Source organism: Babylonia areolata, chromosome 22 (assembly GCF_041734735.1).
Source record: "Babylonia areolata isolate BAREFJ2019XMU chromosome 22, ASM4173473v1, whole genome shotgun sequence".
Taxonomy (NCBI): domain Eukaryota; kingdom Metazoa; phylum Mollusca; class Gastropoda; order Neogastropoda; family Buccinidae; genus Babylonia; species Babylonia areolata.
This window is the reverse complement of record NC_134897.1, coordinates 22542365-22652364: the sequence shown is the minus strand read 5'-3', so window position 1 is coordinate 22652364 and position 110000 is coordinate 22542365. Positions and strand designations below refer to the sequence as shown.

The following is a 110000-nucleotide window of genomic DNA, read 5'->3' as shown; positions in this document are numbered from 1 at the left end:
TCATCAGTAACACACTGTAATGTACATGTACATTACCTACTGATGTTACAATGTGTCTAATGTATAAATGCCAAACTGCCAAGTGAAATTCACATAGGGCAAGTTCTGTGCGATTACTGTGACAAAAGTGACTCATGGATTGGCCTTCTGTTAAGTTAACATGTTCTTAGCTGCCCAGGCCAGGTTTTTAGTTTGAAGTTTCAAGGCGTGAAGACTTTTCTGGTTAGAGTAATTAGTTTTAATTAATCAGCCATTGACTCATTGCAGCACGCAACTGAAGATCCACGTGATGAAAATGAAATATTTCCAACTTTGACATTTATATAAAATCTATGAATCAATCTTTTTTTTCAGAATTGTGTAATGCTCTTTTATAAAAATTGAAAATAATTTTCCTTTGTGTGTGTGTGTGTGTGTGTGTGTGTGTGTTTTGTGTTTCAGACTGATGATTCTTAGTCAAAGCTTCCCTGCATTTACAGAGACATTGTGTCATTTGCCTTGATAAATTTTGGCTTGTCACTTGAGCTGAGCAAAATCCAGACATCGAACTGTGGACACTTTTAACTGCTCAGGAAGGAGTACACTGAACTTCTGAGTGAACGGCAACAGACAACGGCAACTGGTGATCCTTTGACTAGAGTGCATACTTCAGAGAAGAGTTTTTCAGTGCTCCAACAGCAAGATGGCTTTACGGGTGAAACATGGTGAGATTAATAAAGACCCAGAACATTTGGGCAAAACCTCGGATTCTGCTTCTGATGAAAACTCCGACGCCAGCAGTGATGACTGCTTCGACGAGAAAGAAAACAGCCCGCTCACAAAGCGGGCAAAGTTGGAGGAGGATGGGGATGAGGACGAAGATGATGATGACGATGATGAAAAAGGCAGAACTGATGATGGGGAGCACTCAGACTCGGCCGCTCTTCGACAATCGAAGCGGAAGCCATCCAAGTCTCGGATCAAGCGTATCGTGCCTCAGCAGCAAGGAGCGGGGGTGGGCTTGTCCCCTGACGCTGGTTTCCCCCTCCCCTCCATGGACAGTTTGATGATGGGCGGTGGGTCAGCCACCATGGTGGGTGGACTGGCTCAGGGCTACCTGCAGCAGATGACAGGGGGGCAGATGCGTACCCCGGGTGGCTACAAGTGCGAGGTGTGTGGCAAGGAGTTCCGGGTTCCCTCCCGCTACGATTCCCACATGCTGAGCCACTCGAAAGGAAAGCCATACTGTTGTGATGTGAGTTACTGGTTGTCTTTTTCTCTGCCTTTTTTAAAAAAATTTTTTTTTTATTTCCTTATTGGTTTCTGTGTGAATCTGTGAATGTGAGAGTTGTATTTATATACATTTGAGTGTGTGTGTGTGTGTGTGTGTGTGAATATCCTTTTGAAGGTGTTTGAATGAAAGAAAAAAAAACAGGAGGAAAAGGATTACCTTTAAATATTTTGCCATTTCACAGCCTTGATTGATGGAAATGATGCAAAAATGAAAATGAGAGACAGGAGATGGAGCAACTTTTGCACCATTTTTAAAACTCCACAGAAATGAATACATTTACTTTAAAAAAAAAAAAGTTTCTGACACAAACACTATAACCCCAAACCTCCAACCTGACAGCAGAAAAAAAGACATCAAAATGGGTGAACAGTTCATAGTGTGCTCAGTTGTTGACGATACCTGGTTGATGACTGAAGAGATACATATATGCATGTGTTACACTTACGAGTGTGCAGCAATATTTGTTATTGATGTCTTGTTCATGACTCAAGAGCTCTGAGCATGCTACAGTTGTGCAGCAGAATTTGTTATTGATGCCTTGTGTCGATGACTGAACATGTGCTACACTGATTGGTGTGCTGCAAAATATCTGTTGTTGATGACTGAGGAGCTGTGCATGTGCTACACTTTCAGGTGTGCTGCAAAATATCTGTTGTTGATGACTGAAGAGCTGTGCATGTGCTACACTTTCAGGTGTGCTGCAAAATATCTGTTGTTGATGACTGAAGAGCTGTGCACGTGCTACACTTTCAGGTGTGCTGCAAAATATCTGTTGTTGATGACTGAAGAGCTGTGCATGTGCTACACTTTCAGGTGTGCTGCAATATATTTGTTGTTGATGACTGAAGAGCTGTGCATGTGCTACACTTTCAGGTGTGCTGCAATATATTTGTTGTTGATGACTGAAGAGCTGTGCATGTGCTACACTTTCAGGTGTGCTGCAATATATTTGTTGTTGATGACAGAGGAGTTGTGCATGTGTTACCCTTTCAGGTGTGCTGCAATATATTTGTTGTTGATGACTGAGGAGCTGTGCACGTGCTACACTTTCAGGTGTGCTGCAATATATTTGTTGTTGATGACTGAAGAGCTGTGCATGTGTTACACTTTCAGGTGTGCTGCAATATATTTGTTGTTGATGACAGAGGAGTTGTGCATGTGTTACACTTTCAGGTGTGCTGCAATATATTTGTTGTTGATGACTGAAGAGCTGTGCATGTGCTACACTTTCAGGTGTGCTGCAATATATTTGTTGTTGATGACAGAGGAGTTGTGCATGTGTTACACTTTCAGGTGTGCTGCAATATATTTGTTGTTGATGACTGAAGAGCTGTGCATGTGCTACACTTTCAGGTGTGCTGCAATATATTGTTGATGACTGAGGAGCTGTGCATGTGCTACACTTTCAGGTGTGCTGCAATATATTTGTTGTTGATGACTGAGGAGCTGTGCATGTGCTACACTTTCAGGTGTGCTGCAATATATTTGTTGTTGATGACTGAAGAGCTGTGCATGTGTTACACTTTCAGGTGTGCTGCAATATATTTGTTGTTGATGACTGAGGAGCTGTGCATGTGCTACACTTTCAGGTGTGCTGCAATATATTTGTTGTTGATGACTGAGGAGTTGTGCATGTGTTACCCTTTCAGGTGTACTGCAATATAATTGTTGCTGAAGAATGATGAGCTGTGCATGTGTCACCTTTACAGGTGTGTGGCAAGCTGTTCGCCTCGCAGCAGAAGCTGGATATCCACAAGCCGGTGCACAGCCGCGACCGCAAGGAGTCTCTGGAGTGCCCCACCTGTGGCCAGAAGTGCAACAACTGGCGCTCCTACCTGTACCACGTGTCCAAACACACCACCAACGGGGGCAAGAAGCACACTTGTGAGGTGTGGAGGATAGTTAAGTTTGAGGATAGTTAAGTTTGTGGGTGTGCATACAGGTGTGTGTGTAGGTGTGTGTGTGTGTCACACTTGTGAGGTGTGGAGGATAGTTAAGTTGGTGGGTGTGTGGGTGTGCATGCAGGTGTGTGGGTATCACTATATCATATGTGTGTACACATACCCAAGTTGGCAGCCTGTTCTGCAAATGACTTGTGTTTTTAATAAAGCCCAAAGAGCTTGGCCTCTGATCAAGGATAGGCGCTACATAAGTATCCACATCATTCCTTGTCAAACGTGTGGAGTGTACAGTGTTCTGGTAGCTGACCTTGGTCCTCACTCAGATCTTTTTATGAATTGTGAAATGCAGAGGTTATTTTACACTACGCTGTATTGGTTGAGTGTGTGTGTGTGTGTGTGTGTGTGTGTGTGTGTGTGTGCGCGCGCGCGCTCATCCTGGCGTGCATGCGTGTTGGTGTGTATGCGTGTGCATGCATATGTGGAGTATACAATGCAGCAGTAGCTTACCTTTGTACTCATTAAAATCAAATTATAAAAAAAAAAATGCAGGGTTACATTTGAAACAACTGCGTCAGTTAAGCAATAACCAAACTGTAATTGCACTTCTGCTTGCATGCATAATCACTTGTGGAAACACACATGATCACATGTCTGTGCATCTATTAACATACATATTTGCAAGGTAACCTGTACACATGCATGCACATTTTTTTTTTTTTTTTTTATCAGAAACTCGGCATGCTAGAGATTTATTGAGGCAGAAACAAAAACATTGTAGTTATTGCAGTGAATGTTGAAAAAGAATAAAAACATTGTAGTTATCGTAGTGAATACAGGAAAAATGCAGTGGTGATAGTTGATTTTGTTCTCTTTAGGGATATGAAACAAAGGCTCACAGCATGACAGAAAAACAATTTGAATGACAGAACAGTGTCAGCTCTCTCTTGTATTTGTAAAGTGTCAGATGTATTAGTTTCTTAAGTGATCGGATGACTGCCTCTGTAAAAGGGCTATTTTGATTTTGTATAGATTGTACAAAATTTATACAGCTTGTCAGTAAGACTGCAGGAGTCTCTGATTATTTGATTTTCAGAAAACACTTCTTTCTCTCTTGACAAGCCAGCAGTGATCAGAAACCTGTGCATCACTGTGACATGCATGGTCGAAACTGTGGAGTTGTTTCTTGAATTTCATACATGACAGACTCACAGGCGTGTGTTTCAAAGAACATTGGTGTGTGTGTGCGCGCATGTGACACACTTGTATACCTGCATGTTTCTCATCACTGTGCGTTTAAATGTGTGTGTGTGTGTGTGTGTTGTTCTTTATGTTATTCTGGATGTGCGAATCAGTAATATATTTATTTATTCACATGAATAGATATATACAGATCAACATAATTACATATATACATTATATGTTTTTCTCAGTGATGATTACATCCATTTCCATTCCCCCCCCAGGCCTGTGGGCGCCAGTTCCATGCTGCCCAGCGACTTAGGAACCACATGCAGAGTCACATTGATGGCAAGAACTTCTGCTGCCTGATCTGCGGCAAGCTGTTCGAGAGTCAGAAACGCCTGGACACCCACTCCCTCATCCATGACGCTGAGAGGCAGGAGCCCTTCTCCTGTGTGGACTGTGGAAAGGTATGTGAACGAGTGTCACGGTGTGTCGGTTATCTTTGAAAAGGTGTGTGATCCAGTGTCAGTGTGTCAGTTACCTTTGAAAGGTATGTAAACGAGTGTCAGTGTGTCAGTTTCCTGTGGTTTGCTTGTGTTGTGTGGAGTGTGGAAAGGTATGTAAACTAGTGACACAGTGTCAGTTACCTGTGAAAGGTATGTAAATGTCATGGTGTCAGTTAGCTATGTTTGTTTGTGTTGTATGAACAGTGGAAAAGTATGTAAATAAGTGTCACAGTATCAGTCACCTGTGAAAGGTATGTAAATGAGTGTCACAGTGTCATTTATCTGTTACTTGTTTGTGCCGTATGGACTGTGGAATGGTAGGTAAACAAGTGTCACTGTGTCAGTTACCTGTGATTTGTTTCTGTTGTGTGGACTGTGGGAAGGTATGTAAATGAGTGTCACAGTGTCAGTTACCTGTGATTTGTTTCTGTTGTGTGGAGTGTGGAAAGTTACATATAAAAAAAATTTGAAATTGCAGATGCCTGTGATATTTCTGTTTTGAGGATTATGGGAAGGTGTGTAACTGATCGTCACAATTTCAGTTACCATTAACTGGCTTTTGTGTGTATTTTGTTAATATGCACTTGTGGTTTGGGAACGCGATTGAAAAACAAAATGGTGAAGATGAAGTGAGTGATTTGATACATTCTGAAGTTTTGATGTTTTTGCCCTGTCTATGTGCAAGCATGCTTTAGTCGAAAAAGTAGTCAGCTGGTCTCAGTGTGTATGCAAGCCTATTATGTGTTGGTGAAGTAAAGTTTCTGTTAGTTTCATTTTGCTTGTAGGTATTTCCTGTGGTGTTGAATTTGTTTTAGGAACTGATTGTTATGGAGAGAGATATTAAAAGTGGTTAATCGAATCAAAAGAAGAAAAAAAAAGTGTTATTCAGCTGTTACTTGATTGTTTGCAATGCCCTACAGATCTATGATGACTGGCGTGCGTTCAAGCAGCATATGAAGACACACGGATCTGACGGGGTCATCTACCGCTGTGAGATCTGCTCTGCTCAGTTCCACACTCAGTACGAAAAGGAGAAGCACAAGGTTGGTTAGGGATGTGCATTGTGGACATTCTCCTCCGTGTTCACGTTTCTTCCACTGATTATGTTTGATGTTAGAGTTTGTCAAAGGGTTTTGGGATTGAAAGATCTTTAATCTTTTTACAAAACAATTTTTGTTTCCATTCATTTCATGAGGAATTTGATCAGGTGAGAACTTTGTGTGGAAGCATTCATCTGACAGAGCCTTGTCAGATCCGCTGTCATTGTTAGATTTCCTGTCATTGTCAGATATACTCACTCTCATATAGTCATTCATAGAATTGTGAGCAGTTTTTAAATTTGAATATTTTTTTGTCTGATAATCCTAAACAACAGCAAAACCATTTTGATGTTAAAAATCTAAAAGGATTATTATACTGGTGACTAAATTCTCCTACTTAAAAAAAATAATGTCTTATCCAGTTGATTTTTTTCATATATCAATATTCATGTGAACAGAAATATGCGCTGCATTGATACTGCTTCTTGTGTGCAGCGAATCATGTCTTACCTAGTTGATTAAAAAAAAATATTCATGTGAACAGAAATATGTGCTGCATTGGTAATGCTTACTTGTGTGCAGCAAAGTGTGTCTTACCCAGTTGATTTTTTTTTATATTCATGTGAACGGAAACATGCACTGCATTGACAGTGCTTCTTGTGTGCAGTAAATCATGTCTTACCTAGTTGATATTTTTTTTTAATATTCATGTGAACACAACTATACGCTACATTGACAATGTTTGTTGTGTGCAGTGAATAGTATCCTACCTAGTCGATTTTTAAAATTTTATTATTATATATGCATGTAAACAGAAATACACACTGCATTGAAAATGCTTCTGTATACAGTGAATCGTGCCTTACCCAGTTGATTTTTTTATATTTTTAATTCATGTGAACAGAAATACACTTGCATTGAGTTGTGTGCAGCGAATAGTGTCTTACCTAGTTGATTTTTCAAGGTTTTCATGTGAACAGAAATACACGCTGCAATTGATAATGCTTTTTGTGTGCAGATAGAATCATGTCTTACCTAGTTGATTTAAAAAAAAAAAATTCATGTGAACAGAACTGCGCACTGCATTGACGATGCTTCTTGTGTGGCAGCGTGTGCACACGTCGGACCAGCGCTACCAGTGCCACCAGTGCAGCAAGTGCTTTCGCTCCCAGTCCCAGCTGTCGGTGCATGAGCGGAAGCACCTGGGCAACAAGAGCCACGAGTGCATGATCTGCGGCCGCGAGTGCGCCCGTGCCTCCAGCCTGAAAGCCCACATGAAGCTGCACGTGGGAGAGGAGGAGTTCTTCTGCCATGTCTGTGGGCGCACCTTCAAGGAGGCGGAGGACCTGACCGTGCATGCCGCCTGCCACGTCGGGGCGCGGGACTTCACCTGCGACCAGTGCGGGAAGGCCTTCGCCAAAAAGGTGGGTGGGGCTTCAGGGACACATTCATTCAGTGCCTTTGATACAAATGAACAAACAAAAAAAATGAGCGTTCACCTTGGCGGCATCTGAAGAGGATGGAGCTGTTTTTGGCTGCGTGTAAAGACTTGTTCTTCTTCGTTTGTGGGCTGCAACTCCCATGTTCCCTCATATGTACACGAATGGGCTTTTACGTGTATGACCATTTTTGCCCCTCCATTCAGGCAGCCATATACTGTTTTGGGGGGTGTGCATGCTGGGTATGTTCTTGTTTTTGTAACCCATCGAATGCTGACATGGATTACAGGATCTTTAACATGTGTATTTGATCTTCTGCGTGTGTATACACAGGAAGGGGATTCAGGCACAAGCAGGTCTGCACACATGGTGACCTGGGAGATCGCAAAAATCTCCACCCTTTACCCACCAGGCGCCGTTACTGAGATTTGAACGCGGGACCCTCAGATTGAAAATCCAATGCTTTAAACACTCGACTATTGTGCCCATCAGTGACCAGTTCATTCACTTCTTTGATAGGAACAAACAAATGAGCACTCACAGTAGGACACCTTGGCATATGAGGATGGAGCTGTTTTTGGCTGCATATAAAGATGATAGCCTGTCCTGTTACTGATACTATCAGAGATGCCAACTGTTACAATTTCGCCGTATTTTGTTATGCACGATCGCAGTTTTTTCAACAATTTCGCCAAAGTCGAAATTTATCTGACGAGTCCATTTTTAACTACATTGTGTGGTCACATGCTTTCCTGTCGTAACATTACACATATGCTCTTGACTTATCGATCACGAGACCAAGGCAGTGACTACTAACCTTGGCTTCAGGGATGATGCTCAGCTTATCGTGTGCGTGTTTACATTGAAACAGCATTGATGAGACCAATCAGCTGCGTGTTTACATTGAAACAGCATTGATGAGACCTATCAGCTGTGTGTTTACATTGAAACAGCATTGATGAGACCAATCAGCTTAATCGTTTGCCTGAACGGGAGAGAATGTGGCGAAATCAAGTTGCGTCTCGGTCAAACAGCGTCTGTGCCCATTTGCTGATGTGGCTCGGAGTCTGAATGTTCCTGCCAACTTCAAAATGTTCCCACCAATTTTCCTGATAGTTCTTACAAACACTTGACAGGGGTTGGCATCTCTGTACTATGTTGGCATTGACAGTATTTTCTGCTCTTGAAATGGCTATGTGTGGTTGGAAGGGCTTAAGCAGAAATGATGAATTAACAAATACATTAATGAATAAATACCACAGTGTAATTAGACCACGCTGTCATGTCGTTCACTTTGACCATAATTGACCTTCAATGAATAAACACCACTATGTATTTAGACCATGCACTCTCATTCACTTTGACCATCATTGACCTTCAGTGAATAAACACCACTATGTATTTAGGCCACGCACTCTCATTCACTTTGACCATCGTTGACCTTCAATGAATAAACACCACTATGTATTTAGGCCACGCACTCTCATTCACTTTGACCATCGTTGACCTTCAGTGAATAAACACCACTATGTATTTAGGCCACGCATTCTCATTCACTTTGACCATCGTTGACCTTCAATGAATAAACACCACTATGTATTTAGACCATGCACTCTCATTCACTTTGACCATCATTGACCTTCAGTGAATAAACACCACTATGTATTTAGGCCACGCACTCTCATTCACTTTGACCATCGTTGACCTTCAGTGAATAAACACCACTATGTATTTAGGCCACGCACTCTCATTCACTTTGACCATCGTTGACCGTGAATGAAAAAATATCACTGTGTATTTAGGCCACGCACTCTCATTCACTTTGACCATCGTTGACCTTCAGTGAATAAACACCACTATGTATTTAGGCCACGCACTTACGTCATTCACTTTGACCCATCCTTGACCTTTTCTTATTGCCCCAGATCCACTACCACCGCCACCTGGTGGTGCATGCTTCGGGCCAGCCCCTAATCTGCCTGCACTGCGGCAAGCAGTTTGAGCACCCAACGCAGCTGCATTCGCACATGTTGACCCATGGGACCAACGGGCAGCCGCGCTTTGCCTGCCTGGCCTGCAGCGACGCCTTTGACTCGCAGCTGGAGCTGGAGGCGCACGCCCACACGCACGGCAGGCAGCCGCCCTACGTGTGCGGGCTGTGCGGGAAGCTGTTTGCGGAGCAGCGCTACTTCCGGCAGCACATGAAGCGGCACACGGCCCGGGCCCTGAAACAGAAGATGCTGCAGGGGCAGGGGGCGTCACCGGCGACTCCCTCCTCTGTGTCTAGAGGTGAGGTATTATTTGTGTTCTTTGAAGTTTTTGGTTTGGTTGGTTGGTTGTTGTTGTTGTTGGCTTTTGAAGCGTTTTGTGTGTGTGCGTGTGTGTGTGTGTGTGTGTGTTGTGGTTATCTGCTGTTCTAGTTTTGAGTGGAGTGGGATGTATTGTTGGGTTTGTGGGGGTTTTTTTAGGGTGGAGGGCAAAGGATTTTACCACATGATCCTGAGTTGTGTACAAACAATGAGAGAGAGAAGGGTGGAGAGGGAAGGCGGTTTTTTTTTTTTGCCACACGATCCTTAGTAGTGTACAAACAATAAGAGAGAGAAGGGTGAAGGTTTTTACCACATGTTCCTGAGTTGTGTACATACAATAAGAGGGAGAGAGAGAGGTTGGGGGAACGTCTTCTATTGCCACATGATCCTTAGTTGTGTACAAAGAATAAGAGAGAGAGGGGTGGGGGAACGTTTTCTATTAGCACACGGTCCTTAGTTGTGTATAAACAATAAGGGAGAGAGAAGGGTGGAGAGGGAAGGTTTTTACCACATGATCTTTAGTTGTGTATAAACAATAAAAGAGAGAGAAGGGTGGGGAGGGAAGGTTTTTACCACATGATCTTTAGTTGTGTATAAACAATAAGAGAGAGAAGGGTGGAGAGGGAAGGTTTTTACAACATGATCTTTAGTTGTGTATAAACAATAAGAGAGAGAAGGGTGGAGAGGGAAGGTTTTTACCACATGATCTTTAGTTGTGTATAAACAATAAGAGAGAGAAGGGTGGGGAGGGAAGGTTTTTACCACATGATCTTTAGTTGTGTATAAACAATAAGAGAGAGAAGGGTGGAGAGGGAAGGTTTTTACCACATGATCTTTAGTTGTGTATAAACAATAAAAGAGAGAAGGGTGGGGAGGGAAGGTTTTTACCACATGATCTTTAGTTGTGTATAAACAATAAGGGAGAGAAGGGTGGAGAGGGAAGGTTTTTACCACATGATCTTTAGTTGTGTTGAAGCAATAAGAGAGGGAAGGGTGGGGAGGGAAGGTTTTTACCACATGATCTTTAGTTGTGTATAAACAATAAGGGAGAGAAGGGTGGAGAGGGAAGGTTTTTACCACATGATCTTTAGTTGTGTTGAAGCAATAAGAGAGGGAAGGGTGGGGAGGGAAGGTTTTTACCACATGATCTTTAGTTGTGTATAAACAATAAGAGAGAGAAGGGTGGAGAGGGAAGGTTTTTACCACATGATCTTTAGTTGTGTATAAACAATAAGAGAGAGAAGGGTGGGGAGGGAAGGTTTTTACCACATGATCTTTAGTTGTGTATAAACAATAAGAGAGAGAAGGGTGGGGAGGGAAGGTTTTTACCACATGATCTTTAGTTGTGTATAAACAATAAGAGAGAGAAGGGTGGGGAGGGAAGGTTTTTAACCACATGACCTTTAGTTGTGTATAAACAGTAAGAGAGAGAAGGGTGGGGAGGGAAGGTTTTTACCACATGATCTTTAGTTGTGTATAAACAATAAGGGAGAGAAGGGTGGAGAGGGAAGGTTTTTACCACATGATCTTTAGTTGTGTTGAAGCAATAACAGAGAGAAGGGTGGAGAGGGAAGGTTCTGAACCACATAGTCCTCATGCGTTGATGTCGGTCAGCAGGCAGTGGGGCAGCGATGCCGACAAAGCTGGAACACAAGTGCCACATGTGCGGCCAGCAGTTTGCTCAACGCCACTCGCTCATTTCCCACATCGAGGAACACAAACGCTCAGGTCTCTTTGTCTACTTCAACATGTACGACAGCAACAACCCCATGAAAAAGGCCGCGCTTCAGCAGGTGAGGGATTGTATGTGTGTGTGTGTGTGTGTGTGAGTGAAAGTGTGTGTGTTTGTGTGTGTGTGTGTGTGTGTGTGAGTGAAAGTGTGTGTGTTTGTGTGTGTGTGTGTGTTTGTGCGTGGGTGCATGTGTGAGTGTGTGTGGGTGTGTGTGGGTGTTTGTTGGTGTGTCGTGTGTGTGTGTGAGTGTTTGTGTGTGTGTGAGTGTGTGTTTGCGAGTTTGTGTGCGTGTGTGTGCATACATGTATGTGCATGCGTGTGTCAGAACATCCGTGCTTAAGTTGTAAGCGTTTGTTTATGAGTGTTAATCACACTGGTTTTTATGTCCACACCCAGCTCAGGTGATGTGACAGACAGAGATAACTGTCTGTAGATTTGATCTGACTTTTCTTGCTGTTTGTTCTGCAGAAGTCCCAAGGACCGGCAGGGGCCTCAGATGATGAGTCAGAATCTGACAGCGAATCTGAAGGATCTGATGAAACCCCAAACAGAAGCAAAAGTAAGAGACTAATTTTCGTTTATCTTACTCTCTTCTTTTTCTTTTTGTTTTTGTTTTGTTTTCGTTTTCTTCTTGTTTTTCCCAGTTTCATCTTGTTTGAAGAGAACTGAAAGTAACTTTGATTTGTCTGTGTTGGTACAATTAAACACTCTGAAACATGGAGAAATAATTTTATTTGATTTTTATGTCACTGAGAAATTGAGGAATAGATAATTTAAGATAATGCTAAGAGTGGAAACATTCTGGAAAAAGAAATGAAAATTGAAATTAAAGAAAAAAAAAAGTGTGTGTTTGGTGTAAATTATATTCAGGAGCAATGAAAAACCAAAAACAACACCAACAAAAAAAAGCCCATCTGTGCTCATAATTGATAATGCTTAATCCTGATTGTATGAAATAGCTTTCAGCTTGTGCTCCATCAGTGTGATCTTGATATAATTATTTTCACCTTCAGCTGGGCGTTGTCAGTGTAGAAATCCAGCTTCATCAATGCCTGCGTGCGATTCTGTTTCCAGCCACCATCCACTTTGGCATGAAGGGCAGCAGCCAGTCAGGGAGCACCCCCAGAGGCAGCAACAGCCGGAGCAGCCTCACCCAGGCCGCAGAGCGCGCCATGGCTCTCCGCATGCAGGCTGCGGCAAAGCAGTCCCAGCTCTCAGGTGCCAATGACAACGGCGCCCCAAGATCCCGCTCCATCCACTCAGGGATGTCAATGCAGAACCCAGGGGATGGGGGCGAGTCGGAGGAGCACAAGAGCAGCTTCTACTCGGCCCCTGTGTTCCCAGGACAGATGTCTGGCAGCCACGCCACGCCCTACCACGCAGCAGCTCAGCAATTCCAGCAGCAGAACTCTCAGGAAGACTTCATGGATGGCAGCAACCAAGGAGGGGGAGATGCCGCTGGGCAGTACGCGTCCCAGCAGAAGGGCCTCCCCGGCTTCGCTGACTTCCGGCGCCAGCTGGGCTTCTCGGATGGCGCTGGGTATGCGGAGTACCCCAACAACATGCCTGCCTCTGACCACTACGCCCCTGCTGGTCAGATGCCTCCAAGCAGCAGCGGCTACTCCAACTCTTCCGCTGTCCACTCCCCTTCCAGCTACCTGCCCAGCGCCAACGATCAGATGGCCGTGCCCTACAGCACCAGTTCTTCAGTGCCTGTGTACCCTGATATGTCTGTCTTCCCCGGCATGCCGGCCCCTGGGCCAGACAGGATGGGCCGAGTGGGTCAGAATCCTCAGGGAGGGGACATGCAGCAGCAGCAGTATGAACCCATGCTGCAGTTCCAGCCCCTCAGCAGCTGAGTTCGAACCTTCTCGGGGCAGAGGGAGAGGCGCTAAGGAATGGGGAGGAGTCTTCACACATCAGCATCCTCATCTTTGCATTCGTATCATCTGAGTAACTGTCTAAATATTTCAGAGTATTGTTTTTGAACAGTTAAAGTTCTGCTTTCATAGTCTTTTTTCATGTTTAAAAAAAAGTTTTTGAATGGTATGGTATTATTGGTATGTTCCACCCACAGTTTAGCCATTATAAGTTAGCTTTGTTCACATGAACTTGAAAAAAAAAAACTTATAGAAAGCTGGTGTTTGATATTGCAGAAATGGCTTGCACAAAGCAGAATCTGATGTTACCCAGACTCCTAGTTACTGGACCCCACTGTATTTTAGGCTTAAGAAAGCGCCCTCTGGAGATGGCAGTTCAGGCCTTTCTGTCTGCACTGTGGGTGTAGTTTTACTAAGGATGAAGGTCTTACCAGCTGGTACATTTCACTAACAATGTAGATGTACGACAGCTGAGAAAAGTTGTGCTGGAAGGAACCTGCTCAGTGTTTCTGCTGTCATTGTCAGCAGTACAGTGGTTCTTTGCTAAGTGTCTGCCATCACTTCTGCTGTCTTTTTCTCTTTTCTCTAATTTAAAAAAAAAAAAAAAATCTTTATATCGTGTCTCAGGTCGAAATTGTCAAAACATTCAGGGGTTGTTGTTTTTTTTGTTGTTGTTGTTTTTTTAAGTGTTGCTCTCAGTTATACACTTTTCTCTTTGCTGTTTGTTTCCTAAAAGCTTGTAGTGATCTTTACAGGAGGCAAAATGATTTTTTTTTTTTTAAATGATGATTTGTTTGTCACTTGATTGAGATTACTGGGAAATAAATAGAGGCTGTGGAATGTGGGTGGAGGAGAGCAAGAAATGGGGTGGTTAAATTTGAGATGGTCGGTTGCAGACAGTTAACTTAAAACAAAAAACAGCAACAAACAAACAAACAATACCATAAGACAAACTGTGGAGAAAAAAATATATTGATGTTGCTTAGGTGTACAAGGTTTTCTGTTTTCATTGGTATGGATATTTTTTGGTGTGTAGACAGAATGGACCAGCAACCATGATCCATTCTGGCTACAGAAAGAAGTCCTAGATTCAGACAATGGGAGGAGAGAAATCCCAGGTTCAGTCTGTGAGAAATGATGATTCTGTGGGAAGAAAGATGTCCCAGGTTCAGTCCGTGGGGAGACAGATGTCCTGGGTTCAATCTGTTGGAAGAAAGATGTCCCAGGTTTCAGTCTGTGGGAAGAAAGATGTCTCAGGTTCAGTCTGTTTGAAGAAAGATGTCCCAGGTTTCAGTCTGTGGGAAGAAAGATGTCCCAGGTTTCAGTCTGTGGGAAGAAAGATGTGGCAGGTTCAGTCTGTGGGAAATGATAATTCCTGGTTTCAGACTTGGGGAAGAAAGATGTCCCAGGTTCAGTCTGGAGGAAATGATAATTCCCAGGATCAGTCTCGGGGAAGAAAGATGTCCCAGGTTCAGTCTGTGGAAAGAAAGATGTCCCAGGTTTCAGTCTGGGGGAAGAAAGATGTCCCGGGATCAGTCTCGGGGAAAAAAAATGTCCCGGGATCAGTCTGTGGGAAGAAAGATGTCCCGGGATGATAATTCCCGGGTTCAGACTGGGAAGAAAGATGTCCCAGGTTCAGTCTGTGGGAAGAAAGATGTCCCAGGTTCAGTCTGTGGGAAAGATGTTCCCTGGTTCAGACTGAGAAGAAAGAAGTCTTGGATCACTCAGACTGCTGTTGACAAAACAAGTTTCAGAATGATTGAATGTAAATTAATAGTGGTCACACAACACAAGCAGAGTTTTTTGATGTAATTGTTTTTCTTTTCTATTCTAAGTTTCTTTCATTTTTTTCTTCTTTTGTTTTTTGTTTGAGGATGTGTTTCTTCATGTCTTTTCAAGTAAGTTTCTCGTATTACTTGACATGTTAAACAGGTACTATCCTCAAAACTTAGTCTGCTTTGGTTAATTCAACTTCTTTTTTCATCATGTCTGAACAATAATGAAAATGTTTGGTTTGCTTCAACAAATCTGATTTCTTTTGCATGTTTGTCAATTCTTTCATCGCTCTGTTATCGGACTGGATTGATTGAAATGGGTTTTTTTAATCCTTCATTTTAACATGCTCTAGAGATGTGTATCAGGGATTTAAAAAAAAAAAGAAGAAGAAAATTTGGAGAGAAGAAATCCATTGTGAATGTCCTTTTATTTGATGCAATAGAAAAAAAATGATGATGTTGAAGTGAGTAAATAACTGTTCAGCTGTTGTTTATATGTTATTTGTTATGGTTTAGTCCTTGCTTAAATCATTAATTGACCCGTTTTGTGTTGTTTGATCAACTCTTGTAGCATATTATGGTAATGTCATTTGTTTTGGTTTTTGTTGTTTTCTGATAGTTTGATTTGATTACCTCTTTGCCTCTGTGTGTGTGTGTGTGTGTGTGTGTGTGTGTGTGTGTGTGTGTGTGTTCCCTGCTTGTTTAGATGATTTTTTTTAAAAGTGCATTGTAAGTGATACTGTCACTAAAAGAAGAAGCGACAGAAAAGCGAAAGAAAGCAAAGAAACTCATGAACTAGTTTGGAATGCTTTCTGGTGGAAAAAAATGAAGAAAAAAGTGACAGTATCACTTAGGACTTTTAGTGTTATTGCACATCATTTCATTATTTTTGTTCTGTTCTGTTATTTTCAGTAACATTTTTGGGGGGGTTATATTTTGAGATCTGTATTTGTTGATTTGTATCTGACTTGGTGGTTCCGTCTTCTCCTCAGCCTCCCCCTCCCTCCCCATTCCTCTCCTCTCCCTCACTCACCATTGAGGAAAGGAGGAGTGAAAAAGCTCAGTGTGTATGAAGGCTGTGAAATGGTTGCTTTCTTGTGAGACGTCAGTATGGTTGGATGAAGACTTCTTTTGCTTTCATCCATGCTGGCAGATTTTGTCACCAAGTTTCATTTGTTATCACACATACTGTATGGTTTGTCTTTGGAGGGCAACTAGATGCCGTCTCAGGAATCTGTCGTTGTTCAAGGAGATGAAAACACCCATGGGGAGAGACCAACGTCTTTTGCAGGATGAAACATTTGATTTGAATACACTGATGTTGTTCGAATTCTTCCAACATTGCGTCGTTAAGATGAATTGTTTATGCTGGTGCTGTTGGAATTCTTACATTGCATCATAACAAGAACTGAACAAGCCATGAGGTGATTGGACTGGTTAAGAGATCTATACCTGTAAAAGAAGGGTTTGTTTCAATGGGTCTTTAGAGTCTTTCTGCACTTTTTGTTACTGAGGCGTATACATTCAGTGGGGCTTCAGTCTTTCTGCGCTTTTTGATTGATATGTCTGAAGACAGCAGGGATACCCTTTGTGGAAAATTGGATGCATGCACAAAAACCATCCTGGCTGGAACACAGAAGAAGAAGAAGAAGAAGAAGAAACATACCAACCCTACCTTAAAAGCAGATGGGGGAGGGAGGGAGGGGGAGACAAAATTTGTCTTGTATTTATGACAGTCCTCAGACAATGGTACAGAACTGCACTACATTAACATGTACTGGTTATATTCACCCGTTGTGTTTGACATGTCTTTGACAGCAGACCTTGTTCTGATATAGTTTATATGCAGTATTTCCTGGAGACATATTGTTTTTCACCTTCAATGATCACACTTTGATGTTCTTTTTTTTTTTCTTTTTTCTTTTTTCTTTTTTTTTTTTGAAGCAAAGAAAAAAGCGTTATCATAAACTGAATAATATTCTCCTCAGGTCCTTAAACCAGGTAACTGTATTGTCATGTTCTGTTGGCAGGGAAAAGAGTCTTTATCTAAGTTCTTGTGTGTGCTGTAGAATTTCTGTACTCAATCCCGTCTTCTTCATGTATGTGAGGGGTAATTAGTTATGGACTGTACATAAACAGCACTGGATATTTATTTATGAATATATAAATATGTCTTGTGAAACTAAAAGTCCTGTTCCATCTCTCTTGCTTCTGATGTACAGATCTACCTCAATGAAAACGTGTATCTGAAACTGTTATACCTGTTCTGTTCGTTTACTGCTATGTAGCTAGGATGTTTTCTCTTTTCTTGTTATCATTACGTGTAATTTGCTGTTCACTGACAGATGAACAGGGGGAGAGAGGACTGGAGAATTCTTAGTTATGACTGGTAGTGTCGTGGGTCTCAAAAAGTTTTGCTCACTGAAAATGACTCGTTTTGAAACTGTGCAAAGTAGAAAACATTTTTGATATATAATGTGCATTGTACCTTTTTGTAGAGTAACAAACGTATGTGTTTTCCTCTTTGTTTTGTTTTTTGTTGTTTATTTTTTATTTTTAGATGTGATAATTGTGTTAAAGTTGCTGTTTTCTTCTTATTCTTTATTGTGTTTACTTTGCCTTTTTTTTTTTCCTTTCCTTTTTTTTTTTTTTTTTTTTTTTTTTTTTTTTTTTTTAATTTAATTTTTTTTGTTTTCATCAGAAGCAAACTGTCACTTTGGTTAGATTGTGGTTAACATAAATATGTTCTCAGGTTGAATATCATGTATACTTTAATTTTGATTTACCCGTGTTTATGTAGACATGTTGAAAAATATCTCAAGGGTACGTGGTCTTTGTTGTGTCTTTGCTGACCTTTCTTGTTTGTTTATTGATTCTGAATCTGAACTAGCTCAGTTTGTTTGAAGTAGTTAAAAGTTATTTGTTGATGTTTGTGATCATAGTCTTGTGTGTTCTTGTTTCTTTGTTTAAATGTCACGAGAGAAAGATGGGTACTTTTTGTTATTATGGTATTCGGGTAACTTTATGATTATTGTTCCTTTTGGTTAAGTTGCTCTTCTTTTTTTTTTCTTTTAATACAATGTAGGAGTTTTCTTCCATTTAGATTCACTGCTCTTGCCTATGTTTATAACCAAAAAAAACCCAAAAAAAAAACAAAAAGAAAAAAACTGGAATGTTTAGTTGAGTTTGTATTCATGATACATATTTTGATTTGGTGTGTTTTTCATCCAGGTTTGTTTGAATTTTTATGAATTTGTCATGTAAATGTGTTGCAATATGATTGTTTGACATGTAATACTGGAGATGAGTACACTTTTCCTTGTGAGTGTAAATTATTGTAAATATATAGCATTGACTTTGGTAGATTTGTGACATTTGAGATGCACTTTTTGACATGTTTGACATCGAAGTTGTTTGAAGAGTGTTGGGGGGGGGGGGGGAACTGGAGGGGCTTAGGGGTAAAAACTTCATATTTGACGTTTATTTTCCACTCTGTCTTCCTGTGTCTCACTTTTGAATGATTTTTTTTTATTTTTTTTTTTAAACTAATGTTATAAAATGAAAAGAGACTTTTTAAGGAAACAAAGCCATCTATTAATGCCTCAACTACTGAATCTTGAATGATGGATGATTTTCAGCCCAGATAAAGCCCTGTGTGGTCAGATAAGCAACAAGGCTACAACTAAATGAACTCGGATCAGAGTGAGGCATGGCAAATGCCATCAAGTTTATGCGACGGGCGCAATAGCTGGGTGGTTAAAGCATTGGACTGTCTATCTGAGGGTCCAGGGTTCGAATCGTGGTGATAGCGCCTGGTGGGTAAAGGGTGGAGATTGTTACGATCTCCCAGGTCAACATATGTGCAGACCTGCTAGTGCCTGAACCGCCTTCATGTGTATGCGCAAGCAGATCAAATACGCACGTTAAAGATCCTGTAATCCATGTCAGCAATCGGTGGGTTATGGAAACAAGAACATACCCAGCATGCACACCCCCGAAAACGGAGTATGGCTGCCTACATGGCGGGGTAAAAACGGTCATACACGTAAAAAGCCCACTCGTGTGCATATGAGTGAACGCAGAAGAAGAAAATCAAGTTTATGCCCATTGACTTGTGAACACCCACCCTCAACAACAGGTTATATGGTGTGCAGAGGATATGTATGATAATCTGTTGTGTCAGACTATGACCATCAGAACAGCAATGGAGGTATTTGCAGTCCTGACGATCTGGGGTAGAATCTGATAATAGTTGATTATAGTACAAGGAATTAGTGGAGGGGGTGCGTGGGGTGAGGGGGGTGGGGGGAATACAAGACATTGATATTGCCATTAAGGAAGGAGGGGAGGTTGCTAAAAAGTATGTTTTTTGTGTACTTACACAGAATAACTGCACGTATGTCTGTGTATGGATAAGGGAGGTGTTTTTTTTTCCATTTTATTTAAGAAACATTTCTACAGTTCATCATCTTTGACAAAAATACATCAGTTGAAAGGCAATGTAATTATTCAAGAAAATGATTTAAAAGAAGAAGAAGAAGAAAAGAAAAAAAAAAGAACCTCTGTAAATATACCTTAGTTACATTACCCTTTGTTTTGCCATATGTTAGTTTTGTCCAAGAACCAGTCTATTGCCTGTTGCACCAGTTTGACTCTTTTTTTCTTTTTTTTCTTTTTTTTTTTAATGTTGATAATGGATAAATGTATAGGGGTTTTTTTTTTTCTGTCCTTTCCTTTATTTTTTGATAATAATGAATTAATGCACACAGCTTTTCTTCTTTTCGTTTCGTTTCTTTTCTTTTTGAAGCAGCAGGAGAATACACATCTGCAGGCAAAAAAAAAAAAAAGATGTATCCACTGTGCCTATCCTAACCTTGGCGTCCCTGTGGCTCTCCAGCTCAGGGACCCTTGGTAGCCATCAGGGGACGCTCTGTCTTCCTTCCCTGCTCCTCCCTCCCTCATTTCTCCCCCCTCCCTCCCTCCCTCCCTCCCTCCTTGCCCGTTCACCCAGAGAATGGTCGTGACCTTGACCTGCTTAACTTCTAGGAGTGGTGAGACAGCATCACCGCAAGAGTCCCTCCATTTTTCTTTTTTAACCTGTTGTCGTTTAACTGTTGTTTTTTTTTTAAAAAAGTAACGGTCGGAGGTTGTTCATGTTTCATGCTGCGGTGCACTTCAGCTTTTCTCAAGCAGCTAGCTGGCAGCGATGGTTTTAATCTTGTATGTGTGTGTTAGTGTGTGTGTGTGTGTGTGAAAGGGAGGGGAGTTTCTGTGCAGCTATCCCTCGTAATTACATTCAGTCTCCATTTGCCATCCTAGCTTTTTTTTTCTTTTTTTTTTCTTCTTTTTTTTTTTTGGTCCGGTTTTGAGTTGTGCAGAGTACATCTAGTCAATTATGTGACCTATGACCAATGGGAATGTGTAGTGTAGCTGTAGTTTAACGTGGCGGTTAAAAGCTGCCTGTGTCTTCTCTCTTTGTGGTTCTGCTCAGAGCACGTGTCAATGCTGCTTTGTCGTCTTTTTTTTTTTTTTTTTTTTTTTTGTCTTTTTTTTTTTCTTTGCCTTCTCTTTTCGTTTTGGTTTTGCTTTTGATTCCTGTTGGAAGGTCAGATTTTTTTTGTGTGTGTATAGAGTGTAAATTTTGTATATACAATATGGCAGAGAGAAAGAAGCTAAGTTATTTGAACAACAGCAAAAAAACAACAACAAAAAACAAAAAAGCAATGTTGTCTGGAAAGAGCGAATGCTGAGCTGGAGAAGGGTGTGTGTTCATCAATACAGATCAAATTAAATAATTTTTAAAAAGAAAAAAAAAAAAAAAAAGAAAGAAAAGCTTTTATACTTGCAAATGAACCAAGCTGTGTGTCTCAGGAGAAGTATTCATGCATAAGAAGATACATTGTATGTGCATACAGGTGCAAACACAGAAAAACGCAGGCATTTAATTTACCATGTATAATTTTGTGTGTGTGTGTGTAGCGGGGAATACATATGCATCATCACATTACATGTACCATTGACCATGTCACACCTGTTAGTGCACAGGTATGAAATCAACAATGAAAACGAATACTGGATGTAAAAGAAAGACATGGTTGTAGGAGGGTGAGAGCACACACACACACACACACACACACACACACACACACACACACACAAACATACACACTGTCACATTCACTCACACACACACGCATAGTAACACACTGGTAACAGTGAATCAAAAGAATAGCATATACTGTTTTATTATCGCCAGGTATTTATTGCAGTTTTAAGAATTGTATCAGACAGATTTCACATACAAAGTGAATGTTTTTTTTGGGGTTTTTTTTTCATCCTTAAGATATTGAGAAATATTTATTGCACTTGTTCCTTTGACTGTGTGGCAAATGGTTTTGTCTTTGATTTTTAATTTTGTTTTGTTTGTTTGATTGGTTTGGAAAAGGGTATTGTAAAAGTGACGCAGACTGAGTGCACCAGAACAGAAATGTCCACTGAAGTATAGATCAGTGGGAAACAGGATATATATATATATGTGTCTCCTATAGCAAGCTCCTTTCACGAGAAATTTGAAGTATACTCACCCAGATATGTAATGACCCGAATGCTCAGTGTGTTCAACTTTGAGTAGTTGGGCCATCATGTCACCAGAAAGCAAGTACTTGCACTTGTCATGCTCCGTTAAGTAAGTGCTTTTAGTGAGCATGCTCCATAAGCTATGTGCTTTTAGTCATGCTCCTTAAAGTGCTTTTATTCATGCTCCATAAATTAAGTGCTTTTAGTCTTCAAGCTCCTTAAAGTAAGCGCTTTTAGTCATGCTTTATAAACTAAGTGCTTTTTGTCTTCATGCGCCATAAGGTAGTCACAGTCATACACTAAGCTTTTAGCCATTGTGCTCCTTAAAAAGAGGACTTTCAGTCATGCAATAAGGGCTTTTTGTCATCCTCCTTAAACTAAGTGCTTTTAGTCATGTTCCGTAAAGTGATTGCTTTTAGTCATGCTCCATAATAAGTAAGTGCTTTTTGTCACTGTGCTTCATTTTAGTCGTTGCTTCATAAAGTGCATGCTTTTAGTAATCATGTCTAATAAATTAAGGAAACTTTAAAAAAAGAAAAAAAAATGCAATCAACATAACAAAACCACCACCACCAACAACAAAACACTAATCAACTGAGAAAAATTTGAAGGACAGACTAATCATGAACAGATTTTGTACTGTTGGCATTTTGCTTGTGATTGGTCCACTTGGTATAGGAGAAGAGCTATATGTGAAGTGATAGTTATTGGTTATTGGTTAAAACGAAATTGTGTGCACCAGTTTTGATGAGCAGTGTATTTGACTGTTCAGCATTGTGTAGATTTGATTACCAGTTACTAGACCTTGTTTTGTGATGTGACAAATGACATGGATATTTTTCCTGTTCTGTAGTGTAATACACAGTGGTGTTTGATATTGTCTAGGAGCCAGAGTTTACTTAGTTTGGAGGGGCAAAATTACATGTTCCATTTCCCAATCCATAATCATTCACATACATATGATTTCACTCACTCATACACACACACATTTGCACGCACGCGCGCATGCATGCACGCAAGCACGTGCGCGCACACACACACACACACACACACACACACACACACACACAACACACACACACATACACAACACACGCACAACACACGCACCATGCTTCTGTAGTGTCCATCAGGTACAATAATTCAATAATTCTTTATTCAGAAAAACCAAGCTACAGTGTGACATGTGAAGTGAACGACTGTCAGTTGGATCCTCATCTTCCCAACAGCCCTTTCACTGCTTGATGAGGGGCTTTCACTTCATCCAAATGTTTTCAGCATATGCGTAGCTTTTAAATGTTTTTTTTAAATATTTTATTTTATAATATGTAGAACCAGACATTTAAATTAAATCATTATGTCAAATTGATCAATGGACAACAGACTTTTAGAGGAAAATGAGATGATGGAATCTGAACAGAAATAAGTTTTTGATTTCAATATTTGACTCATGGCGCATTGAAAAGAGGAATAAACAGAGCCGCATTTATCCTATATCTGTGGAATGACATGTCCAGACCTTACAAACATCGTTGGAAGAGGAAAAGGTACGAGGATTTTTTTTTTTTTTTTTTTTTTTTTTTTTTTTTCAAAAGGGAAGAGAATAATTCTGAAGAAATTATGCCTTAAATTTGGAGAAAGAAAATTCTTGCTCTTTTGGATTATCAAAGCCCATGTCATTTGTGGTTCAAAGAAGGAGAGTGTTGGAACAAATCATTTTTGTCACAATTGTACTTGGTTGAAATGTTTTGAATTACGTGCCTGAATATCATGCAGATAGGTGAACTTCGACGAAACAAGGAAATAACCAAACCTTAATTATTGTGGCTTCACCACATAGAAGTGTGACTTGAACAATTCTGAGAAAGCTGCATTAGAATCATTAGAATCAAATGAACTTTGAGATTCTGCAGATCTCAGACCTGCGCTTGTAGTCATCCTTCACATGTCTGTGCACAACCGACTGACACACTCAGATTGCAGTCTGTTACAGTCACTGTAATCAGTTGCATGATATAGTTTTGACTTGATATCTGTTGAATTGTTGAATGTTTGTATGTCATGGTAGAATGTTGTCTTCTGCCAGTTTGTGCTGTCATTTGTTTGTGAAGATATATGGTTTATTGTCATTAGTTTGTTTCTGAAGATATATGGCTATGTTTTTGAAATGTTTGTGAAGATATATGGATATGTTCTGCAATAACTGTTGCTTTCATTGTGGAGATTCACATGTGGAGTTTGCTACAGTCTTGCACTAAAGGAACAAAATTTATAAACAAAAAAACATTGTGTCTGATAAGTGATAAGTTTTGTGCGTTAGATGTTTGCATACCATTTGTACCAAATATTATCCCTTCTGGCCGCTGTATTCAGGTTTCTTCTAAGTAAAGCAACCTCAGGGAATTTGTTTTTTTAAGGTGAAAGCCCATCTTTGTACTACAGTGTTACCCAAGTTTAATGCCTTTTTATTGTCATGTGTCCAGTTACAGTTCTAACATGAGATTAATTGGGAAACAGCTGAGGTTGGTTTTGTGTATTGTAGTTTGAAATTAAATTGAGAGAATGTGAAAGAGAGACAGGGAGAGAAGGGAGTATTGATAATGACGAAGGAGATATTGTGTGTTGTTGTACTGTTTTGTTTTGCTGTGTGTTCTTTCATGTCAAGTAGTCTTACAAAGACTGAGCATCAGCAGTTAGACATCAAACAACACAGAACACAAGTGGAGAACATTTTTTTCCCCAACATGTCTGAACTATGAATGCAGGATTATGAATTGTCTAAGGAATATAATGTGTATGCAGCATTTAAAAAAAAGAAAAGATTCAGCATTGCTATATAACAATTTTCTAATGCTAGATCAATGGGTATTGAAAGCATGTATGTATAAGGAATTTATGATGGATCAGAATTTTTGTAATTTATGTTTTAGACGTTATGCTGATCAGAGAGGTAGATTTCTGGATATGAAATACATAAGAGCGTATTTCATATCTAGAAATCTTGTCACTCTGTGTCATCTGTTCTGGAATCAAAATTGACAACACATGGTCTTGGGCACTTATTCTGGCAATATTATGGGTTCACATTGGCCCAGTCTTGCTCATATTTGGACCAGTAGATAGATAGGAACATAATACTTTATTAATCAAACTTTTATTTCTTTGTTTTATTAGGACAAATGCATCAAAATAAGTGGGGGGTTTTTTGTTTGTTTTTTTTATAATCTAGATTGCATTGTGATTGAAGGTTGACAGTCTGTCTGTTCCTTTTATTTTACAGGGTTTAGAACACAGGTTCTAAAATAACGCGGAAGGTTTAGATAGAAAGACTCATCCCATGCAGAAAATAAGTTAAAATGTGCACCAGGCAACGGGGCTATTGGATATTGAAAGAATCAAACCAGCGCAGGAAGTGTAGACCCTGAAACAAAGTAAGGGCACTCAGGCTTTTAGGCCAGTGATACTTTATGCTTCCCTTACACACAGCTAAACTAAAAGTACACAGGAACAAATCCACAGCGTCTTTTGTACAACACAAATGCACAACTTCTTTTGAACTGCAGCCCAACTTAACGAAAATTCACACACACACACACACACACACACACACACACACAAAACAAAACAAAACAACAACAACAAAAAACACCAGCCATTATCAGTATCCAATTAGCATTTAATCAAAAATACTGATTACAAAAGGTTGGGTTTTTTGTTGTTGTTGTTTTAACATTGGAAGTGCCAAAAATCATTGAATTTAAGATGTGTGTGTACTTTGCAGAATGAGGCTTTTTATTCTTCACAGACATTTGTTAGTAGTTTGGGGGTGGGGAGGCCAATATTGTACAGGAGATGGTGGTTGTGGCTGTTTTGTGAAGGACCAGAAAGAATCATGCAAGGAAGTTGTAGTGATCTGGTGTGAACATCATTGTCATCAAGCATGTTTTGTAATCTCATGGGGATTCTGACTGAAATGTGTAGCATAGTTCCATCACACTTCAGAGGTTGAGAAGGTTAGCAATAGAGATGATGATGTGGGGAATATCATAGTTTTCAAGTAGGCTTTAGCAGGTACAGCCTTTAGGACAATGCCATTTTGATTTTAGTTGTTAAAAAAACAAACAAAAAAACAAATATTGGCACATATATTTAAAAAGTATTGGCATGTTAGATATTGTAGGAATTTTAAAAGAATTTTCTGTTAATTGTGAGTGAAATGATGTATGCTCTACAAACATGCTCACACATATATAAGTAACCGCACGTGTGTGCATGCGCGCACACACACACACACACATGTACATGCACACATGCATGCAAGCACACACATGCATGTGTGCACACATAACACTCACTCACACACACACACACACACACACACACACACACACACACACAAACACAAACAGAAACACACAGAGTTTTATGGTTGTCTTAGTGTCGTCTTCTGTACAAACAGTTATTGTGGATGCCTTGTACTGTGGCAGGAAACTTAAATGTTGTTTAATAAAGGTATTTCCAGTTGTTTCATCTTGCCTCGTTTTTTTGTGTGTGAAATATACATGTAGCAAACACCAAGAAATGTGCATGAATGGCAATTTTCTTCTTCACTTTGTCTCTGTACATGAATGGCCTATCACTTCTCTTTCTCTCTATCTCTGTACATGAATGGCCTTCTTCTCTCTGTCTCTATCTATGAGCGGGTCTTCTCTTTCTCTCTGTCTCTGTACCTCTCTTTTTTTCTTCTTCTTCTTCCTTTATCAGTTTATATCTGTGTCTTTTTTCTCTTCTCACAACTTGTTTTTGTTTTCTTTCTTTTTCATTTGTTGGCCAATGAACACACAGCCACGTTTAGCACAATAAATGATGAATAAAAGTGAAGAAGAAAGAAAAGTGAAGAAAAAAACCTTTACATGCATTTGCTCCATGGACTTGCATGCGATTAAGGCTACAGAGACTACCCTCCAACCAACCACTGTCCCCCAAGACCCTCTCCCTCTTTTAAAAAGAAAGGCTGAGGGATATTTCCTTTTTCTTCATCCCTTTCTCTCCTGGAACACATATAATATTTTTTCTTTACTTTTATTTGATTATTTCTGTCTCTGAGTACCTACCTTCAATTTACGCTAATTTCTGCATGCATGCCTGTTTTTTTGCTTTGTCGTTCTCTTCCCACCAGCTCCTCCACATATCTGCATGTGCACATAAAAAAAACAACAACAAAAAAGTTACCCAAAAATTAACATTGAGACTCATCTTTAAGTACTATACATCATACAAAAATTACCAGATGTACAGACACTCAGAAGGGAAGGAGGAAGTTGCAAGACCACCCCCGCCTCCCCCCTTTTTTTTTTTTTACTCTTCATTCTCAGACCTTTTAAAAACACACTCTCCCTTTCTAATTTTCCTTGCAAACATCTTGACACTTCTCACAAATCCATTGAAACAACAGAAAGCTAGTTATTTTATACACACCAGAATAAATTAATGAAAGAACAGTGTAATGAATTGACTCTGGTGCATCAACACACACAAACATGCACGCGTGCGTGCACAGACACACGCGCGTGCGCACACACACACACACACACAGAGTAAAATATGGCATTCCAGCAGATTGGAATGATGCTGTTGTTTGAGGGACATGGTGGCAGTCTCCACTCTGGGGGAGACGCTCACTCAGTCTGGCTCTGCGACTAAGCCATTATTGTTGTTAGTAGGGGCTTAGTAGGTGGTGTCCTAAGTACATTAAATCAGAACAGGCACCACTGAACACCACAGAAGTGACTCAGCAGAAGGGCAGGGTCTCCTCTGGTGTGTGGCCTCCTGGCGACCTAACATCGATGGTTCCCTGCGGACTGCCGACGCTGGGAGTGTGACAGGCGAACTCGGGTGTGGCTGAGTTTAGGGGACTCGGAATGAGCGGCGTGGGAGTAATGGCACTGAAAAGGTGCTGATGACGGGACAGGGGGGGGGGGGGGGGGGGGGAAGTTATTGGAGTTAAAGTGATATGTTTATTCCTTTCTTTTTAATATTACAATTCCTCAATTTATAATAGCAAATAGGACTGGACTTTTGATATAACACTCAAATTATATATAATAATGTATAATAAGAAAACGTGTTAAAAAAGAAAAAGAAAAAAAAAGCGCTTTTGAGTGATTTTACATGATGAGAAGAATAGAAAATAAAATGTTCTGGGTAAAAAGATGTATGATTAAGGGGAGCTTATTCCCATAGAAGTGACATGGCCAAGATGGCTGTCAAGTGAAACGAAAACTGTCTGCAGTTGTTTTCCTTGCTTTTTGGTGCGAGAAAATCGGATATTCCGCTGACTTTCAAGACAAACAGAATTCTTACTTTTCGTAAAATTTGTGCTCATTTATACAAGCTGTTTTATCGAGACATTCAGCCGACTTTTACCTTGATTCTTTTATTTTTATCCCCAAGCACGGAGAAACTAAGAAACCGATATCAGTCATCCGCTTCATCGTCATTATGGCCATACCCACCGACTATTGCAACAAGAAGCGTATGGCAGCTTCTTGTGCTGTACTAGTTTTGTGAGTTTTTAAATTAACCTCTCCGCATGTGTCTGTCAGTTTGTGAGTGTGTATGCACACGTGTGTGTCATGCGTGTTTCTTTCAATCTTTCTGCACACCATGATAATGGTGTTTTATACGTCTTCAGGTTACTTTAGTTTTATCCCATAAACCAAAAGGGGCGAAAGGGAATCAGTTGTTTTGTGGTGCGTGTACTTGTCTGTATATGGCTCAGTGTGTGTGTGTGTGTGTGTGTGTATTTGTGCAAGTGGGTGTGTACATATACATGTATGTAGTTATATATTATAATGTACACATGTCTCCCCAACTGCATGCATCACAAACAAAAATAATTGTTATAACAGTTAAATGAAATTAAACTGAAAGACAAATTTATCAGTATTACAATTTACCGTTATGTTATTTTGGCTTAGAATTATGTAAAAAAAGTGTAAGTTGTGAGAAGGAAAAATCTTTCTTGTTTGGATGCCATGTTTGACACTATGACAGTTTCTGTTGTCTTAAATTTTACTTCATTTAAGTTGCAATTCAGCTTTCTAGTTCTAAAGATTGTTTAAATAAACATAAGCAATGTAGTAATTATATTCCAAATACATCAGAAAATGAAATCAAGTATACAGTATAGTTTCCCTTTGCAGATAAATATAGTTCTAACTATTAGTATTAGTAAGTAAATAAGTTTCTTAGATACAGACATTTTACATGTCCACCTTGCCTGGTGGTACGCGCATGCTGTCAGCAAATTTGTTTTTGACCACAATGCACACACCTCAGATTACTGTATTTGATACAAATAATGTGTTTCATGTCGTATGCAGGTCACAGAGGGAGTTATTGAACTATTGAAACAGACTGGGAATTTTGCTTCTTCTTCTTCTTCCTCGTTCACCTCCCATTAGATGAGCAGCCCGGTGTCAGCTTGGGAATTGTTGCTGAAACATAAAGTCTTTGAAAATGTTTTTGAAAAGTGTGAAACCAATAGAAAGGGCAACTACAGGTGCAACAACTGAATGGTTAAAGCATTTGACTTTCAATCTGAAGGTCCAGGGTTTGAATCCTGGTCATGACGCCTGGTTGGTAAAGGGTAGAGATGTTTCCTACCTCCCAGGTCAACATATGTGCAGACCTGCTAGTGCCTGAATCCCTTTCATATGAATGCAGAAGATCAAATATGCATGTTGAGATCCCATAATCAATGTCAGCGTTCAGTGGGTTATGGAAACAAACATACCTGGCATGTACCACCCTGAAAACGGAGCATGACTGCCTACATGGCTGGGATATACATATATATATAGTCTCTGATGTTTTTGGTCTGCTCATTAGGTTAGCTTGAACATTTGCATTTAACAGTGCATGGGCCATTGACTTAAAACCATACACTTTGTTTAGTTTAGAAAGCAAAATGAGAATTTGATTAAAGAACACAGAAATTGCCAGGGAATTTAATATGTTCAGTGCCAGAGAATTTATATATATATATACACTTTATATAGTCTTCTCCCCTTGCCAGGCTATTTTGAGGACTCAGGGGTAATAGATTACCAAAAATTCTATCACACAAACTAATAGCTCTAGATAGAGAATGAAAGTAAATGTTTTTCTAAAGGAACATGAAAATTGAAAGTGTATTTTAAATCGAAGGCTTTTTGTTTTTTTCCCAATTATTTTCAATGTAGATAACTAATCAGGCATTTTAAAGTGAAGTTGATTTTTAATTTCATGCAATAAAAAAAGTCTGTTTCCACCCCCGTAGAATGACATCCAAAAAGAATACAAACAAAATACAGATGGAAATAGCAAGTTTATTCATTGTCTGATTATACTATTGCTAATATACATATGGAAGAAAATGGCTTATTAGTTTATGATAACAATCACAACTTTTGCAGTCATGTAACTGTAAGTGAATAACTGTCCCAGCATCAACAAATCATGTTGTTAGAAAGTGAGCTGTCATGCTTTTCTTACAGCTAAGAGCGTCCCCCTTTAGAGAAGGCACTCTGGTGATATTCCCTTCCTCCTGGTTGTAACTGATCTGACAAAGTGCCAGCTGTGCATCCACTTTGCCTCCTCTATAAAGAAATCGATCAACTTATCATTGGTAATAAGCCTGAAAAAATTAAAAACATGTGATTCCTGTCTATTATCTGTCAACCCTTGGTTTCATGAAAATCATGGATTTTTGGCTGTCATTCTTGGTAGTTGAACTCTGTGAAAAGACAGTTCCCTGACGATTGGGGTCGGGTCCCCTTACCCTCCCTCTGTCTGGCCTTTGACCTGTCATCTTATTTCACTACTCTGTCTCTCCTCCCCTTCTTCTCAAATAACTTTAAAGTACCATGCCTTCACTGTCAGTCTGGGTCACCTGCTAAAAAATTATGTCAGAGCAGATAGATGGTCTGCAGAAAATGTCAAATGTTGCTGTCAGTTTCGTTACTGTCATTGTCATCACCTTTGTGCTCAAATGAATCGTAAGACAAGATATATCCATCTCTCATCATTACACTTCTGTACAGCTTGCAAAGTTCTGTAAATCCGCTGTCTGGGACCACTGCCTTCATTTGACAGTGTCCGACGCCTTTTTGGCATGTGAGGTAAACCCTCTTTCCACGCTGGCTCCAAGTGGTCCAGTTAGCAAATCACTTAATCAGTTTTTTTTAATCATTAGTGAGAAGAAAGGAGTCTTCCACCTGATGAATACTCATTTAAATAGTTTTGTATTTATAATCCAGGCACATGAAACTGATCATTCAGAGTCTGTTTATGTTCATCATACCAAACTCTGATGACGGAAAGATTGAAACAGATGCAGGAGGTCTGTGGACATCTTACGGGTGCTGTGGCAATACTTTGAGGAGGACATCAGCTGACATTAGCACTGAATGGGTTCATCTTGGATTGTTTTTTTTAATGTCTCATTTGTACATTCACCTGCTGACAGGTACAGGTACAGGTACAGGATTGGGGACTTTCCTATAAGCCTTCTGGCTTTTTAACGTCCCTTCACTATTGTCTTAATCAAGTGTTGCACATGCGCCAGGAAAAAGTTTCTTGTTCACTGATCAAAATCAAATGGTTTTATTAGAGATTTTTCATCATTGTCGATAAGATTTTTGAACTGGTTAATAGTGTTAGCTGTTTTTGTTGAGTTAGTCAGTGCATTCCAGCCTTTCACTGCTCTAAAACTAAAAGACGATTTACGAACATTTGTTCTACAATATTTAATGTAAAGATTAGTATCTGAGTTTCTGGTAACTTGGGATTTGCTAGTAGAGAAAAAGGTGCTATGATCAATGTCGACCATTCCGTTCATTATCTTAAAAACTAGTATCATGTCTCCTCTATATCTTCTATATTTTTGGGAGTGCAAATTCAACTGTCTCAAACGACTTTGATAGTCAAGATCTCTAAGTTCTGGAATTATTTTAGTTGCTCTCCTTTGTACTTGTTCAATTGCTTTGGACTGTCTTATTAATCTGGGATACCAAATTGTATTGCCATATTCTAGGATAGGCCTAACAATTGTTTTATAAAGGTTGACAAAGATATCCTTATCCAAGAATGTAAATGTTCTCTTGATAATACCCAGTACTTTGTTGGCTTTATTTATCACTGCTTGGATGTGTGTATCAAAAGAGAAGTTTTTATCAAATATTACTCCCAAGTCTTTTTCTTCATTACATTCCGAAATAACCATAAAATTCATGTTATCAATTTTCATTTTATATTCATTTTTAGGGTTATTTTTTCCTAGGTGTAGCACTTTACATTTTGTTGCATTAAAATATAGATTCCACTTGTTATACCAGTCATATAGGTTGTCTAAGTCATTTTGCAATTTTAAAAAATTCTTAGCTGTATCATAAAGTTTAGTGTCATCAGCAAATATCCTGCAACAACTACTAACACAATCTGGAAGGTCATTTATAAAAATGGTGAATAAAATAGGTCCAAGAATGCTACCCTGGGGTATTCCACTCAATACTTGTGCATTTGGTGAAAGACTATTTCCAACTCTTACCCTCTGACTTCTCCCCAACAAGAAACTGCTTATCCATTTCAATACATTCCCATTTATCCCATAATCTTTTAGCTTTTTTATTAACCTATAATGTGGCACAGAGTCAAAAGCTTTTTTAAAATCTAAATATATGATATCTGCAGATTCCTTTTCTTCTACTAACTGGGTTAAATCTTCCATTACCTCTAACAGTTGAGTTATACATGACCTCTGTTTTCTGAATCCATGCTGGCACGGAGAATATAAATTATTTGTAATCATAAAATTAACTAATATATCTCTAACTAGTGATTCTAATACTTTACATGCCACACATGTAAGACTTACTGGTCGGTAATTACTTGGATCAGATCTAGTACCCTTTTTAAATATTGCTGTGACTACTGCAGTCTTCCAGTCATCTGGAACCTCACCTAACTCTAATGATTTATTAAATAATGTACAGAGTGGTACTGACAATTCCTCACTAAGTTCCTTCAGTACACGTGGAGGTAATTGATCTGGGCCCTGAGCTTTACTATGGTTAAGTGCCTGTAATTTTTCTTTTACTGCTGTAGGAGTTACAATAAGATCACAAAGACTGGAATCACATTTTGGCTCTTTTGACCCAGTAGGAATATTTCTTAAATCTTCTTAGGTAAAAACACTAGCAAAGAAAGTATTTAAAATATTTGCCTTATCCTCATCACTTGCTGCCAATTTTCCATCTTCTGTTTTCAAAGGACTAATACCTGTATTTGATTTTGTTTTAGCTTGTACATATTTCCAGAAATATTTTGGGTTTGTTTTACATTCTCTGGATAGTCTTTTTTCATAGTCTCGTTTGGCATTCTTTATTATGTTATTGCATTTATTCCTAGCTGTGATGTACTGTTGGTGATCATATATTTTTCTTGTTTTTAAATACTTCTTATACAAATTATATTTCTTTTTAACACTTTTCTTAACTCTGCCTACCATCCAAGGTGGTTTTAAACTTTTGTTTTGACCTATTGAGATTTTTGGAATGTGTTTCTCCATGCTATCTAGTATTTTTGTTTTTAGGTATAACCAGTAGTCATTAACTGATTTTCCTTCTAGGTCACTCCACTGAATTCCCTTTAAATCTTGTCTCATATTCATATAATTACCTTTCCCAAGGTCATATTTATAAATTTCCTCTTCCCTTTGTGCACATTTATCTATATATAAATTAAAAGTAAGTGTATCATGGTCACTTTTTCCGAGTGGGGCTAAATGTGTAATGTCTGATATAAATTTCTCATCATTAACTAAAACTAAGTCAAGGAGATTTGGTTTCTGTTCTCCGCGTCTGCGGGTTGTATTGGTTACCATTTGGCATAAGAATGAGTCTCTTAAGCATTCACAAAAAGTATTATTGTCTTGATTGGTCCATTGTCCATTCCAGTTTATTGTTGGGAAGTTAAAGTCGCCAACAATACACACTTTATCATGCATTTCTATTTCTTTATGTTTCAGTAAATTATATAGTTCCTCTACATTTTCAGTGGTGGAGCTGGGGCTCTTGTAAATACATCCTATAAGCACTTTCTCATTATCATTTGATAAGAATTTACACCAAACACTTTCCTGGAAAGGTTGTTCATTTAGTGTTGCACATTCTACAGCATGGAGAGATACATGTGTATAAATGGCTACTCCCAACTTGGGGTCTCTGTTTTTAAAGAAGTCATAACCTGGTATGTTATATTCAGATTCATTAAAATCCTTTTGATTCTTAGCAATAATTTCAGTCAGAGCTATAATTTTTGGTTTTAAATCTTCAATGATAGTTAAAAATTCACTACGTTTATTTAAAAGGCTATCTACATTGGAATAAAGGAACACACACTCATTTTCATTCACACTTTTTACACTATGTACAACTGTTCTTCCTTGGAGTCAATGTTTACCCTTTGGCTTGTCCTGTGTATCATCACCAGGACCAAGCTTCTTGGGTCTCTTGACTATGGCACCCCCTCTTATGATAAGATCTTCTTCTCCCCTCTCAGATCTCTTCTTTAACTCCTGTTTCAGCTTTTTGAAAGCCTCTCTCTCTTTTGGTGTTCAGTCATGATTGATATACCTTTTTTCCTCCATTTTATTGACTCCAAAGTTCAGTTTGTGTGCATTCTTCATAATCTCACTCTTCCCCTCTTCGGTCTTCACTGTGACTCTGAGCAGACGGGGTTTCCTATCACTACCTATTGTGAACCTGCCAAGTCTGACTGGATTTTCCAGTTCCTCTGCTACTTTTTCATCTGTGACTTTCGCTACTAGCTTTTTTGCTATCCTGAGGTCTTCAAGTTTTCTTTCTTCAGCAGTATCTGCCTGACTTTCTTCAGCATTCACTATCACTATGTTCTGCTTTTTTTTTTCCCTCTCTTGTTGTTCCTCTAACACCTCAGTGACTTTCTGATCAACCTTCTCTTCAATCATTCTCTCTGTCTCTGAGGCTGAGTGCTTGTCCTCTATTTTTTGCATCCTGGTGTCCATTGTTTGCATCATTTTTAGGATGATATCAAGCTTTGCCTCTAAGCGGGTTTTGTTTGGGTCAGGGGCCTCGTGCTTGCAGCATTCAGTGCAGAACCACTGAATGTTTGCCTTACTGTTCTCAAGGACTGAATATTGGGCATCAGTAAGGGCTGAGCATCCCTTGTGGCTCCATTCCTTGCATCCATGGCACTCTATAGCAGGCTCTTTCTCATGAATGGGGTCTTCACACGTGATGCATGCAAACAATGTCTTCATGCCTTTTTCCTTTTCTTCTAGCTTGGCACTTGTGGCCATCTTTTTTGAGCCTGATCCTCTACGGTTCGCTCCCGCCATAGCGAGGAGTCTAGTGGTACACACTGAGTCACTGGGCCTGGCTTAGCGTCGACTGCTAGAACTATATGTACACTTTAGCGTTGGCGTCGACTGCTACAGCCGCGTACAGGCGAGTGATAAGCGATAAACTAACACTTACCTTAGCCTTTACTGTCCATTTATACGATGAATAAAAAGTGCACAAAAAGTAAAAATGTTACCTGATTATCCAGTACGTAGAATTTCCTCGTTAAGAAAAGAGTATAAAAGTGCAGCAGTGCATTAAAACGTAAACAAGCTTAAAATGAAAGTGAAAAATGAAGGTGCTGCCTCGGTGTGCAAGTGACAGTTCAAAATCTTAGACCTTGATACAGCGAAATTCACTGGAATAAAAATTCTTTCAATGAAATATAGGCCTAACACAGCCCTTATGATTATATAAAAACTTTACGGTCGTCTGTCACGTTTATAAATTTATAAATTTAACTTATTTAGTGAAACTTTGAGGAGCTCAGTCAAACAACCTTATCAGTAAACATCAGCATGGCTTTGTCACGGGAAGATCATGCACCACGCAGTTGCTAGAGGTACTGGACGAATGGACAAGCATCCTGGATGATGGAGGGAGTGTGGATGCAGTATACATGGACTTCCAGAAAGCTTTCGACACTGTCCCTCATCGCAGGCTTCTTCTGAAGGCAACTGCCCATGGTATTACAGGCAAGGTTCTGGGGTGGATAGACGCTTTCCTGAGGAACAGGCGCCAACGAGTAGTCGTCAACGGCTCATACTCCAGGGAGGCAAACGTCTCAAGTGGCATTCCTCAGGGGAGCGTGCTTGGTCCCCTCCTCTTCGTCATCTTCATCAACGACCTACCACAAGGCATCAGTTCATCCGTAAAAATGTTTGCGGATGACACAAAAGTGTACGCAAGAAGTGACGAGGAGGGTGCCACAGAGCTCCTGCAAGATGACCTGGGCAAACTGGAAGACTGGTCACAAAAATGGCTGCTGAAGTTCCACCCACAAAAATGCAGTGTACTCAAGCTGGGTAACAGAAAGTCAGAGGCGAAGTACCACATGACAAGAAAGAGCGGGGATGGAAAGGATTGCTCTGTTGTATTGACAGAAAGCGAAACAGAAAAAGATCTTGGGGTCGTCATTGACAACAAGCTCAAATTTAAGCAGCATATCGCTCAGTGCACATCCAAAGCAAACCAAACACTAGGAGTGATACGGAGATCCTTCGACCACCTGACAGAGGAGACATTTGTCATGCTTTTCAAAAGCATGGTGCGACCAATCCTGGAGTATGGACATGCAGTCTGGCAGCCTTACCAGAAAACCCTCAGCGCCGAACTGGAAGACGTTCAGAGAAGGGCAACACGATTGCTGGCGTCAATGAAGGACAAATCATACCCAGAAAGACTGAGGGCCCTTCATCTACCATCACTGGAACACAGGCGTCTCAGAGGGGACATGATTGAGGTCTACAAATACCTGCACGCCTTCTACAATGTAGACAATCCCAAATTCGAGCTTGCCGACAATAGCAGAAGAGACCTCCGAGGCAACCCCTTCAAGCTGACGAAATCCAGATTTCGCCTGGATATCAGAGGCAACTTCTTCTCAAACAGGGTAGTTGCCGGATGGAACAGCTTGCCAGACAGTGTTGTCACCACCCCTTCCCTGAACTCCTTCAAGACAAGGCTAGACAAATATTGGGAGAACCATCCAGCTAGGTTCTCCCCTTCCTGTCTAGAGTAATGGACTCACAAACCAGTGACCAAACCACAAATGCACAAAGTCGTAGGAACAACGAACAGGCAAATAAGCCTCAATCGTTGATCAAGTCAAGTCAAGTCAAAACACGACCGCCATCCAGCGCATGCGCACAATATTTCCTGATAAAAGTTATAAATTCAGTATATAACTGTATAATGTGTATTCATCAATGTTTTGTACTTATCTGCCAGGTTGTCCAGTGTGTGTGTGTGTGTGTGTGTGTGTGTGTGTGATTTTACACGACATCTGATGGACCTTTTATTGTGGTTTTGATTCTGTTCAGTTTGTGTTAATTTCAGGATCACCTTGGTGACCATTGCCTTTCAGAGTCACTTTTCCTACACAGCACAGCTGGAACAACAGATTCTGTCTCACAAAGGTAATAAAGGGAAAACATAACCTTTGCATGAAAACATGAAGAATTGTTTAAATCTTCTGTTTGTTTTTCTGAACGTTTTGCCAGAAGAGAATGATGTATATATTTTGAAGGTGACATTTAGTGTATATATATCACACACACACACGCACGCACTCATGCACGCACACACACACACACACCATCAGTATGTGTTGTTGTCTTCAATCTTACATCTTTAATAATAGGAAGAAAAAAAGTGGGATGTGGGAGGAGGTGGGGAAGGGTTACAAGTACTGAAGTAGTGGAGGAGGTTGGTCTTATGAGGAGTATGTGCATCACTGCATATGAACCAGTTATACTTGTGTGTTTAATGTTATGTGCATGAAAACAGGAAAAAGAAAAATTAAAAGGAAGAAATATGGAACAAAATATGATGGGTAGAATATGTGTGTGTGTGTGTGTGTGTACTTTTTATCATGAGCGGTCATTATATGTCATTAGATATCAAGCATTCTCTAAGTATGAGATAATTTGGCAGTTATGGACTGCCCATTAGTGATCATGTTTGTGCATCCCATATATTATGGTTTTACACATAAAGAATGAAAGAGATAGGAAACTTTCAGTCATTGAATGTCCATGCAGAGTGGCACATGTGTTGTGTTCAGCTTATATTTTTTTTCCTTAAAAGGGCTACAAAGTCATCTGGACTTAAATCGGTGTGATCAGATTTGTGTGTGTCTATTGATTTGTATGTGTCTATTGAGTTTTGTTTTGGAAGGTCTACGTCCATGTGTTTTGATGCGGGATTCATCTATGTAAAGCTTCATCAGAGTAGTGTTTTTAAAACAGATGTTACTTTTTTTTCTTTACAGATCTGATTTTATTTACTTCTTTTTTTCTTTCAGTTGTGGTTAAGAATGTGTGGTGGTGATTTTTGTTGCAGCCAAGGCAAACAGTTCATGTGGAAAACAGGAAATGAAAGTGCTGTCAGCCTGCGAAAAGTGTCCACGAGAAGAACTGGTGAGTCCTGTGGCTCAGCAGTATGACCTGACAGAAACAAGACATTGACAGACCGAGCAATTTTCAGATTATTGTGCGTTTTTACTGGAACAGGTTTTAAAATTTTTGTATCCGCTGTCATTCAGATAGTGAGATGAAGGTGGAGAATCTGTGGTAAAGGTGCATGACAGAACTGAGTACATTTCTATTCAGCATCTTTAAAGCTTACTGCAGATCATGTCATCTTTAACTCTTGACAGTAGAAGTTCTTTGCTTTGCTTTTTACACGAGTAATGTACATGCTGACATGCACGTGCACGCACGCACGCAAGCCACATACTCCCACACACACACACACATATATATATGTAGTTGCACATGTGCAAGTGCAGAAAAGGTACTAAACCTCTGTGTGTGTGTGGGTGTGTGTGTGTGTGTGTGTTTGTGTCGTGTGGGTGTGGGTGTGTGTTTGCATGTGTGTTTGTGTGTGAGTGAGTGTCTGCGTGTGTGAGTGAGTGTGTGCGTGTTTGTGTGTGTGCATGATTGTTTGGGTGTGTTTGATGTCTGTATGGGTGTGTTTGGTGTCTGTTTGGTGTGTGTGTGTGTGTGTGCATATGTGTGTGTGTTTGTGTGTGTGTGTGTGTGTTGTTGTTGTTATTTTCTGGCAGAGAAATGAAGAGCCGTTCTGCATGGAGACGGGCTACAAACAGCAGGTGGAATGTGCAGATGGTCGCCACATGTACAACTGGTAAGTCATCCATATGGCATCGTGTACTGTCAAACTGATGCAAACTATTCACTTGGCAGGTTTGCTTATTTTGGCCAAATTTTGTGGGTAATGCAGTAATAAGATGCCCCCCTTGGCTTGTTCTGGTTTTGCCAATCAGCACCTTTCCCTCCATTGCATCAGTTCTCCTTTTATTCATTCTGTGGCGTACTATGACAGTACTGGGCACAAATGTAAGTTTTGTCATGGTGATCATATACTATGCAGTACCAATGATCTGCCATTTTTGGAGTTCTATACTGTACCTTGTCAAGCTTGTGAAGAATTCAAAGAAACGGAGGAGGGCATTGCCCTAATACATTGCATGGGGGGGCTTTGGGGAGGTGAGAGGTTTGTTAGCTGCAGTAAAAGGAAACGCTGGCCCCTTTAACCATCAGCCATAGTTTATCAGAATTCTGCAGCTAAAGGATATTTTAACAGGTTTTCTGAAGGCAGCAGGGCTACCTCCGTGATGTGTTAGACAGGGTGGTGAGGTTGGAGGCCTCTCAAGTGGGAATGGCTCTGACCTCATTGGTCAGAGGAATAGAAGAGAGCTAGCGTCTCTCTCAGCTTGCTGGTGCAACCCCCCCCCCCCCCCCCCCCCCCCTTGGCATTGAGGCATCCTTGGGTCAAGGTTGTGCATGGATGAGCCATCTAAGCTGTTGTTTCAGGTGGCTACTCAGCTTGAGCGATGTTGCTTGTGACTGTGCAGACTAATATGGGAATGGCAGTCTTCTTTTTTGGAAAGGTGGCGTCAGTCTGTTCGGAGTTGCCGTGCTCCTTTTTTGTTTGCCTGTTTGATTTCAACAGCGTTTCTTCCTCAGTCTTGAAATACCGCAGCACAATCAGAGTAATCCACAGAGAGACTGCATGCCTACCTCAGTGACCCCCCCCTTTTTTTTTTTATTAAATCTGTTACAGTTTCATTAATAAGTGTGTTCCTGAGATAATTAGAGTTGTTTTCATTCACTTTAAAAAATATCATTATTGTTGTAATTTTCATTATCATTATTACTGTTGTTGGTATTCATTTTGTTTGTTGCAGGTGTGACATCACGCCAGCTGTAGAAGAGCGACAGTTCTGGCTGTTTGAGCTGGCAGCCCTTCTCATCACGTGTGCATCTTACACTGTAGTGTACGTGCGTCAACGTAAGAACGATCAGCTCCTGATGGAGAAAATCAACAGACAGATTGGACTTTCAGCGTGATGATGCTTTTGCTTGGCAGTGGCTTTCTGATGAAGAGCGAGACCAAGAGTGAGAATGTGTGGGTGTTGTTGTGTGCATATATTATGTAAACATGAGTATGAGTGTGTGTGTGTGTGTGTGTGTGTGTGTGTGTGTGTGTGAACATGCATATGCAGTTGTTCCTGCGTCCATGTGCATATCTGTGGTCTGCAATTTAGAATCCATTTTAAGCTGCTATATGATAGAAATATAGGCTTCTGGATGTGAATAAAGTTCTACCAGGACCATTCCTAGTGGTTTAGAATGCAACAATAGTGGTTATTCAAATATTCACACCATCTAACCGTTATTATATAAACAGCAGTACAATGGGAGAGCTGTAGAAATGTCCAGTTATTGATATATATTTTTCATCATCTGGCAACCCTAATTATCTCTTCTGTCATATTTCTGGTGAAGAAAATTTAAGGATGAAAGCAGGAAGATGGATATTCTCTGTATTATCATAAATTTTATTTTGCAGTATTATTTTGATACTAAATGTTATAATGTTACATACATTAGGGAAATTCCTCTGCACACACAAACACATGTTAGTGTTATAAAGTTGTTGTTTTTTTTTTGGTTTGATTTTTTTGTTTTTGTTTTCGTGGAGTGGTTGTGTAAAAAGGCTGTGTATCTTCTCTCCGCCTTCCACTCCTCACCTTGCCACCCATCTTCATGATGACTGAGCAGTAAGAAGTATGTGAGGAAAAAAGGGATTGCAGTACTGTGAATTCAAATCAATAGAGATTTAGGGTTATTTATTTCAGGGGCAAATTTTTGCTTGGTTCAGTTCTGCTGGTGGATTGAAAAAAAAAAAGATTATAAATGAAGTTTAAAAAAAAATTATTGTGGGTGTGTTTCTGCTTGATTCTAATTCTGCAAATATGTAAACCCTGCGCCAAAATGGCTTCCTGTTTTGCTGAAGAGTTAAGGACACATGTCTGTGATCTCAGAGTGTGCATGAAAAACATGTATCCTGTGTGAATATATGGAAAATGTATTTTACATGAAATGTGTTGCAGCGTTTGAAGAGCCAGTATGTTCTTATAAACATGAACATATTGTCTGTGTGTAAAATCCATTTGTATATGTATATATTTGTATGCATGTGGTAAGGAAGAAAGAAATTAGGTGAAATGACAATGGCCTTCATGGTGTTTTCCCATCCTGCACAACTAGACTCCTTGCGTTTCTGTGAGATTTGGTTCAGTTTGCAGATTTTGAACAGGACTAGTTTGGGCATACTATGATTTTAATGTAATCAATATTTAACTTGTGGGATTCTAAGTGGTAATTTGAGGTGCACTAACTAGAAAGCTAGTGGAAAGAAAGGAACAAGTCTGGTTCTCCTGGTTCCTTGGGTGAAAGCTTTTGGTAAAAGAGCTCTTTGTTTTGTTTTATTTTTATTTTAGAAATGAAAATATAACCTTCTGAAACTTGCATCTTTTTTCTTCTTCTAATGTACTTGTAAATAATTTCAAATTCAAGCTAGAATTAATCATCACACGTAAATTCCCAAGCTGGCAGATTTCAGTCTTTATGCTTTGGGTTTTCCTGAATTTTGAAACTGGACAAATTCCACCTCGTGGAATATGGAACAAGTGGGTATATGTAAAAATAAGATGTGTGAAGTGGGATTGTATGACTTGTGCATTCAGAGGGAAAATGTACATGTGTGAGTATAATTTATGAGGTTTGTATGATATGATAAATGGTGTATTGTCCAGTCTGTTGGGAATGTAGATATGAGCTTGAATTTCATTTATCTTTTTTGCTTTCTTGGGCTGCAATGGTCACATTCACTTTTACATGTGGGCTTTTATGTTTGTTAGTTTTTTTATTTTGCAATATAGGCAGCTGCACTATGTTTTCAGAGGTATGCATGCCAAGTACAGTCAGTGTTTCAACAACCCACTAACACCGACATGGATTAAAGGATCTTTAATCTGCATATTTGATCTTATGTATGTGTACACACGACAGGATTAAAACACTTGTTTCATTCTCTTGTGTACATAACAGAAGAGAAGATGAAATAACGATCTAGTCTAATAAGTGTTTACTGTTGTTGGGACAGCGGTTAGAGAATGAGGAAAGAGCGTAGTCTCTCTTTATCAAGTAGTGTTGAGACTTGCACAGTTATACATTTGCATGTGGTAAAATGACAGCTTTAGCTGGTAGGTTGATTTTGGAGAGTGGATACAAATTTCTATCCTTAACCTACCAGTGCCTGAGATCGGATAAATTTCCATCCTTAACCTACCAGTACCCTCAGATGGAAACTCCAGTGCTTTAACCATTCAGCTACCATTGAGGCCGTCATAGCATGGATCATGGCATAATCTGTTTATTTCATGTTCAGAGCTGCATCTCCCACATGGACTTTTTCTTTGAGTGGACCTTTTGTTTTTGTGTGTGTCAAAGTCAAAATGGTTTAATTTGTTAGGCATTTGGCCCATACAAATTGAGTTCACATTCAGGAAAATGCTGAATACAATTAATGAACAGATACATTCCTGAGTGCTCTTTACTGAATATTCTTTGTATACAAATTTACAGTCTTGAAATTACGTCCTCGCTTGTACCAGACAGCAGCAGTGCTAGCTTGAATATTGAAGGATGCCTATAATATTTAACAGATATGAGTTTACTTTGCAAATCAGTGTACTTCGGAGAAACTAACAAAAAATGCAATTCAGTTTCCAGAACATATGGACAAAAAGGGCTGGTGACATTTCGATTCACATTAACTGTATGAAATTCAACTGACTTTTATGCAGGCTGGTACATTCTGCTGGGGGCTGATGCATACTGGGTGTGCACATTTTGCCATGACTGAGCCAGCACTGATATAGATCATGGAGTCTCCTGTCTGTGACACACAAAGGGGACAAAGGTAGCAGAACATGGTCTGAGGTCTAAGATCGGAATGTGTGAACTTGGTAGATTGGAAGTAATTGTCTGCCTTCAACTGTAGCATTAGTGATTGAAATCTAAGACATGTTGACACAGTACACTGGAAAAATATCCCTGCCTTTTGCTGCTACAGAAGTGATTGAAATATAAAATATATTGATGTGGTACACTTGAAAAATACCCCCCACCAGCCCTCACTCCCTTTACCCACTAGGCCCTGCAGGATCTGAATCCAACATTCTGAATGGATTTGGAAGTCCTGGTGCAGACATCCAACTGTCTTGCCAGTTGGGTCATGGTTTTAAAAAAAGGAAAATGAACACCTCCTCCAAACACAAGAATGCCATATGCTCTGGAAAATTTATTGATCAAGTTGCTGAATTGATGAACCTTGTAAAAAGGACTTAGTTTGTTCGAGAACTGTTCAGTTTTCAAAAAGTTTTTTTTTTTTTTCACTCATTTACTTTCATCCTGGTTTGTTTGTTAGCATGTTTTGCATAGCTGTTGAGCTTTTTCTAATCCACTTTTTTTTTCTGATGAAAGTTTATCATTTGCCATGGAGTTATTACCTTGATGTGGAGAGATTACATTGTACATTTTGAACAGACAGATATACATGAGTGAACTGAGACTGCACACACACACACACACACACACACACACACACACACACACATCCTGTTTTTCATCTACACCCACACTGATTTTCTGTACAGATTCACATGATGAAAATAACATTGAAAAATATTTTTACTGTATTAAATCATTTTATGTTCACTTGATGGTAACAGAATAAAATTGAGATTTGTGGTTACAAGACAGTGTTATAAAAATAAGATTTCATTAACTGGACTATTTCTATAACACAATTCTTAATATCTGTCTGCCTGCTGCTGACTGTCACACACACACACACACACACACGCACACACACACACACTCACTCGCACATTCAAGATGCACACTACACAAAGCATATCTTTTTGTGTGTGGGTGTGGGTGTGCTATTTCTAGATTGGGCAAGTTTCATTGTTACTCACTCAGACAGTGGTCGACATTGTTTTTAAACCTGCTGATTTGAGATAAAGCTAGGTATCAAAGGTTAAAACACAAGATAACATTGTTTACCATCCTCTCGAAACTAGAGTGGTATGGGTGACATTAATACAGTATAAAAATAATCTCAGCTGAATGAAAATATGCACCCACACTGACAAAAATGCATTTATCAATAACAGTAACATAAATGGTTACACACATGCACATACCCTCACACACTCAACACACAGAGAAAATTACGAAATGTTACTCAACAAGAAGCTATATTTAGTGATGGTATCTATATTTAGACTACTGATTGTTGTATAGCTGGATTTAGAACAAGCAGAGATGTGGTGACCAAATGATTAGTATCCTTTATTAATAATACTATAATTAACATAGATATCATTAAATATTATATATGTGTGTGTGTGTGTGAAACTTATATTGTTCCAATTATAATACTTATAATAGTTACATTAAAATAATGAAGGTGCAGGAACAAAAACAAACATTGCAAGATACACATTTCTGGAAATGATATAACAAAATGGTATAAGCACTCTCATGACACATGCATGCTTTCTTGTGCTCACCAGCAGCCACACACACACACACACACACACACACACACACACACACACACAATGAAATCATCAAGCTTAACATATCCACTGAAAATCCGGGTTAGTGGCGTCTGCTTGTCAAGCTGATTGTCCATAATAATATATGATAGCTACACACTAGAAAGGATGGAAAATGAATGGTTTAAAATTAAATGTTTTTTGATTTGTATCACATGCATGTCTTTTGGGGGGTGCAAGGGGTGGTGAGAGAAAGTGGACAGGGTGTGGGGGTGGGGAGAAGTGTTTTTAAAAAAAAAGAAAACATCTGGTTAGAACATAGTTATATACACATAAGCTTAAACAACAGAACAACTTTCAGTATCATGAGCATGTATCAAATAGAGGAGGGTATATATCCCCAATCAATCCATCAAGTATGAAAAACTTATATGTAGAAAAATTTGTTGATTCAGTATCAATGCTTGTGGATGAAAACTGGGGACTTAGAAGCGGTCCAACACTGACGCGAGCTCTCTGTGGACTGCTGACACTAGAAAGTGTGTAGGTGTTCGACCAAGCCTAGGTGTGTCTGTGTATGGGGGATCAGTGGTGTGAGGGTAATGTCACTGACTAATGCCACTGAACAGCTTGGAAATCATGGGGAAGAAAAACAGAACATACAAAACAAAGCTAAAACCAAAGGACCACACAATGTAAACCAAAGGACCACACAATGTAAACTGCTCCTGTGAATTTGTTAATGCAATGTCCATACCTCCAGGCATGTTTCATATCACAACTGAGCATGAGATTAACCTGGTCATCACAAATTATTATTATATTCATCACTATATCATGCTGTCATTATCATCAATCTCACCTTTATTATTATCATGATCCATTGCACCCCCCCCCCCCCCCCGGAATATGCATGTACTTTCTGTTCCCCCCCCCCCTTTTTTTTTTTTTTACATATGAATTATTAGAGATCATTTTTTTATTGTGATACAAAATCATCATCATTGTTTGCTGTAACTAGTTTTTCCATGGCACAAAACAGTTTTGTATGAAATAATGTTCATCCAACTAACAGCTCAGCATGAAATGTTATGCACAATAAAAACAAATAAACAAAACAACAACAGCAAAAATATATATTAACACAAACACAGTACATGTAATTGAATCAATACAATGTTATACCAACTTTCCTCCTCCTCCACCTTATTTCGCTCTGTACAATGAAAACCAACAAACACGACAACTATGCGGAGAAAACTAAAGTACTACGGCAGATAACCTCCCGGAAGTAGATAACCTCCCCTTTGTCCCCCTGGCTAGCACCCTCTTTTGACGGCAATATGCCATCACCAGCGCAGTGAGCAGGGAGAACAGGAAGCGGGGAGGATGAGAGGGTGTTAAGTTTGGGTCACGGTAAGTATGTTATTTAAACGTAATCTTAGATAGAAAATTTCCTTTTAATTACACATACTTAACCGTGACCCAACTAGTGCAGAATAGCTCGACAAGGTGGAGGGCTCGCCTGTTCTAACCTTTATTTCAATGAGGTTGCAGCCTCTGGAATGCTTCTAAAATGGTATATGACTGCCAACCCCCCCCCCCCCCCCCCAAATCCCAATCTTTAATTTTTTCTTCCTTGAGTGCTATCCCCTGGGCTTTTCATTATGATAAAACAAATTAAAAAAAAAAAAACATATTTTTTTAAACCAACAAAACAAAGACGTTCATCATTAAGAGAAAAAAGATGCAGAATCTGATATACTAATTGTCACCCTCAATCTAATCCCATCTCTTTGTCTTTCTAAGGAATTGTTTTCTGGAATGAATGTGTACATATGTATGTCCCCAGTTCTCAATGAGCACCATTTACACGGATCATTAAATAAACAGTCTTATTTCATGTCAAATGACCAATTGTCAAAAACTGGAAGACAAGATTAAAACTGAACTCTTTTTCATCTGTCTGCTTTTATTTTGTATAAATCCAATGATAAAAAAATAAACTTTTTTTATTTGTTTCCTTTTCTTTTGTATAAATGCAATGATAAAAACAACAACAAAAAATAAACACCACAACCTTAATTTCCCCTTCTCCTCTCACCTCCCAACTCATCACCCGAAGAAAAAAAACAACATCAAAGCAACCCAAACACACACTTCAGGACGGCACCAGTCGCAGCATGGGCTGCCAAGTGGTGGCGATTCCAATGACGGAGGAGATGACTCCGGCCAGACCCTGCGCCCCTGGTGACGCCTGTATGTGCCCCAGGGCCTCCAGCGGCAGCACCAGATCAGACAAGTTCTTCACAAGGTCCAGCACCAGAGGTTTGTTCTCCGCCAGGCATCGCCGGATCACCTGGTTCCTGGATGGCACCCTTTTCCCGGCCTTGTGCCGGATGTTGTTGTTCTCAGGGATGTCTCCTGTCAGCTTGTGCTGCTGCTGGGTTGCTTCTGCCTCTCGACTGCGCAGCTCTTGAGACAGGATGTTGGCCATGTCGTAGAGGTCTCTGATGATGCCCAGAGTGAGAGTGATGAGCCAGAACTTTGCCGACAGCTCATTCCACTTCTCTTTGTCCACCTGGATTAAGGTACAGAGAAATCATCACCACCAGATTTTGAAAATGGAGCACCACAAACACAGAAGAAGAGAAAAGAACTGCCATGTCAGACGCTGAAGAAGCATTTGTGAACAGGGGGCAGGGCCAGGAATTCACGAGCTCAACCTGAGGGGTAAGAGACTAAGACTCAATCTCACAGGTGCCACCCACATAAAAGCACTGCTGTTACTATAGTATAATAACATTTACAATGATTTCAAATTTTTTACCAATGTTGGAAGTTTACTCAAATCTAGTCATTGTGAAAGAAATTGCATGAAGGATATATACAAAAACTGTGCATCTGAATTTGAATGTTCCTTCATAAGTCTCTTCTCTTTTCTACTTCTATAATTGCAGGCAGCAACTCCCACATTCGCTTCTGTCCACAAGTGGGTGAATCATATAATCATTCTCCTACCACCGTTTAGACAGCCATGCTATTTTCACAGGTATGCATGCTGGGTATGTTTACAATTCCATATCCCACCAAACGCATTATGTTATCGGATCTTTCATGCGCATATTTGACCTTCTGCATATGTATACACAAGAGGGGTTAAGACACAAGCAGGTTTCCATGTAACTATCTTGACCTAGGACTGCAGAAGACTGAAAAAAAAACCCAAAGCTGCCCTTCCCCACCAAGATGCTTAGAAAACTAGATTGAAAGTCCAGTGAACTAACCAGGTACCAACACCTTTATCAAAACCAGGACCCTTAGAAAGCTACATTGAAAGTCCACTTGGCTGTTCTGTTCATCCTTCACAAACAATTTTGAAAGAGTACTACTGTGCTTCTATGAATGCTTTAAAATATTTTAAAAATCATATGAATACCTTAGCGATACCGATGCGACCAGCCAGAACAATGTGATCAAAGAGAAGATAAAGTGCCTGGTTCAGTTTGGACACTGTGATGGTCCAGCGAAGAATGCTATCTGAAATGTGAAGACTGTTCAATGCTGAATGGACAAAGTCAACACTCTTCCCAACTCGGAGAACTGCAACAGAAAAGAATGCATATTTGGTTGATTAACAATTAAAAATAAGATAAAATGAAAGATTTCTTTTTTGCTCTGCCACCATATAATTTCTATGAAATAGGTTTTACCCAAAGATACAAACTGACAATGTAAGAAGCAGTTAGGCTAATATCTCTTCAAACACACACACACACACACACACACACACACACACAATGTGCACACGCACACACCTTAAAGTAAATTGATGTTATGCATTTGAATAATCTCAAATTTGAAAACAAAAATTAACATTTTGTTGAGGCTGCACTCTTATATCACCCCAAGCATCACTGATATTACCAGTCTTTGAAAATGGATCTAAAATCATGGCCCCACCTCTGCATAGTAAGACTACATATTTCACTGATATCAAAAGCTTTGTGCTTTACTTTGAGAGTCCCATCCTATACACAGAAAATCATTCCATTCTTTTTAACTCTTTCACCACCCAAGTTTCTGTGTGGGAAACGCTCTCCAGCACCAAATATTTTAGATACAGTGCTCTCAGTCACAGGCTTTGTTTCAAGTCAAAACAACACAATGGACTTGTTCACTTTTAACTCAGTCAGTGGGCACATGTTAGTCATTGTTCTATTGCAGTTGTCAAGCTTTGCTACAATGTGAAAACTGGTCTTGTTAACATGATCCCTTGAAGCTGACGAAAGTCGTCTATGGCGGTGCACTGTCTAGTCAACTGAAGTTGCCTATGGTGATGAAAGAGTTACTACAAATGAAGTATTGTCATTACTCATGGCACTTTAATCACATGCTCCCTATTAGCTCTATACTTATTAATGTCCTACCACTAAAAGGAAGTCATGGAAAACACACATACTACCATTATGTACTAAATCCATACACTATCACCAAGAAATAACTTAAAAAAAACAAACAAAAAAACTTGATCAACAAACAAACTGACAGATCTAATTTGAAACAAACTAGCTGCAACATTAAAGAAACAATCTGTTCATAGTATAAGAAAAATTAATGAACAACTGTTTGGAACAAAAATTCTAATAAACACCACAGCATGTCAGGTAAATCCTTTTTCAAGCTTACAAAAACCACTCTAAGAAGATCTTACACTGTAAACAAACTACTTATCTTTTTTAACTGGCTTGTGAGAGTGTTTAGGATCTGGCAGGACAAAAAACAAAATAAACTTTCTTACATTTCCTGCAGGTGCTCAGAGCAGTGCTCAACAGCTGTAGTTTCCGGACTGAATCCTCAGCCAGGTCGGCTTTCTGGAGCTGCCATGAGATAAACTTGCTGCAATATTGCGCCAATCTGCACATTCACAGAACTAGTTACACAGCTGTTGGTGAATAAATATAACACACAAATATGTGAGGATGTGTGTGTGCACATAAATGTGTGTGCACACTTGCCTTTATAAACATGGCAGTGTCTGCACATGAGAATATATATATATATATATATGTATGTGTGTGTGTGTGTGTGTGTGTGTGTGCGTGTGTGTGTGTGTGCACTTCTTTGCAGCACTTGAACAAAAGACACCTGGGTAATATCGCTTGAAAAGGGCTGTAGTTATGTTCTTCTTCTTCTTCCTGTTAGGAGTCCACGGTCATCACGTTGACCATTCTGACACTATAATGGGGAGGAGCGCAGCAGCATGACCCACCTTCCTAGGTGATGGAATGGAGGGGGTAGAAAAATGGTGGGCCCAGGGGTTGGTGGGTGGGTGGGTTGGCGGTGGGGGGGGTGGGGGGGGGGGGAGGAAGCCATCAACTGTTTCAGGCATCAGGACCAGGCCTTTCCGGCTACTGAAGCGGCCCCTGGGATCAAGCCCAGACCGGCAGAGCCCTAGTCCCTCACTTGACTTACTTTGGATGATGGCGGGGCAGGGCTTTTATTAAGACATTCGGGACATCCTTGAGGCAAAAGCTTCAAGGGAAGGGGTGGTGACAGTAGCTTCTGGTAGTGAGTTCCACTCTCTGATGGTACGCGGCAGGAATGAGAATTTCCGTTAGTCAGTGCGGCATGATGGTATTCTGTACGCTTGATTGTGGCCTCTCCCTCTTCTGTTCTTTTGTATGAGGTTGTTTGTTTCGACTTTGGCCAGGTTGTGACCGATTTTGTAGAGCATGGCGAGTCTAGCTGATTTCCTTTGCTGTTGTAGTTTGGGCCACTTTAGTTGTTCCAGCATATTTCCGACACTTGAGGTGTTTCTGTGTCGGTTTAGGACGAATCTCGCCACTCTGTGTTGTACTGCTTCGAGCTTGTTGATGTCGTCTTTATGGTGGGGGTCCCATACAGTGGAGGCGTACTCAAGGATGGGCCTGACGAGGGACTTGTAGGCTCTTTCTTTGATGGTGGTGGAGCCGATCTTCAGGTTCCTACGAAGGAAACCCAGTGTGCGGTTGGCCTTTGCTGCTACGGCATCAATGTGTGCATTCCAGCTGCTGTTGCTCTGTACTGTCACGCCGAGGTACTTAGTGGAGCTGACTGTTTCCAGTGTATGGCCGTGCAGGGTGTAAGAGCTCTCCCTTACTGTTCTACATCGCGTCATGTTGAGGACGTTGCACTTCTTCGGGTGGAACGACATGTCCCACTGGCTCTCCCAGTCTTCCAGTCGGTGCAAGTCCTCCTGTATGATGCCCTGATCCTCGGTTTTCTTCCGTCCAATCGATTCTAAACTGCTTAACATGTAAACTTACTGTCTATTGAAGTTATGACCAAGGACTGACATAGTGCTTTATCATTGTTTTTGTACTCAGTGTGTCGGGATGTTCACCTTTCATGTTTTTATCACTTCTGAGAAAAAGACGTAACTTCGTCATTAATATTTACTTTTGGTTGACCACCACTCGTTCAACATATACTCTTTTTTTTCTAATCGCCACTCGGTTCAAAACTGACCTGAATAATTTGTCTCTTCCGCTTGCTTGGGAGTTGAACTTGACAATCTTGTCAACCAAATGACCCTCCATTTTCAACTATGATCACTGCGTCAAGATTCTTGTTCCATCAGACTTTCATGCGTGCCAGAACCGTCTGCTATGAGCAAAGGTTGGATGCAGTAACTCCCAGATAAGAGAGAGAGAGTAATGTCCCTTACCGAGGCGCAATATTTGTACTGGTAAAAGTAATATCCACAGCAACCTGTTTGAAAGTTAACATTTTATTTTAAATGTAATACGGATTAAATTCTAACATCGTACCTTTACCTGTCAGGTAAGCGTATTGCTCATGATTTGACCTGGAACAGTCAATCATTTTCCCCTCTTTTTCTCTGTTTTTTTGTTGTTATTTTCAACCTTCCTGCCTTCCAGTTCCGTCGAGTGACCATGATCATTTCTTGATTATTCTGTCACTTTACAGTTCACAGTGCTTTACAGTAACAGAACTGAACTGAAATGCTTTGGTTCATGAGGTAATCATAATCCCCTTTCTTCTAAAACAAAGTTGCGATTTCGCAGTGCTGTTTATTCGCACTTTAGCGCCGTGGCATCAAAACAGGAAGGATTTTAGCCTGCAACATTCAGCATCTGTCAATAATATTTTCCCCTCAGCTTTTTAAAAGACGTTATCCTTTTTCATAGTCACCCAGCCTCAGAAAGATCAAAATTCTTATGCTCATTAGGGCAGCTAAAGCAAAGACACAATAGCCTACTTAGATAGGGTTTGTTAGTCAACTTGGTGTCTTGGGCTAAAGGTAGGTTGAGTGCAAAAAGAAAAAAAAAAAAAAGAGAAACATAAAAATATACTATATTATAGTCTACAATCAATAGTTGACAGATACACAGGCACTGGTGATAGGAGCTCTAGGTCAGTAGTTAGTTGATGACGTTACCATGACTACTGGGCAGAAGGTTTGTCACCCACCGTACCCCACTTCCTTAAACTAAAAGAGTGAGGCAACACCCAATTCTGTCCAGTGTATAAACAGGCTCACCACAAGTTGGGAAGGTTAGAGGACCTCCTGGCTCCAGGCAGAAGATGGTTGGAAAGGGGGGTTGGTGTGGCCCCTGCTGTGGGCATGGGGAGGTTGACAGTTTTAAGGCAGACAAGTGTACAGTCTCTGTTTGAAGACACCCTAAGATACCGTGACAGCCCTTTCTAGTGACTCTTCACTGAGCTGATGTGTGTAGAAAGTGGATTTTCAATACTGAGTCTGGTAGGAGGGGGTGTCATAGACTAACCTCACTAGGGCTTTGGAATGGCGGCGGCTCTTATAGTGGCAGCTGTTTGGAAAACTTTGGATGTTAGGAGTCAGTCAACAAGCAGAACACAACAAAAGCCTGTGGTAGAACTTGTATATTTGTACATGGTGGTTAGCAGGTGTCCATGTGACAGGTCTGTAGCAAGGGCCATTCAAGCCAGGTTGGCAGATCTTCAGATCTTGGGGTTTGACAGCCATTTGGGGATACTAATCTCAAAGCAGGTCTTTTGATTTTCTCAGTAGAATTGAAGCTGTTGTTGGTGTGGGGATCCTGTCTGTCTGGGCTTGTGAACTCCAATACTGAAGGGCAAGACAAGACATTTGTTTCAGGAAACCCTGTGGGGGTAAATGGACCCAGGTCTTGTTGACTCTGCTCACCTCATTGTTTATGTGAACATTCCTTTATGAGATTGCCAAAAATGTTGATGCTTAGGTATTTTGCTAAAAAAATTCTGCAACACATATTTTGTTTAAAACTGCGACACATCAGGTTTGGGGTCCACATTGTATTGTCCTCAGTTATTGTTTTGTACAAGTTTACGATTGCACACAATCCAAGGGATGCAATGCTCGTACTTATATTTAATTATGTAACACAAGAGTTATCGGCTTGGTACTTACCTTGGGATCGCATCACTAATGATCTTAAAGAATCCATGCAGACATCACAACATCACACATGTGGGTGTAGGTCTTCTCCAAGAGGGTTCTGCAACTGGTCATGTGCATGGTGTTGCAGTTCTCTGAGCTGTACTTCTCTGGATGGACATTTTCCACATTTTCTTCCCAGGATGCAAGTTGATCCAGGTCTTCTTACATATTGCATTGACCATCACAGATGTTGAAGTCAACGTAACCCATGGTGATGTTAGCAGAGGAGAACTGTCGAAAAATTGTCAGTGTGGAAGAGAAAATTGAGGGACATAGAATGGAGCCATAGACTCTAGAGGACACCTGACTGGAAAGTTGCAGGGTTGAACACTTTTTTTCTTCTTTTTTTGTTGTTGTTGCTTTGACTGAGTATGTATTTCATTGACAAAGCGCCTTCCAAATTGGCAAAGTTCAGGCCTTGACCTGTCTCTCACTTTCTCTCTCTTCTGAAATTATACATTTTGTTCTGTGTTGTGCACTGAGTAATGTTACACTTACAGACTCATCCAGCCTAAATATTATAAACACACTTTTATGTTTAAATTGAGTTTACTGTTGCTAATCATTTGTGTTGTTTAATGCATAAGTTATCTGTTTCAAGGCCTTCACACACACACACACACACACACACACACACACACACACACACACACACACACACACACACACATATATAAATTATTATGTTTCTCCTCTTCAAGATTTATGTTTTCCTTTAGTCTTAATCATTATATTTATGTTATTCACACATCATGTAGCTTATATTGTGAACTGTTAACACAACCCTTCATTATGGGCCATGGCCCATAGTGAACAAATCATCCATGTCTCTCTCTTTGGCAGGATGAATGCTCATAGCCTAGAGGAACTGTCCCACCACTTCACAGAGAAGCTGTGCCGCTTGTCTGAAGCTTTGGCCATCCAGGCATGTGTGGAGAGCTCAGAGGAGGACCTGCGGATGGAGAGTTGCCAGCCCATGCAGACCTTGTGGCAAGATGTGGATGAGCTCTCTGACGTCCTCATTCTGGTCCGGAGTAAATGCGTGGAGCAGCGCAAAACCCTTGCTGGCATTCAGGTGTGGAGTAGTTTCTTCTCCGTTTATGAACCTTTTTTCAGATTTTTCTTAACTTTTTTATATTATTATTCAGTTCAAACGTATAATGATTAATATGATAAACAATCATATTCACTAGCCTTATTTTGGCTTCTTTTTTTTTTTTTTAATAGAAATATTATTAATTTTCCCAATATAAAAGTTTTCTGTATTCATCTTCTGTGTTGATGTTTTTTTGTTGTTTTTTTGTTTTGTGTGTGTGTGTGTGTGTGTGTGTGTGTGTGTGTGTGTGTGTGTGTATTTGATATTCTGAATGTGTATGCACATTGAAGAGTGCTCAGGTAGTAGCAGGTCTGCACTAGTGTTGACCTGTGAGATTGGAAAAAATCTCAACCAGGAGCAGCAGGGATTCGAACCCAGCACCAACAGAATGGAAATCTGCTGTTCTTACTACTCAAGCATTGCACCAGTCTTTTTAAGTGATAATAAGATATTAAATTTACCGAATGAAAAAAGAGTAAGCAACTTTGTTTTCTCATTACAGATGTCATTATATAGATGTGTGTGAGAGCATGCATAAGCTAAAATCTTGTGTGTGTGTGTTGTGCATGTGTATGTATGGGTGGGGAATGCGCATGTGTTTGTGATTTTGAGTGTGTGTGTGTATGTGTGTGCACATGCGTCATGTGTACATGCATGTGTATATATATGTGTACATGTATCTGTGTGTGCAAGAATGTGTTTGTGTGTGCATGGCACCGTGTGTACACATGTGTTTCTTCTTTGCAGGCTTTGAAAGATCAGCTGAAAATGCTGACGAAAAGTCTGGAGTACACCACCAACAATATTCCTCCTCATTTGCCAACATTATCGTCTGCTCCTTCCCACGAGTAAGTAAAAAAAAAAAAGAAAAAAGCTCAACATTAGAGGGTATCAATTGACCTTTTAAATTATTCTATGTATGTGCTTGTTTACTTCTGCATGTCAGATATTATTGGAATACATGCATCCATAAATGACTGCTTTATTTTCCATGTGTAATAGTACACAGGGCACACATCAGAATGGAGCAGAACAGCAGAAAGGAGACACCCCTCTGCCCCCACCAAAACCAAGCGTGGCCACAAGTGGAAAGGCAGCATCACACACAGCTGCCAAGGCTAACAGTGCAGTCAGCAAACAGCCTCAGCCACCCTGCCCTCTGATCGAGTACCTCACTGTGGACGAGTTCAATGACGTCCCAAAGTAAGAGCACCGACATTTATCACCTGATGTTTCTTTTGAAGTATTGTAATTTTCGGTGTATGAGGCACTTCTGTATATATGGCTCAACCCCTGAATTAAAAAAAAAAAAAAAAAAAAAAAAATCAAGAAAAAAATCCTGAATATGGTGCACTCATGTATAATTTTGACTGATCTTGTGCAACTTGAAAATAATTTCAGAACTAACAACCTTTGGCTGAACAAAACTGACAGGGTCACGAACTTTTTTTTTTAATACAGTAATGTTTGCAAAGAAAAAATAACAGGAAAATAGACTTTCTCACGCATAAATTAGATTCATCTGTGTTATTGTATGAGAAACTTGAGCTTGCAGAGTTTGATGAAAAAAGAAAGGCAACAAGCCTATTCTGACATGTTCACATTCAAGTTGAAGGTTGCAGCACTAGTTTCTGCTAAAGGTCAAAGTATGTCAACTGCTGTGTCATTTGCATTTGCCTTGATAATGCTCACTTGTTTGAAACGCATCAACTGAAGTGTTCAACTGAACTACAAGATTGATCTTCCATTTACACACTAAATCTTAGGATATACACACTTTTTTAACAATGTTTTGCTGACTGGTCATGAGTATATCTGCTCGTTAACACACAAAAGAATTGGCTGCCAGCTCTGTGGATTAACTGATTGCATGAGAGTGGGAAGTTTGTGTTTATTCTGTGCAGCAGCCTCTGAAAAGTCTGATCACCTTTCAACTTATTTCCTAAAAACACCTGTTTATCCCTTTTTTTGTTTCCTTCATCAGTATTTTGGGTTTTTTTTTTTTTAGCTTTGGCTATTTTGTAACATTAGAAATGCCTACTTGTACTTGAATAAGGCACAGCAAGGGTCAAGGTCGAGGGAATAAAGACTTAATTATAGTTTGAAAATTATGACAAGCACAGCAACTTACAATTTTGTGATCTGTTTCTTCTAAGTAAATAGAGTAACATTTGTTACTAATTAAGTACAGCAACATTTGTGATCTGCTGTTTCTTCTGAAGGCAATGCAGCAATGTTATAGTTTGCAGAACTTTTTTTTTTTTTTTTCAAGATGTACCAGTGGGAAAGCTGCACCATTTGATTTCCAGGTGACAACCAGAATGAAAGCACACACACACTCACACACACACACACACACACACACACACACACACACAGAGTCACTGACATACACACACCAAAAGCAACAAAAGCGATCTGATAGATCTGTTCAAATTGTTTTCAAGACTTGTATTTATTGACAGGTATATGAAGGGGCGACTGTCATACCAACAAGTGAATACAGTCATTGATGAACTGAACAAGGTTTTCACCGCCAAGTATAAACTCCTGAAACAGAAGAAATCCACCATGAGTGATGTTAATCGCAAACGCTATGAAACCCTCAAGATGCAGGAGACAAAAGATACACGAGGTAAGTCATATTGCATTGATCACAAATTAGATTGAAGAGTTTTGTAATTGCACCCCATCTTCTGCACCATTTAAGTTGTACTAGTACTCCCATGCCATTTGCTCTCTGAGTACCCCATACACAGCCACCTCAGGGGTCATCATCTGCAGTTTCAGCGCCAGCTGTCAATAGGGAATAACTGATGTTAGGTCCTGAGGAGGAGAGCCTGCACTGCTGTCACTTTGGAGGTGTTCATTAGCACCTGCAATGTTTCAACTAAAGCAGGACACCACCTTCTAAGCACCCTACTGATGACTGATGTCACTTTGTTGTGGAGCATGACTGAGCGAGTGCCCCCTCCAGATGGTCACCGCATTCCTCCGAAGACAGCCACACTATGAATCTACCAATACTGAAGACCTTGACCCCAAGTAACCCCAAGCATGGATGTGGAGGAGGGTCAAAATTTAAATCAGCATGAGAGAGGGCTTGAAAGAGCACACAATCTGGGAAAAAGAAATTTGAAATTTCACTGACTAATCAATAGATAATGAACAAGTGAATTACAGCGTGAAGTCAGTGCTGCTGAATGGTGCTGACATTCAGCTGCCTGAGAATCGTCCAGATCCATTGTCCAGATAAGATCAGCAACATCGACCTGTGGAACAGCTGCCAGCTGAAAGCAAAACTGGAAGAAGTTGGGGATTGACTGGACACATGCTTCAAAACCCTGTGTCACCTATCACCTGACAGGCCCTGACTTGAACCCCCAAGGGAAGAGGAAGAGAGGCTGACTGAGAAACAATTGCAAAAAGACCCCCAGCCAGACACTAAGATGATGGGCCTTACCTGAAGCCAGAGGCAAAAGCACAGGATAGAGGACTATGGTGGTCTCTTGTTGATGGCCAATATTCCCAGGAGAGGTGAAAGGCCTAAGTAAGTAAGAACTAGTGAAACCTGGTGGGCACACTCGTATGTAAATGTGCACACACATACATGTATCATGAACATATGGAGATTGATGCATGTTGTGGTGCTGATAAATTTTGATATGGGTTTCTGTGTATTTTGTAAATAAAACTTGGTGTGAATGTGATGATAAATAATTTATGTGTGTGCTTGTATGTATGTTTATCAGTCTATCCACAATAGATTGACATTATCATCATTCATCACCAGAGCTGGACTGATGGTGTAGCTCTGAATGCCAAGAAGATTGACATTATAATATCTTTTACATGTTTATGAATGTGTTTGTGTGTATGTTGTCAGTAAAATTCAATGTTGATCTTGTAGTCAGCTCATTGTAATACCCACTGTGTAGTATCTCTTACATGTGTGTGTATGTTCATGTGTGTATGTGTGCAAAGCATGCTTGTGAATAGAATCTTGTTTGGTTTTGATTTCAACTACATATTTCACTCTCAGATTTAACTGATGTGTAAGACCTCTTTCAGGTGTGTTCTTTGTTGTGGAGAGTGACATCAAGGAATGGAGTGGCCTGAAAATGAGCAAGGATACCCTCAGCTTCTTCACCATGCTGCGGCACTGCGGACGACTGCGTGAAATTCGAGGCGATGGACACATACGTTATGCCATGATTGAAATGTACTGAACTATGTTCATGGAAACAAAGTTTTGAAAATGTGACAAAAATGTACAGGTCATGCCAATGTTTTGTTTGAAGGGTGAAAGTTTTAAAAATGTGACAGAAGTATACAGATCAAAAATGCAAAAAATGTGCCTCAGATGGAAATTTTAGTATCATCATTGCAGGAATTTTCCGATCATAAAATTTTTAAGCTCATGTGAAATTGTTATCATTGGATAGTGTGTTCATTTTCTTTTCAGAAATGTATGGGATTATAGATACTTTCTTTTAGTTGTTTGCATGCCAGAATTTTTTTTTTTATACTACCCACCATGACCAAAACATCCCTTGGCAAATAGTTGACACTGAGCATAAAAAAGACTTGGCACTGAAAAGGTTAATTATGTTCGAGGAGTGAAAGGTTTGAAAATGTGACAGAAATGTACAAAGCCTATTGAATTATGTTTGGGGAGTGAAGAGTTTGAAAATGTTACCAAAATGTCCAGAAAATCTAAATTATGTTTGGGAAGTGAACATTTTGAAAATGTGACAGAAATGTACAGAACATGCTAAATAATGTTTGGGGAGTGGACATTTTGAAAATGTGACAGCGATATAGAAATTATACTGAATTACGTTTGGGAAGTGAACATTTTGAAAATATGACAGAAATGTACAGAGCATGCAGAATCATGCTTGACATGTGAAAGTTTTGAAGCGTGACCATTGTACAAAGCATGGTAAATTTTGTTTGAGTGGTAAATTTTTTAAGTATGTGACAAAAGAATAAGTTTTTAGAAAATATGTGAATTTGTTTTGTTAAACATATTATTTACATCAATTTTTTCTGTGAAACTGATCAACTACCTTGCAATGAAGGTTCTTTTATTTCCAAATGGAACATTTACCTTAACATAATACAGTTTGTTAAGTTTAACACATCATGGTGATATATCATTGTATTTGTTTTTGTTTTTGTTTTTTACAAATAGACATACAATAAATAAATGGAAAAAGAAGATAGATCAGTAATGTATGAATAGATGAATAAATAAGTAGAATACAAACGTTTATATTGACATAAAAGAAAGAATCACATACACTTGCATATCTGTTGACTAACATAATTGTTACTTTTGACAGCAGTGCATTCTCCAGTGGGTTTTTTGTTTGTAATGTTTTGTTAAGTTCATGTGTACATTAAAAAACTTGCCAAGTTTGTTGGATTTTTTTTTTAGATACAAGCGTTCATTACAAGAATTTTAAAAAAGAAAAAGAAGAAAAAAAGACTGTAACTACTGTGATGACATCATGCCATTAAATTACCAAATTGACAAATTTGATTGACAAACATTCATTTTGTGACATTGGAATTCAAATTTGTAGTATAAAAATGTTATTTTTACAATATAAAACAGAAGAAATAGTAAGAAAGAATTGTTACTGGTATAGATTTAATCTTTAATTTATAGTCAAACTGACTGTTTATCTTAGGCATTTATGGAGAAACAAAACAAATAAACTAAACAAAAGAACAACAACAACAAAAGTTGATCATGTGAAATTCTAACTTGACATGTGTGTATCATGTATGCTGACTGAAAGAGAGGAGAAACAGTATGTGGATTGCACTTTGTTTTTGTCTAAATAAACAATCTACATGAGTTTCATGCAAAATTTTACAGGTACTCTTGTTCTTTTTATGTGTGGGGTGGCATGGGTGGTTTCCATTGTCATTGTACCTACTTTATAGGTTGGAAAATTTTTGTCCAGTTTTGGAGTGCAGAGTTTGCATGTTGCAAGTCTACTTTCTCCTCTGAAAAGCTATGCATGACCAGCTGTTCTGATCAAGTTCTGTCACTGAAACATTTATGGACTTGACTTACTAGACATACTACTTTGGACTCCTTGAGGAGCATTGGACTACAGCTGCACTGCTCCAGCAGACTCCATTCTTGACTGTCTTCTTCAACTGGACCCATGTCCATCTGACCGCCTTCACCTTGTCGTCTTCGTGTCTGACTTGGTCTGACCATGCTTCTTTTCCTTTGAGGGGGTACCAATTCAGTGCTCCTCTGTTGGTTTTCTTCAGATGTTTGTACAGGGTGTGACCAGTCCAGCTTTATTTTCTTTTCCTAATCTCCTTGCTGACGGAAATCTGGTAGGGATTTCCCCTCAGGTTGGCATTTGATATTATTTCTAGTCATCTTGTATTCACGATGCCTTTGAAGTATGGATTTTGTCAATATTCAGCTTTATATAACACCTGTCCTTGGTCAGAGATCAAGCTGTAAGTGCTCTTACAAACATGAAGTCATTTGCAGAACAGGCTTCCTACCTGGTTGGAACTGATTAAGAGCTGCCTTTGGGTGTTCCTCATTCACTTCCTGTGTCATTCAGTGCTGGGTAGAACTGATTAAGCGCTGCCTTTGGGCGTTCGTCATTCACTTCCTGTGTCATTCAGTGCTGGGTAGAGCTGATTAAGAGCTGCCTTTGGGCGTTCCTCATTTATTTCATGTGTCATTCAGTCAGGTTTCAGTCTGTCACATACATCATTCACACAGACATGTATTGTTTGTTTACCCCCCCCGCCCCTTTTTTTCCCCACTGCCATACATGCAGCCCTACTCCATTTTTGGGGTTGTGCATGCTGGGTATGTTCCTGTTTTCAAAACTCACTGAACGCTGGCATGGATTACAGGATCTTTAACGTGCGTGTTTGATCGCATACATGCGTATATGCACATGATGCAGGATCAGGCTGTAGCAGGTCTGCACATATGTTGACCTGGGAGATTAGAAAAATCTCCACCCTTTACTCACCAGATACGCTGAAATTGGGATGAAGCTCTGGCGAGAATCGCAGTGATCTAACCGTTTGGCCACCCATAGAAGAAGAAAGTCCAGCTGTACATTTTGCATTGTTTTGCAAATTGAAAGGTTAAGACCGGTGGGTGAAATCTTCAATTACATGCACTGAAATGATATCTTGCCGGTTCACTTATACCTCTCCTTTTTCTCTCTCTCCCAAGCACCTTCGAAAAACATTATTTTTCCCACCTTATGCCATAATGTGCTATGTAAATTGCTCATTTTCTTAATACCGTTTATCCCTCACCCTCCACCCCCCATTCTGGTCTGTGGTGTGGTATGTTTTGTGTGTGGTTGTTTCTTTCATTTTGTCCTTTTTTTTTCTATGTATTTTACTAATGCTGTGTTTGTGCCTGTATGTGCATGTGTGTGTTGGGTGTGTTTGTTTCTTCCATTTTGTTCTCATTTTTTTTCTATGTATTTTACTAACACCGTGCTTGTGCCTGTATGTGCATCTTGAGTGTGTGTGTTATTTTTTTTCTATTAACAACCATGCTTTAATTTTTATTTAGTATTGTGTAGTGTAGACCCTATTCAGGGTGGGGACTGGATGTAAAAAAGCACACCAGTGTTTATCTATTATCCTCAAAATGAAGAATTTTGTCTTGTCTTGTCTTGTCTTGTCTCTCTCTTTTTAATAAAAAAGAGATGGGGTGTACATACAGGTCAGTCTGCATGCCTTGACACCACATTCCAACTGAAACTTCCTCCCTCTCTCCTTGTGCTTCATGCCCAGTTTGGTCAGGTATATCCATCAAGAGTCTTGGCCAAGTTCTCTCATTGTATACAAGTAAAGAGATGAGTGCAGGATTTGACATTAGCTGTTTCTCTCCCTGTTTTCTTCCCATCACTGTTTCTCAGCCCCCCCTCCCACCCCCTACTCTTTCTATGTACACATTTTCCGCTCTTTGCCTCTCAATAGAAATCTCCATATAATCTCTCTTTAATGCTAAAACCCCTTTTTCTTAGTCATTCATTAGTTATTTTCATATCAAATGCGCATGCTTGTGTGTGTAAATTTACATCAGTCTTCTCTCTCTTTATCTCTGTGCTAAGGAGCTAAATGGTTAGGATAATGTGTCTTGAACCTCTCATTCTTCTTTGTTCGTGGGCTGCAACTCCCACGTTCACTCGTATATACGCGAGTGGGCTTTTACGTGTATGACCGGTTTTTTTTTACCCTGCCATGTAGGCAGCCATACTCCGTTTTCGGGGGTGTGCATGCTGGGTATGTTTTTGTTTCCATAACCCACCGAACGCTGACATGGATTATAGGATCTTTAATATTTGATCTTTTGCTTGCATATACACACGAAGGGGGTTCAGGCATTAGCAGGTCTGCACATATGTTGACCTGGGAGATCAGAAAAATCTCCATCCTTTACCCACCAGGCGCCGTCACCGAGATTCGAACCCGGGACCCTCAGATTGAAAGTCCAACGCTTTAACCGTTCGGCTATTGGGCCCGTCAGTGTGTCTTGAACCGTGCTTTATAGGTTTATCTTAATGGTTTTTTGTTTTTTTTAATGTATGTAACAGTTTTGTGTTTAATGCAGTTGAACATCTATATAGTTGGGCAGTCCTCATATGGCCCTGTGTGGTCGGACTGTAAGCCACAATAACAGAAATTAATTTCAATCTCTGTCTCAGATGTCTGTCTTTTGTTATTCTGTCTGCCTCTCATTCACCTTATTTAATTACGGAGTGCAGTATATACTTATTCATGTGGAGAGCGGTAAATGTTTACTTGTATATCTATGATTGATAATGTATTATATGCTGTTTTGCGAGTAGAATGTTGTTTTTTCTCTCTCTTTTTTCTTTTCTACTCCTTGTCCTCACCCGTTTGCATTTCTTTTCTGGGATGAATCAAACAGAATAAAGCATCATTTGCTTACTCTATTACTGGCAGAAAATGAGATTCAAATCAGTTCAGTACTCTAACTCTGCCTGCCATACATACTCTATCTGTGCCTCTCAGTCTCTTTATTGTCTTTTCCAGCCGGCTACAAACTCATATGAGGTTATTTCCAAACATGTCAATTAACTCAGTATAAAGAAAATTTGTTCAGAACACTGCAACACCAACCTTAGAAAAAATTCACTGGCTAACCGAATTGCACAAATATGGAATGCACTACCAACCAAAGTTAAACTTGCACAAAATACTAACATTTACAAAAAATATCCTTGACACCAATACCATCTTAAAAGGATTTTTTTTTTTAGTTGTGATACATGAAAACAAAGTTATTGTAGAAGCGTATTTGCGTATCCCCCCCAACAACAACAAGAAACAAAAGAAGACAATAAATAAGTAAAATAAAAAGAAAGAAATGAAGATTCTATTGGTGCATAAAAAAGACCGAGAGGTCTAGGCACATGACCTGCCAGGCCCTACACTACAACTGCTACTACTATAACCACATAAAAAATATCAGCAACAAGGAAGAAGAAAAGGAATCACACAGCAGTAAGTTCACCGAAAAGGTTTCCCAGTTGTATGTGAAAGAAGAAAAACCCGTATTTAAAACATCCCCCATCCCTTCCCCACCAAAACGCATTATGCACAACACACACACACACAGGGTGACACACTTCATTATCTCTGTGAAGGGAGATCGTGATGGGAGTTATCTATTTAAAATAATGATATTTTGTTTGTGAACTTTAACTCGGGAAGTAAGATTCTGAACCTATTAGACCCCAGTTCGATTCATAACAACGAGGGAAGTTCAACCATAACTCGCATAGTGCTCGACTTTTCAAGCTTTTTGTTAAACATGTATATTAATAACTATACAGACGTCTTATTCTGTCGATTGGACGTGTTGAAACAAAATACAGAGTGACAGACACAAAACACAGGTTCGGAAATTGTCGAGGTTTACCGATGTTTTTATGAGGTAATCTTTCATTGGTTGGTCGCTCGACCTGTGAACCAACCACGATCGGTGTTACCAAACTGACTTGTCGCATCCTTGTTCGTGACAAGCGGAGGAGCACAGGTGACAGAGAAACCTGTGGATGTAAACGTCAGAGTGAATGTACCTTTACTCAATACGCCCAACGTTAGTTATTTCGACATAGCATCGGTAAGTCATGGCATATTAGTTTTCGCGACAGACAGCTGGGTTGTGGTGAAGTATTTGAGGGTTGACACGTAAGTCTCCCCGATTCCGTTGGTGATATATCCTGGTCCAGTGTTTTCTTTACTGTGTTTTCACTGTTCACTGAATTCTTCACGTTCCAACGATGTGTCGCGTTCACTTCACAGTGAATTTCTCAAAACGAAAGGTGGGTGATGTTGAGACTGGATGCAGACAGTAACCAATCAGTTTCGAAACAAAGTGTGACGTTTTCAATGAAGAAAAGTTTTGAAACTCGGGCAAAGATGATCTGAATATTAGTACCCGCTGTTTCGGTTTTCCTTAAAAAAGAAAGAGCCAACAGATTTTATTTTATATTTATCGGTTAACGTTTGGGAATTGAGGCAGGAATTGGTTCAGTCTTAAAGCAATGGTATTTATTTATTAGTTTAGCTTTATTATATTTCACTGTCATAAATGATGTAAATTGAACATCTAAAGTCTTAAATAACAGAGTTCTGGAACACTTAGAATACATATAAGAGTTCATGAACACAAAGACACAAATATACAGAAGTGTTTGTCCATGCATATACAATCACAGTGTAGATGACATGGAAAATGTGGGAGAGATCTCTGTCAACATAGTGTCAAAGCTACATTCTTTTAGGACAGTCGGTCAGTCAGTATCAGTCTTGGTTCCACAAGCAGTACAGTTTCATTGTTTACAGTGTTTCAGTTTAACATGGGCATGCACAGCCACACTTTTTATAAGACCGTATACAGGTGCAGACATACATGTAATGATGTATACAGTATACATACAGACAGACATGTATACACATGCAGTTCGAAACGTGAGGTGACTTGGAAACATGAATCTATTTCAGATACATTCACAAAGTTAAAAATTTTGGTTTTATATGATAAATGGAAAATGTTGGGAAGAAGAAAAAAGGGGGACAAGAAGGTCAGCAGAATGAACAGAAGGATGTGCATTTCACAATGTTTTGTACAAAGTGCAATGTGGACATCTTGCAAAGTTTCATATATTATTCATAACTATATTTTTTGTTTGTTTGGAATTTCACCCCTTTAATTTGTTAAATTCTGTTCAGAGTAGAATATGAAATTAGTTAATTACTGTTAAACACAGTAATAGTGTTGATGTGGACATCAGAAGGCTGTATCCACATTTCTTCACATGTATTTTGTTTCGAAGACAAAAAACCCCAACTTATTGGCCTTCTTTTCAGCATTCGACGGGAGAAGAAATGTAGAGTATATTATATATATATACATTACAATGTTATTTAAACCAGTTTACAACTTTTCCCGTCTTTGAAATGAAACTGAATGGGAAGATTACACATTACCCTTAAGGGAAAGAAATGGTGGATATTGCCAACCAGGCAGCTGACTGATTCAACCATTGACACAGGTTTTTGATTACTTTGCAAAAAATATGTTTTATTTTATGAACACTTTTAACATTGAGCTTGATATCTCTATGGACTAATGGAGACTTTGGTTTTGAAAATGACTTTGAGTTTGACAAGTCAAGTTACTGATGTTCAGATACATTAAAAACAACTGATGAATAATGTACTTATGTAGTGAGCTACTATTATGACTCATATGAGTATTACTATTAGTCAATTGTGTTGTTAACTTAATGAGTAATATTGTTCTGAAACTTACATATTTTGTATCTTCTTTTTTTTTCTTTTTTTTTCCTTTTCTTTTTTTTATATAGTAGATTGTTCATATATTTTGATGAACTGGGTTTTTAAGAAAAAAGACAGATGGTTTACATTCAGTTAAAAAAACCAACAACTTCTCTCTGAGCAAGAAAAAACCCTGTCTTCTGCTGTTTCTTTGATTGTGATGAGATGGATTTTAGGAACAGTGTCTTTGTAAAATTATGGTAAGATGTTTTCTTTTCCTCATCCTAAGACTTGTACAATATTCAGCTGTTCAGAGGTAAAATTATGGTAAGATGTTTTCTTTTCCTCATCCTAATACTAGAGAAATGGAAAGGGTTCTGTGTTATAAAATCACTTTTTGAATACTTTGTGTTTGATTATTTTCCTGTTATAAAAACTGAAAAGGCATCTTATTGTACTGATTGTTGTGGGATTTTTCTCTTTATCTGTCCTGAACCGCACTGTATTGCACCCATCCCTCACAAACAGGTCTCAGTCATGAACAGCTTCGTGTTGAAATCTTTCTTTTCTTTATTGAAACAAATAAAAGTAAAATAAATAACGCTATATTAATACATTCATAATTTGTGAGAGGAAAATTCCAGATTGGATAAGGCTGCCTTATTACTGATGTTATTGAAATTAAGATGATGATGATGATGATGATTAATATTATATGTCAGAAAGACTTGACATACATTAATGTATGGTTTCATTCATCATACAAAAAAAATGTTTACATGTATTTTGATACTTTTTTTATCTTTGTTTTTTGTTCAGTGGGTAGTGGTGGGGACATCATTTTATTCTTCAATCATGGCAATGTTTCTGAGACTTCTCTCATACTGTGTGTTCTGGCCTGCAGCGTTTATTAGGTGATGGTGATCGACACATGCACATTGGCACAAAAAAACAATCTCAGTGATTGCTTTTGCACACTGGCAAAAAAACCAATCTCAGAGATTGCTTGTTCAGCCCAGGACTGAGACAGATTTGTTTCAGTCAGGCGATGTAGATGATCAGAGACAAAAGGTTAATGTTGTAAATATTGTTCTGGATTCCCTCCACTCCCAGCATTGTTCAGCCCTGGACTCAGGTGCGTTTGTTGCAGTCAGGGCATAATGTAGGTCATCAGAGACAAAAGGTTTTTGCTGTATTGTTCTGGTTTCACTCCACTCCCTGCATCCTTGTCCAGTCTGTCCCATTGTCTTGGAGAAATTGATTTATTGAACATCTTTTCTCTACTTTGCTGGTAAAAACCCATATTACTGCCTCCCTCAGTGCTAGCTCTGCAAAGAATTCAGCTGATTGTGTGTGTGTGTGTGTGTGTGTGTGTGTGTGTTTTACAATCAAGTGATCACTGGAATACCAAGGCAACAAGAATTCAGCCACGCTGTTGGTCTGATATGAGTTATGTTACTTTTCATAAAGATCTATCAGTCAACTAAACCACCACTGAATTGCATTATTAGACAGAGACACATTACAAGCCAGTTGAACAGTTAAGTGCCAGCCAAGTAGCAGCACACCAGTTAGCCAGCACACTGACTGAAACTCAGTGGAAAAACAAAAACAACAAAAAATAACAGTGAAGTGCCAGAAACCACCAGTGATCTATAGATTTATACATTGCTTAGATTTAGATCATGGCTGTTGTATTACTTGGAACATGTGTGTTTTTTGACGATTTTTTTCCCTGTTTATTTATTATTATTATTTTTAACATTGAAAATTATCTGATATTGTGATAATCATTTATTTATAATTTAGATGTTTAAGAAATGACTTGGAAGTATAGGTAATCAATTGTCTATGTTTTATGTGTTTCAGAGATGAATTGGAAGTATAGCTGACATAAAGTCCCTGACTGATTGACTGAATGGTCATTAGTTGAAGAGGTGGAGAGAACACACACTATTGCATGCTGCAGTAGAGGGACTGACATCATTCAGTGACTGGGGCTCAGTGTGTGTGTGTGTGTGTGGATGTAAACATGGAGCCGGACGAGGTGACGGTTGTGGGTAAGCAGTGCTTTCAATTTTCGTAGATAGTGCAGCTGTAGTGAAGTAGCTGTTTTAATGTTTCAGTGGTTGTTTAAAAAGTGATTGTTGTTGATAAATAGTTGTTTAAGGTTTTAAAGAAGTGTTTTGTTATTGTTGTTAAAAGATAAGTGTCTAGTTTGAATAGTTGTGGTTATCACAGTGACAGTACATGAGTAGTTGGAAAGCTTGTTTTGAGTCACACTGATAATGAAACAGCTGTTATAATGCAGTATAAATGACTAATTGTTAAGTGACAGAGTGATGCAGTCGCGCATAGCACTTTATACTGTACTCAGTGTACTGTGACAGTGTGAATGTGTGTCCTCATCTTATTTGTATTAACTGCTTCATTCATTATTAGAATATTACTGTTTGTATGTCAAGTATTATTAACTCATACGTGTACTTTGTTTCATGTCACATCAAGGCAATTGGACTAATGTCCTGGATGTTCCTGTGTGAATTGTGTGTGTGTGTGTATATATATATATATATATATAGGCCAGTGTTGATCTCTTCCATGAATGAATTTCATTTTGACATTCTTGTCTTTCTCTCCAATAAAAGTCAAGCATATAAATTATGATATATGAACTGAAACTGAAAGAAAACATTGCATCTTTTTTTCACACAGGCTGGACAACCCATGTATGTTTAAAATAAGTCCAGAAGTATGGATGGAGTAAAGAACAATTTTCATCCATTGTTTTGCTATGTTGAAGAATGTGTTCTATGATATATTAGTATTTTAGTTTGCTCTCTGAAATACCATTTAGCATTCTAAATGGATACATGGACTGTACAAAGGATGTTTAGTCTGGGGCCAGAATAAGCAGGACAAAAATGCTGTAGTTCCAAAAAAGCAAACATTTATAGATGAACAGGTGGAAAGGAGTTTGTCAAGTGCACTCACTGAATGGTTGATCTAATAATTTTGATTCGGGATGGAATATTAATCGACATTGACAGCCTTATGCATACGATACAGTGATCATGAACATCTGACCTCATCCTGATCAAATCAATGAGACATTTGTTGATTTGAGCATTCCTGGACTTTGCTTTAGCTGAAACAATATCCATATGCTGTATACATTGTCTTAGAATCTGAAGTTACGGATGTGTACTTTCTCGGTTTCTGTCTACTCTCAAGAGTTGACACTCTGTCACTTTCTGAAAGAATCCTAGAACTGCATTCTTAAAGCTAGAGAAGTAAACATTGCAGTCTACTTTCTTTGAGATTTATGGGAGGAACATTCAAATTGAATCAACCCATCTTCTTACAGATCTTCAGCCTATTTTTCACTTTTTTTCAAGCTCTAAAAATCGACTAATTTTTAATACACACAAAAAAGAATCTTCTGTATCTTTTGCTGTCATATGCAGTGTGTGTTTCTGGGTGTATCACACACATTCACTCGCTCACACTGACACATACATTCTCTCATAAACACCCATTTGTGTGTGTATATTTAAACACACACAAACACACAGTCTTGCACACACATGTATACATACGTCTGTGTATACACACACTTATAGTCTGGCATTGCTGTCTGCTTTAAGCGACCTTTTCCCAAGTTAGTTTGATTTGGATAATGAATTATAATATATATATATATATAGATATATATATAAATATATGGTACATTATATAGATGTATATATATAAATATATGGTACATGTACCATATATATATATATATATATATATATATATATACAGTAATTCTTTTAATTGTTATTATAAAAACATATTTGAATTGTTTTTATGCAGTGAATACAAAGCAGTTACTTATATCATTGATTAGCTTAAGGTTTGCAGTAGTTTACAAGCCAGAGGGAACGCACACATGTTACTTAGAGCAGTTCAGTGTACATGTACTATACATATAATATTCATGTTTTGGGGGTGTTTGTGTCCTTGGGAATTCATTTGCAATTATTAGCATGCATAAAAATGTGAGCCTTTCGAATTAGCATGCATAGAAATGTGAGCCTTGATTTTACCTTTAGAATCTATATACATATATATGTGCATTTGGAAATGCTATCAGAATTTAATTATTTAAAAAAATATATTCAGAGTGACTGACAATGGCATACTTCCATGCTGATGGGAAATGCAGAGGGAGGCAGGCACAAGTGCACTAACAGTAAACACTCACTCTCACTCGCTCTCTCTCTCTCTCTCACACACACACACACACACACACACACACACACACACACATAGACCACCTTCCTCCCCACACAGAGACTCACACACACACACACACACACGCGCGCGCACACACATGCACGCACACACGCACGCACACACACACACACACACACACACACACACACACACACACACACACACACACACACGCACACACACACAGCTACACACACAAACACACAAAAACTCTCTCTCTCTCTCTTTCTCACTCATGCCTCTCACTCAAGACTAAAAAAGCTTCCTTGTAGACTGTGTATGCTATGTCTTTTATCATAGAAAAATCAGTGAAGGAAACCACTCAGGGTTTGTTTGGGTTTTTTTTCTCCTGAAAGCCACAGCTTTTGAACAGGTCAGTCTGATCTCTAATCTGAATGTGACTGTTCTGCAGAATGGAACAAGTCACCACGACCTGTATTGCCTCTGTGTATCGGGGGCCAGGGGGTGTTTATGTGTGTGTGTGTGTGGATATTATAATATGTATAAATGTACGGGGGGATAGTGTTAACTGTTATAAAGAGTGGGTTTGTTTTTTTTTGGTTATTTTTTTAATATTCCACTGTGTATGTTTGTGTGTGTTATACTATTCATGTGTCAGCATGTGTGTGAATACAGTTCGTGACACTGTTTGCATGCTTTTGTGTGTTTGCTCTTGTGTGTGTGTGTGTGTGTGTGTGTGTGTGTACTATGTGTTAAAATGGTATTTAAGTATGATATATATATGTATATATATATATATATATATATATTATACATGTATGCATGTCAGCCTCTGTGTGTTTGCATTATTTTTTAAATTTATTCTTCTTTTTTCTTTTTAATTTATCATTGGCGCATTTTGAGGTATTTCCCCCCCCCTTCCTTAAAACTCAGGTTCGCTGTTTGAATTTTAGATTGGTTTTGAAAATAAGACACATGTAGGTAATACTTAACACTGATGTTTTGTCAGTGGGGCATTGGGTGTGGGAGTGTGTGGGGCAAAATTCTTCAGTAACTAAATCAGCTAGCATATATTTATTCCATTTACTTTTCATTCGTTTACATAATTTCATGTTCTTTGTCAAAGTAGCAGGAAGGTGTCAATATGCTTGGAGATTCATAGGTTTGAACAGCTTTATGCAGCACCTTGTTTAAGGGGGGTGTGAGGGGATATAGATAACTCATAAACTGGTGTGTACAGTGTAGGAAGGGGTGGGGAGAGGCGGAGGGAGAGAGAGAGGGCAGGGGATGTTGCTGTGGGTGAGACCCTTAAATTTATGGGAAACCTTCATGACTGGTGTTTCTGAATCACTAGTATTTGGAAGTGGGTTGTTTGCCTCCAGATTAGTTTCAGGAAAAAACACTTGCATAATTTTTTCTTTTCAGAACACTGAGAACAGGACTACTTTCATGTAACATAAGAAATCATTGTTACTTATGGCTTGTGCTTTAGCTTTGTTTTTGTTTGAGAGAGTAAAACGAGGATATATATATATATATGTATATGTATGTATGTATATATATGGATATATGCAGGGAAAGAGTTCAGAGTGCAGTGCTAGCAGGGAAGTGGGGGGAGGGGGAGGGGGGGAGAGAAAAGAATGCATTGCAACATAAGGTGGTGAATGAAATCTGTGTGTAGTAGTACTGTAGTAGTAGTAGAGTAGACAGGGGTAGCTGCTGGCACATTACAACCAAAACAAATCAGGGCTCTCGGGTGGCTGGACTAATCCGCCTGTGACCTGTATCCAATCAGATGTTTCTAACAGCTCATCACCAGTGAAGCGTGACTGTCTTACAAATGATATCATTAGCAGTCTGGGTAGGGGCAGGAAAACAAGCCATGAACTCGCCTTTCATTGCTTTAGTACCCCCACACTTAACATTTGCTAACAGATCTGTGTGTAATGTCGAGTGTTTGATGTTATCTTCCCGCAAACACGGAGTTCCACAGCAGGGAAAGGGTTTTTTTTTCCTTGGTGGGTGTACCTAAAGTACCCCTGTCAGCTTGTTAAGATAAACGGTGATGTTAAAGGTCTTTATCAAGAGTGGGGGTGGGCAGGGGTGGGGTGGGGGGTTTGATAATGTCGCAAAGAGGGGGTTTAATCAAGTGCTGACGTTTGTGATGTTTTGGTGGCTTTTGAAAAAACGAGAAAAAAAATTGAAATGAAGATAAAGGTTTTGCTCTTTGCTTTATTATTTGTGATGGGACACACAAACACACACACACACACACACAAGTGTGTGATCAGGCATGCCTGTGTGTGAACAGAACAGAGAAAGTGAAAAGTAGTGTGCACACAACACGCATGCATTTACAGGTGCCCATGTGCACAAAACAAAAACATGCATGCATGCAAAGACACACCCCCACAAACATGCACACACACATGCGCTATATATATATATATATATATATATACGCGCACACACGCGCGCTCTCACACACACACGCATATCTATGTCTCCATAGATTTTATTATTAAACATCTGCACACTTTAACATGCACACATGAGTGCAGATTTGCACATTGCATATGCCTTACAAAAATTCAGCATACCTATGCATAGGCAGCTCATTTCTTGTTCACTGACTTCGAAAAATTGCAAAAGAAAGAGCTCCCCTTTACCTCCGCCCCTCCCCCCAAAAAAACAACCAAAAGCCCCTCCCCCCAAAAAAACAACCAAAACCAAAGCAAGCCAAACATACACCCACCTGCCACCACCCCCTTCCCTCCTGCCACTAACTTCAGCATAATGACAGGTCTGTGCCATTCACGGGAAACCACTGAGTGGTTCACAAACTTAAAGAAAAGAAAAGAAAAAAAATCTTGGTTTGAGAAAGAGGATTTGGGAGTGTGAGAAGTAGGCTCTGTTTGTTTTTCTTTCTTTTTTTGTTTTCTTTGTTTTGCTCTGAAAGAGTCATCTCATCGAAGGGGTGTGGCGTTGAAAGGTGGAAGTGGTAATTAGACAGCTCGCGAAAATTATTGATTCTTTTGTTTCAGAGGATACTTCAGTAGAAACCCTGGGGAGGGGGAGGGAAAGAGGGAGGGTGGGGTGAGTGGGTGAGGAAGTGAGGGGATAAGTGATGCTGACACTAATGATGGAGAACAAAGGAGTCTTGACTAATTGTACTTTAGTACTTGGTACTAATAGAAGTCTTACATAAACAAGGTGTAGTGTGTGTGTGAGAGAGAGAGAGAGAGAGAGAGAGATTCAGAAAGTGTGTTTGTGTGCGTGTGTGCATGTGTGTTTGTGTGTTTAAATGCTCAGATATCATTATATGCCTGCATATATAAAAATGTTTGTGTAAACTGTGTGTGTGAGAGAGAGATTTTGGACTTCCTCAAAGTCAAAAGGATCCACAGACACATGAAGCATAAAGGATAGAATCTGTGGTGTGTGTGTGAGTGGGTGTGTGTGTGTGTGTGTGTGTGTGCGTGCGCGTGCGTGCTGATCAGAATCTCTTATTACCACAAGAACTCTGAATTAAGTAAAAGGGTCCGTTTATAAATTATGTAGCTCAACATGTGAACATGGTAATAAAGCACAAGTGTGTGTGTGTAAGAGCTCGCAGCATACATGTATGCATGTGAGAATGTGTATACATGAATGCAGGTATATTATTTTTAAACATGTGTGTACGAGAGTGTATGCATGTGTGTGTGCATTGTGTGTGTGAGCGTGTGCATGCATATAATGTTTGTGTGTGTATGGGTGTATGGATAGACTGTTCTGAAAATAGTTGTGACATGACTCATGATGGCTGTCTGTAGAACAGAACATTAGAAAGATCAATCTGTTTTACTGCTGTTTTAAGGACCGTGCATGTGTTAGGGATGGAGGATGGGGAGGGTCTCAGAGCAGCCTGCAGCAATGTTATCGAAGCTTGTAATGCTCTTTACCTTTTGATGGTTTGTATTCCCATTACAGCATTAGCTTTCGTCTGAGAGGACCTGTTTTGTGTGTGTGTGTGTGTGTGTGTGTGTGTGTGTGTGTGTGTGTGCATTCTCAAAGTTGTGTTGAGCATTGTTGATGTGGGTCACATATATATGTCAGTGTGTGTGTGTGTGTGTGTGTGTGTGTGTGTGTGTTCAGTTGTTGTGTGTATACTGTTTGGCTTTATGGTTTGTGTGTGTGTGCTTAACATTGTCATTTTATGTGTTTGTACACGTGTGTACATGTTTACAATGCACAGTAATGTTTTATAAGTTCATAGATTCACTGCATATAGCACAAGCACGTAGGCACACACACACACACACAGTGACACACACACACACACACACACACACACACACACACACAGAGTTTACTCTGTCAACAATGAACCAGAGCCATCACAACCACCTCAACTGCTGTTCAGTTCCTCTTTCTACAAAGCAGAAGAATCGAAAACAAACTGTTGGCAGTGTTAGGATAACCTAAAAGCAGCCACAAAATAACTTGCTGAGCCTAGTCTTACTTTCAGCTCTTTACACTGAGCAAAGGCTCACCAAATCAGATGCCAATATTCCCAAATTAGATTCGTTTCTTTACATAGTACATGGTGTGATCTCTGGGGAGGGGGGATTGGGGGGGGGGGGGGGGGGGAAGAAAAAAAAATATGCAAAGGAACAGGGAGACCTGTGACCTCAGGCTGTGGCCATGACCTGATAGTGTTGCTGGGAGTGAGGGGCAGAGGGTTGGTGGAGGGGGACTGGCTCTCTCCTCTCCCCTCCTACACCTACAGAAGAAATTGCATTTACCTTTGCTTGAAATAAATACCTGAATATTTTTTGGTGATTTTAAAAACAAAGAAATAATGATCATTATAGGACCATACATTGGAATGATGATGTGCTTGAGTATGGGGGGGGGAAAAGGGTTTATTCAAAATCTGAATGTTCGGTTTTGTTGATTGTCCCACCCTTACGTTTGAATGAAATTTTTACCCCCTCCTCCCCCCACCCCCATCCCCACACACACAAGTGGGATGGAAAGGGAAAATAAATATGATACTTGTTGGTGTTTACATGTATGATGTTTACATGTGTGTTTATGCATATGTGTGTGTGTGTGTGTGTGTGTACATCCATATTTGTGCAGTTACACTATACCTTGTATTTAAAACATCAGTCACATTATGGTCAGCCACCTAACCTTAATCATTGTCCCATTTGAAAACATGAAATATGCTCCGTTAATAAAATGACTTGTTCTGACACATGACATCTGGATGAATTCCTGAACCGAATCTTGTCATCAGTGTATATATATATATATACTTGAAAAAAATGTTATGGCTTGTTCTGTGTATATGATGTCGTAAATCTTGACACATTTGACACTGATGTTGGCATTTTGATGACTCATGTTGTGTTTTTTTTAATTTTTTAAAATTATTTTGTTGTCTGTTTTTACAGTGCACGGAGCGAGAAACCTCCAGGGGAAAAAGCCAGGTAAGTTGCCCGTCCTTGCCCTTCATATTTGATGCTGGTCTCTGTAGTGTGTTCAACACACACAACAGCTGAGTGGTTAAAACGCTGGACTTTCAATTTGATGCTCCTGTGTACAAATCCCAGTCACGGTGCTTGGTGGATTAAGGGTGGAGATTTTTCTTATCTTCCAGGTCAACAGATGTGTAGGCCTGCTAGTGCCTGAACCCTTTGTGCGTACACACCTGCAGATGGTTGAATGCATATTACATTATGCACATTATTAAGTCAGAATTTGGTGGGTTGTGGAAACAAGAACATATCCAGTATGCACGCCTAGTAAAAGGGTCGTGCACGTAAAGGCCCGCTGATACATGAGTCGCAGCCCACGAATACAGAAGTAGTAGGTTGTGTTCACACTGCTCAAGGCTGTCAAACCTGTTCTCATTCCTGCACTCTGTAGATTGCATGAATTCATAAAATGTGTTTGGTATCTGTACTGATTGAGTGTTTGCTCGTGCACTCAGTGTTCAACTTCGAAGCGAGTTGATTGAAAGCACAAAGCTTACCATCCAGTTGGAACAGGAGCATGTTGAGCTTGTGCTGAATTTTGAGTCTTTGTGCATGTTGACCTATTTGTGTCTCTGTCACTGTGTTCTTTGCAGCTTTGTTGTGTTTTTCACTCAGTATTTTACTTTTAGACTTGGAAAATACCTTTCAAAATATCAGATTAATAAGTTTACTTCAGAAGTCCATGGCGACGCTGGCTGAAGATTGTTTGTCATTGTATAAATGAAGATCCAGTTGTTTGAAGACAAAAAACAGTGAAAGTGCTGATATTCAGAAGATATTAAGATAAGAAGACCTATTTTAACATTGAATCGATTGATTAATAACCTGAAAGCAATTTAGATAAAATGAAACAGATCATGATATACTTTATACTTTAACCATATGTTTTTAACATTTATATGATGTCAGTCATTGGAGTCTGTTGAACAGAGAGTTAGAGATCTATCTAGATTCTTAAAATACTGAACGTGCTTTGTCTGTACAGAGGATGGGACATTTGAAAAACAACAAAATATTCTTTGTGTACAGATGTGGATTTTTTTTTTATTACATAGAAAATGTACACAGGATAGAGGTGACATTTTGACATGGAAGTTCAGGTGTTTTGTACCATTTTCTAGGTCGATGTAAATTCTCTGTGATCTTTGGAGTGGGAAGTCGAAAGTTCAGGACGAGTGTTGTCAAGGAACCAACTGGCAACCCGGACTGGAATGAAGAATCTACTGTGTAAGTTTGCATGGGGAGCATGAACGTGCATGTGTGTGTTTTTTTTGTTTTTCATCCTTTGCACAGGAGCATGCATGCAGAAATATGCTTGCATGTAAATACAAACATAGTGCACAAGCATAAAGCATTGAGTAACGCATGCACACACAACTCGCACTCTCACAGTACATGCATGCACATGCATGGAGGACACTTGTAACACATTTTCAAAAGTTCGATATAATGTACACAGTCATTTTGTTCTTGTGTGATTGAACTTTATATTTAAGACAAATCAATTTGATTTTTTTGTATACAAATATATATATATATATGTATAAGATACACATATGCAATTTAAACATATAGATGTTAGAGCGCGCGTGCGCGCGCACACACATACACACACACACACACACACACACACACACACACACACACACACACACACACACACACACACACACACACACACACACACACACACACACACACACACACATTCACTGATCAGTCTCTTTCCATTCCGACCCCACAGGCAGGTGCAGAACCAGGGCGACCAGGTGTTCTTCACGGTGACAGAGAAGGAGGACGTGCTGGGTCAGGTGCAGCTGCCCCTCCCCTCCCTCACCACCACCAAGGGCCAGGTGCGCCAGGCCTCCCTCAAGGCTCACCGCAAGTGCCCCGTGCCCCATGGAGAGCTCATTTTTCAGGTCAGGCGCTTGCACGTTTTAGATCACCCTTTTGAGTGGCCCTAGGGTAGAGATTTTCTTCCATCCCCTTCAGTGTGTGCAAAAATATCAAAAACAAAAGGTGACCAAGGATGGCAATATCATTGTCTGCCTCATTTGTAGGGATTTTCTTATCGCAAAATTGTTAAATTCATGTGAAACTGCATTAATTGTGTAGTGATAAGTGTAGGTTATACTTTCCTTCAGTAGATTGCATGCTAGAATTAAACAGAAAATGCTTACCCTCCGTGACCAAAAGTCCTTTGGCAAATAGTTGTCACTGAGCGTATAGGCTTAGGACTGAAAGGGTTAAAACTGTGCTTGAAGTCAGTCCTTTGACTGGGGTGTGTGGGGGGGGAGTGTCAGGAAAAGTTTGAGACTTTTTTTTTTGTTGTTGTTGTTGTTTTGTGTGTGTTTTTGGGGGGATGGGATGTTGAAGTGGTCATTTGAAAGTTTTGGGGGGTTTTGAGCTGGGTTTGGGAATGTTTGGTGTGAATTTTGACAAACCTGCAGTGTAAATAGGAAAGGGGCTGAGATTTGGGAAGCTTGTACACACCTCTTTTTAAGCCCCCCCCCCCCCCCCCCCCCCCACTCCCCTCCTCCAAAAAAAAAAAGATGTTAGGACTGGGGATAGGAAACGTGTGGCTTTTCACAGTTGAATGTTATTGCTGTGCTTTCGGCTTTTTGCATCAGAAGTTGTTGACATAGTTCGTGCACTTGATCGTAGAATGGTGACACTTCGCAGCAATGTCAGTTAGATTTTTAAAGATGCTGTGCATCTGAAAATTCTTTTGTACTCAAAAGCTTTTCGGTTGTCAGGTTTTCTTAACATTGACCTTCAATCTGACAAGTAGAGCAGTGGCTTGGTGGTAATGCACCCAGCTTGGGAGACGAGTGTCATGGGTTTGTGTCCTGAGTGTGGACCCTGTTCACGCCCATCCTTTGTTGCAGATTGAGGGAGGGGGAAGGGAGAGGGGAAAGGGGTCAGATAGTTAACATTTGGGATGTTTTTTGGTCAGATTGTTTTGGTTTTTTTTTTGTTTCTGATATTGTGAATCATTCTTTTATTTTGCCAAGCTTTCCCTTTGCAATATTAGTGGCTATGCATGAGAGTAGATGGCTGTTATGAGTGTGTGTGTGTGTGTGTGGTGTTTGTTAGGAATTGTGTAAGTGGAGAGTCTACAACACATTATGTGTTGTATAAGACTGATTTATTATTATTAATACTGTTGTTGGAGTTTGATCTGTCCATAAAGTTGGTGCATTGTACTGTTTTATTTCAGGTTTTTATATGGCCCTATATAAATGCAACTTGCTTGTTCAGTGTCCTTTTTTAAGAATGCTTTTTATTCTTTTCTTAAATTTTTTTAGGGTTTTTATCCAAGTTTGGTGCACTGTGCTGTCTGTTTCATTTCAGGTTCTTATATGATCTTCCATAGATGTAACATACTTGTACGGTGTCCTTTTTTAAAACCTTTTTTTTTCCAGGCTTTTATGTATATATATCCAAGCAACGCCCAGCAGAGCTTTTTGAAATGTAAATTTAGTTTTTAATTTTAATTTTATTTCATCCTTTTTAGGCTTTTGTATCCAAGCAACGCCCAGCAGAGCTTTTTTTTTTTTTTTTTTTATAAAATGTAAATTTGTTCTTTTTCTTTTTAGGCTTTCATATCCAAGCAGCGGCCGGCAGAGGTGGTGGCCCCCCAGATCCGCAGCGGCAGCAACACCACCACCTCCGGCGGAGGCCCCGCACAGCTGACGGGGTTTGCCCGCATCCGCCACAGCCTGGCCATCTCTCCAGCCCTCCCTCGCCGCGGCCCCAAGCGGGGTGGGGACAAGGACAAGGACACGGGCAGCGTCGGGGACAAGGAGGAGAAGTCCAAGCGGGGCAGCACCCTGTCCTACTTCAACAAGAAGCTGTCCAAGTCCTTGCACGACATCTTCCATATAGGGCGTGGCGGCGGCAACGAGGATGATGAGGAGAAGTCATCAACATCGAACCGGTCCAAGGGGAAGTTTGGCGGCAGCGTGAACGAGGGGCTAGACCATGCGGGGGGCACGGGGGGTGATGTCCCCGTGGTGACCAACATCATCCCCAACATGGCCACGGTACACGGGGGCACGCGCCTGTGTGTGGAGGGCCGCCACCTGGGGCTGGGCAAGTCGGACATCATGGAGTTCATGCTGTGCGGCAGTGACCTGCTGGACTCCATCGATTTTGAGTCGGACTCGCGCATCTATGTCACCACCAAGCCCAACACCCCGGGGAAGGGGGACCTGTGGATCGAGACGGTGTCTGGCGGGCAGAATGTCATCAAGAGCGTCTTCACCTTCGTGGACCGCTCGGCCGAGAAGAGCGGCAGCATGGAGCGGCAGGCCCCGCCCTCCTCCCCATCCGTCTTGCCTCCCCCGTCCCCTGCCCGGGACGCCCCAACTCCTCCGCAGCCATCGCCCTCGGCCACCACTCGGGCAAAGTCCATGTATGTGGAGGAGGACAGTGGTAGTGTCGGTGACGTTGGTGGTCAGACCGCTGCCCAAAGACATGGTAACTCTGTGCAGCGGTCCTCTTCACAGGTAGGTTGTGGCTGTGTGTGTCTGGAGGTTTGGGGAAACAGGGAGCGTGGGTGCGGTGGAGAAATCTAAAGTGTGAGTGTTTTGGAGAAATAGGAAGCTTGAGTGTTTTTGGGAAATAGGAAGCTTTGGTGTGTTGGGGAAGTAGGATTCGTGAGAGTATTGGGGAAATATGAAGCATGAGTGTGTGTTGGAGAAATAGGAAGTGATGGTATGTTGGGGAAACAGGGAGACTGAGTGTGACATTGCACAGACAGGCATCATCATTTATCAACAGGATGCCTGACAGTAGTGGGATTCATTTCTTTCTCTTTCTCTCTCTCTTTTTTTATTTTTATTTTTTATTTTTTTAGATGTTCACTTTGTTTGACAGTTATAGTTATTATAATGGGTGGACAATAAAGAGAAATAAAAAAAAAAACAAACAAAAAAAACATTTAAAGCTGTTGTCAGTTTCCCTCCATGTGCTGATTTCCTGAAGTCTAAAATCACTATGTTTAAATGGGAAAATAATTATTTGAAATAGATTGTGCATGTACTGACATTGCACTCTCACACTATAATACAAAATTCTGTCAGAACCTTTATGGCATTTTGAGAATGAATGTGCACTCTCACAGTATAATACAAAATTCTGTCAGAGCCTTTATGGCATTTTGAGAATGAATGTCCATAAAAGCACTGTGGTCTGATTATAATTTCAGTATTGATTTACAGCTAAAACCATACCAACGAACAAGCCCAGCTCAAAACTTGTTACTAACGTTCAGTGGCATAGTTTCTCCTACCGTGTTCACAGTCGGACCGGAGCGTTACCTCCCCAGCATTGAAGGGTGGTGCCGCCACACTGCCGCGGGTAAAGAGCACACCAGACATAGAGCCAGAGGAACAGCAGGAGCTGCCTGGGCGCTTCAGGAAAAATCACCAGACGCATGCTCGCCGCGCCAGTGAGTCAGTTGCCATGCAGCGCGGGGTGGAGGCACGTTCCAGTGAGTCACAACAAAGTTTGCATATGTGCATACATGCTCTCTCTCTCTTCTTTCTCTCTCTCTCTCTCTCTTTCTCTCTCTCACACACGCACACACACACACATACACACTTTCCCCTCCTCTACTCTCCTAAACTCATCAGGGCTCTGCACAGAACTGTTCACCTGATTCATCCAGGTCTGTCGGTTGTGTGTCAAAGCTCCGGTCTGTGCAAAAGGTTTTTCTTGTCCTTTCTGAAATGTCCATATACATGCTATACATTCATACTAACCTCCCATTTGGAGTGACAAAGTGGTTGATATGAGTATTCATTCATGTATTTTAAAACTGGATCCTTCTCCTGTACTGCTGTTCCCCCAGTGCAGATTTGTTTTTAAGGTTAAAAGATAAACCAAGACTAATTTTTTAAGCTTCCTCTTCCTTACTGAAAACAGAAACATCAGGGCCTGGTTTTATACTCGAGTGTGACATTTGCAGCAGTATCCAGTGAAATCTTGAGAAGAACAACCACAGAATATGATGCTCTGTGTCAGTCATTGCCACCTAATCTTTTGATCAATGGATTCTGATTGACCTTTTTTTTTTTCAGGTGCGTCAGAAAAAGCTGAGCTGCAAAAGGAAATCGTCAGATTGATGAAAGAGAATGAAGGTAAATTATTCCAGAACTTGGTGCATACTCTTGGGCTGGTTTTTTTTTTTTTACTGCTTCATTTTTTGTTGTTGTTTTTTTGTTCTCGATTACAGTATTTTGTTTAGGTTATAAATCAGTGATAAATTTATGGTTGACTGTATATGTTTAGGCACTTGGACATTTGAACTTTCATAGTGATATTATTGAATTAGTGAAAGAAATGAAAGAAGTAGGTAAAAGAATAGAATAGAATATGTCTATATTACCAAGTGTACCGGGGTCACAAGGAATATAAAATAAATGGTCTGTGAGAGAAATAAGTGGAAGGATTATTGAAAAGTTAATTTTACAGATTTTACAGTTATTTTAACCCTTTCTATACTAAGGTACGCTATAGTGTACCTCATGTGCACAACACTTTGTTACTGTGGTATGCTTTTGCGTACCGCGAGTTTAAAAATTCATAGTTCATAGGTTAACGGTTTTGTGCGAAACTAAATGGCACAGCTCTGTTTACTGTCACCCAAAAGTGCACCTGTTCTGTTATTGTGGCTGAAAAGGCCTTTGTTAAAAATTATAAAACATGCGAGCGTACAGTCGCCCTTCTCGCTTGCTCGCTCGACAAGATGGCATCTCTGTCAACTTCGGCAAGTACTGTTGCTCAAAGTTGAATGCAGACTGACTCTATAGTGGATATCCACCGTGCATACGCATTTGCCCATTCAATTAACTACAATTAGGAAGTGTCTATGGTTAAAAAAGACCACATTTGTAAAATTTCTGTTATATGAGAAAAACTCGCCCCCTTTATGTCAGTTGTGAAAAACAGATTTTTTTCAAAATATGATAAATCAGTCAATAATTAAGTGAGTGCTTTGAAACTTTGCCAAATGTTAGTCCATTCTATTCTTTATATCATCACAAAATTTCACAGCTGTATGTAATTGCTTTCTTTTTTTTTAGATATTTTTCTTGTAACATAAACAAATGGCCAGTACAGAGAGTATAATGAAGGAAGTCATCGGGCAGTATGGAATGAGTTAAACCTTGTTTTGCTTATCCCAACCAGTGTTTAGCTCACTGACAAGAATGTGACCAGTTTTTAGCCACTCTTCTTTACCTAGGTTGGCTCCATCCTGCAGCCCTGTAAAAGAGAACAAATGACTTGTGCCTGATTCGCTGCAGGAAAGCCAGTGAGGGTACATGCACTCTGATGACTGTGTGACTGTGTGTCCTCCAGCCCTGCAGAAGAAGAACGACGACCTGAACGCCTACATCCAGGATCTGGTGGCCAAGGTGATGGAGAACTGCCCAGAGGTTCTGGCCGCCATGCCCACCAAAAAGTAACGGCTGCTGCCCACCCACCACCCACCTAGTCCTGGCCTCTGTGCCTCACTACAAACTACTGTGCTCTTGGCTTTGTCAAAGGTTGTCTGACCATGCTGAGGAATGTACAGCTGGTGTGGATGTCTTATTCTCATCAAAAGTGAGATGCCACTGTTTCATGGATTTTTCCTGACAACTGTTGTGGGTGTCCATTGTGGTCAAAGGCAACACGGACCATTTTGAGATGATGGCGCAGTGCTGTTCCTTGTGTTTGGAGTTTGGATGGTGTTGGCATAGATGAACTGAACGCTGATTTTGTGGGCAGTGTCACGGTTTGATGCAGACAAACTGTAGTGTCATTACTTCTTGGACATGAGGCTTTGACTGTTTGCAACTAACCCCGTATGTCTGGTCTGTTGAATCTGATGGGTGGTTGTTATGTTTGTTTTTTGGAAGGAGGCTGTTGGCACTACTTAATTGCACAATGGTAATTGCCATGTGTTTTGTATACATGTATTTTTATGGATATCTGGTCTGGGTAATTTAGGTAACAAACTGACACAAATCGTAATGCTGTATGATAAAGATCTGCTGACATTTGGCTCTGCAGTAATTGTGTTGTTGCACATTTTAACAATGACAGCTGATAGTTATCCTTGTTGATTTTCAAATGGGACCAATCTCATCAGATTCATCTATGTTGTGATGGCATGAGAAATTGTTTGACAAAGTCATTTTGGTTTTCTATTGTACTTTTGTTCAGTCATTTAGTTGTTCATTTTAAGACCAGCATGCAGGAAACTTTTTCAGATTTTTTATTTTGACCAGAATTAAAATCTGGTAAATAATGATCTTACATGTGGGAAAAAGAAGCAAAAGAAAACAAAAAGCAGCTTGTGATATTTTAGCTTGTTCCAAAAACTTTTTCATTCCAGAAACTTTTTGAAGTGTGAAAGATAGCCAGTCTTTGGATGAAATAATTTTCTAAAACATTGTGTAAAGATGACAGGTTTCCACTTAGAAAGCTGTGAGGTCTGCAGAATGTTTCAAACGAAACAGATTTTATAAGTGGTAAATGTCATTTGAGTGAAGAGTCTTACATCCAGCTGTTAACATCACTGTAGGTGCCTGTTATTTGAATGAGAAGATCAGTGCCAGCAGTAACTGATTAAGTCAAGGCCAAAACTTTCACATGTGAAAAATCTCAGAAGCTGTGACATCAGGTCTGATCAATAAACACTTTTTTAAAAAATCTGAAAAAAACCAACACATGCCCAAAATACTTTGAGTTGTAACCTATTTTTTTCATGCCTTTGATGTTTGAGCAGTAAAATATTTTCACCTGCTTTCTGAGCCCATCTCCTGTCCCCATGTTACAGCTGCAGTGACTCACCACTGCATGATGCTGGGTCAGTGGTCATGGTTCAGGGTCTGTGTTGATCAATGTTATCTTACCACATGAATCAACATAACTTGTGTGCTAAGACTTGATTTCAGGTGAACAATGCTTGTGAAAACACCAGGATCAAGGTGGAAGGGAATTAACAAGAAGGTTTTTTGTTATGTTTTAACCTTGATGTGTAAAACATTCCAAACTGTGGTTTTCTGTTAAGATGGAAGCGTGACATAATTTGCTAATGAGAATGTAGTATGTTGTGGATGTGGTATTCTGTGTGTGTGTGTGTGACTTGGTGTAACACTTGCTGATAGACTTTGTGATAGCTTTCTTCTGACTGGTGCTTGTGGTTGTTTTTCTCTGTGTGTCTGATGAATGAAGCTCGAGAGAGCTTCCTGCAGACTGACACTTGGAACGAGTGATGAGTGGATTGTGGTGATACCACACTCCGTCATGGTAAAGCTGGATGGGAATCATCCCAAACAAGCTGTATTTGGTGACTGAGTGAAAGCCCAGGTGTTTGATGTGGGCATTCAACACATGGGCATTTGTGGATGTGTGGCCCTGCATACCAGTAGAACAAAGCAGAGCAGATAGATGCCAGAGATAATATGTTGTCTATGCTGAAAGGGTTGTTTTACATCGACTTAACCACATTATTTTTTATACTTTTTTTCTTTTTTCTTAATAAGCATGCAGCTGGAACAATCACAGTCTGACGACCATTGTCCAGAACAGCTGGGATCAAAGGGGTAAACATAGCTGTTTGTAAATCGCTATCCAAGTCTTAGTTGTACATATAGATATATGTGTAAGCATGTTACATCATATTATATATTAATCATCTGCGAACTGATTTTGGTGAATCAGATGCACTGAGAAGGCTGTCATTTATGTATTGCAGTCAGGACTATAATAATAATGATTTGTTTAAAAAGCTGCTAAGTTTGTTTGTTTTTGTTTTTTTGTTTGTTTTTTTCATTTTGTGGCAGTAGTAAGGTTGTAAATGGTCATAGTTATATTTACAGGCTGGATAATGCTCAAGAATGAATGAGCACAACAGAGGATTTTTTTTGGGGGGAGAGGGAGGTTGGGGGGGGGTGAGGGGGGGGGGGGAATACATGTGCGAAGGTGATTGTGTTTGCCACCCCTTCTATTGATTAAGATAGTAATACATATGTTTTGAAGACATCGTAAACTTGCCGCCTCTTGTTGACATGCATGAGAAGTAAGTTTGTTACTACTGCGAGCTTGTCTTGCCAGATGCTGATCAGGTTGCTCTTTGGTCTGTGATGCTGCGTTTGAGTTTCCTCACATGAACTGATGCCAGGACAGAGAGTTGTGAAATAGGTTATCAGTGTTATCACTCCGTTAATAAATATCACATGCTGTTATGTGAAATGCTGGAAAAGAAAAGGACTGTATTACAAAACCATAATTCACTGTGTTGCACATGATTATATATATTGTCTGTTACCTTAAAGATCACCTCTGATATAAACATTGAACTTGTGTCTTTCACCCGCTTCAAATGTTTTGTATTCAGTTGAGCAGTGTTTAAGAGGAGGTAATCATCTGTGTTTATTATGTTTGTTTATTTTTCAAACTCAAGAAGCTGGGGGTTGGGATGAGAGGGGGATGGGAGAGAACCATGCAAACAATGGGAGATAACTGAAGCATAACTGCTGTATTAAAGTCTGAAAAAAAAGGTAGCATTGTATGCATTTGTAACCAACACTTCTTATATTGTGAGTGTTCAGCAATGCCCCCATCCTCTTTGAGCTTTATGTGTGTTTAAGATATGTTTGATAAAATGACTGCCTCCCCCACCTCTCAGTTCATTGGGGGAGGGGGGGGTTGTTTATTTTTTGGGGGGATGAGTGATATAGATTGTGGTGGTTGGTACTATGCAGCACCTTTTATCTCATATGATCTAGATAGAAATGACAGGCAATGATCTCACTTGGAAATGTTTAGATCTGTTGGATATCTTTTCACTTTGATCTGAAGTAGGGTTCAGTTTTAACAAAACTATTGGCTGACACCCTTGAGGTCAAGTTGTTCTGTGCTGAGGGTCTTGGTTTTTGTGAGAGATTCATCGTTCAGGGGGTGGGGTGGGGTGGGCCAGGGAGGGGTGGAGTCATGGATGTCTGTCAGGGTGGGTGGCCATCTGGCATTCGGATGTGGGAATCCTGTGGTCTGGGGTGTGCTTCTTACACAGCAGTTAGGCAAAGATCTAACAGGACATGCCAGGAAAGTGTGTTTCATTTTTTTCCACTTTGCAACAAGAGTGGCGAGGGTCTTTCAAGTCAAGGCTGGGTAGCCTTCAGCTTCGCTGCAAGGTGAGGATAGAATCAACTTCCTGCCTTGGGTTCGTTTCTGTGTGCATGTACTCCTTGACCTCACCACTTGCTCTCCTGCCCTGATGTGAGGTGAAGGATGGGCATGTGGTGTGATGTTGCCACTTTGTTGAAGCTGCTCCCAACCTTTCCATGGATAGGGAAAGCCGGGGGAAATGGAGAAGCTGTGCCTCTTTGTGTTGCTCTCTTTGTTTTTATTTTTTTTGGTAGTCATTTAGTTACATTATTTCTTTTTGTTGTAGTAAAAGGCAGAGTGTATTTTTCTATTTTGTGGAAATATTTATTTTGTTTAATGTTGAAAATTTTTTATCACAGTAAAAGGGCTGGAATTTTTTGTTTTGTGAATGCTTTGTCCGGTTCTTTTTTTGTCAGTTTCGAACATATATATGCAAAATGATAAATTGAAAAGCTTCCATCATCTTTTCTGTAGTCTTTCCACTCTCCTGTTAAAACTTTTTTTCTTTTTTTTTGGTATGCAAAGATCTGCTATGTTTAGATTTTCAAGTGTTGTTTCATGTTCCATGACATTTCATTATTTCTGTTGAAAGAATGTGTTCAGATTGGTTGTTTTATATTTCAGAAATGGAACGCAGAACTTTATTTTTAAAATTTCTTTTTGTATAATTTTTCATATTGTGTATCATTATGATTTTTTTAACAAATTCTCTGGCAAAAAAAATTGATGGAATGGTCAAAGTCAGAGGCATGTTATAGGTTTATGTGTATGAATATGACTGACTGTACTTGCGCCTTATTTTCTATTCTAGTTGTGTGGGCGTGTTTGTTTTTTTCTTTCTCAGGTTCTGTGGGATCAGTTTTTAAAGTTTTTTTTTTTTCTACAGTGATATGGCCCTACATGGTCAGCAGGTAAGGTAATGCGTTGGCAGTATTCTCAGCCCAGACACTGCTGTGTGCGGTTAGTAAGACTATGCAACTCTGATGATGACTGGCTGAAAAAGATGGAGGGACGTGATGCCCGTCACCATTCTGGAGGGGTGGGGGGACGCTCCCTCAGACTGACTCCGTGACAAGCGATTATTGTCGTCAGTACGGGGCTTAGAAGGTTGTGTCCCCAAGTGTGTTAAATCTGAACAGGCACTATTGAACACCACTGAAGTGACTCAGAAGTAGTGCAGGGTCTCCTCTGGTGTGTGGTCTCCTGGCCACCTAACATCGGAAAAAAACAAAAGAATTTGTATTCCTGTTTTCATCTCTGATTTTGTTTTGAATGAATTTTTCTGTGGTTTTGATGATTCTCCACTGATGAGGCTGAAGCATTTTTTTTATATTTATCACTTTGATTTTTATACTTTATTTACCTTTGTTTGCCTATTAACCCTTTTGGTTTTTCTGTGAAAGGTTTTTATTTTCATCTGTTAGCATTTGTCTTTTTTGTGAGTTCTCATTTCTGTGTTTTCGTACTGAGGCTTTTTGAAGAGTTGATGAAATGATCTCGGAGAAAGAGAGAGCAAAAACCTAAAGGTAGGACCAGAGAGAGAGACAGACAAACAACAAGGCAAGAAATGGTTGTCTTGTTTCATTTCAGAGTTTGGGGTCTTTGTTATTTTATCGAACATGGGGTGTGAATGTTGTCTTATCAAACAGCATGGGGTGTGAACAACTGTTTACTTTATAATTCAGTGACACCTTTCCTTGTGAACTATTTATAACCTCTGTCCCATATCAAAAACAGTTTTCAGTGGCGCTCATCTCTTATACATATATATTGCTTTTGCTTTGATTTTGTGAATGAAACTGTGGATTGCCAGTTTCATCTTTATCTATCAAAAACGGAAATGCATATCTGATTTATAATATTGGAAGATATCTATATATATATATATATTTTGTCTTGTCACTTTATGGTGTGAATGATAATGTGCAAATTGCGGCATCCCAAGTTTGGTGGCAAGGAGAAAAAATAAAGGTAGGGTGAGAAAGAAAGAGGATGCTACAGTGTGTTCTCTTCCATTTTTTCCTCCGTCTGCTCCGCCCCTCCACTGGCCCCACTGTCTTTCGGAATGTACATTTTTTCTCACTGGCTTAAATTCAGTTGTGTTGTGACTGGACAGATTCCGACAAATACGCGTAGAATTCAAGGCACTCTTGGGCTCCATGCATCTGTTCATGGCAAAGTGTTCAGGACTATTTTCTGTATTTATAAAGTGTGCTTGTTTTGTTTTTGTTTTTCACCTCCCCCCTCTCTCTCTCTTCTTGGAAGGAAAGTGTCGGTTGTGATACTATTCAATGATTGCTGTATTTTATCATTTTAATGGGAATGGAAAGTGCTGGCAGATCTGAGAAAGAAGTGTGTGTATTTGTTTAAATTTTGTAATAAGTCAGGGTTGTACTTGTGTGTATGTAAACTATGAAATTTCAGATGTCTTTGAAGAACAGGTATCACAGGCACTCAGAGCAGCACATTGGCAAGATGTGAAGCATCAGCTGCTGCACAGAAGAGGGGGGGCACACAGAAAGATAGTGACAAGCGGTTTCAGTCACTTATATCAGTCACAACGAGAAAAAAGCAAACGCTTCCAAACAGGAAGTTTTTCATTTTGGGGCTGAATTAAGAGGTGCAGCAAATAAGGTTGCTTTAGTGGCTAGGTGATAGCTTATTTCATGACTAAGGCAAGGCTCTGGTTGTCTGCTGGTAATACATATTTGTTTCGGGGACAGTTTTAGCTTTTGGATAGCGATAGAAGAGTCGCAGGGTCTGGTGCCTTGAGGCAAGAGGTGGGTGGGGCAGAAGGGGAGCACAGTCTGTTGATTTATAGTGCCAAGGATTTGGGTATTTTGTGCTGGAAGTTAGTGGTTTCATGTTGTGTGGTAGTTCTGTAGCGTTTGTCCATGATGTGGTTACATTTGCTAATTCGAATAATACTGACACATTTGTTTTGCTCTTTGTATATGACCTTGTTTGTTTTTTGTGTGTGTGTTTCTGTATGGGTGGAGGGGGAGAGAGAACATCTGTAGTGTGTTTGAATTTTTCAGGCAGAATCTCAAATTTGTAGACTTCTCTGCATCAGAGTGTATTTTCATTGTGTGGTTTGATATAGCTTGATGGTGCAGGACTTGTGCATGACAATTTTCGTTTGTTTCAGTAAAGTGTGTTTTGTGTTAGTTTCCCATTTATTTTTGTCTTCACTGATAGCATAGTCTGTAGAAATTTGCTTTGTTTAGTAGCATGCTGTGTATTTAAAAAAAGAAAGAAAACAAAAATCATATCACAATAAGCAGTTGATCAGTATATTGAGATTACAAGACAGAACAAAATAATCTAGTCTGATGATGATGTTTCTGTGTTATTAATGACACTGATATTAATGGTGTGAAGACCTTTTGGTCCTCTGCACAGGCCACTGGGAAGCAGCTTATTTTTCACCAACATGATTTCTGAGGAGCTGAAAAAAACGAATGGAGAAAAGTGGGTTGGTCATAAGGTGTGTGTTGTCATCTCTACAGAGAGGCTTCGAGACTGACAAAAACCTGGCTTTGATTGGAAGTGACTTTTGGAAGGGTAATGTGAAATGCCAGAAGTTAACAAAAAATCATGTACTTCCTATCTGATTTACTGATGTCACCAAGGTCCATGTATGTATAATGTATTTGAAAATGGCAGTTCATATTTATAATTGATAAACTATGAACGATGAACAGCATATCAAAGGTGGCGTGGTGCATACTTGTTGAGAGTTTATCACAAAGTTAAACTGTTATATATGCCTGTGCTAGAGCATGTTGTCTTATACAGACCACACAGATTTATGTAGAAACTGAGGGAAGTTTGCCAACAAAGAGTGATGTCTGTTCTGCCAGTGAAGAGAAATCTTTGGCAGGCTTGTATCAGTAGTTTTTTTTGTTGCTTTTTTCTGATTAGCTATTATTATTTTATATTTTGCTTTGTTACTCTTTTCAGGAAATATTCTTGCCAGCTTTCACACAAGCAAGCCACACTCTCAATACACACACACACACACATATATATATATACACACTTTTTATCCTTTTTTTGTATGTGGTGGTATAAAAACAATTGTATTCTGCTGTGTATTAGTGATAGTCTTTAAAACACATATATATATACATAACAATATCCCATCTCTTGATATGGTGATTAAAATTATGAATCTGCTTTAAACAGTTGATCAAGACAGTATAAATAGCATCCCTGCCTTCTGGAAATTCTGTGCTAGAAATTTCCTCTTTTCTGTCACTCTTTGTTTCTGCCTTTTTTTCTTTCTTCACTGTTGACTCCTTTTTCTGCCTTCCCAGTCCGTTCCCCTTTCTTTTTTCAATCAAGCCTTAACACTTTTTTTTCTCTTTTCTGCAGTCTGTGTACTATCTGTGCTGTTTTGCTCTTGCGATTAGGTAGTGAGATGTCAACTCTGGGATGGGTACTAGCTGCCCATTCTGTAGTGTTATTTGCCTATATGACCTTTATGTATTTTTTGTTTGGCTTTGAAGTATTGATTTTTTCCTTTTTTATGATTTTTTGTAATGTGGGGATGATAAATTAAGCGAAAGGGCTGGCGTCCTCAGCATGGCCTAGTCTTATTTGCCATAAGGAGCAAAATGGTTGGGATACTTTGTCATGAACTGTGTTTTGTGGGTTTGTCTTAGTGTTTTTGTTTTTTTTTAATTAAAATTTTTTTTAATTATTTTTTTTTAGATGTGACAGTTTGTGTGTGTTGATGCAGGTTGAGCATTTGTATGGTTTGACAGTCCTGATATGGCCCAGTGCGGTCGGCTGGACTAAAAGCAACAAGAATAAGAATAAGCTGATCAAGAATTAAAAAAAAAAATTGGCTCGTGTGTAAAATGAATGAATCTGTAACAACCCTGTTTTGGTTTCCTTTTTTGTGTTATGTATACATGTTTGCGTGTCTGTGGTGAACTTTTTAAATTTTTTTTTTTTAGCGCATTTCTTTTCTCTGGAAATATTTTGTGGACACCCAAGTTTGGCTGAAAATTAGAAAATGATCAGTTGTTCCCCTATATTGCAATTATAGTGATATTGCATTTCTTAGAAGTGCAAAAGAAATTGTGAAGAAGCAAAGGGGAAAAAAATGTGTCCAGTCATTTTGCTGCTACATTTTTCTTTCTTTCTCACCTAACTTGAGCACTGTTATCTTATTGACACACTGGTTAATAGCAGTCATTTTATCATTTTTGATTAAAATTGTAACTGCTTCGGCCAACTAGAAGTTGAAATGATTCATACATTGCCAGAAGCAGCAAAATTCTATCATATTATGGGGACATCAGTCTAAATATCAATGGGATTATATATATATATATATAAATTATTCTCAATTATTGAAAGCATTAATTTACAAATTATGACTATATATGCATAAAAAGGCTTTTGTCCTGCTTGTTTCTAATACTTGTATGAATAATCGGATGTAAAAGAATTGTTACTTTGAAAACAATTTTTTGTAGGTAGATAGAGAACAAATTACAGAACGGGCTGTATTGGTATTATACCAATGGTGTTTTTACATGTTTCACTATCTCTGGTAATTAGAAATATTTTATAAATTTTAAGCAATTGACATTCCCCCTCCTCTTAATCACGCTGATCAGCTAATACCTTGATATGCAGGATAAAGAAAGAAACTTTCATTTACAAATCAGATGGTCTTCCTAATTGATCTCAGTATGCTTTTTTTTTTTCCATGATTAAAATATATTCCATCCATATTTACTCAGAAACAATACCAAGAACTGCATGATAAATGTTTTGCTGAGGGCAAGCCGACTATGCAAAGGAATGACTTGATGAGCGATAAGATCAATTTCCTGTAAGCTTTGTGTTTGATTTTAGTTTTTTGATAATCCTTCCATCTCTGTTTTCAATTTGTGTGGGTTACATTGTTATGATCTGTAGTTCTTAGGGTTTTCAGCAGTTAGTTGATACAAGTTTATAAAAAAAAAACAACAACAAAAAAACGCAGTCAAACAAAATCTGTCAGTCAGTGGGAAAATAGTGGTTTGATTGGCAGAAAAAAAATAGCTCGGAAATCTTGTTTTGAACAGCTCTGGCAGAAGACAGAATTTGCTCCTTAGAAAACTTTCAGTTACTGGATGCATTACAAAAAAAAAAAAAAAAAAAAAGAAGCGAATTTCATAGTACAGTCAATGACTGTGTTAATATTAAAATTTCTGTTGGTGGAGAAGGGAAGGGGTGGGGGAGGGGAGGGGGTGAAGGCATGCCCCTTACCCTTATTTCAGGGATTTTTCAGAAAAAAGTTGTTCGAATGCGTCTAAATGTAATACTGTGTCTGTGGTTAGTGTTGCAGCAATCTTGCTTATCTTTAGTGCAACGCAGTGACGCCTCCTTGAGCTACTGAAACTGCATTACTTTTCCATGTGTTACTGCTTGTGTTACACATAATCGAAAAGAATCTTTTGGTGTTTGTGTCTTTTAGGTTAATAGTGCATACTTTTTGTGTTAAGAGTAGTGATGTATTTGTCTTAAGTTATATTAATCCAAATACATCTCTCTGTATGTTACTGCTTTTGTTACAGCAGTAGTAGTATTTATCTATCTTTAACCAGTCGCAGTTGTTTTCTTTACTTATTCCAGGTGTCATCAGTTCAAAATCGGTTACACACCCAGTTGAATGTGTATGAGTTTTTGCACTGTTTATGTTCCGATAGTATAATTCTCTTGACTGTTTCTATGCTCCCCCCAGCCCCCTCTCATGATTTCATTATTATTCACTCCTCGCATACTGGAATTCAGTTTGTCATATTCAGATTCATGGAATACAATTGAAACTGAAATCGCATGTAAATTCGAGTATGTGTGAATTTGTTTGAGATTTGTGAATGGAATGAAGAATCTTTGTAAATAGTTTAAGAGTGTGTGTGTGGTGTGAATTTTAAGTGTATATAAATCGTATGTATGCATGCATTGTCGGTTTTTACACTAAATTGTGCTGATATTAAATTGTCTCTCCCTGTTTGTGTTTGCTTGCATATAAGAGATGTGGAGTTATCTAAACATTTCATGGTTTTTGCATCATGAAGTATCTGGATGACTGAAGTTATTTTTATGGAAATTTGACTTAAAATAATGGGAGCAGTGGTATCATTTATGTTAACATTTATGTTCATATATATGAATATTCATATAGTGATTACATACTCTGCATTCTGGTTTGGTGGTTTTCAGTTGCATGGTAATGATTTTTTATAACTTACTGGTTCATGGGGCTTTTTGATATCTATTTTTGTATGAGGTCATTTTTCACATGTTATGATAATGATGGCAGTTGAATAATCAGTTCTGGCTCAGTCTCTTGTGTTGATTGGGGTTGTCGGCTGAAGACGCCAGAAGTTTTTTTTTCCAAATACCTGTCTGTGTTGCATACCTGTTGGTATCAGTTGAGAATTGTCTAATATTGTAAATCGATATCTGGGGTTTTGTGTGTGGATGGTTGGATTTTTTTCCGTTTAGATATATAGAATGAGTTAGTTCATTCATCTTCAAAATCTGTCTTTTTTTTTTTTTTAAAGAAAAATGCATGGTGGCTCATTTTCTTTCTTTCTTTATATATATATATATTTTTTTTTTAATAGGAATAAGTCTTTGTGAATAATCATAAAAATAGTAACTCAGTGGTTCGGGGAAAAAAAATACCGGGGGAGGAACAGTTGTTAGCTGGGAAACTTTTTCTCGCAATTAAATGTCACACAAGATGTAAGCTCTTTAAGCCTTTTCAGTTTTACTGATGATCTTGACCTATTACCAGCTAATCACATCTTAAGGAGGGGGTAGTGGTATAACCAAAGAGTATCAAAATTTCAATTTGATAATGTGAAAAAGATCATTTCAAAACAAAGTTGTCTTGTTCAGTTCCCATAAAAGTTGCAAACATTCCATTCCTTTGATAACTGAAAAATAATGAGTACTTAACCAGTCTTTAAACAGAAATAATTTGTTTTTATTGTGTGCATGCACATGATTAGGTGTGCAAAGTTAGTTGGGTTTTTTTGGTTTGTTTGTTTTTTGTTTTAAGTGTGCAGGCTGTCTTTGTTCATACCATTTTGTTTGGAATGCTGTTCTCCACCGATGAACTTATGTGATATAGAATCAAATATGAATGTCACTGAATGCATTTGCCTGAAGTATACAGGGAGGGATAGAGATGCAGGCAATGATTTGAACCATTCCCACAGGACCAAGCCAGCCTGATGTGTTGTTTTTCATGTAGTTACCAACTTTCTGTGATGTTTAGGGTGTATAGTTCATATCTATCAGAACACCGGCATTATTAGACATGGGAGTGAACATTAAGATCAGAGTTGTATGGTTGTGGAGAAAGTTCATGTTCATGTCCAGTTCAATGTACATAACATTTTTTATATGCTCTCCACCAATTGTGGTGAGATGACATTTGGTTCCAGGTTTGTAGCTACATTGTGTGTGCTGTTGCCTGTATGTTGGGAAGGAGCATAGAAATGAACTATTTGCCCTCGTTATCAAATCAGAAATAAAGGCATATAGTATATATACATGCTTGTGTGGCTGTCTTATTTGAGATTATGGAATACTGAACAAACATTCAATGTGCGCATTGTTTTACTTGCATTTTAATCCCCTTTCAGAACACATGAGCACACATAAGCTAAGCATACAAAAAAACAAAAAACATTTGTCTTGGTGCACAGTCGCACTGGGTCAAACTGGTGAAAGTTAGGTTTGCTCTGTATGGCAAAATTTTGTGTCAGTACTCACTCATGGGTCTTGTTCTGGATCTGAAAGATGTAGACAAAAGCAAAGCCAACACCAAGTTCTCTTCCTGCTATCTTTTCCAATTACCACTGTCCCTTTCACCCCCACCCCTTTTCTTACACTCTGACAACCAGCAATAAGAATTAAACAGATTATTATGTTACATTTAATACAATCTCACATCCATTGCTGTAACAAAGATACAACATATTGTCATTTTGTACACCCAACTCAGATTATACTGCGTGTGACCCAGCTGGAGTGAAGAGTTTGAATGTCTCTTCATGGAATAACTATTTTTGATATTTTAGACAATCTTTCCATGGAATCTCCATTTTTGATCATTTCAGGCTTCATTAAATAAAGACCGTGTTTTCAGTTTTATGATATTAAAATGATTTGTGAGATCAACTTGAAAAAAAAAAAAAATTAGTGTACAAACTAGACAGATTAAAAAAACACAAAAACCTGTTACTACAGGCATTTCAGATAATGGGGAAGGTGACATACTGATGTAACAGGGTGCGTGTATGCGTCTCGTTCACCACACCACACCACACCAGAGTCGGGGTTCGGTTCAAGACGGACACCTTTATTCCCATGAACCATCCACAAGAAAAGGGAACAAAACAAACGAAGACAAATCCCTGCAACACACACACACAAAACCCAACCCCGTGTGTTACAGCTGCTGCACTATAAGTGCTCTTTATAAATTCTTATATTAAAATCCATACTATCACTCTTTACTCTTTCTCTCCAATCACACGTCAGCCAACATATCTCTTGGCTAAGATTAATAGTTGCAGTTACCAATCAAATTACCTATAACTTTACTAACCTAAAATAATGAGTGAATGTAGAATAATAATTGTCACAATAATAATTTAGTCTATCCTCACTTAATAGTAATACACACACTCCACTATTATCTTAGTGAAGAATTACATTTTTCATTTCAACTTAAACTCTTAGGCAAACCTAAAAAAAAAAACATTATTGACTGTAGTAGTAGCAATAATAATAATCATCACCATCCATACCCTAACCATACTGCACGAACACAGTCAGTTATATAATCACTCAAAAATAGGCAAGGCTTGTCAACCAGTTTACCACATACCAACTAAGATTTCCGCCATACCAGAAACCTAATTTATAATAGTCCAACCATACTTGCTGAGCATAGTTAATTCACAATTTTTCCTTCAAAACCCAGCAGTTATGTTTCCAATAACAACTGTAATATAAGCATACCATAAATCACTTAGTTACTGATAACTAAGTTAGGTTACAGTTATCCAACAAAATAAACAAACAAAATATCTCAAGTCATAACAGAGATGACACATACCCCACGAGTGTAGCAGAGGCACATGTGTACACCACACTGACCGCCAGTCTGACCATCCGGGTACGGGTAGTAAGTAACTTCACTACCCTCCAGCATGGAAGCAAGTCACACCGGCCAAGACCCCTTCTGCTCCCCAGACAACGCGCACTAAACTGTCCTGTGGCCTGCATCTGGTGAACTGTTTTTCATTCAAACCTAACCGTATCAGAATATGCCTAAATCCAAATAAGAATAGTGGGAGAAACCGAATGAGAATAAACAAGGGAAGCAACTAACCCTTGGATGATATTTAACCTGGTGTATTAATTAGCTCCCTTACTCATAAACTCGTACTCATAAACATAATTATCTATCTCTATAATATCCCTACCACATATACCTCCCTGTTGAGAAATGACGTCCTCGTCATTTGAACTAATTGTCTTAAAACACGAGAAAAAAATTATAGGATTTGCACATTACAACATTTTAAAAAAACAACAATCCACAATTCTGACCTCCAAAGGTTCAAAACTATACACTTGTCAAAAAATAGGGAATTACTTTCCCTCAAAACAGCCTTCGCACTTTCAAAATTAGACTTAACAACCTACCGGTTTTCAAAACATGAAACAAATCGCATAGCACTACTTAAATGTTCATGTGAGTACATCTGGCATGAAAACCCCCAAACATGCTTTGACCATCCATTCTGGTATCTTCTGCCATTTCTCCAGTGTCTGATTCATCTGTTTGAGATATTCCATCTTCTGGAACCAATCTCCTTGCACTGCTACTGCTGATGGCTCTGCTTTTCTTCCTGGTCTCTGCGGCTGTGGATCCCCAGTTGATGCTGACAGTCGCTGATCCATCACAAAGTCCCCAGAAGTCATCCAAGCAGGTAGCTTTCTTTGTCGTCCTCCGATTGACCGTACAGGTAGTCACTGAATTTGTCGGTGATGGCCCATTTTAAGCCTAGAAATTCCAGTTTGTGAGCTGGGTAGTTCCTCTCAGACTTGCTCAATCCCCTGCTTGCATAGCTCAGCACCCTCTTCTGGCCTCCCTGAGTCTGGTACAGTACCGCCCCTAGTCCACTTATACTCGCATCAGTGTGAACTTCAAAAGGCTGCTCGTAGTCTGGGAATCCCAGAACTGGTGGAGATGTCAACGCATCTTTTAGCTTCTGGAATGCAGTCTCCTCCTCTTGCCCCCATTTCCACCTTACTGGTGCCCTCCTGTCAGCCTTCCTCTTCTTCCTCTTGTTGCCTTTCAGAGGGCTTGGCATGAGGTCGGTCAGTGGCTTGGAAATCTTGGAGAAACCAGGGACAAAGCGACGATAATAGCCCGCAAAACCCAGAAATCGTCGAACATCCTCAGGGCTTTTAGGTGTTGGCCAGTTGCGGACTTTCTCACACTTCTCTGGGTCTGTCTCAATACCCTCAGCTGAAACAATGTGTCCAATGTACTTCACTTTATCCTTACAAAAGGAACATTTCTTGGCGTTCAGTTTAAGGCCATTCTCTGCAAGACGCTGCAGGACTTGCTCGACACGCTCCAAGTGCTCCTCGAAAGTGTCAGAGAAGATGATGATATCATCCAAAAAGACGAGACAGATATGCAGGTGAAGGTCTCCCAGACACTCCTCCATCAGCCTCTGGTAGGTTGCTGGTGCACTGGCCAGTCCCATGGCCATCCTGTTGTACTCAAAAAATCCGAGTGGAGCCACACTGAATGCTGTCCGCTCTTTGTGCTCCTCCACGATCTCTACCTGGTGGTACCTGCTTTTCAAATCAAGGACTGTGAAGTACTTCGCACCCGCAAGTGCGTCTAAGAGCTCCTCGACTCGGGGTAAGGCATAAGAGTCTTTTACTGTCCTGGCATTGAGCTGTCGGAAATCCACGCATTGTCGGAGTGACCCATCTTTCTTCTTCACCCAGACAACGTTTGACGACCATGGGGAGTGTGAATGACGTATGATTCCACTGTCCACCATCTGCTGGAGGTGTTCCTTTACCTGGTCGTACATGCCTGGTGGGATTCTTCTGTGTCGTTCCTTAAATGGGATGTCATTGGTGAGCTTTATCTCATGTTCCACACGTGACGTTCTCCCAATGTCTGTTGTGTCTTTGGCAAAGTTCTGGTGATGTGTCTCCAACAGTCTCCTTAGCTTGAGCGCTTGTTCATCAGACAAAGTATCGGCTATCTCAATATGAGCCATAAATGACTCTGAGTCCGTCTCATCTGCACAGTTCACTGCTGCCCGCTTTACTGGCTGAAGTTCACCAAGAATAGTGCGTGGAGGGATGACAACAGTCTGAGTGGTTGTGTTTGACACATGAACATCAATGAAGCCATTTTTCTTTCCTTGGTAGTTCACCAATGTAGGCGTGATGTCTACCAGTTCTCCTAGGTCACTGTCATTCATGGGCTGCAGTATGGCACATGTCGGCTCACAGTCCATCGGCTTGTCGACAATGCCAGTCACTATCACCGTGCTGTTGGGCCTCACTACTATGTCTTCCCTCTGAGCACTGCGTACCAACCCCAGTCGATTGTTGTTCCTCTGGAGTTCTTTGTCACGCAGGACCATGCATCTGAATGAGAGGTACCATGGTGTGTGCAGCTTCCCGAGCTGTAGAAATCGACAACCATGACGCTCACGACTCAGGTGAAGAAAGTGTGCCAAGACATTTGTGCCTATCAGGAGAGGTACTGTGTTATTGTATCGGCTGTCAGGTACTACAAGCAAAATACATTCCTGTGTGCAACCCTCTGCTACTCCCGCACCTCTTGCTGAAATCTGAGCGATAATGTAGCCTCTGTATGGAAGGAGCTCTCCATCTGCGCATTCTATATGGAGCATGTGTTGTAATGGCTGAAGGCGGAGATGAGAGAGGCGAGTTTTGTAGAAATGCTCACTGACCGTGGACACTGTTGAGCCAGTATCCAGTAGAGCTGCAGTTGTCTTTCCTTCAATTTCCACACTCACTTCATTGCTATCCCCAATCATCGTTGACTCGGTTGGGCGTTGGCGGTTGGAAGGGTCTGCTGGCTGCCCCTGCTGGCAAACCCCTGTCCATTTAAAGGATGTGATGGTAGCATCTGCACTCTACACCCCTTTTTGATGTGTCCCAGTTGGCCACAGCGATAGCACTTCACTTCACGTTGTGGCGGAGTCCCTTGACCAGTTGATCGTGACTGTCCATATATGCTTTGGTTCCTTATACTCTGATTTGGCTGCTGACGTGGGTCTGGTTGGGTATGTTTGGTTGAACTCGACTGCGCTTTCAGCTGCCTTAACTCAGCTCTCAGAGCTTGGAGTTCCGTTCCGTCCACTGACTGGACTACCTTAGCCTCTGCCTTCTTGGGGTTTGAGTCCAGTTCGAGCTCCCTGAGGATGCGTCTGAGGTCATCAAAATCTTTGATTGTGTCATACTTGTGCCCAGACCTGTCTTTCAGATCTTGCCGCAGTCCATCCCAGAACTTGGATCGTAGAGCTTCGCGTGATTCCTCCTCTGTAAGCTTGCTGGTCTTCATTGCCCGTGTCCACAGGTCCTCTATTCTACATCTCCATGCAGATACTGTTTCAGTTTTATCCTGGTGAGCTGAGTAAAAAGATGCCATCAGGGTCTCCTTGGCCTGGACTACACCATGATACTTTCAAACTTGGAAAGGAGCTCTGAAAGGCTTGCAGTGGTTCCAAGTCGCATTGCCACTCTGGCAGCCTCCCCCCGAAGCGATCGTTGGACTGTCTCTAGCACCACATGCTCTTTGTGGTCCTCGGCCTTGAGACATTCCACCTCATAATGCCACAAGTCGTAAGTTGTATCTGTTTCCTTTGCTGACACGCCACTGAAAACAGAGATGCGGGGCATCCTCTGAGGCCAAACAACTTGTGGTTCCTTCTGCTGCGCAGAGTCTTCACTAGCCGAAGAGGCCTCTGGGGTAGAATCTTCCTGGAGTGAGGCAGTGTATGCCAACATCCAGGCCTTCAGGTCTTTTGTATCCGCCTTGGGTGCTGCTCCCAAGCTCCTAAACGAGGCGATCAGTCGCTTTTCTTCTTCCGTGATATCCATGTTCTTGGATTTGAGAGTGTTAATGAACCTGGCCCCAAGGTAATGGATAGACAATTATAACTAATGTGAAATCAATAGTAATTTGTATGACACTGACAGTATGAGGAGTGCGTCAACAACAGCAGCATCCACAGTGGGCATGAGCACTTTAACTGTAAGTATGCAAGTAAAAAAATTAACACCCCAATAAATTAGGAGTCTATGGATACAAGTTGTCACACTATAGTATAATAGTTTTCAACTGCTTTTCACTATACCACAAAAAAGAATGTCAACGTGTTAAGTGAGTATCACTGCACTTTGCTTCAACCTTGTTGCAAAGTCAGAAAAAAAATAGTTACAATAGTTTCCAGTATGTAAAAAAAATTACTGGCAACATATCACCATCAGTCAGCATTTAGTAGATCATATAGATGTCTTGCAGTATCAAGTTCATCACACTACCAATACCATGAAAACATCCTGTTCACCTAGACGGCTCCCGTCAACATGAAGAGTGTCATTACACATCAGGCAGCATCAATATTGAAAGTACTGGCTTTCCACTCAATCATAAAAGAAATAATGTAGATTTCTTCTCCTGCCTTTCCACTGTATGATTATGGTATTAAAATGTCAGTTCACTACTGATCGTTTCCAGATGTCCTAGCCCTGTTCAGTTCCATTTATATGTGGGCACAGTTAATGTGACGCAGAAAGTCTCTGGGCATTTACCCTCTGGATTCAGCAATCAATAAATCAGTCCATGTTTGCATTTTAAAATAAAGTCACTTCCCTTGATGGAAGAGTTGATCACAGTGGATGATGGCTGCTGGAGCTGTGACGTCCACTGCTGAGGGCGAAGCGTAGGGGTGGCGGGCTGACTGGTAGTTGTGAGCAGGCGCGGCCTGCCCAGACCAAGGCAGACCCAGCTGAACACACGGCAGACAACCGTGTAGGGCTGGCTCTGGGGCAGTACGCTGCCTGGATGGTGACCTGGGCTGGGGTGGTGGCGTCACAGGGTGGAAGGTTCCGCAGGGCGGCAGGTGTTGTCCTTCGTGCCCCACATTGGGCGCCACTTGTAACAGGGTGCGTGTATGCGTCTCGTTCACCACACCACACCAGAGTCGGGGTTCGGTTCAAGACGGACACCTTTATTCCCATGAACCATCCACAAGAAAAGGGAACAAAACAAACGAAGACAAATCCCTGCAACACACACACACAAAACCCAACCCCGTGTGTTACAGCTGCTGCACTATAAGTGCTCTTTATAAATTCTTATATTAAAATCCATACTATCACTCTTTACTCTTTCTCTCCAATCACACGTCAGCCAACATATCTCTTGGCTAAGATTAATAGTTGCAGTTACCAATCAAATTACCTATAACTTTACTAACCTAAAATAATGAGCGAATGTAGAATAATAATTGTCACAATAATAATTTAGTCTATCCTCACTTAATACTAATACACACACTCCACTATTATCTTAGTGAAGAATTACATTTTTCATTTCAACTTAAACTCTTAGGCAAACCTCAAAAAAAACAAAACAACATTGACAGTAGTAGTAGCAATAATAATAATCATCACCATCCATACCCTAACCATACTGCACGAACACAGTTCAGTATTATATAATCACTCAAAAATAGGCAAGGCTTGTCAACCAGTTTACCACATACCAACTAAGATTTCCGCCATACCAGAAACCTAATTTATAATAGTCCAACCATACTTGCTGAGCATAGTTAATTCACTATTTTTCCTTCAAAACCCAGCAGTTATGTTTCCAATAACAACTGTAATATAAGCATACCATAAATCACTTAGTTACTGATAACTAAGTTAGGTTACAGTTATCCAACAAAATAAACAAACAAAATATCTCAAGTCATAACAGAGATGACACATACCCCACGAGTGTAGCAGAGGCACATGTGTACACCACACTGACCGCCAGTCTGACCATCCGGGTACGGGTAGTAACTTCACTACCCTCCAGCATGGAAGCAAGTCACACCGGCCAAGACCCCTTCTGCTCCCCAGACAACTCGCACTAAACTGTCCTGTGGCCTGCATCTAGTGAACTGTTTTTCATTCAAACCTAACCGTATCAGAATATGCCTAAATCCAAATAAGAATAGTGGGAGAAACCGAATGAGAATAAACAAGGGAAGCAACTAACCCTTGGATGATATTTAACCTGGTGTATTAATTAGCTCCCTTACTCATAAACTCGTACTCATAAACATAATTATCTATCTCTTTTATATCCCTACCACACTGACAATGGCATTCCTTTGACATTCATGATCAAAGTTACGGATATGGGTGTTTTTATCAGTACAAGCTATGGCCCCTCATGAAGGGGTGGTGTAAGCAAACATTACAGAGGCATAAATAACTTCAAGATTTCTCTTTTCGTCATGAAGCATACAATCATTCAACTGCATAATTTTGAAAGCTTTTTGTATGTATAGGGTATAAAAAATGTTTATGTCAGTAAACTGCTTTATTGATAACAGATTCCTTTGGGGATGACATTAACAATCTGAACATGGAGGGTTGCCTATAATAGTTTGGATGAATTGAACATATTTGTAAAGTCATATAACACAGGACAGCAAAATACAAAATGGACTTCATTCTTTTTCTCATCTTTACAAGCAGGACAAAAGCCATTATGTTGCGCATTGCGAAAACAATGCACAACGTAATTCACATGTGTCAATAATTCCCATTTTGTATATTTTTTCCTTTTTTATTTCAGAGATTCGTTTCAATTCATCCACACGCACACTCATCCATCCATCTATCCATCTATATATATATAATCCGGTGCGGGGCCCCTACGGTGGTTGGATGGCAAACTTTGCCACTTTCCGGCAGCTCCTGCAGCCGTGTTGGCACCAAAACGTAACAGCCTTGCTGTTCCTTTGGATCTGTCAGTGAGGTGGAGAGGGGAGACAAGCTGCATGGACAACAGCCTGTCTTCCATAATACATTGCCCAGGCTTATATCCATCCATCCATCCACAAACACTAGCGTTGGAACAACACCTGAAGCAACAGTTACCGGTTATAAGTTAGCGCTCAATTGGCGTAGAGCCGACACCAGGGGTTGCTTCTGACGTGGGAGGGACCCTCGCGTCCCACTGGACAGCTACCGCCCGCCCAAGCTGGGCAGCCCCCAGCCAATTAGTTGCTGTCCTGCCACGACCTGCCTTCTTCAATGGGTGTGTGAAGATTAGGAGAATATCCGACAAGCAGGTCGTAAATTTCCGCACCAGGCAAAAAGAAAACTTCAAGAAACGGATCAACAATGAAACTGGCCTGTTGGAACGTCCGGACAATGATACCTGGGCTCTCCCAAGATCTGCAAAACATCAGTGACGCCAGAAAGACGGCCGTCATAAACAGTGAGCTGGAGACAAAATGTGGACAAACTTCAGCTGCTGCAGCAGAAAAGCGAGCTCGCAGAAAAGGGACGGCATCTAACAGACCAGCATCAGCTTACACATGTGACCGCTGCGACATGTACGGTCTCTCTCGCACCGGTCTCTACAGTCGCAGGCGACGCTGCTTGGTCCAAGCAGACAGCCCAATTAGACATTAGGTCGGATATACTCTATCCATGGTCAGCCATGACAGAAGGAGGCCTACTATATATATATATATATATATATATATATATATATATATATATATATATATAATGTCGAACGGACCAGCGTGGCAGCTAATAAAGGAAATGACAGAAAAAACCAGGAATAAAGAAAGCGATGGTAAATAAAGAGGAAATTTCCAGCACAGAATTATTGATGATACTGCAGCCTTCGGCATCACCACGGGGAGAAGGGGGGTGGGGGGTGGGTGCTAATCACACACACACAAACAAAAAACAACAAAACCAAAAAATCCCAGTCACAATCATGGTATCCTATGGCTCTCGGGGCTGATGAAAGGGAAGACAAGATGAGGTGGAAATCCGAAGGGGCATGGTTGGCTGAGAGAATGGGAAAGGAAACAGCAGAACAAAGAGAATGGGAAGAGACATGTGAACAAAGAGAATGGGAAGAGACACATGAGAACAAAGAGAAATAGGAAGAGACACATGAGAACAAAGAGAATGGGAAACGAAAAAGAACAAAGAAAATGGGAAGAGACACAAAAGGGATGGGGAAATCAAGCACAACAGAACAAAGGTAACGGAAACATGTGATCGAAAGCTGGGAGATGGAAACATGGAAGAAATGGCGATATGACTGTGGCGATGCATTGACAGTGAATGGTATCATGGAAACAATGGCGATATGTAGCGTTACATGACTGAACGGTAACATGGACATGATGGCGATATGCGGCCATGTATTAACAGTGAACTGGTAACATGGATGCGATGAATAATAAGAGAACTTGCAAACCGCAAAGGAAAAACGGCGATGATAAACCAGGCAAAATGCAGAGAAAAAAAAAGTAACAGCAAAGGATGGGAACAAAATCAGGGATGGTGTCACAACCCATAAGGATCAAGACACAGTAAGCCCTAATAACAGCAGCACAGATCTACGCAAAAGAAAAAAAATGTCAGTTCACTTGAACCTAAATCACGTTCATCTCTTGAAGGACAGCATCGCTGAACTGGCTTTAGTCGTACGCCCGCGGAAACGGAGAGGGTGGAAACGGGAGGAGGGACTGTGGGCGAGGGCGTTGGAAAATATGGGGGTCGGGGAAAGGAGTGGGAGTGAGGGAGTTTGGAACAGACAGGGATGAAGTGGAATGACGAAAAAGTGAATCCTGGAGTCCCGTTGGGGTGGCAGTCAGGGAGAACCAACAGGAAGAATCACAGGGAACAAATCTAACTACTCCCATATCTCTGTAGATTACGCTCTAACATTATGAAAGAGTACCCCCTCCCCCCCTTCCTGGAATGATACGGAATGCACTAAGGAAATAATTGGTTATCTTATAATATACAGTCAATTTCACACAATGCTACGAACGCCAAAAGTACATGAAATATTTATGATTTATCCAGTAATGAAGGAGTTAAACTCGCATGAAATCCAAAAGAGACATTTACCCTAAATGACAAAAATGTTATCTATCCTTGTGGTTTCAAACTACCGAAACAAAACTCAATGAGCCAACATTGCAATCTACCAATCACATTTCAAATACCACACAAACGTTTTGGAAATCTTAGGCTGCAGTTGGACACAGTTCACAAAGGAAATGAACTGGAAACAACTCGAGCTGAATACATAGCAAAACAACCCTAAACACAACCTTATCAATTATCCCAAAATATTTAGAAATAAAAGAATACTGGATTTAAAAGATTTCCGTTAAAACAATCCCAAAAATACAACCAAATGTTACGACACTAACACCACGAGGACAAACTAACTACACAACTCCCCCCTCACCTGTCACCAGGCAGGAATCAGGCTCACCACTGGCCCACTGAGGAGAGAACACAAAACATAGATCCACACAGAGGCAGAAGGGGGTCACACCAGAACCGAGCCCCACGACTGTCCAAGAGGGCACCCAACAGCTCACTTGCTGGAATGGCGACCCTTCTCCTTCCAAAGCTCGGCACCAAAGGCAAAGCAAAATTCTTCCTTCACAACGACGTTAACTCCGAACTCATCTCAAGAGTTCAGAACGAGAAGGACTAAGGACATGTCAGACACACATCACAACAGATTCACGTGCATCAGTTCGGAACAGAACTGAGCACACAAGAGAACGATAGAGCAAAAGGGGGAGAGAGGGGAAAGGAGAGGAGGGGAAGAGAGGGGGGAAAGGGAGAGGAGGGGAAGGGAGACGAACACACGAACACACGCACAAATGAATACTACGAGCCGTGACAGATGGATAAGAATAACATTTCGGAAACGGTAACCTCAGGCAAAATGCAGAGGAAAAAAATGAAACAGCAAAGGATGGGAACAAAATCAGGGATGGATAAGAATAACATTTCGGAAACGGTAACTTCAGAATTCGAAACGGGTATAAATTATGTAGGGATCAGAAGTGGCGCGCCCAGTCCCCTTTTTAGTCAGAAATGTGGGGGGACGGGGTGGGGGAGGGACGTTAAGCGGGATACTGACAGAATCAAGGGAACATGTGGATCTGTGGATGGACTGGGATTCTTATGTAAGAGGGAGCCGTCAGTGAAAGTAGTGGAATGCGTGGAAAAAAAATGTATAGAGCTGGAACAGATACATCTGAATGTGGAAAACCAGAGGGTGAAATTGAGTTCAATGGCAGTAGAAGAAAACTGGAAAGAATGTGAGTGGAGAATAGAGGAGGCATGAGGTTTATGACGTAAAGGCTGGTAATGGTAGACGGAAGGGAAAGTTGGTGTCGGGAGGTCGAGACAGGAATAAGGAATAGATGGAGACCATTAAGTTGTTGGAGGGTGATGGAGGAACTGAACTGGAATGGCAAATGAAAGAAAGTGCGGAACTTAGGAGAAAAAGAGAATGAAACTGGGGTGATGGCTTTGTAAAAAGCGAATAAATAACCGAAGATGAACGATTCCATATAGTAGTACATAAAAATAGTAGGAAAAAAATCTTCAGTTATACCAATAATGGGATTAAAGTCTCCCAAATTAAGTCGTGTTTCCGTATCATTAACAGTTTAGTTCGTTGAGGCTATTTCCGGGATTCAGAAAAACCATATTACCGCATCCCATTTGCAGAAGCGTATAAGATGCTTTGTAAGAATACGGCGTGACCTGGTTCTTCTTGTTCGCTATAAAAAGGAAAGAAATATAAATTCTGGTCAGAACACATGCAGTGACAACGACGTGTTTACTGCATGTGAATTACTAGAGTGGATATTCAATTAACTAAAATGAACATAAAAGAGACATTATTTGACTGTGTTGTACTTTCCCAGCGAGTGTAACTAAACTTGTAAATCTATCTTGATCCAGAGAAAACCGCTAAATATTGCAGTGTGATTGGGGCTTACTGCGGACTTCAAAGAATTCTTTAATGCCCGAGATACACCAAAATAACATGATTTAAACAGCGTTATCACTTCGAATACCACAATAAATTTATCCCGCTTAAGATAATTTCTACCCACCCGAACATGTCGGGTTCGAATCTGCGCTCAGAAAGGGTTAAAAAAAATTACCCGAAGCTTTTCAATATTTAACAAGTGCAGAACATATTTTAACGATTTTTTAACTGAATCACAAGTAAGTCTTGACTGAAGGCCTTGCCTGTTGTGCAAATGACTCCGTGTTTGTAAAGCGCTTTGAGCTCAGTGTCAGACTGCATAAATATCCATATGTGACAGTGTGTATAGCATGTGTATATATCTGAACGCTAAAAACTGCATGTGCCAATGTTGATACTGTGTGTGTGTGTGTGTGTGTGTGCTGGTGAATGACTGAACAGGAAGGTGCGTTATGTGGAAGGACAATAGCACGTGCATGATCACTCACTTGTGATGAGATGTGTTTGTAACATGAGTATTTGGGAAACTGATGTTATGAATGCAGTCTCAGTGATCGTTGGATCAGATCTGGCCATGCAGTTCTGAACAATAAAGAGAGAAAACTGATGTTATGAATGCAGTCTCAGTGATCGTTGGATCAGATCTGGCCATGCAGTTCTGAACAGTAAAGAGAGAAAGAAGTGCGCATGCATTCCTGCATCTTTTAATCTGAATGCAGGAGAAAAAAAAGGCAAAAGAACCTGAGGAACACACCACCAGCACCCCCACATATGTCAGTCAGTTATCTACACACGCCATCCGTACAACAGTAAGGACAGACACATACTTTTTGATTGTCATTATCTTCTTTTCTTTTCCAGGCAGTACTTTTCGTGACAACAGCCCTGAGACGTCTTTATACACGTTTCATCCGAAAAAGCCTCAGCACAGTAAGCCTTCCCTTGCATTGAGCTGACAAATACGGGTTTTTATCATTGTAACATCGTGTCCGTCAAACGGATAAACAAACAAACACACAAAGGAACAAAATATGCAGCTACAGCTTAAAATCGAAATTGCATAGCGCATTTAAGACAATTCTGGTTGATAGCATGCTAATATATATATATATATATATATATATATATATATATATATATATATATATATTCTCTCTCTCTCTGTATATATACAAAAGGTATTTTTCTGTGACAATGACTGAAAGGCTGTAAATAAAAGTCCATAAATGTTGAATTAATATGCAAAAGACGACTTTAATCAAGTGGACACACATTCATCATGCATCAACAACATTATCAAGGGGGGCAGAGAGAGAGAGGAAGGGAGAAACAAAAACAGAGAGAGAGAGAGAGAGACAGGCAGAAAGACAGAGACAGACAGAGAGAGGGAGATAGTATACTGTTGAAATAGCACACTGGAGCGAACAATAAAAAAAAGACAACAGAACAACAAAATGAATTTTGATAAGAATTTGAAAAAAACAAAGACTCTTGAGAATCAGACAAAAAAGAATTCATGAGACACTGTTTAAAAACAGGACTCTGGAGCAAAAACAAAACAATACAAAACAACAACAACAACAACAAAACAAAACAAAAAACAACAACAACAACAAAAAATCACACACACACAAACAACAAAAAGAAAAAAAAAACAAACAAACCCCCCCCCAAAAAAAACAACAACAATAACAACAACAACAACAAAAACCCACGAAAACGCATATCAGCAACGGTATGATCGGGAACAGATGTGATCTTATAATAGATACTCCGATTAATAACTAATCCTTTCTAGTGTGGGTATT

The 110000-nt window shown here is 39.8% G+C and overlaps 5 protein-coding genes across 6 annotated transcripts; 4 read left to right on the top strand and 1 right to left on the bottom strand.

Annotated features, from left to right (window-relative positions):
* Positions 1–572: 572 nt before the first annotated feature.
* Positions 573–13241, top strand: LOC143297069 (uncharacterized). The gene is made up of 9 exons (XM_076609242.1): positions 573–1234; positions 2983–3162; positions 4638–4823; positions 5783–5905; positions 7012–7326; positions 9267–9630; positions 11268–11443; positions 11851–11941; positions 12457–13241. Exons 1-9 carry the CDS (start codon positions 683–685, stop codon positions 13239–13241), a joined length of 2772 nt encoding a protein of 923 aa, XP_076465357.1. The 5' UTR covers positions 573–682.
* A 14627-nt stretch (positions 13242–27868) lies between these two features.
* On the top strand, positions 27869–45935 carry LOC143297449 (uncharacterized). The gene is made up of 5 exons (XM_076609829.1): positions 27869–28179; positions 37096–37175; positions 38101–38177; positions 38825–38904; positions 39968–45935. The coding sequence occupies exons 1-5, from the start codon at positions 28115–28117 to the stop codon at positions 40128–40130; spliced, it is 465 nt and encodes a 154-aa protein (XP_076465944.1). The 5' UTR covers positions 27869–28114; the 3' UTR covers positions 40131–45935.
* Positions 43510–51349, bottom strand: LOC143297448 (peroxisomal membrane protein 11B-like). Its single transcript, XM_076609827.1, has 4 exons — positions 51206–51349; positions 49497–49612; positions 48135–48298; positions 43510–47276 (listed from the first exon to the last, which is right to left on the bottom strand). The coding sequence occupies exons 1-4, from the start codon at positions 51274–51276 to the stop codon at positions 46857–46859; spliced, it is 771 nt and encodes a 256-aa protein (XP_076465942.1). The 5' UTR covers positions 51277–51349; the 3' UTR covers positions 43510–46856.
* Positions 51350–51402: 53 nt separating this feature from the next.
* Positions 51403–60845, top strand: LOC143297447 (SKA complex subunit 1-like). 2 transcript variants are annotated; one of them, XM_076609826.1, is made up of 6 exons: positions 51403–51520; positions 54003–54234; positions 55003–55103; positions 55258–55458; positions 56721–56890; positions 58327–60845. In XM_076609826.1, exons 2-6 carry the CDS (start codon positions 54004–54006, stop codon positions 58482–58484), a joined length of 861 nt encoding a protein of 286 aa, XP_076465941.1. In that variant the 5' UTR covers positions 51403–51520; position 54003; the 3' UTR covers positions 58485–60845. The 2 variants fall into 2 exon arrangements, with proteins under 2 accessions (XP_076465941.1, XP_076465940.1); XM_076609825.1 differs by lacking the exon at positions 51403–51520 and adding an exon at positions 51628–51719.
* Positions 60846–64328: 3483 nt separating this feature from the next.
* Positions 64329–85068, top strand: LOC143297068 (uncharacterized). Its single transcript, XM_076609240.1, has 9 exons — positions 64329–64426; positions 67957–68147; positions 75774–75809; positions 76979–77084; positions 77602–77776; positions 79457–80368; positions 81165–81354; positions 81944–82003; positions 83226–85068. The coding sequence occupies exons 2-9, from the start codon at positions 68120–68122 to the stop codon at positions 83330–83332; spliced, it is 1614 nt and encodes a 537-aa protein (XP_076465355.1). The 5' UTR covers positions 64329–64426; positions 67957–68119; the 3' UTR covers positions 83333–85068.
* Positions 85069–110000: the final 24932 nt, after the last annotated feature.

Bases quoted from the DNA above. Each gene is read 5' to 3' on its own strand.
- LOC143297447 (XM_076609825.1), top strand. The intron at 54,235-55,002 runs GTGTGGAGTAGT...TCTTCTTTGCAG, and splicing joins AAACCCTTGCTGGCATTCAG to GCTTTGAAAGATCAGCTGAA. The intron at 55,459-56,720 runs GTAAGAGCACCG...ATTTATTGACAG, and splicing joins GAGTTCAATGACGTCCCAAA to GTATATGAAGGGGCGACTGT.
- LOC143297068 (XM_076609240.1), top strand. From the start codon at position 68,120: ATGGAGCCGGACGAGGTGACGGTTGTGG. The intron at 68,148-75,773 runs GTAAGCAGTGCT...CTGTTTTTACAG, and splicing joins GGACGAGGTGACGGTTGTGG to TGCACGGAGCGAGAAACCTC. The intron at 77,777-79,456 runs GTCAGGCGCTTG...TTTTCTTTTTAG, and splicing joins ATGGAGAGCTCATTTTTCAG to GCTTTCATATCCAAGCAGCG.
- LOC143297069 (XM_076609242.1), top strand. From the start codon at position 683: ATGGCTTTACGGGTGAAACATGGTGAGATTAATAAAGACCCAGAACAT. The intron at 5,906-7,011 runs GTTGGTTAGGGA...CTTGTGTGGCAG, and splicing joins ACGAAAAGGAGAAGCACAAG to CGTGTGCACACGTCGGACCA. The intron at 7,327-9,266 runs GTGGGTGGGGCT...TTATTGCCCCAG, and splicing joins GGAAGGCCTTCGCCAAAAAG to ATCCACTACCACCGCCACCT.
- LOC143297449 (XM_076609829.1), top strand. From the start codon at position 28,115: ATGGCCATACCCACCGACTATTGCAACAAGAAGCGTATGGCAGCTTCT. The intron at 28,180-37,095 runs GTGAGTTTTTAA...TGTTAATTTCAG, and splicing joins TCTTGTGCTGTACTAGTTTT to GATCACCTTGGTGACCATTG. The intron at 38,905-39,967 runs GTAAGTCATCCA...TGTTTGTTGCAG, and splicing joins GGTCGCCACATGTACAACTG to GTGTGACATCACGCCAGCTG.
- LOC143297448 (XM_076609827.1), bottom strand. From the start codon at position 51,276: ATGGAGGGTCATTTGGTTGACAAGATTGTCAAGTTCAACTCCCAAGCA. The intron at 49,613-51,205 runs GTCAGTTTTGAA...GTGAATGTGCAG, and splicing joins GGAAGAGACAAATTATTCAG to ATTGGCGCAATATTGCAGCA. The intron at 48,299-49,496 runs GTAAGAAAGTTT...TTTCTGTTGCAG, and splicing joins TCTGAGCACCTGCAGGAAAT to TTCTCCGAGTTGGGAAGAGT.